This window comes from Somniosus microcephalus, chromosome 13 (genome assembly GCF_052327205.1).
Source record: "Somniosus microcephalus isolate GS21.2 chromosome 13, FLI_Smic_1.0, whole genome shotgun sequence".
NCBI classification, from domain to species: domain Eukaryota; kingdom Metazoa; phylum Chordata; class Chondrichthyes; order Squaliformes; family Somniosidae; genus Somniosus; species Somniosus microcephalus.
The window spans coordinates 103,552,303-103,696,481 of record NC_140999.1 but is presented as its reverse complement, the minus strand read 5'-3'; the positions used below and the strand labels follow the sequence as shown (position 1 = coordinate 103,696,481).

General features: G+C 45.8%; 1 protein-coding gene and 1 pseudogene across 3 annotated transcripts; both read left to right on the top strand.

Annotated features, from left to right (window-relative positions):
• The first annotated feature begins 78,306 nt into the window (after positions 1-78,306).
• LOC147108509 (transcriptional repressor CTCF-like) lies at positions 78,307-97,144 on the top strand (annotated as a pseudogene). The gene is made up of 4 exons (XR_015080604.1): positions 78,307-79,365; positions 80,241-80,374; positions 83,397-83,517; positions 96,619-97,144. The product of XR_015080604.1 is annotated as a transcriptional repressor CTCF-like (transcript).
• A 16,198-nt stretch (positions 97,145-113,342) lies between these two features.
• On the top strand, positions 113,343-142,499 carry LOC147108508 (zinc finger and BTB domain-containing protein 41-like). 2 transcript variants are annotated; one of them, XM_086005160.1, is made up of 5 exons: positions 113,343-116,426; positions 117,478-117,610; positions 121,839-121,970; positions 125,425-125,476; positions 139,243-142,499. In XM_086005160.1, the coding sequence occupies exons 1-4, from the start codon at positions 116,253-116,255 to the stop codon at positions 125,469-125,471; spliced, it is 486 nt and encodes a 161-aa protein (XP_085861286.1). In that variant the 5' UTR covers positions 113,343-116,252; the 3' UTR covers positions 125,472-125,476; positions 139,243-142,499. The 2 variants fall into 2 exon arrangements, with proteins under 2 accessions (XP_085861286.1, XP_085861285.1); XM_086005159.1 differs by lacking the exon at positions 125,425-125,476.
• The last annotated feature ends 1,680 nt before the right edge of the window (positions 142,500-144,179 follow it).

Here is a 144,179-nt window from a genome sequence, read left to right as displayed (position 1 = left end):
CTACATTAGTAAGAGTGTGATCGAGTCCTGTCTCCATGTTTACTCTACATTAGTAAGATTGTGATTGAGTCCTGTCTCCAGGTTTACTCTACATTAGTAAGATTGTGATTGAGTCCTGACTGCAGGTGTACTCTACACGAGTAAGAGTGTGATCGAGCCCTGACTCCATGTTTACTCTACATTAGTAAAAGTGTGATCGAGTCCTGACTCCAGGTTTACTCTACATTAGTAAAAGTGTGATCGAGCCCTGACTCCAGGTTTACTCTACATTAGTAAGAGTGTGATCGAGTCCCGACTCCAGGTTTACTCTACATTAGTAAGAGTGTGATCGAGTCCCGACTGCAGGTTTACTCTACATTAGTAACAGTGTGATCGAGTCCTGAGTCCAGGTTTATTCTACATTAGTTAGAGTGTGATCGAGTCCTGTCTCCCGGTTTACTCTACATTAGTAAGAGTGTGCTCGAGTCCTGACTCCAGGTTTACTCTACGTTAGTAAGAGTGTGATCGAGTCCCGACTCCAGGTTTACTCTACATTAGTAAGTGTGTGATCGAGTCCTGTCTCCCGGTTTACTCTCCATTAGTAAGAGTGTGATCGAGTCCTGACTCCAGGATTACTCTACATTAGTAATAGTGTGATCGAGTCCTAGCTCCAGGTTTACTCTACATTAGTAAGAGTGTGATCGAGTCCTGACTCCAGGATTACTCTACATTAGTAATAGTGTGATCGAGTCCTAACTCCAGGTTTACTCTACATTAGTAAAAGTGTGATCGAGCCCTGACTCCAGGTTTACTCTACATTAGTAAGAGTGTGATCGAGTCCCGACTCCAGGTTTACTCTACATTAGTAAGAGTGATCGAGTCCCGACTGCAGGTTTACTCTACATTAGTAACAGTGTGATCGAGTCCTGAGTCCAGGTTTATTCTACATTAGTAAGAGTGTGATCGAGTCCTGTCTCCCGGTTTACTCTACATTTGTAAGAGTGTGATCGAGTCCCCACTCCAGGTTTACTCTACATTAGTAAGAGTGTGATCGAGTCCCGACTCCAGGTTGACTCTACATTAGCAAGAGTGTGATCGAGTCCTGACTCCAGGTTTACTCTATATTAATAAGAGTGTGATCGAGTCCTGACTCCAGGATTACTCTACATTAGTAATAGTGTGATCGAGTCCTAACTCCAGGTTTACTCGACATTAGTAAGAGTGTGATCGAGTCCTGACTCCAGGTTTACCCTACATTAGTAAGAGGGTGATCGAGTCCTGACTCCAGGTTTACCCGACATTAGTTAGAGTGTGATCGAGTCCTGACTCCAGGTTTACCCTACATGAGCAAGAGTGTGATCGAGTCCTGACTCCAGGTTTACTCTACATTAGTAAGAGTGTGATCGAGTCCCGACTGCAGGTTTACTCTACATTAGTAAAACTGTGATCGAGTCCTGACTCCAGGTTTACTCTACATTAGTAAGAGTGTGATCGAGTCCTGATTCCAGGTTTACTCTACATTAGGAAGACTGTGATTGAGTCGTGACTCCAGGTTTACTCTACTTTAGTAAGAGTGTGATCGAGTCCCGACTCCAGGTTTACTCTACATTAGTAAGAGTGTGATCGAGTCCCGACTCCAGGTTTACTCTACATTAGTAAGAGTGTGATCGAGTCCTGTCTCCAGGTTTACTCTACATTAGTAAGAGTGTGATCGAGTCCTGACTCCAGGTTTACTCTACTTTAGTAAGAGCGTGATCGAGTCCCGACTCCAGGTTTACTCTACATTAGTAGGAGTGTGATCGAGTCCTGACTCCAGGTTTACTCTACATTAGTAAGAGTGTGATCGTGTCCTGACTCCAGGTTTACTCTATATTCGTAAGAATGTGATCGAGTCCTGACTCCAGGTTTACTCTACATTAGTAAGAGTGTGATCGAGTCCCGACTCCAGGTTTACTCTACATTAGTAAGAGTGTGATCGAGTCCTGACTCCAGGATTACTCTACATTAGTAATAGTGTGATCGAGTCCTGACTCCAGGTTTACTCTACATTAGTAAGAGTGTGATCGAGTCCCGACTCCAGCTTTACTCTACATTAGTAAGAGTGTGATCGAGTCCCGACTCCAGCTTTACTCTACATTAGTAAGAGTGTGATTGAGTCCTCACTCCAGGTTTAATCTACATTAGTAAGAGTGTGATCGAGTCCCGACTCCAGGTTTACTCTACATTAGTAAGAGTGTGATCGAGTCCCGACTCCAGGTTTACTCTACATTAGTAAGAGTGTGATCGAGTCCTGACTCCAGGTTTACTCTACATTAGTAAGAGTGTGATCGAGTCCTGACTCCAGGTTTACTCTACATTAGTAAGAGTGTGATCGAGTCCCGACTCCAGCTTTACTCTATATTAGTAAGAGTGTGATTGAGTCCTCACTCCAGGTTTAATCTACATTAGTAAGAGTGTGATCGAGTCCCGACTCCAGGTTTACTCTACATTAGTAAGAGTGTGATCGAGTCCTGACTCCAGGTTTACTCTACATTAGTAAGAGTGTGATCGAGTCCCGACTCCAGGTTTACTCTACATGAGTAAGAGTGTGATCGAGTCCTGACTCCAGGTTTTCTCTACATTAGTAAGAGTGTGATCGAGTCCTGACTCCAGGTTTACTCTACATTAGCAAGAGTGTGATCGAGTCCTGACTCCAGGTTTACCCTACATTAGTAAGAGTGTGATCGAGTCCTGACTCCAGGTTTACTCTACATGAGTAAGAGTGTGATCGAGTCCTGACTCCAGGTGTACTCTACACTAGGAAGAGTGTGATCGAGTCCTGACTCCAGGTTTACTCTACATTAGTAAGATTGTGATCGAGCCCCGACTCCAGGTTTACTCTACATTAGTAAGAGTGTGATCGAGTCCCGACTCCAGGTTTACTCTACATTAGTAAGATTGTGATTGAGCCCCGACTCCAGATTTACTCTACATTAGCAGGAGTGTGATCGAGTCCTGACTCCAGGTTTACTCGACATTAGTAAGAGTGTGATCGCGTCCCGACTCCAGGTTTACTCTACTTTAGCAAGAGTGTGATCGAGTCCTGACTCCAGGTTTACTCGACATTAGTAAGAGTGTGATCGAGGCCCGACTCCAGGTTTACTCTACTTTAGCAAGAGTGTGATCGAGTCCTGACTCCAGGTTTACTTTACATTAGTAAGATTGTGATCGAGCCCCGACTCCAGGTTTACTCTACATTAGTAACAGTGTGATCGAGTCCTGACTCCAGGTTTACTCTACATGAGTAAGAGTGTGATCGAGTCCCGACTCCAGGTTTAATCTACATTAGTAAGAGTGTGATCGAGTCCTGACTCCATGTTTACTCTACATTAGTAAAAGTGTGATCGAGTCCCGACTCCAGGTTTACACTACATTTGTAAGAGTGTGATCGAGTCCCGACTCCATGTTTACTCTACATTAGTAAGAGTGTGATCGAGTCCTGTCTCCATGTTTACTCTACATTAGTAAGATTGTGATTGAGTCCTGTCTCCAGGTTTACTCTACATTAGTAATATTGTGATTGAGTCCTGACTGCAGGTGTACTCTACACGAGTAAGAGTGTGATCGAGCCCTGACTCCATGTTTACTCTACATTAGTAAAAGTGTGATCGAGTCCTGACTCCAGGTTTACTCTACATTAGTAAAAGTGTGATCGAGCCCTGACTCCAGGTTTACTCTACATTAGTAAGAGTGTGATCGAGTCCCGACTCCAGGTTTACTCTACATTAGTAAGAGTGTGATCGAGTCCCGACTCCAGGTTTACTCTACACTAGTAAGAGCGTGATCGAGTCCCGACTCCAGGCTTACTCTACATTAGTAGGAGTGTGATCGAGTCCTGACTCCAGGTTTACTCTATATTAGTAAGAGTGTGATCGAGTCCTGACTCCAGGTTTACTCTACATTAGTAAGAGTGAGATCGAGTCCCGACTCCAGGTTTACTCTACATTAGTAAGAGTGTGATCGAGTCCTGACTCCAGGATTACTCTACATTAGTAATAGTGTGATCGAGTCCTGACTCCAGGTTTACTCTACATTAGTAAGACTGTGATCGAGTCCCGACTCCAGCTTTACTCTACATTAGTAAGAGAGTGATCGAGTCCTGACTCCGGGTTTACCCTACATTAGTAAGAGTGTGATCGAGTCCTGACTCCAGGTTTACCCTACATTAGTAAGAGTGTGATCGAGTCCTGACTCCAGGTGTACTCTACATTAGTAAGAGTGTGATCGAGTCCTGACTCCAGGTTTACTCTACATTAGTAAGAGTGTGATCGAGTCCTGACTCCAGGATTACTCTACATTAGTAATAGTGTGATCGAGTCCTGACTCCAGGTTTACTCTACATTAGTAAGAGTGTGATCGAGTCCCGACTCCAGCTTTACTCTACATTAGTAAGAGTGTGATCGAGTCCTGACTCCTGGTTTACTCTACATTAGTAAGAGTGTGATTAAGTCCTCACTCCAGGTTTAATCTACATTAGTAAGAGTGTGATCGAGTCCCGACTCCAGGTTTACTCTACATGAGTAAGAGTGTGATCGAGTCCCGACTCCAGGTTTACTCTACATTTGTGAGAGTGTGATTGAGTCCTCACTCCAGGCTTACTCTACATTAGTAAGAGTGTGATCGAGTCCCGACTCCATGTTTACTCGACATTAGTAAGAGTGTGATCGAGTCCTGTCTCCATGTTTACTCTACATTAGTAAGATTGTGATTGAGTCCTGTCTCCAGGTTTACTCTACATTAGTAATATTGTGATTGAGTCCTGACTGCAGGTGTACTCTGCACGAGTAAGAGTGTGATCGAGCCCTGACTCCATGTTTACTCTGCATTAGTAAAAGTGTGATCGAGTCCTGACTCCAGGTTTACTCGACATTAGTAAAAGTGTGATCGAGCCCTGACTCCAGGTTTACTCTACATTAGTAAGAGTGTGATCGAGTCCCGACTCCAGGTTTACTCTACATTAGTAAGAGTGTGATCGAGTCCCGACTCCAGGTTTACTCTCCATTAGTAAGAGCGTCATCGAGTCCTGACTCCAGGTTTACTCTACATTAGTAAGAGTGTGATCGAGTCCTGACTCCAGGATTACTCGACATTAGTAAAAGTGTGATCGAGTCCTGACTCCAGGTTTACTCTACATTAGTAAGAGGGTGATCGAGTCCCGACTCCAGTTTTACTCTACATTAGTAAGAGTGTGATCGAGTCCTGACTCCAGGTTTACTCTACTTTAGTAAGAGTGTGATCGAGTCCCGACTCCAGGTTTACTCTACATTAGTAAGAGTGTGATCGAGTCCCGACTCCAGGTTTACTCTACATGAGTAAGAGTGTGAGCGAGTCCTGTCTCCAGGTTTACTCTACATTAGTAAGAGTGTGATCGAGTCCTGACTCCAGGTTTACTCTACGTTAGTAAGAGCGTGATCGAGTCCCGACTCCAGCTTTACTCTACATTAGTAGGAGTGTGATCGAGTCCTCACTCCAGGTTTACTCTACATTAGTAAGAGTGTGATCGTGTCCTGACTCCAGGTTTACTCTATATTAGTAAGAGTGTGATCGAGTCCTGACTCCAGGTTTACTCTACATTAGTAAGAGTGTGATCGAGTCCTGACTCCAGGTTTACTCTACATTAGTAAGAGTGTGATCGAGTCCTCACTCCAGGTTTAATCTACATTAGTAAGAGTGTGATCGAGTCCCGACTCCAGGTTTACTCTACATTAGTAAGAGTGTGATCGAGTCCTGACTCCAGGTTTTCTCTCCATTAGTAAGAGTGTGATCGAGTCGTGACTCCAGGTTTACTCTACATTAGTAAGAGTGTGATCGAGTCCTGACTCCAGGTTTACTCTACATTAGTAAGAGGGTGATCGAGTCCCGACTCCAGCTTTACTCTACATTAGTAAGAGTGTGATCGAGTCCTGACTCCAGGTTTACTCTACATTAGTAAGAGTGTGATCGAGTCCCGACTCAAGCTTTACTCTACATTAGTAAGAGTGTGATTGAGTCCTCACTCCAGGTTTAATGTACATTAGTAAGAGTGTGATCGAGTCCCGACTCCAGGTTTACTCCACATTAGTAAGAGTGTGATCGAGTCCTGACTCCAGGTTTACTCTACATTAGTAAGAGTGTGATCGAGTCCCGACTCCAGGTTTACTCGACATTAGTAAGAGTGTGATCGAGTCCTGACTCCAGGTTTTCTCTACATTAGTAAGAGTGTGATCGAGTCCTGACTCCAGGTTTACTCTACATTAGTAAGAGTGTGATCGAGTCCTGACTCCAGGTTTACCCTACATTAGTAAGAGTGTGATCGAGTCCTGACTCCAGGTTTACTCTACATTAGTAAGATTGTGATCGAGCCCCGACTCCAGGTTTACTCGACATTAGTAAGAGTGTGATCGAGTCCCGACTCCAGGTTTACTCTACATTAGTAAGATTGTGATCGAGCCCCGACTCCAGGTTTACTCTACATTAGCAGGAGTGTGATCGAGTCCTGACTCCAGGTTTACTCTACATTAGTAAGAGTGTGATCGAGGCCCGACTCCAGGTTTACTCTACTTTAGTAAGAGTGTGATCGAGTCCTGACTCCAGGTTTACTCTACATTAGTAAGATTGTGATCGAGCCCCGACTCCAGGTTTACTCTACATTAGTAACAGTGTGATCGAGTCCTGAGTCCAGGTTTACTCTACATTAGTAAGAGTGTGATCGAATCCAGACTCCAGGTTTACTCCACATTAGTAAGAGTGTGATCGAGCCCCAACTCCAGGTTTACTCCACATTAGTAAGTGTGTGATCGAGTCCTGACTCCAGGTGTACTCTACACTAGTAAGAGTGTGATCGAGTCCCGACTCCAGGTTTAATCTACATTAGTAAGAGTGTGATCGAGTCCTGACTCCAGGTTTACTCTACATTAGTAAGAGTGTGATCGAGTCCCGACTCCAGGTTTAATCTACATTAGTAAGAGTGTGATCGAGTCCTGACTCCATGTTTACTCTACATTAGTAAAAGTGTGATCGAGTCCTGTCTCCAGGTTTACTCTACATTAGTAAGATTGTGATTGAGTCCTGACTGCAGGTGTACTCTACACGAGTAAGAGTGTGATCGAGCCCTGACTCCATGTTTACTCTACATTAGTAAAAGTGTGATCGAGTCCTGACTCCAGGTTTACTCTACATTAGTAAAAGTGTGATCGAGCCCTGACTCCAGGTTTACTCTACATTAGTAAGAGTGTGATCGAGTCCCGACTCCAGGTTTACTCTACATTAGTAAGAGTGTGATCGAGTCCCGACTGCAGGTTTACTCTACATTAGTAACAGTGTGATCGAGTCCTGAGTCCAGGTTTATTCTACATTAGTTAGTGTGTGATCGAGTCCTGTCTCCCGGTTTACTCTACATTAGTAAGAGTGTGCTCGAGTCCTGACTCCAGGTTTACTCTACGTTAGTAAGAGTGTGATCGAGTCCCGACTCCAGGTTTACTCTACATTAGTAAGTGTGTGATCGAGTCCTGTCTCCCGGTTTACTCTACATTAGTAAGAGTGTGATCGAGTCCTGACTCCAGGATTACTCTACATTAGTAATAGTGTGATCGAGTCCTAACTCCAGGTTTACTCTACATTAGTAAGAGTGTGATCGAGTCCTGACTCCAGGATTACTCTACATTAGTAATAGTGTGATCGAGTCCTAACTCCAGGTTTACTCTACATTAGTAAAAGTGTGATCGAGCCCTGACTCCAGGTTTACTCTACATTAGTAAGAGTGTGATCGAGTCCCGACTCCAGGTTTACTCTACATTAGTAAGAGTGTGATCGAGTCCCGACTGCAGGTTTACTCTACATTAGGAACAGTGTGATCGAGTCCTGAGTCCAGGTTTATTCTACATTAGTAAGAGTGTGATCGAGTCCTGTCTCCCGGTTTACTCTACATTTGTAAGAGTGTGATCGAGTCCCCACTCCAGGTTTACTCTACATTAGTAAGAGTGTGATCGAGTCCCGACTCCAGGTTGACTCTACATTAGTAAGAGTGTGATCGAGTCCTGACTCCAGGTTTACTCTATATTAATAAGAGTGTGATCGAGTCCTGACTCCAGGATTACTCTACATTAGTAATAGTGTGATCGAGTCCTAACTCCAGGTTTACTCTACATTAGTAAGAGTGTGATCGAGTCCTGACTCCAGGTTTACTCTACATTAGTAAGAGGGTGATCGAGTCCTGACTCCAGGTTTACCCTACATTAGTTAGAGTGTGATCGAGTCCTGACTCCAGGTTTACCCTACATGAGCAAGAGTGTGATCGAGTCCTGACTCCAGGTTTACTCTACATTAGTAAGAGTGTGATCGAGTCCCGACTGCAGGTTTACTCTACATTAGTAAAAGTGTGATCGAGTCCTGACTCCAGGTTTACTCTACATTAGTAAGAGTGTGATCGAGTCCTGATTCCAGGTTTACTCTACATTAGGAAGACTGTGATTGAGTCGTGACTCCAGGTTTACTCTACTTTAGTAAGAGTATGATCGAGTCCTGACTCCAGGTTTACTCTACTTTAGTAAGAGCGTGATCGAGTCCCGACTCCAGGTTTACTCTACATTAGTAGGAGTGTGATCGAGTCCTGACTCCAGGTTTACTCTACATTAGTAAGAGTGTGATCGTGTCCTGACTCCAGGTTTACTCTATATTAGTAAGAGTGTGATCGAGTCCTGACTCCAGGTTTACTCTACATTAGTAAGAGTGTGATCGAGTCCTGACTCCAGGTTTACTCTACATTAGTAAGAGTGTGATCGAGTCCTCACTCCAGGTTTAATCTACATTAGTAAGAGTGTGATCGAGTCCCGACTCCAGGTTTACTCTACATTAGTAAGAGTGTGATCGAGTCCTGACTCCAGGTTTTCTCTCCATTAGTAAGAGTGTGATCGAGTCGTGACTCCAGGTTTACTCTACATTAGTAAGAGTGTGATCGAGTTCTGACTCCAGGTTTACTCTACATTAGTAAGAGGGTGATCGAGTCCCGACTCCAGCTTTACTCTACATTAGTAAGAGTGTGATCGAGTCCTGACTCCAGGTTTACTCTACATTAGTAAGAGTGTGATCGAGTCCCGACTCAAGCTTTACTCTACATTAGTAAGAGTGTGATTGAGTCCTCACTCCAGGTTTAATGTACATTAGTAAGAGTGTGATCGAGTCCCGACTCCAGGTTTACTCCACATTAGTAAGAGTGTGATCGAGTCCTGACTCCAGGTTTACTCTACATTAGTAAGAGTGTGATCAAGTCCCGACTCCAGGTTTACTCGACATTAGTAAGAGTGTGATCGAGTCCTGACTCCAGGTTTTCTCTACATTAGTAAGAGTGTGATCGAGTCCTGACTCCAGGTTTACTCTACATTAGTAAGAGTGTGATCGAGTCCTGACTCCAGGTTTACCCTACATTAGTAAGAGTGTGATCGAGTCCTGACTCCAGGTTTACTCTACATTAGTAAGATTGTGATCGAGCCCCGACTCCAGGTTTACTCGACATTAGTAAGAGTGTGATCGAGTCCCGACTCCAGGTTTACTCTACATTAGTAAGATTGTGATCGAGCCCCGACTCCAGGTTTACTCTACATTAGCAGGAGTGTGATCGAGTCCTGACTCCAGGTTTACTCTACATTAGTAAGAGTGTGATCGAGGCCCGACTCCAGGTTTACTCTACTTTAGTAAGAGTGTGATCGAGTCCTGACTCCAGGTTTACTCTACATTAGTAAGATTGTGATCGAGCCCCGACTCCAGGTTTACTCTACATTAGTAACAGTGTGATCGAGTCCTGAGTCCAGGTTTACTCTACATTAGTAAGAGTGTGATCGAATCCAGACTCCAGGTTTACTCCACATTAGTAAGAGTGTGATCGAGCCCCAACTCCAGGTTTACTCCACATTAGTAAGTGTGTGATCGAGTCCTGACTCCAGGTGTACTCTACACTAGTAAGAGTGTGATCGAGTCCCGACTCCAGGTTTAATCTACATTAGTAAGAGTGTGATCGAGTCCTGACTCCAGGTTTACTCTACATTAGTAAGAGTGTGATCGAGTCCCGACTCCAGGTTTAATCTACATTAGTAAGAGTGTGATCGAGTCCTGACTCCATGTTTACTCTACATTAGTAAAAGTGTGATCGAGTCCTGTCTCCAGGTTTACTCTACATTAGTAAGATTGTGATTGAGTCCTGACTGCAGGTGTACTCTACACGAGTAAGAGTGTGATCGAGCCCTGACTCCATGTTTACTCTACATTAGTAAAAGTGTGATCGAGTCCTGACTCCAGGTTTACTCTACATTAGTAAAAGTGTGATCGAGCCCTGACTCCAGGTTTACTCTACATTAGTAAGAGTGTGATCGAGTCCCGACTCCAGGTTTACTCTACATTAGTAAGAGTGTGATCGAGTCCCGACTGCAGGTTTACTCTACATTAGTAACAGTGTGATCGAGTCCTGAGTCCAGGTTTATTCTACATTAGTTAGTGTGTGATCGAGTCCTGTCTCCCGGTTTACTCTACATTAGTAAGAGTGTGCTCGAGTCCTGACTCCAGGTTTACTCTACGTTAGTAAGAGTGTGATCGAGTCCCGACTCCAGGTTTACTCTACATTAGTAAGTGTGTGATCGAGTCCTGTCTCCCGGTTTACTCTACATTAGTAAGAGTGTGATCGAGTCCTGACTCCAGGATTACTCTACATTAGTAATAGTGTGATCGAGTCCTAACTCCAGGTTTACTCTACATTAGTAAGAGTGTGATCGAGTCCTGACTCCAGGATTACTCTACATTAGTAATAGTGTGATCGAGTCCTAACTCCAGGTTTACTCTACATTAGTAAAAGTGTGATCGAGCCCTGACTCCAGGTTTACTCTACATTAGTAAGAGTGTGATCGAGTCCCGACTCCAGGTTTACTCTACATTAGTAAGAGTGTGATCGAGTCCCGACTGCAGGTTTACTCTACATTAGGAACAGTGTGATCGAGTCCTGAGTCCAGGTTTATTCTACATTAGTAAGAGTGTGATCGAGTCCTGTCTCCCGGTTTACTCTACATTTGTAAGAGTGTGATCGAGTCCCCACTCCAGGTTTACTCTACATTAGTAAGAGTGTGATCGAGTCCCGACTCCAGGTTGACTCTACATTAGTAAGAGTGTGATCGAGTCCTGACTCCAGGTTTACTCTATATTAATAAGAGTGTGATCGAGTCCTGACTCCAGGATTACTCGACATTAGTAATAGTGTGATCGAGTCCTAACTCCAGGTTTACTCTACATTAGTAAGAGTGTGATCGAGTCCTGACTCCAGGTTTACTCTACATTAGTAAGAGGGTGATCGAGTCCTGACTCCAGGTTTACCCTACATTAGTTAGAGTGTGATCGAGTCCTGACTCCAGGTTTACCCTACATGAGCAAGAGTGTGATCGAGTCCTGACTCCAGGTTTACTCTACATTAGTAAGAGTGTGATCGAGTCCCGACTGCAGGTTTACTCTACATTAGTAAAAGTGTGATTGAGTCCTGACTCCAGGTTTACTCTACATTAGTAAGAGTGTGATCGAGTCCTGATTCCAGGTTTACTCTACATTAGGAAGACTGTGATTGAGTCGTGACTCCAGGTTTACTCTACTTTAGTAAGAGTGTGATCGAGTCCTGACTCCAGGTTTACTCTACTTTAGTAAGAGCGTGATCGAGTCCCGACTCCAGGTTTACTCTACATTAGTAGGAGTGTGATCGAGTCCTGACTCCAGGTTTACTCTACATTAGTAAGAGTGTGATCGTGTCCTGACTCCAGGTTTACTCTACATTAGTAAGAATGTGATCGAGTCCTGACTCCAGGTTTACTCTACATTAGTAAGAGTGTGATCGAGTCCCGACTGCAGCTTTACTCCACATTAGTAAGAGTGTGATTGAGTCCTCACTCCAGGTTTAATCTACATTAGTAAGAGTGTGATCGAGTCCCGACTCCAGGTTTACTCTACATTAGTAAGAGTGTGATCGAGTCCTGACTCCAGGTTTACTCTACATTAGTAAGAGTGTGATCGAGTCCCGACTCCAGGTTTACTCTACATTAGTAAGAGTGTGATCGAGTCCTGACTCCAGGTTTACTCTACATTAGTAAGAGTGTGATCGAGTCCTGACTCCAGGTTTACTCTACATTAATAAGAGTGTGATCGAGTCCCGACTCCAGCTTTACTCTACATTAGTAAGAGTGTGATCGAGTCCCGACTCCAGGTTTAATCTACATTAGTAAGAGCGTGATCGAGTCCTGACTCCAGGTTTACTCTACATGAGTAAGAGTGTGATCGAGTCCCGACTCCAGGTTTAATCTACATTAGTAAGAGTGTGATCGAGTCCTGACTCCATGTTTACTCTACATTAGTAAGAGTGTGATCGAGTCCCGACTCCAGGTTTACTCTACACTAGTAAGAGCGTGATCGAGTCCCGACTCCAGGCTTACTCTACATTAGTAGGAGTGTGATCGAGTCCTGACTCCAGGTTTACTCTATATTAGTAAGAGTGTGATCGAGTCCTGACTCCAGGTTTACTCTACATTAGTAAGAGTGAGATCGAGTCCCGACTCCAGGTTTACTCTCCATTAGTAAGAGTGTGATCGAGTCCCGACTCCAGCTTTACTCTACATTAGTAAGATTGTGATTGAGTCCTGACTGCAGGTGTACTCTACACGAGTAAGAGTGTGATCGAGCCCTGACTCCATGTTTACTCTACACCAGTAAGAGTGTGATTGAGTCCTGACTCCAGGTTTACTCTACATTAGTAAGAGTGTGATCGAGTCCCGACTCCAGGTTTACTCTACATTAGTAAGAGTGTGATCGAGTCCTGACTCCAGGTTTTCTCTACATTAGTAAGAGTGTGATTGAGTCCTGACTCCAGGTTTACTCTACATCAGTAAGAGTGTGATCGAGTCCTGACTCCAGGTTTACCCTACATTAGTAATAGTGTGATCGAGTCCTGACTCCAGGTTTACTCTACATTAGTAAGAGTGTGATCGAGTCCTGACTCCAGGTTTACTCTACATTAGTAAGAGTGTGATCGAGTCCCGACTCCAGCTTTACTCTACATTAGTAAGAGTGTGATTGAGTCCTGACTCCAGGTTTACTCTACATTAGTAAGAGTGTGATCGAGTCCCGACTCCAGCTTTACTCTACGTTAGTAAGAGTGTGATCGAGTCCCGACTCCAGGTTTACTGTACATTAGTAAGTGTGTGATCGAGTCCTGTCTCCCGGTTTACTCTACATTAGTAAGAGTGTGATCGAGTCCTGACTCCAGGTTTACTCTACATTAGTAAGAGTGTGATCAAGTCCCGATTCCAGGTTTACTCTATATTAGTAAGAGTGTGATCGAGTCCTGACTCCTGGTTTACTCTACATTAGTAAGAGTGTGATCGAGTCCTGACTCCAGGTTTACCCTACATCAGTAAGAGTGTGATCGAGTCCTGACTCCAGGTTTACCCTACATTAGTAAGAGTGTGATCGAGTCCTGACTCCAGGATTACTCTACATTAGTAATAGTGTGATCGAGTCCTGACTGCAGGTTTAATCTACATTAGTAAGATTGTGATCGAGCCCCGACTCCAGGTTTACTCCACATTAGTAAGAGTGTGATCGAGTCCCGACTCCAGGTTTACTCTACATTAGTAAGATTGTGATCGAGCCCCGACTCCAGGTTTACTCTGCATTAGTAGGAGTGTGATCGAGTCCTGACTCCAGGTTTACTCTACATTAGCAAGAGTGTGATCGAGGCCCGACTCCAGGTTTACTCTACTTTAGTAAGAGTGTGATCGAGTCCTGACTCCAGGTGTACTCTACATTAGTAAGATTGTGATCGAGCCCCGACTCCAGGTTTACTCTACATTAGTAACAGTGTGATCGAGTCCTGACTCCAGGTTAACTCTACATTAGTAACAGTGTGATCGAATCCCGACTCCAGGTTTACTCTACATTAGTAAGTGTGTGATCGAGTCCTGTCTCCCGGATTACTCTGCATTAGTAAGAGTGTGCTCGAGTCCTGACTCCAGGTTTACTCTACGTTAGTAAGAGTGTGATCGAGTCCCGACTCCAGGTTTACTCTACATTAGTAAGTGTGTGATCGAGTCCTGTCTCCCGGTTTACTCTGCATTAGTAAGAGTGTGATCGAGTCCTGACTCCAGGTTTACTCTACATTAGTAAGAGTGTGATCAAGTCCCGACTCCAGGTTTACTCTACATTAGTAAGAGTGTGATCGAGTCCCGACTCCAGGTTTACTCTACATTAGTAAGAGTGTGATCCAGTCCCGACTCCAGGCTTACTCTACATTAGTAAGAGTGTGATCGAGTCCTGACTCCATGTTCACTCTACATTACTAAGAGTGTGATCGAGTCCTCACTCCAGGTTTACTCTACATTAGTAAGAGTGTGATCAAGTCCCGATTCCAGGTTTACTCTATATTAGTAAGAGTGTGATCGAGCCTGACGCCAGGATTACTCTACATTAGTAATAGTGTGATCGAGTCCAGACTCCTGGTTTACTCTACATTAGTAAGAGTGTGATCGAGTCCTGACTCCAGGTTTACCCTACATTAGTAAGAGTGTGATCGAGTCCTGACTCCAGGTTTACCCTACATCAGTAAGAGTGTGATCGAGTCCTGACTCCAGGTTTACCCGACATTAGTAAGAGTGTGATCGAGTCCTGACTCCAGGATTACTCTACATTAGTAATAGTGTGATCGAGTCCTGACTGCAGGTTTAATCTACATTAGTAAGATTGTGATCGAGCCCCGACTCCAGGTTTACTCTACATTAGTAAGAGTGTGATCGAGTCCCGACTCCAGGTTTACTCTACATTAGTAAGATTGTGATCGAGCCCCGACTCCAGGTTTACTCTGCATTAGTAGGAGTGTGATCGAGTCCTGACTCCAGGTTTACTCTACATTAGTAAGAGTGTGATCGAGGCCCGACTCCAGGTTTACTCTACTTTAGTAAGAGTTTGATCGAGTCCTGACTCCAGGTGTACTCTACACTAGTAAGAGTGTGATCGAGTCCTGACTCCAGGTTTACTCTGCATTAGTAAGATTGTGATCGAGTCCCGACTCCAGGTTTACTCTACATTAGTAACAGTGTGATCGAGTCCTGACTCCAGGTTAACTCTACATTAGTAACAGTGTGATCGAATCCCGACTCCAGGTTTACTCTACATTAGTAAGAGTGTGATCGCGTCCCGATTCCAGGTTTACTCTACATTAGTAACAGTGTGATCGAGTCCTGAGTCCAGGTTTACTCTACATTAGTAACAGTGTGATCGAGTCCTGACTCCAGGTTTACTCTACATTAGTAAGAGTGTGATCGAGTCCCGACTCCAGGTTTACTCTACATTAGTAAGAGTGTGATCGAGACCCGACTCCAGGTTTACTCTACATTAGTAAGACTGTGATCGAGTCCTGACTCCAGGTTTACTCTACATTAGTAAGAGTGTGATCGAGTCCCCACTCCAGGTTTACTCTACATCAGTAAGAGTGTAATCGAGTCCTGACTCCAGGATTACTCTACATTAGTAAGAGTGTGATCGAGTCCTGACTCCAGGATTACTCGACATTAGTAAGAGTGTGATCAAGTCCCGACTCCAGGTTTACTCTACATTAGTAAGAGGGTGATCGAGTCCTGTCTCCATGTTTACTCTACATTAGTAAGATTGTGATTGAGTCCTGTCTCCAGGTTTACTCTACATTAGTAAGATTGTGATTGAGTCCTGACTGCAGGTGTACTCTACACTAGTAAGAGTGTGATCGAGCCCTGACTCCATGTTTACTCGACGTTAGTAAAAGTGTGATCGAGTCCTGACTCCAGGTTTACTCTACATTAGTAAGATTGTGATCGAGCCCCGACTCCAGGTTTACTCTGCATTAGTAAGAGTGTGATCGAGTCCTGACTCCAGGTTTACTCTACAATAGTAAGAGTGTGATCGAGTCCTGACTGCAGGTGTACTCTACACTAGTAAGAGTGTGATCGAGCCCTGACTCCATGTTTACTCGACGTTAGTAAAAGTGTGATCGAGTCCCGACTCCAGGTTTACTCTACATTTGTAAGAGTGTGATCGAGTTCCCACTCCAGGTTTACTCTACATTAGTAAGAGTGTGATCGAGTCCCGTCTCCAGGTTTACTCTACATTAGTAAGAGTGTGATCGAGTCCCGACTCCAGGTTTACTCTACATTCGTAAGAGTGTGATCGAGTCCTGACCCCAGGTTTGCTCTATATTAGTAAGAGTGTGATCGAGTCCTGACTCCTGGTTTACTCTACATTAGTAAGAGTGTGATCGAGTCCTGACTCCAGGTTTACCCTCCAATAGTAAGAGTGTGATCGAGTCCCGACTCCAGGCTTAATCTACATTAGTAAGAGTGTGATCGAGTCCTGACTCCAGGTTTACTCTACATTAGTAAGAGTGTGATCGAGTCCCGACTCCAGGTTTAATCTACATTAGTAAGAGTGTGATCGAGTCCTGACTCCATCTTTACTCTACATTAGTAAAAGTGTGATCGAGTCCCGACTCCAGGTTTACTCTACATTTGTAAGAGTGTGATTGAGTCCTCACTCCTGGCTTACTCTACATTTGTAAGAGTGTGATCGAGTCCCGACTCCAGTTTTACTCTACATTAGTAAGAGGGTGATCGAGTCCCGACTCCAGCTTTACTCTACATTAGTAAGAGTGTGATCGAGTCCTGACTCCAGGTTTACCCTACATTAGTAAGAGTGTGATCAAGTCCCGACTCCAGGTTTACTGTACATTAGTAAGAGTGTGATCAAGTCCCGACTCCAGGTTTACTCTACATTAGTAAGAGTGTGATCGAATCCCGACTCCAGCTTTACTCTACATTAGTAAGAGTGCGATCGAGTCCTGACTCCAGGTTAACTCTACATTAGTAAGAGTGTGATCGAGCCCCGACTCCAGGTTTACTCTACATTAGTAAGAGTGTGATCGAGTGCCGACTCCAGGTTTACTCTACATTAGTAAGAGGGTGATCGAGTCCTGTCTCCATGTTTACTCTACATTAGTAAGATTGTGATTGAGTCCTGTCTCCAGGTTTACTCTATATTAGTAAGATTGTGATTGAGTCCTGACTGCAGGTGTACTCTACACTAGTAAGAGTGTGATCGAGCCCTGACTCCATGTTTACTCTACGTTCGTAAAAGTGTGATCGAGTCCTGACTCCAGGTTTACTCTACATTAGTAAAAGTGTGATCGAGCCCTGACTCCAGGTTTACTCTACATTAGTAAGAGTGTGATCGAGTCCCGACTCCAGGTTTACTCTACATTAGTAAGAGTGTGATCGAGTCCCGACTCCAGGTTTACTCTACATTAGTAACAGTGTGATCGAGTCCTGAGTCCAGGTTTATTCTACATTAGTAAGACTGTGATTGAGTCCTGACTCCAGGTTTACTCGACATTAGTAAGAGTGTGATCGAGTCCTGACTCCAGGTTTACTCTACATTAGTAAGTGTGTGATCGAGTCCTGTCTCCCGGTTTACTCTACATTTGTAAGAGTGTGCTCGAGTCCTGACTCCAGGTTTACTCTACGTTAGTAAGTGTGTGATCGAGTCCCGACTCCAGGTTTACTCTACATTAGTAAGTGTGTGATCGAGTCCTGTCTCCCGGTTTACTCTACATTAGTAAGAGTGTGATCGAGTCCTGACTCCAGGTTTACTCTCCATTAGGAAGAGTGTGATCAAGTCCCGATTCCAGGTTTACTCTATATTAGTAAGAGTGTGATCGAGTCCTGACGCCAGGATTACTCTACATTAGTAATAGTGTGATCGAGTCCTGACTCCTGGTTTAGTCTACATTAGTAAGAGTGTGATCGAGTCCTGACTCCAGGTTTACTCTACGTTAGTAAGAGCGTGATCGAGTCCCGACTCCAGGTTTACTCTACATTAGTAGGAGTGTGATCGAGTCCTGACTCCAGGTTTACTCTACATTAGTAAGATTGTGATTGAGTCCTGACTGCAGGTGTACTCTACACTAGTAAGAGTGTGATCGAGCCCTGACTCCATGTTTACTCTACGTTAGTAAAAGTGTGATCGAGTCCTGACTCCAGGTTTACTCTACATTAGTAAAAGTGTGATCGAGCCCTGACTCCAGGTTTACTCTACATTAGTAAGAGTGTGATCGAGTCCCGACTCCAGGTTTACTCTACATTAGTAAGAGTGTGATCGAGTCCCGACTCCAGGTTTACTCTACATTAGTAACAGTGTGATCGAGCCCTGAGTCCAGGTTTATTCTACATTAGTAAGACTGTGATTGAGTCCTGACTCCAGGTTTACTCGACATTAGTAAGAGTGTGATCGAGTCCTGACTCCAGGTTTACTCTACATTAGTAAGTGTGTGATCGAGTCCTGTCTCCCGGTTTACTCTACATTAGTAAGAGTGTGCTCGAGTCCTGACTCCAGGTTTACTCTACGTTAGTAAGAGTGTGATCGAGTCCCGACTCCAGGTTTACTGTACATTAGTAAGTGTGTGATCGAGTCCTGTCTCCCGGTTTACTCTACATTAGTAAGAGTGTGATCGAGTCCTGACTCCAGGTTTACTCTACATTAGTAAGAGTGTGATCAAGTCCCGATTCCAGGTTTACTCTATATTAGTAAGAGTGTGATCGAGCCTGACGCCAGGATTACTCTACATTAGTAATAGTGTGATCGAGTCCTGACTCCTGGTTTACTCTACATTAGTAAGAGTGTGATCGAGTCCTGACTCCAGGTTTACCCTACATCAGTAAGAGTGTGATCGAGTCCTGACTCCAGGTTTACCCTACATTAGTAAGAGTGTGATCGAGTCCTGACTCCAGGATTACTCTACATTAGTAATAGTGTGATCGAGTCCTGACTGCAGGTTTAATCTACATTAGTAAGATTGTGATCGAGCCCCGACTCCAGGTTTACTCCACATTAGTAAGAGTGTGATCGAGTCCCGACTCCAGGTTTACTCTACATTAGTAAGATTGTGATCGAGCCCCGACTCCAGGTTTACTCTGCATTAGTAGGAGTGTGATCGAGTCCTGACTCCAGGTTTACTCTACATTAGCAAGAGTGTGATCGAGGCCCGACTCCAGGTTTACTCTACTTTAGTAAGAGTGTGATCGAGTCCTGACTCCAGGTGTACTCTACATTAGTAAGATTGTGATCGATCCCCGACTCCAGGTTTACTCTACATTAGTAACAGTGTGATCGAGTCCTGACTCCAGGTTAACTCTACATTAGTAACAGTGTGATCGAATCCCGACTCCAGGTTTACTCTACATTAGTAAGTGTGTGATCGAGTCCTGTCTCCCGGATTACTCTGCATTAGTAAGAGTGTGCTCGAGTCCTGACTCCAGGTTTACTCTACGTTAGTAAGAGTGTGATCGAGTCCCGACTCCAGGTTTACTCTACTTTAGTAAGAGTGTGATCGAGTCCTGACTCCAGGTGTACTCTACATTAGTAAGATTGTGATCGAGCCCCGACTCCAGGTTTACTCTACATTAGTAACAGTGTGATCGAGTCCTGACTCCAGGTTAACTCTACATTAGTAACAGTGTGATCGAATCCCGACTCCAGGTTTACTCTACATTAGTAAGTGTGTGATTGAGTCCTGTCTCCCGGATTACTCTGCATTAGTAAGAGTGTGCTCGAGTCCTGACTCCAGGTTTACTCTATGTTAGTAAGAGTGTGATCGAGTCCCGACTCCAGGTTTACTCTACATTAGTAAGTGTGTGATCGAGTCCTGTCTCCCGGTTTACTCTACATTAGTAAGAGTGTGATCGAGTCCTGACTCCAGGTTTACTCTACATTAGTAAGAGTGTGATCAAGTCCCGACTCCAGGTTTACTCTACATTAGTAAGAGTGTGATCGAGTCCCGACTCCAGGTTTACTCTACATTAGTAAGAGTGTGATCCAGTCCCGACTACAGGCTTACTCTACATTAGTAAGAGTGTGATCGAGTCCTGACTCCATGTTCACTCTACATTACTAAGAGTGTGATCGAGTCCTGACTCCAGGTTTACTCTACATTAGTAAGAGTGTGATCAAGTCCCGATTCCAGGTTTACTCTATATTAGTAAGAGTGTGATCGAGCCTGACGCCAGGATTACTCTACATTAGTAATAGTGTGATCGAGTCCAGACTCCTGGTTTACTCTACATTAGTAAGAGTGTGATCGAGTCCTGACTCCAGGTTTACCCTACATTAGTAAGAGTGTGATCGAGTCCTGACTCCAGGTTTACCCTACATCAGTAAGAGTGTGATCGAGTCCTGACTCCAGGTTTACCCGACATTAGTAAGAGTGTGATCGAGTCCTGACTCCAGGATTACTCTACATTAGTAATAGTGTGATCGAGTCCTGACTGCAGGTTTAATCTACATTAGTAAGATTGTGATCGAGCCCCGACTCCAGGTTTACTCTACATTAGTAAGAGTGTGATCGAGTCCCGACTCCAGGTTTACTCTACATTAGTAAGATTGTGATCGAGCCCCGACTCCAGGTTTACTCTGCATTAGTAGGAGTGTGATCGAGTCCTGACTCCAGGTTTACTCTACATTAGTAAGAGTGTGATCGAGGCCCGACTCCAGGTTTACTCTACTTTAGTAAGAGTGTGATCAAGTCCCGACTCCAGGTTTACTCTACATTAGTAAGAGTGTGATCGAGTCCCGACTCCAGGTTTACTCTACATTAGTAAGAGTGTGATCCAGTCCCGACTACAGGCTTACTCTACATTAGTAAGAGTGTGATCGAGTCCTGACTCCATGTTCACTCTACATTACTAAGAGTGTGATCGAGTCCTGACTCCAGGTTTACTCTACATTAGTAAGAGTGTGATCAAGTCCCGATTCCAGGTTTACTCTATATTAGTAAGAGTGTGATCGAGCCTGACGCCAGGATTACTCTACATTAGTAATAGTGTGATCGAGTCCAGACTCCTGGTTTACTCTACATTAGTAAGAGTGTGATCGAGTCCTGACTCCAGGTTTACCCTACATTAGTAAGAGTGTGATCGAGTCCTGACTCCAGGTTTACCCTACATCAGTAAGAGTGTGATCGAGTCCTGACTCCAGGTTTACCCGACATTAGTAAGAGTGTGATCGAGTCCTGACTCCAGGATTACTCTACATTAGTAATAGTGTGATCGAGTCCTGACTGCAGGTTTAATCTACATTAGTAAGATTGTGATCGAGCCCCGACTCCAGGTTTACTCTACATTAGTAAGAGTGTGATCGAGTCCCGACTCCAGGTTTACTCTACATTAGTAAGATTGTGATCGAGCCCCGACTCCAGGTTTACTCTGCATTAGTAGGAGTGTGATCGAGTCCTGACTCCAGGTTTACTCTACATTAGTAAGAGTGTGATCGAGGCCCGACTCCAGGTTTACTCTACTTTAGTAAGAGTGTGATCGAGTCCTGACTCCAGGTGTACTCTACACTAGTAAGAGTGTGATCGAGTCCTGACTCCAGGTTTACTCTGCATTAGTAAGATTGTGATCGAGCCCCGACTCCAGGTTTACTCTACATTAGTAACAGTGTGATCGAGTCCTGACTCCAGGTTAACTCTACATTAGTAACAGTGTGATCGAATCCCGACTCCAGGTTTACTCTACATTAGTAAGAGTGTGATCGCGTCCCGATTCCAGGTTTACTCTACATTAGTAACAGTGTGATCGAGTCCTGAGTCCAGGTTTACTCTACATTAGTAACAGTGTGATCGAGTCCTGACTCCAGGTTTACTCTACATTAGTAAGAGTGTGATCGAGTCCCGACTCCAGGTTTACTCTACATTAGTAAGAGTGTGATCGAGACCCGACTCCAGGTTTACTCTACATTAGTAAGACTGTGATCGAGTCCTGACTCCAGGTTTACTCTACATTAGTAAGAGTGTGATCGAGTCCCCACTCCAGGTTTACTCTACATCAGTAAGAGTGTAATCGAGTCCTGACTCCAGGATTACTCTACATTAGTAAGAGTGTGATCGAGTCCTGACTCCAGGATTACTCGACATTAGTAAGAGTGTGATGAAGTCCCGACTCCAGGTTTACTGTACATTAGTAAGAGTGTGATCAAGTCCCGACTCCAGGTTTACTCTACATTAGTAAGAGTGTGATCGAATCCCGACTCCAGCTTTACTCTACATTAGTAAGAGTGCGATCGAGTCCTGACTCCAGGTTTACTCTACATTAGTAAGAGTGTGATCGAGTCCTGACTCCAGGTTTGCTCGACATTAGTAAGAGTGTGATCGAGTCCTGACTCCAGGTTTACTCTACATTAGTAAGAGTGTGATAGAGTCATGACTCCAGGTTTACTCTACATTAGTAAGAGTGTGATCGAGTGCCAACTCCAGGTTTACTCTACATTAGTAAGAGTGTGATCGAGTCCTGACTCCAGGATTACTTTACATTAGCAAGAGTGTGATCGAGTCCCGACTCCAGGTTTACTCTACATTAGTAACAGTGTGATCGTGTACTGACTCCAGGTTAACTCTATATTAGTAAGAGTGTGATCGAGTCCTGACTCCAGTTTTACTCTACATTAGTAAAAGTGTGATCGAGTCCTGACTCCAGGTTTACTCTACATTAGTAAGAGTGTGATCGAGTCCTGACTCCAGGTTTACTCTACATTAGTAAGACTGTGATTGAGTCCTGACTCCAGGTTTACTCTACTTCAGTAAGAGTGTGATCGAGTCCTGACTCCAGGTTTACTCTACATTAGTAACAGTGTGATCGAGTCCTGAGTCCAGGTTTACTCTACATTAGTAAGAGTGTGATCGAATCCCGACTCCAGGTTTACTCCACATTAGTAAGAGTGTGATCGAGTCCCGACTCCAGGTTTACTCCACATTAGTAAGAGTGTGATCGAGTCCTGACTCCAGGTGTACTCTACACTAGTAAGAGTGTGATCGAGTCCCGACTCCAGGCTTAATCTACATTAGTAAGAGTGTGATCGAGTCCTGACTCCAGGTTTACTCTACATTAGTAAGAGTGTGATCGAGTCCTGACTCCATGTTTACTCTACATTAGTAAAAGTGTGATCTAGTCCCGACTCCAGGTTTACTCTACATTTGTAAGAGTGTGATTGAGTCCTCACTCCTGGCTTACTCTACATTTGTAAGAGTGTGATCGAGTCCCGACTCCAGGTTTACTCTACATTAGTAAGAGGGTGATCGAGTCCTGTCTCCATGTTTACTCTACATTGGTAAGATTGTGATTGAGTCCTGTCTCCAGGTTTACTCTACATTAGTAAGATTGTGATTGAGTCCTGACTGCAGGTGTACTCTACACTAGTAAGAGTGTGATCGAGCCCTGACTCCATGTTTACTCTACGTTAGTAAAAGTGTGATCGAGTCCTGACTCCAGGTTTACTCTACATTAGTAAAAGTGTGATCGAGCCCTGACTCCAGGTTTACTCTACATTAGTAAGAGTGTGATCGAGTCCCGACTCCAGGTTTACTCTACATTAGTAAGAGTGTGATCGAGTCCCGACTCCAGGTTTAGTCTACATTAGTAAGAGTGTGATCGAGTCCCGACTCCAGGTTTACTCTACATTAGTAACAGTGTGATCGAGTCCTGAGTCCAGGTTTATTCTACATTAGTAAGACTGTGATTGAGTCCTGACTCCAGGTTTACTCTACATTAGTAAGAGTGTGATCGAGTCCTGACTCCAGGTTTACTCTACATTAGTAAGTGTGTGATCGAGTCCTGTCTCCCGGATTACTCTACATTAGTAAGAGTGTGCTTGAGTTCTGACTCCAGGTTTACTCTACGTTAGTAAGAGTGTGATCGAGTCCCGACTCCAGGTTTACTCTACATTAGTAAGTGTGTGATCGAGTCCTGTCTCCCGGTTTACTCTACATTAGTAAGAGTGTGATCGAGTCCTGACTCCAGGTTTGCTCTACATTTGTAAGAGTGTGATCGAGTCCCGACTCCAGGTTTACTCTACATTTGTAAGAGTGTGATCGAGTTCCCACTCCAGGTTTACTCTACATTAGTAAGAGTGTGATTGAGTCCCGTCTCCAGGTTTACTCTACATTAGTAAGAGTGTGATCGAGTCCCGACTCCAGGTTTACTCTACATTCGTAAGAGTGTGATCGAGTCCTGACTCCAGGTTTGCTCTGTATTAGTAAGAGTGTGATTGAGTCCTGACGCCAGGATTACTCTACATTAGTAATAGTGTGATCGAGTCCTGACTCCTGGTTTACTCTACATTAGTAAGAGTGTGATCGAGTCCTGACTTCAGGTTTACCCTACAATAGTAAGAGTGTGATCGAATCCCGACTCCAGGCTTAATCTACATTAGTAAGAGTGTGATCGAGTCCTGACTCCAGGTTTACTCTACATTAGTAAAAGTGTGATCGAGTCCCGACTCCAGGTTTACTCTACATTTGTAAGAGTGTGATTGAGTCCTCACTCCTGGCTTACTCTACATTTGTCAGAGTGTGATCGAGTCCCGACTCCAGGTTTACTCTACATTAGTAAGAGGGTGATCGAGTCCCGACTCCAGCTTTACTCTACATTAGTAAGAGTGTGATCGAGTCCTGACTCCAGGTTTACCCTACATTAGTAAGAGTGCGATCAAGTCCCGACTCCAGGTTTACTGTACATTAGTAAGAGTGTGATCAAGTCCCGACTCCAGGTTTACTCTACATTAGTAAGATTGTGATTGAGTCCTGTCTCCAGGTTTACTCTACATTAGTAAGATTGTGATTGAGTCCTGACTGCAGGTGTACTCTACACTAGTAAGAGTGTGATCGAGCCCTGACTCCATGTTTACTCGACGTTAGTAAAAGTGTGATCGAGTCCTGACTCCAGGTTTACTCTACATTTGTAAGATTGTGATCGAGCCCCGACTCCAGGTTTACTCTGCATTAGTAGGAGTGTGATCGAGTCCTGACTCCAGGTTTACTCTACATTAGTAAGAGTGTGATCGAGTCCCGACTCCAGGTTTACTCTACATTCGTAAGAGTGTGATCGAGTCCTGACTCCAGGTTTACTCTACATTAGTAAGAGTGTGATCGAATCCCGACTCCAGCTTTACTCTACATTAGTAAGAGTGCGATCGAGTCCTGACTCCAGGTTTACTCTACATTAGTAAGAGTGTGATCGAGTCCTGACTCCAGGTTTGCTCGACATTAGTAAGAGTGTGATCGAGTCCTGACTCCAGGTTTACTCTACATTAGTAAGAGTGTGATAGAGTCATGACTCCAGGTTTACTCTACATTAGTAAGAGTGTGATCGAGTGCCAACTCCAGGTTTACTCTACATTAGTAAGAGTGTGATCGAGTCCTGACTCCAGGATTACTTTACATTAGCAAGAGTGTGATCGAGTCCCGACTCCAGGTTTACTCTACATTAGTAACAGTGTGATCGTGTACTGACTCCAGGTTAACTCTATATTAGTAAGAGTGTGATCGAGTCCTGACTCCAGTTTTACTCTACATTAGTAAAAGTGTGATCGAGTCCTGACTCCAGGTTTACTCTACATTAGTAAGAGTGTGATCGAGTCCTGACTCCAGGTTTACTCTACATTAGTAAGACTGTGATTGAGTCCTGACTCCAGGTTTACTCTACTTCAGTAAGAGTGTGATCGAGTCCTGACTCCAGGTTTACTCTACATTAGTAACAGTGTGATCGAGTCCTGAGTCCAGGTTTACTCTACATTAGTAAGAGTGTGATCGAATCCCGACTCCAGGTTTACTCCACATTAGTAAGAGTGTGATCGAGTCCCGACTCCAGGTTTACTCCACATTAGTAAGAGTGTGATCGAGTCCTGACTCCAGGTGTACTCTACACTAGTAAGAGTGTGATCGAGTCCCGACTCCAGGCTTAATCTACATTAGTAAGAGTGTGATCGAGTCCTGACTCCAGGTTTACTCTACATTAGTAAGAGTGTGATCGAGTCCTGACTCCATGTTTACTCTACATTAGTAAAAGTGTGATCTAGTCCCGACTCCAGGTTTACTCTACATTTGTAAGAGTGTGATTGAGTCCTCACTCCTGGCTTACTCTACATTTGTAAGAGTGTGATCGAGTCCCGACTCCAGGTTTACTCTACATTAGTAAGAGGGTGATCGAGTCCTGTCTCCATGTTTACTCTACATTGGTAAGATTGTGATTGAGTCCTGTCTCCAGGTTTACTCTACATTAGTAAGATTGTGATTGAGTCCTGACTGCAGGTGTACTCTACACTAGTAAGAGTGTGATCGAGCCCTGACTCCATGTTTACTCTACGTTAGTAAAAGTGTGATCGAGTCCTGACTCCAGGTTTACTCTACATTAGTAAAAGTGTGATCGAGCCCTGACTCCAGGTTTACTCTACATTAGTAAGAGTGTGATCGAGTCCCGACTCCAGGTTTACTCTACATTAGTAAGAGTGTGATCGAGTCCCGACTCCAGGTTTAGTCTACATTAGTAAGAGTGTGATCGAGTCCCGACTCCAGGTTTACTCTACATTAGTAACAGTGTGATCGAGTCCTGAGTCCAGGTTTATTCTACATTAGTAAGACTGTGATTGAGTCCTGACTCCAGGTTTACTCTACATTAGTAAGAGTGTGATCGAGTCCTGACTCCAGGTTTACTCTACATTAGTAAGTGTGTGATCGAGTCCTGTCTCCCGGATTACTCTACATTAGTAAGAGTGTGCTTGAGTTCTGACTCCAGGTTTACTCTACGTTAGTAAGAGTGTGATCGAGTCCCGACTCCAGGTTTACTCTACATTAGTAAGTGTGTGATCGAGTCCTGTCTCCCGGTTTACTCTACATTAGTAAGAGTGTGATCGAGTCCTGACTCCAGGTTTGCTCTACATTTGTAAGAGTGTGATCGAGTCCCGACTCCAGGTTTACTCTACATTTGTAAGAGTGTGATCGAGTTCCCACTCCAGGTTTACTCTACATTAGTAAGAGTGTGATCGAGTCCCGTCTCCAGGTTTACTCTACATTAGTAAGAGTGTGATCGAGTCCCGACTCCAGGTTTACTCTACATTCGTAAGAGTGTGATCGAGTCCTGACTCCAGGTTTGCTCTGTATTAGTAAGAGTGTGATTGAGTCCTGACGCCAGGATTACTCTACATTAGTAATAGTGTGATCGAGTCCTGACTCCTGGTTTACTCTACATTAGTAAGAGTGTGATCGAGTCCTGACTTCAGGTTTACCCTACAATAGTAAGAGTGTGATCGAATCCCGACTCCAGGCTTAATCTACATTAGTAAGAGTGTGATCGAGTCCTGACTCCAGGTTTACTCTACATTAGTAAAAGTGTGATCGAGTCCCGACTCCAGGTTTACTCTACATTTGTAAGAGTGTGATTGAGTCCTCACTCCTGGCTTACTCTACATTTGTCAGAGTGTGATCGAGTCCCGACTCCAGGTTTACTCTACATTAGTAAGAGGGTGATCGAGTCCCGACTCCAGCTTTACTCTACATTAGTAAGAGTGTGATCGAGTCCTGACTCCAGGTTTACCCTACATTAGTAAGAGTGCGATCAAGTCCCGACTCCAGGTTTACTGTACATTAGTAAGAGTGTGATCAAGTCCCGACTCCAGGTTTACTCTACATTAGTAAGATTGTGATTGAGTCCTGTCTCCAGGTTTACTCTACATTAGTAAGATTGTGATTGAGTCCTGACTGCAGGTGTACTCTACACTAGTAAGAGTGTGATCGAGCCCTGACTCCATGTTTACTCGACGTTAGTAAAAGTGTGATCGAGTCCTGACTCCAGGTTTACTCTACATTTGTAAGATTGTGATCGAGCCCCGACTCCAGGTTTACTCTGCATTAGTAGGAGTGTGATCGAGTCCTGACTCCAGGTTTACTCTACATTAGTAAGAGTGTGATCGAGTCCCGACTCCAGGTTTACTCTACATTCGTAAGAGTGTGATCGAGTCCTGACCCCAGGTTTGCTCTATATTAGTAAGATTGTGATTGAGTCCTGACTGCAGGTGTACTCTACACTAGTAAGAGTGTGATCGAGCCATGACTCCATGTTTACTCGACGTTAGTAAAAGTGTGATCGAGTCCCGACTCCAGGTTTACTCTACATTTGTAAGAGTGTGATCGAGTTCCCACTCCAGGTTTACTCTACATTAGTAAGAGTGTGATCGAGTCCCGTCTCCAGGTTTACTCTACATTAGTAAGAGTGTGATCGAGTCCCGACTCCAGGTTTACTCTACATTCGTAAGAGTGTGATCGAGTCCTGACCCCAGGTTTGCTCTATATTAGTAAGAGTGTGATTGAGTCCTGACGCCAGGATTACTCTACATTAGTAATAGTGTGATCGAGTCCTGACTCCTGGTTTACTCTACATTAGTAAGAGTGTGATCGAGTCCTGACTCCAGGTTTACCCTACAATAGTAAGAGTGTGATCGAGTCCCGACTCCAGGCTTAATCTACATTAGTAAGAGTGTGATCGAGTCCTGACTCCAGGTTTACTCTACATTAGTAAGAGTGTGCTCGAGTCCTGACTCCAGGTTTACTCTACGTTAGTAAGAGTGTGATCGAGTCCCGACTCCAGGTTTACTCTACATTAGTAAGTGTGTGATCGAGTCCTGTCTCCCGGTTTACTCTACATTAGTAAGAGTGTGATCGAGTCCTGACTCCAGGTTTACTCTACATTAGTAAGAGTGTGATCAAGTCCCGACTCCAGGTTTACTCTACATTAGTAAGAGTGTGATCGAGTCCCGACTCCAGGTTTACTCTACATTAGTAAGAGTGTGATCCAGTCCCGACTACAGGCTTACTCTACATTAGTAAGAGTGTGATCGAGTCCTGACTCCATGTTCACTCTACATTACTGAGAGTGTGATCGAGTCCTGACTCCAGGTTTACACTACATTAGTAAGTGTGTGATCGAGTCCTGACTCCAGGTTTGCTCTACATTTGTAAGAGTGTGATCGAGTCCCGACTCCAGGTTTACTCTACATTTGTAAGAGTGTGATCGAGTTCCCACTCCAGGTTTACTCTACATTAGTAAGAGTGTGATCGAGTCCCGACTCCAGGTTTACTCTACATTCGTAAGAGTGTGATCGAGTCCTGACTCCAGGTTTGCTCTGTATTAGTAAGAGTGTGATTGAGTCCTGACGCCAGGATTACTCTACATTAGTAATAGTGTGATCGAGTCCTGACTCCTGGTTTACTCTACATTAGTAAGAGTGTGATCGAGTCCTGACTTCAGGTTTACCCTACAATAGTAAGAGTGTGATCGAGTCCCGACTCCAGGCTTAATCTACATTAGTAAGAGTGTGATCGAGTCCTGACTCCAGGTTTACTCTACATTAGTAAAAGTGTGATCGAGTCCCGACTCCAGGTTTACTCTACATTTGTAAGAGTGTGATTGAGTCCTCACTCCTGGCTCACTCTACATTTGTAAGAGTGTGATCGAGTCCCGACTCCAGGTTTACTCTACATTAGTAAGAGGGTGATCGAGTCCCGACTCCAGCTTTACTCTACATTAGTAAGAGTGTGATCGAGTCCTGACTCCAGGTTTACCCTACATTAGTAAGAGTGTGATCAAGTCCCGACTCCAGGTTTACTGTACATTAGTAAGAGTGTGATCAAGTCCCGACTCCAGGTTTACTCTACATTAGTAAGAGTGTGATCGAATCCCGACTCCAGCTTTACTCTACACTAGTAAGAGTGTGATCGAGCCCTGACTCCATGTTTACTCTACGTTAGTAAAAGTGTGATCGAGTCCCTACTCCAGGTTTACTCTACATTAGTAAAAGTGTGATCGAGCCCTGACTCCAGGTTTACTCTACCTTAGTAAGAGTGTGATCGAGTCCCGACTCCAGGTTTACTCTACATTAGTAAGAGTGTGATCGAGTCCCGACTCCAGGTTTACTCGACATTAGTAAGAGTGTGATCGAGTCCCGACTCCAGGTTTACTCTACATTAGTAACAGTGTGATCGAGTCCTGAGTCCAGGTTTATTCTACATTAGTAAGACTGTGATTGAGTCCTGACTCCAGGTTTACTCTACATTAGTAAGAGTGTGATCGAGTCCTGACTCCAGGTTTACTCTACATTAGTTAGTGTGTGATCGAGTCCTGTCTCCCGGTTTACTCTACATTAGTAAGAGTGTGCTCGAGTCCTGACTCCAGGTTTACTCTACGTTAGTAAGAGTGTGATCGAGTCCCGACTCCAGGTTTACTCTACATTAGTAAGTGTGTGATCGAGTCCTGTCTCCCGGTTTACTCTACATTAGTAAGAGTGTGATCGAGTCCTGACTCCATGTTCACTCTACATTACTAAGAGTGTGATCGAGTCCTGACTCCAGGTTTACACTACATTAGTAAGAGTGTGATCGAGTCCTGACTCCATGTTCACTCTGCATTACTAAGAGTGTGATCGAGTCCTGACTCCAGGTTTACTCTACATTAGTAAGATTGTGATCGAGCCCCGACTCCAGGTTTACTCTACATTAGTAACAGTGTGATCGAGTCCTGACTCCAGGTTTACTCTACATTAGTAACAGTGTGATCGAATCCCGACTCCAGGTTTACTCTACATTAGTAAGAGTGTGATCGAGCCCCGACTGCAGGTTTACTCTACATTATTAAGATTGTGATCGACCCCCAAATCCAGGTTTACTCTACATTAGTAACAGTGTGATCGAGTCCTGAGTCCAGGTTTACTCTACATTAGTAAGAGTGTGATCGAGTCCCGACTCCAGGTTTACTCTACATTAGTAAGAGTGGGATCGAGTCCCGACTCCAGGTTTGCTCTACATTAGTAAGAGTGTGATCGAGTCCCGACTCCAGGTTTACTCCACATTAGTAAGAGTGTGATCGATTCCTGACTCCAGGTTTAATCTACATTAGTAAGAGTGTGATCGAGTCCTGACTCCAGGTTTACTCTACATTAGTAAGAGTGTGATCGAGTCCTGACTCCAGGTGTACTCTACATTAGTAAGAGTGTGATCGTGTCCTGACTCCAGGTTTACTCTATATTAGTAAGAGTGTGATCGAGTCCTGACTCCAGGTTTACTCTACATTAGTAAGAGTGTGATCGAGTCCTGACTCCAGGTTTACTCTACATTAGTAAGAGTGTGATCGAGTGCCGACTCCAGGTTTACTCTACATTAGTAAGAGTGTGATCGAGTCCTGACTCCAGGATTACTTTACATTAGCAAGAGTGTGATCGAGTCCCGACTCCAGGTTTACTCTACATTAGTAACAGTGTGATCGTGTACTGACTCCAGGTTAACTCTATATTAGTAAGAGTGTGATCGAGTCCTGACTCCAGGTTTACTCTACATTAGTAAAAGTGTGATCGAGTCCTGACTACAGGTTTACTCTACATTAGTAAGAGTGTGATCGAGTCCTGACTCCAGGTTTACTCTACATTAGTAAGACTGTGATTGAGTCCTGACTCCAGGTTTACTCTACTTCAGTAAGAGTGTGATCGAGTCCTGACTCCAGGTTTACTCTACATTAGAAAGAGTGTGATCGAGTCCTGACTCCAGGTTTACTCTACGTTAGTAAGAGCGTGATCGAGTCCCGACTCCAGGTTTACTCTACATTAGTAGGAGTGTGATCGAGTCCTGACTCCAGGTTTACTCTACGTTAGTAAGAGCGTGATCGAGTCCCGACTCCAGGTTTACTCTACATTAGTAGGAGTGTGATCGAGTCCTGACTCCAGGTTTACTCTACATTAGTAACAGTGTGATCGAGTCCTGAGTCCAGGTTTACTCTACATTAGTAAGAGTGTGATCGAATCCCGACTCCAGGTTTACTCTACGTTAGTAAGAGTGTGATCGAGTCCCGACTCCAGGTTTACTCTACATGAGTAAGTGTGTGATCGAGTCCTGTCTCCCGGTTTACTCTACATTAGTAAGAGTGTGATCGAGTCCTGACTCCAGGTTTACTCTACATTAGTAAGAGTGTGATCGAGTCCCGACTCCAGGTTTACTCTGCATTAGTAAGAGTGTGATCCAGTCCCGACTCCAGGTTTACTCTACATTTGTAAGAGTGTGATCGAGTTCCCACTCCAGGTTTACTCTACATTAGTAAGAGTGTGATCGAGTCCCGACTCCAGGTTTACTCCACATTAGTAAGAGTGTGATGGAGTCCTGACTCCAGGTTTAATCTACATTAGTAAGAGTGTGATTGAGTCCTGACTCCAGGTTTACTCTACATTAGTAAGAGTGTGATCGAGTCCTGAATCCAGGTGTACTCTACACTAGTAAGAGTGTGTTCGAGTCCTGACTCCAGGTTTACTCTACATTAGTAAGAGTGTGATCGCGTCCCGACTCCAGGTTTACTCTACATTAGTAACAGTGTGATCGAGTCCTGAGTCCAGGTTTACTCCACATTAGTAACAGTGTGATCGAGTCCTGACTCCAGGTTTACTCTACATTTGTAAGAGTGTGATCGAGTCCCGACTCCAGGTTTACTCTACATTAGTAAGAGTGTGATCGAGTCCTGACTCCAGGTTTACCCTACATTAGTAAGAGTGTGATCAAGTCCCGACTCCAGGTTTACTGTACATTAGTAAGAGTGTGATCAAGTCCCGACTCCAGCTTTACTCTACACTAGTAAGAGTGTGATCGAGCCCTGACTCCATGTTTACTCTACGTTAGTAAAAGTGTGATCGAGTCCCTACTCCAGGTTTACTCTACATGAGTAAAAGTGTGATCGAGTCCTGTCTCCCGGTTTACTCTACATTAGTAAGAGTGTGATCGAGTCCTGACTCCAGGTTTACTCTACATTAGTAAGAGTGTGATCGAGTCCCGACTCCAGGTTTACTCTGCATTAGTAAGAGTGTGATCCAGTCCCGACTCCAGGCTTACTCTACATTTGTAAGAGTGTGATCGAGTTCCCACTCCAGGCTTACTCTACATTAGTAAGAGTGTGATCGAGTCCCGACTCCCAGGTTTACTCCACATTAGTAAGAGTGTGATGGAGTCCTGACTCCAGGTTTAATCTACATTAGTAAGAGTGTGATTGAGTCCTGACTCCAGGTTTACTCTACATTAGTAAGAGTGTGATCGAGTCCTGAATCCAGGTGTACTCTACACTAGTAAGAGTGTGTTCGAGTCCTGACTCCAGGTTTACTCTACATTAGTAAGAGTGTGATCGCGTCCCGACTCCAGGTTTACTCTACATTAGTAACAGTGTGATCGAGTCCTGAGTCCAGGTTTACTCCACATTAGTAACAGTGTGATCGAGTCCTGACTCCAGGTTTACTCCACATCAGTAAGAGTGTAATCGAGTCCTGACTCCAGGATTACTCTACATTAGTAAGAGTGTGATCGAGTCCTGACTCCAGAATTACTCGACATTTGTAAGAGAGTGATCAAGTCCCGACTCCAGGTTTACTGTACATTAGTAAGAGTGTGATCAAGTCCCGACTCCAGGTTTACTCTACATTAGTAAGAGTGTGATCGAATCCCGACTCCAGCTTTACTCTACATTAGTAAGAGTGTGATCGAGTCCCGACTCCAGGTTTACTCTACATTAGTAACAGTGTGATCGTGTACTGACTCCAGGTTAACTCTATATTAGTAAGAGTGTGATCGACTCCTGACTCCAGGTTTACTCTACATTAGTAAGAGTGTGATCGAGTCCTGACTCCAGGTTTACTCTACAGAAGTAAGAGTGTGATCGAGTCCTGACTCCAGGTTTACTCTACATTATTAAGAGTGTGATTGAATCCTGACTCCAGGTTTACTCTACATTAGTAAGAGTGTGATCGAGTCCCGACTGCAGGTTTACTCTACATCAGTAAGAGTGTGATCGAGTCCTGACTCCAGGTTTACCCTACATTAGTAAGAGTGTGATCGAGTCCTGACTCCAGGATTACTCCACATTAGTAATAGTGTGATCGAGTCCTGACTGCAGGTTTAATCTGCATTAGTAAGACTGTGATCGAGCCCCGACTCCAGGTTTACTCTACATTAGTAAGATTGTGATCGAGCCCCGACTCCAGGTTTACTCTACATTAGTAGGAGTGTGATCGAGTCCTGACTCCAGGTTTACTCTACATTAGTAAGAGTGTGATCGAGGCCCGACTCCAGGTTTACTCTACATTAGTAAGAGTGTGATCGAGTCCTGACTCCAGGTGTACTCTCCACTAGTAAGAGTGTGATCGAGTCCTCAGTCCAGGTTTACTCTACATTAGTAAGTGTGTGATCGAGTCCCGACTCCAGGTTTACTCCACATTAGTAAGAGTGTGTTCGAGTCCTGACTCCAGGTTTACTCTACATTAGTAAGAGTGTGATTGAGTCCTGACTCCAGGATTACTCTGCATTAGCAAGAGTGTGATCGAGTCCCGACTCCAGGTTTACTCTACATTAGTAACAGTGTGATCGAGTCCTGAGTCCAGGTTTACTCTACATTAGTAAGAGTGTGATCGAGTCCCGACTCCAGGTTTACTCTACATCAGTAAGAGTGTAATCGAGTCCTGACTCCAGGATTACTCTACATTAGTAAGAGTGTGATTGAGTCCTGACTCCAGATTTACTCTACATTAGTAAGACTGTGATTGAGTCCTGACTCCAGGTTTAATCTACTTTAGTAAGAGTGTGATCGAGTCCCGACTCCAGGTTTACTCTACATTAGTAAGTGTGTGATCGAGTCCAGACTCCAGGTTTACTCTACATTAGTAAGAGTGTGATCGAGTCCCGACTCCAGGTTTACTCCACATTAGTAAGAGTGTGATCGAGTCCTGACACCAGGTTTACTCTACATTTGGAAGAGTTTGATCGAGTCCCGACTCCAGGTTTACTCTACATTTGTAAGATTGTGATCGAGCCCCGACTCCAGGTTTACTCTACATTAGTAGGAGTGTGATCGAGTCCTGACTCCAGGTTTACTCTTCATCAGTAAGAGTGTGATCGAAGCCCGACTCCAGGTTTACTCTGCTTTAGTAAGAGTGTGATCGAGTCCTGACTCCAGGTGTACTCTACACTAGTAAGAGTGTGATCGAGTCCTGACTCCAGGTTTACTCTACATTAGTAAGATTGTGATCGAGCCCCGACTCCAGGTTTACTCTACATTAGTAACAGTGTGATCGAGTCCTGACTCCAGGTTTACTCTACATTAGTAACAGTGTGATCGAATCCCGACTCCAGGTTTACTCTACATTAGTAAGAGTGTGATCGAGCCCCGACTGCAGGTTTACTCTACATTATTAAGATTGTGATCGACCCTCAAATCCAGGTTTACTCTGCATTAGTAACAGTGTGATCGAGTCCTGAGTCCAGGTTTACTCTACATTCGTAAGAGTGTGATCGAGTCCCGACTCCAGGTTTACTCTACATTAGTAAGAGTGTGATCGAGTCCCGACTCCAGGTTTACTCTACATTAGTAAGAGTGTGATCGCGTCCCGACTCCAGGTTTACTCTACATTAGCAACAGTGTGATCGAGTCCTGAGTCCAGGTTTACTCTACATTAGTAACAGTGTGATCGAGTCCTGACTCCAGGTTTACTCTACATTAGTAAGAGTGTGATCGAGTCCCGACTCCAGGTTTACTCTACATCAGTAAGAGTGTAATCGAGTCCTGACTCCAGGATTACTCTACATTAGTAAGAGTGTGATCGAGTCCTGACTCCAGAATTACTCGACATTAGTAAGAGTGTGATCAAGTCCCGACTCCAGGTTTACTGTACATTAGTAAGAGTGTGATCGAGTCCCGACTCCAGGTTTACTCTACATTCGTAAGAGTGTGATCGAGTCCCCACTCCAGGTTTACTCCACATCAGTAAGAGTGTAATCGAGTCCTGACTCCAGGATTACTCTACATTAGTAAGAGTGTGATCGAGTCCTGACTCCAGAATTACTCGACATTTGTAAGAGAGTGATCAAGTCCCGACTCCAGGTTTACTGTACATTAGTAAGAGTGTGATCAAGTCCCGACTCCAGGTTTACTCTACATTAGTAAGAGTGTGATCGAATCCCGACTCCAGCTTTACTCTACATTAGTAAGAGTGTGATCGAGTCCCGACTCCAGGTTTACTCTACATTAGTAACAGTGTGATCGTGTACTGACTCCAGGTTAACTCTATATTAGTAAGAGTGTGATCGACTCCTGACTCCAGGTTTACTCTACATTAGTAAGAGTGTGATCGAGTCCTGACTCCAGGTTTACTCTACAGAAGTAAGAGTGTGATCGAGTCCTGACTCCAGGTTTACTCTACATTATTAAGAGTGTGATTGAATCCTGACTCCAGGTTTACTCTACATTAGTAAGAGTGTGATCGAGTCCCGACTGCAGGTTTACTCTACATCAGTAAGAGTGTGATCGAGTCCTGACTCCAGGTTTACCCTACATTAGTAAGAGTGTGATCGAGTCCTGACTCCAGGATTACTCCACATTAGTAATAGTGTGATCGAGTCCTGACTGCAGGTTTAATCTGCATTACTAAGACTGTGATCGAGCCCCGACTCCAGGTTTACTCTACATTAGTAAGATTGTGATCGAGCCCCGACTCCAGGTTTACTCTACATTAGTTGGAGTGTGATCGAGTCCTGACTCCAGGTTTACTCTACATTAGTAAGAGTGTGATCGAGGCCCGACTCCAGGTTTACTCTACATTAGTAAGAGTGTGATCGAGTCCTGACTCCAGGTGTACTCTCCACTAGTAAGAGTGTGATCGAGTCCTCAGTCCAGGTTTACTCTACATTAGTAAGTGTGTGATCGAGTCCCGACTCCAGGTTTACTCCACATTAGTAAGAGTGTGTTCGAGTCCTGACTCCAGGTTTACTCTACATTAGTAAGAGTGTGATTGAGTCCTGACTCCAGGATTACTCTGCATTAGCAAGAGTGTGATCGAGTCCCGACTCCAGGTTTACTCTACATTAGTAACAGTGTGATCGAGTCCTGAGTCCAGGTTTACTCTACATTAGTAAGAGTGTGATCGAGTCCCGACTCCAGGTTTACTCTACATCAGTAAGAGTGTAATCGAGTCCTGACTCCAGGATTACTCTACATTAGTAAGAGTGTGATTGAGTCCTGACTCCAGATTTACTCTACATTAGTAAGACTGTGATTGAGTCCTGACTCCAGGTTTAATCTACTTTAGTAAGAGTGTGATCGAGTCCCGACTCCAGGTTTACTCTACATTAGTAAGTGTGTGATCGAGTCCAGACTCCAGGTTTACTCTACATTAGTAAGAGTGTGATCGAGTCCCGACTCCAGGTTTACTCCACATTAGTAAGAGTGTGATCGAGTCCTGACTCCAGGTTTACTCTACATTTGGAAGAGTTTGATCGAGTCCCGACTCCAGGTTTACTCTACATTTGTAAGATTGTGATCGAGCCCCGACTCCAGGTTTACTCTACATTAGTAGGAGTGTGATCGAGTCCTGACTCCAGGTTTACTCTTCATCAGTAAGAGTGTGATCGAAGCCCGACTCCAGGTTTACTCTGCTTTAGTAAGAGTGTGATCGAGTCCTGACTCCAGGTGTACTCTACACTAGTAAGAGTGTGATCGAGTCCTGACTCCAGGTTTACTCTACATTAGTAAGATTGTGATCGAGCCCCGACTCCAGGTTTACTCTACATTAGTAACAGTGTGATCGAGTCCTGACTCCAGGTTTACTCTACATTAGTAACAGTGTGATCGAATCCCGACTCCAGGTTTACTCTACATTAGTAAGAGTGTGATCGAGCCCCGACTGCAGGTTTACTCTACATTATTAAGATTGTGATCGACCCTCAAATCCAGGTTTACTCTGCATTAGTAACAGTGTGATCGAGTCCTGAGTCCAGGTTTACTCTACATTCGTAAGAGTGTGATCGAGTCCCGACTCCAGGTTTACTCTACATTAGTAAGAGTGTGATCGAGTCCCGACTCCAGGTTTACTCTACATTAGTAAGAGTGTGATCGCGTCCCGACTCCAGGTTTACTCTACATTAGCAACAGTGTGATCGAGTCCTGAGTCCAGGTTTACTCTACATTAGTAACAGTGTGATCGAGTCCTGACTCCAGGTTTACTCTACATTAGTAAGAGTGTGATCGAGTCCCGACTCCAGGTTTACTCTACATCAGTAAGAGTGTAATCGAGTCCTGACTCCAGGATTACTCTACATTAGTAAGAGTGTGATCGAGTCCTGACTCCAGAATTACTCGACATTAGTAAGAGTGTGATCAAGTCCCGACTCCAGGTTTACTGTACATTAGTAAGAGTGTGATCGAGTCCCGACTCCAGGTTTACTCTACATTCGTAAGAGCGTGATCGAGTCCTGACTCCAGGTTTACTCTACATTAGTAAGAGTGTGATCGAGTCCCGACTCCAGGTTTACTCTACGTTAGTAAGAGTGTGATCGAGTCCTGTCTCCAGGTTTACTCTACATTAGTAAGAGTGTGATCGAGTCCCGACTGCAGGTTTACTCTACATTAGTAAGAGTGTGATCGAGTCCTGACTCCAGGATTACTCTACATTAGTAGTAGTGTGATCGAGTCCTGACTCCAGGTTTACTCTACATTAGTAAGAGTGTGATCGAGTCCTGACTTCAGGTTTACTCGACATTAGTAAGAGTGTGATCGAGTCCTGACTCCAGGATTACTCTACATTAGTAGTAGTGTGATCGAGTCCTGACTCCAGGTTTACTCTACATTAGTAAGAGTGTGATCGAGTCCTGACTTCAGGTTTACTCTACATTAGTAAGATTGTGATCGAGCCCCGACTCCAGGTTTACTCTACATTAGTAAGAGTGTGATCGAGTCCTGACTCCAGGTTTACTCTACATTAGTAAGATTGTGATCGAGCCCCGACTCCAGGTTTACTCTACATTAGTAACAGTGTGATCGAGTCCTGAGTCCAGGTTTACTCTACATTAGTAAGAGTGTGATCGAGTCCCGACTCCAGGTTTACTCCACATTAGTAAGAGTGTGATCGAGTCCCGACTCCAGTTTTACTCCACATTTGTAAGAGTGTGATCGAGTCCTGACTCCAGGTTTACTCTACATTAGTAAGAGTGTGATCGAGTCCCCACTCCAGGTTTACTCTACATCAGTAAGAGTGTAATCGAGTCCTGACTCCAGGATTACTCTACATTAGTAAGAGTGTGATCGAGTCCTGACTCCAGGATTACTCGACATTAGTAAAAGTGTGATCAAGTACCGACTGCAGGTTTACTGTACATTAGTAAGAGTGTGATCGAGTCCCGACTCCAGCTTTACTCTACATTAGTAAGAGTGTGATCGAGTCCTGACTCCAGGTTTACTCTACATTAGTAAGAGTGTGATCGAGTCCTGACTCCAGGTTTACTCTACATTAGCAAGACTGTGATCGAGTCCTGACTCCAGGATTACTCTACATCAGCAAGAGTGTGATCGAGTCCCGACTCCAGGTTTACTCTACATTAGTAACAGTGTGATCGAGTCCCGACTCCAGGTTTACTCTACGTTAGTAAGAGTGTGATCGAGTCCTGTCTCCAGGTTTACTCTACATTAGTAAGAGTGTGATCGAGTCCTGACTCCAGGTTTACTCTATATTAGTAAGAGTGTGATCGAGTCCCGACTGCAGGTTTACTCTACATTAGTAAGAGTGTGATCGAGTCCTGACTCCAGGATTACTCTACATTAGTAATAGTGTGATCGAGTCCTGACTCCAGGTTTACTCTACATTAGTAAGAGTGTGATCGAGTCCAGACTTCAGGTTTACTCTACATTAGTTAGAGTGTGATCGAGTCCTGACTCCAGGTGCACTCTACACTAGAAAGAGTGTGATCGAGTCCTGACTCCAGGTTTACTCTGCATTAGTAAGATTGTGATCCAGCCCCGACTCCAGGTTTACTCTACATTAGTAAGATTGTGATCGAGCCCCGACTCCAGGTTTACTCTACATTAGTAAGAGTGTGATCGAGTCCTGACTCCAGGTTTACTCTACATTAGTAAGAGTGTGATCGAGTCCTGACTCCAGGTTTACTCTACTTTAGTAAGAGTGTGATCGAGTCCTGACTCCAGGTGTACTCTACACTAGTAAGAGTGTGATCGAGTCCTGACTCCAGGTTTACTCTACATTAGTAAGATTGTGATCGAGCCCCGACTCCAGGTTTACTCTACATTAGTAACAGTGTGATCGAGTCCTCACTCCAGGTTTACTCTACATTAGTAACAGTGTGATCGAATCCCGACTCCAGGTTTACTCTACATTAGTAAGAGTGTGATCGAGCCCCGACTGCAGGTTTACTCTACATTATTAAGATTGTGATCGACCCCCAAATCCAGGTTTACTCTACATTAGTAACAGTGTGATCGAGTCCTGAGTCCAGGTTTACTCTACATTAGTAAGAGTGTGATCGAATCCCGACTCCAGGTTTACTCTACATTAGTAAGAGTGTGATGGAGTCCCGACTCCAGGTTTACTCTTCATTAGTAAGAGTGTGATCGAGTCCCGACTCCAGGTTTACTCCACATTAGTAAGAGTGTGATCGAGTCCTGACTCCAGGTTTAATCTACATTAGTAACAGTGTGATCGAGTCCTGAGTCCAGGTTTACTCTACATTAGTAACAGTGTGATCGAGTCCTGACTCCAGGTTTACTCTACATTAGTAAGAGTGTGATCGAGTCCCGACTCCAGGTTTACTCTACATTAGTAAGAGTGTGATCGAGACCCGACTCCAGGTTTACTCTACATTAGTAAGACTGTGATCGAGTCCTGACTCCAGGTTTACTCTACATTAGTAAGAGTGTGATCGAGTCCCCACTCCAGGTTTACTCTACATTAGTAAGAGTGTGATCGAGTCCCCACTCCAGGTTTACTCTACATCAGTAAGAGTGTAATCGAGTCCTGACTCCAGGATTACTCTACATTAGTAAGAGTGTGATCGAGTCCTGACTCCAGGATTACTCGACATTAGTAAGAGTGTGATCAAGTCCCGACTCCAGGTTTACTGTACATTAGTAAGAGTGTGATCAAGTCCCGACTCCAGGTTTACTCTACATTAGTAAGAGTGTGATCGAATCCCGACTCCAGCTTTACTCTACATTAGTAAGAGTGCGATCGAGTCCTGACTCCAGGTTTACTCTACATTAGTAAGAGTGTGATCGAGTCCTGACTCCAGGTTTGCTCTACATTAGTAAGAGTGTGATTGAGTCCTGACTCCAGGTTTACTCTACATTAGTAAGAGTGTGATAGAGTCCTGACTCCAGGTTTACTCTACATTAGTAAGAGTGTGATCGAGTCCCGACTCCAGGTTTACTCCACATTAGTAAGAGTGTGATCGAGTCCCGACTCCAGGTTTACTCCACATTAGTAAGAGTGTGATCGAGTCCTGACTCCAGGTTTACTCTACATTAGTAAGAGTGTGATCGAGTCCTGACTCCAGGTGTACTCTACACTAGTAAGAGTGTGACCGAGTCCTGACTCCAGGTTTACTCTTCATTCGTAAGAGTGTGATTGAGTCCTGACTCCAGGATTACTCTACATTAGTAAGAGTGTGATCGAGTCCTGACTCCAGGTTCACTCTACATTACTAAGAGTGTGATCGAGTCCTCACTCCAGGTTTACTCTACATTATTAACGGTGTGATCGAGTCCTGACTCCAGGTGTACTCTACATTAGTAAGAGTGTGATCGAGTCCCGACTCCAGGTTTACTCTACATTAGTAACAGTGTGATCGAGTCCTGAGTCCAGGTTTACTCTACATTAGTAACAGTGTGATCGAGTCCTGACTCCAGGTTTACTCTACATTAGTAAGAGTGTCATCGAGTCCCGACTCCAGGTTTACTCTACATTAGTAAGAGTGTGATCGAGAGCCGACTCCAGGTTTACTCTACATTAGTAAGACTGTGATCGAGTCCTGACTCCAGGTTTACTCTACATTAGTAAGAGTGTGATCGAGTCCTGACTCCAGGATTACTCTACATTAGTAAGAGTGTGATCGAGTCCTGACTCCAGGTTTACTCTACATTACTAAGAGTGTGATTGAATCCTGACTCCAGGTTTACTCTACATTAGTAAGAGTGTGATCGAGTCCCGACTCCAGGTTTACTCTACATTAGTAAGAGTGTGATCGAGTCCCGACTCCAGGTTTACTCTACATCAGCAAGACTGTGATCGAGTCCTGACTCCAGGTTTACTCTACATTAGTAAGAGTGTGATCAAGTCCTGACTCCAGGTTTACTCTACATTAGTAAGAGTGTGATCGAGTCCTGACTCCAGGTTTACTCTACATTAGTAAGAGTGTGATCGAGTCCTGACTCCAGGTTTACTCTACATTAGTAATAGTGTGATCGAGTCCCGACTCCAGTTTTACTCTACATTAGTAAGAGTGTGATCGAGTCCCGACTCCAGGTTTACTCCACATTAGTAAGAGTGTGATCGAGTCCTGACTCCAGGATTACTCTACATTAGTAAGAGTGTGATTGAGTCCTGACTCCAGGATTACTCTGCATTAGTAAGAGTGTGATCGAGTCCCAACTCCCGGTTTACTCCACATTAGTAAGTGTGTGATCGTGTCCTGACTCCAGGTTTACTCTATATTAGTAAGAGTGTGATCGAGTCCTGACTCCAGGTTTACTCTACATTAGTAAGAGTGTGATCGAGTCCTGACTCCAGGTTTACTCTACATTAGTAAGACTGTGATTGAGTCCTGACTCCAGGTTTACTCTACTTCAGTAAGAGTGTGATCGAGTCCTGACTCCAGGTTTACTCTACATTAGTAACAGTGTGATCGAGTCCTGAGTCCAGGTTTACTCTACATTAGTAAGAGTGTGATCGAATCCCGACTCCAGGTTTACTCCACATTAGTAAGAGTGTGATCGAGTCCCGACTCCAGGTTTACTCCACATTAGTAAGAGTGTGATCGAGTCCTGACTCCAGGTGTACTCTACACTAGTAAGAGTGTGATCGAGTCCCGACTCCAGGCTTAATCTACATTAGTAAGAGTGTGATCGAGTCCTGACTCCAGGTTTACTCTACACTAGTAAGAGTGTGATCGAGCCCTGACTCCATGTTTACTCTACGTTAGTAAAAGTGTGATCGAGTCCTGACTCCAGGTTTACTCTACATTAGTAAAAGTGTGATCGAGCCCTGACTCCAGGTTTACTCTACATTAGTAAGAGTGTGATCGAGTCCCGACTCCAGGTTTACTCTACATTAGTAAGAGTGTGATCGAGTCCTGACTCCAGGTTTACTCTTCATCAGTAAGAGTGTGATCGAAGCCCGACTCCAGGTTTACTCTGCTTTAGTAAGAGTGTGATCGAGTCCTGACTCCAGGTGTACTCTACACTAGTAAGAGTGTGATCGAGTCCTGACTCCAGGTTTACTCTACATTAGTAAGATTGTGATCGAGCCCCGACTCCAGGTTTACTCTACATTAGTAACAGTGTGATCGAGTCCTGACTCCAGGTTTACTCTACATTAGTAACAGTGTGATCGAATCCCGACTCCAGGTTTACTCTACATTAGTAAGAGTGTGATCGAGCCCCGACTGCAGGTTTACTCTACATTATTAAGATTGTGATCGACCCTCAAATCCAGGTTTACTCTGCATTAGTAACAGTGTGATCGAGTCCTGAGTCCAGGTTTACTCTACATTCGTAAGAGTGTGATCGAGTCCCGACTCCAGGTTTACTCTACATTAGTAAGAGTGTGATCGAGTCCCGACTCCAGGTTTACTCTACATTAGTAAGAGTGTGATCGCGTCCCGACTCCAGGTTTACTCTACATTAGCAACAGTGTGATCGAGTCCTGAGTCCAGGTTTACTCTACATTAGTAACAGTGTGATCGAGTCCTGACTCCAGGTTTACTCTACATTAGTAAGAGTGTGATCGAGTCCCGACTCCAGGTTTACTCTACATCAGTAAGAGTGTAATCGAGTCCTGACTCCAGGATTACTCTACATTAGTAAGAGTGTGATCGAGTCCTGACTCCAGAATTACTCGACATTAGTAAGAGTGTGATCAAGTCCCGACTCCAGGTTTACTGTACATTAGTAAGAGTGTGATCGAGTCCCGACTCCAGGTTTACTCTACATTCGTAAGAGCGTGATCGAGTCCTGACTCCAGGTTTACTCTACATTAGTAAGAGTGTGATCGAGTCCCGACTCCAGGTTTACTCTACGTTAGTAAGAGTGTGATCGAGTCCTGTCTCCAGGTTTACTCTACATTAGTAAGAGTGTGATCGAGTCCCGACTGCAGGTTTACTCTACATTAGTAAGAGTGTGATCGAGTCCTGACTCCAGGATTACTCTACATTAGTAGTAGTGTGATCGAGTCCTGACTCCAGGTTTACTCTACATTAGTAAGAGTGTGATCGTGTCCTGACTTCAGGTTTACTCTACATTAGTAAGAGTGTGATCGAGTCCTGACTCCAGGATTACTCTACATTAGTAGTAGTGTGATCGAGTCCTGACTCCAGGTTTACTCTACATTAGTAAGAGTGTGATCGAGTCCTGACTTCAGGTTTACTCTACATTAGTAAGATTGTGATCGAGCCCCGACTCCAGGTTTACTCTACATTAGTAAGAGTGTGATCGAGTCCTGACTCCAGGTTTACTCTACATTAGTAAGATTGTGATCGAGCCCCGACTCCAGGTTTACTCTACATTAGTAACAGTGTGATCGAGTCCTGAGTCCAGGTTTACTCTACATTAGTAAGAGTGTGATCGAGTCCCGACTCCAGGTTTACTCCACATTAGTAAGAGTGTGATCGAGTCCCGACTCCAGTTTTACTCCACATTTGTAAGAGTGTGATCGAGTCCTGACTCCAGGTTTACTCTACATTAGTAAGAGTGTGATCGAGTCCCCACTCCAGGTTTACTCTACATCAGTAAGAGTGTAATCGAGTCCTGACTCCAGGATTACTCTACATTAGTAAGAGTGTGATCGAGTCCTGACTCCAGGATTACTCGACATTAGTAAAAGTGTGATCAAGTACCGACTGCAGGTTTACTGTACATTAGTAAGAGTGTGATCGAGTCCCGACTCCAGCTTTACTCTACATTAGTAAGAGTGTGATCGAGTCCTGACTCCAGGTTTACTCTACATTAGTAAGAGTGTGATCGAGTCCTGACTCCAGGTTTACTCTACATTAGCAAGACTGTGATCGAGTCCTGACTCCAGGATTACTCTACATCAGCAAGAGTGTGATCGAGTCCCGACTCCAGGTTTACTCTACATTAGTAACAGTGTGATCGAGTCCCGACTCCAGGTTTACTCTACGTTAGTAAGAGTGTGATCGAGTCCTGTCTCCAGGTTTACTCTACATTAGTAAGAGTGTGATCGAGTCCTGACTCCAGGTTTACTCTATATTAGTAAGAGTGTGATCGAGTCCCGACTGCAGGTTTACTCTACATTAGTAAGAGTGTGATCGAGTCCTGACTCCAGGATTACTCTACATTAGTAATAGTGTGATCGAGTCCTGACTCCAGGTTTACTCTACATTAGTAAGAGTGTGATCGAGTCCAGACTTCAGGTTTACTCTACATTAGTTAGAGTGTGATCGAGTCCTGACTCCAGGTGCACTCTACACTAGAAAGAGTGTGATCGAGTCCTGACTCCAGGTTTACTCTGCATTAGTAAGATTGTGATCCAGCCCCGACTCCAGGTTTACTCTACATTAGTAAGATTGTGATCGAGCCCCGACTCCAGGTTTACTCTACATTAGTAAGAGTGTGATTGAGTCCTGACTCCAGATTTACTCTACATTAGTAAGACTGTGATTGAGTCCTGACTCCAGGTTTAATCTACTTTAGTAAGAGTGTGATCGAGTCCCGACTCCAGGTTTACTCTACATTAGTAAGTGTGTGATCGAGTCCAGACTCCAGGTTTACTCTACATTAGTAAGAGTGTGATCGAGTCCCGACTCCAGGTTTACTCCACATTAGTAAGAGTGTGATCGAGTCCTGACTCCAGGTTTACTCTACATTAGTAAGAGTGTGATCGAGTCCCGACTCCAGGTTTACTCTACGTTAGTAAGAGTGTGATCGAGTCCTGTCTCCAGGTTTACTCTACATTAGTAAGAGTGTGATCGAGTCCCGACTGCAGGTTTACTCTACATTAGTAAGAGTGTGATCGAGTCCTGACTCCAGGATTACTCTACATTAGTAGTAGTGTGATCGAGTCCTGACTCCAGGTTTACTCTACATTAGTAAGAGTGTGATCGAGTCCTGACTTCAGGTTTACTCGACATTAGTAAGAGTGTGATCGAGTCCTGACTCCAGGATTACTCTACATTAGTAGTAGTGTGATCGAGTCCTGACTCCAGGTTTACTCTACATTAGTAAGAGTGTGATCGAGTCCTGACTTCAGGTTTACTCTACATTAGTAAGATTGTGATCGAGCCCCGACTCCAGGTTTACTCTACATTAGTAAGAGTGTGATCGAGTCCTGACTCCAGGTTTACTCTACATTAGTAAGATTGTGATCGAGCCCCGACTCCAGGTTTACTCTACATTAGTAACAGTGTGATCGAGTCCTGAGTCCAGGTTTACTCTACATTAGTAAGAGTGTGATCGAGTCCCGACTCCAGGTTTACTCCACATTAGTAAGAGTGTGATCGAGTCCCGACTCCAGTTTTACTCCACATTTGTAAGAGTGTGATCGAGTCCTGACTCCAGGTTTACTCTACATTAGTAAGAGTGTGATCGAGTCCCCACTCCAGGTTTACTCTACATCAGTAAGAGTGTAATCGAGTCCTGACTCCAGGATTACTCTACATTAGTAAGAGTGTGATCGAGTCCTGACTCCAGGATTACTCGACATTAGTAAAAGTGTGATCAAGTACCGACTGCAGGTTTACTGTACATTAGTAAGAGTGTGATCGAGTCCCGACTCCAGCTTTACTCTACATTAGTAAGAGTGTGATCGAGTCCTGACTCCAGGTTTACTCTACATTAGTAAGAGTGTGATCGAGTCCTGACTCCAGGTTTACTCTACATTAGCAAGACTGTGATCGAGTCCTGACTCCAGGATTACTCTACATCAGCAAGAGTGTGATCGAGTCCCGACTCCAGGTTTACTCTACATTAGTAACAGTGTGATCGAGTCCCGACTCCAGGTTTACTCTACGTTAGTAAGAGTGTGATCGAGTCCTGTCTCCAGGTTTACTCTACATTAGTAAGAGTGTGATCGAGTCCTGACTCCAGGTTTACTCTATATTAGTAAGAGTGTGATCGAGTCCCGACTGCAGGTTTACTCTACATTAGTAAGAGTGTGATCGAGTCCTGACTCCAGGATTACTCTACATTAGTAATAGTGTGATCGAGTCCTGACTCCAGGTTTACTCTACATTAGTAAGAGTGTGATCGAGTCCAGACTTCAGGTTTACTCTACATTAGTTAGAGTGTGATCGAGTCCTGACTCCAGGTGCACTCTACACTAGAAAGAGTGTGATCGAGTCCTGACTCCAGGTTTACTCTGCATTAGTAAGATTGTGATCCAGCCCCGACTCCAGGTTTACTCTACATTAGTAAGATTGTGATCGAGCCCCGACTCCAGGTTTACTCTACATTAGTAAGAGTGTGATCGAGTCCTGACTCCAGGTTTACTCTACATTAGTAAGAGTGTGATCGAGTCCTGACTCCAGGTTTACTCTACTTTAGTAAGAGTGTGATCGAGTCCTGACTCCAGGTGTACTCTACACTAGTAAGAGTGTGATCGAGTCCTGACTCCAGGTTTACTCTACATTAGTAAGATTGTGATCGAGCCCCGACTCCAGGTTTACTCTACATTAGTAACAGTGTGATCGAGTCCTCACTCCAGGTTTACTCTACATTAGTAACAGTGTGATCGAATCCCGACTCCAGGTTTACTCTACATTAGTAAGAGTGTGATCGAGCCCCGACTGCAGGTTTACTCTACATTATTAAGATTGTGATCGACCCCCAAATCCAGGTTTACTCTACATTAGTAACAGTGTGATCGAGTCCTGAGTCCAGGTTTACTCTACATTAGTAAGAGTGTGATCGAATCCCGACTCCAGGTTTACTCTACATTAGTAAGAGTGTGATGGAGTCCCGACTCCAGGTTTACTCTTCATTAGTAAGAGTGTGATCGAGTCCCGACTCCAGGTTTACTCCACATTAGTAAGAGTGTGATCGAGTCCTGACTCCAGGTTTAATCTACATTAGTAACAGTGTGATCGAGTCCTGAGTCCAGGTTTACTCTACATTAGTAACAGTGTGATCGAGTCCTGACTCCAGGTTTACTCTACATTAGTAAGAGTGTGATCGAGTCCCGACTCCAGGTTTACTCTACATTAGTAAGAGTGTGATCGAGACCCGACTCCAGGTTTACTCTACATTAGTAAGACTGTGATCGAGTCCTGACTCCAGGTTTACTCTACATTAGTAAGAGTGTGATCGAGTCCCCACTCCAGGTTTACTCTACATTAGTAAGAGTGTGATCGAGTCCCCACTCCAGGTTTACTCTACATCAGTAAGAGTGTAATCGAGTCCTGACTCCAGGATTACTCTACATTAGTAAGAGTGTGATCGAGTCCTGACTCCAGGATTACTCGACATTAGTAAGAGTGTGATCAAGTCCCGACTCCAGGTTTACTGTACATTAGTAAGAGTGTGATCAAGTCCCGACTCCAGGTTTACTCTACATTAGTAAGAGTGTGATCGAATCCCGACTCCAGCTTTACTCTACATTAGTAAGAGTGCGATCGAGTCCTGACTCCAGGTTTACTCTACATTAGTAAGAGTGTGATCGAGTCCTGACTCCAGGTTTGCTCTACATTAGTAAGAGTGTGATTGAGTCCTGACTCCAGGTTTACTCTACATTAGTAAGAGTGTGATAGAGTCCTGACTCCAGGTTTACTCTACATTAGTAAGAGTGTGATCGAGTCCCGACTCCAGGTTTACTCCACATTAGTAAGAGTGTGATCGAGTCCCGACTCCAGGTTTACTCCACATTAGTAAGAGTGTGATCGAGTCCTGACTCCAGGTTTACTCTACATTAGTAAGAGTGTGATCGAGTCCTGACTCCAGGTGTACTCTACACTAGTAAGAGTGTGACCGAGTCCTGACTCCAGGTTTACTCTTCATTCGTAAGAGTGTGATTGAGTCCTGACTCCAGGATTACTCTACATTAGTAAGAGTGTGATCGAGTCCTGACTCCAGGTTCACTCTACATTACTAAGAGTGTGATCGAGTCCTCACTCCAGGTTTACTCTACATTATTAACGGTGTGATCGAGTCCTGACTCCAGGTGTACTCTACATTAGTAAGAGTGTGATCGAGTCCCGACTCCAGGTTTACTCTACATTAGTAACAGTGTGATCGAGTCCTGAGTCCAGGTTTACTCTACATTAGTAACAGTGTGATCGAGTCCTGACTCCAGGTTTACTCTACATTAGTAAGAGTGTCATCGAGTCCCGACTCCAGGTTTACTCTACATTAGTAAGAGTGTGATCGAGAGCCGACTCCAGGTTTACTCTACATTAGTAAGACTGTGATCGAGTCCTGACTCCAGGTTTACTCTACATTAGTAAGAGTGTGATCGAGTCCTGACTCCAGGATTACTCTACATTAGTAAGAGTGTGATCGAGTCCTGACTCCAGGTTTACTCTACATTACTAAGAGTGTGATTGAATCCTGACTCCAGGTTTACTCTACATTAGTAAGAGTGTGATCGAGTCCCGACTCCAGGTTTACTCTACATTAGTAAGAGTGTGATCGAGTCCCGACTCCAGGTTTACTCTACATCAGCAAGACTGTGATCGAGTCCTGACTCCAGGTTTACTCTACATTAGTAAGAGTGTGATCAAGTCCTGACTCCAGGTTTACTCTACATTAGTAAGAGTGTGATCGAGTCCTGACTCCAGGTTTACTCTACATTAGTAAGAGTGTGATCGAGTCCTGACTCCAGGTTTACTCTACATTAGTAATAGTGTGATCGAGTCCCGACTCCAGTTTTACTCTACATTAGTAAGAGTGTGATCGAGTCCCGACTCCAGGTTTACTCCACATTAGTAAGAGTGTGATCGAGTCCTGACTCCAGGATTACTCTACATTAGTAAGAGTGTGATTGAGTCCTGACTCCAGGATTACTCTGCATTAGTAAGAGTGTGATCGAGTCCCAACTCCCGGTTTACTCCACATTAGTAAGTGTGTGATCGTGTCCTGACTCCAGGTTTACTCTATATTAGTAAGAGTGTGATCGAGTCCTGACTCCAGGTTTACTCTACATTAGTAAGAGTGTGATCGAGTCCTGACTCCAGGTTTACTCTACATTAGTAAGACTGTGATTGAGTCCTGACTCCAGGTTTACTCTACTTCAGTAAGAGTGTGATCGAGTCCTGACTCCAGGTTTACTCTACATTAGTAACAGTGTGATCGAGTCCTGAGTCCAGGTTTACTCTACATTAGTAAGAGTGTGATCGAATCCCGACTCCAGGTTTACTCCACATTAGTAAGAGTGTGATCGAGTCCCGACTCCAGGTTTACTCCACATTAGTAAGAGTGTGATCGAGTCCTGACTCCAGGTGTACTCTACACTAGTAAGAGTGTGATCGAGTCCCGACTCCAGGCTTAATCTACATTAGTAAGAGTGTGATCGAGTCCTGACTCCAGGTTTACTCTACACTAGTAAGAGTGTGATCGAGCCCTGACTCCATGTTTACTCTACGTTAGTAAAAGTGTGATCGAGTCCTGACTCCAGGTTTACTCTACATTAGTAAAAGTGTGATCGAGCCCTGACTCCAGGTTTACTCTACATTAGTAAGAGTGTGATCGAGTCCCGACTCCAGGTTTACTCTACATTAGTAAGAGTGTGATCGAGTCCTGACTCCAGGTTTACTCTTCATCAGTAAGAGTGTGATCGAAGCCCGACTCCAGGTTTACTCTGCTTTAGTAAGAGTGTGATCGAGTCCTGACTCCAGGTGTACTCTACACTAGTAAGAGTGTGATCGAGTCCTGACTCCAGGTTTACTCTACATTAGTAAGATTGTGATCGAGCCCCGACTCCAGGTTTACTCTACATTAGTAACAGTGTGATCGAGTCCTGACTCCAGGTTTACTCTACATTAGTAACAGTGTGATCGAATCCCGACTCCAGGTTTACTCTACATTAGTAAGAGTGTGATCGAGCCCCGACTGCAGGTTTACTCTACATTATTAAGATTGTGATCGACCCTCAAATCCAGGTTTACTCTGCATTAGTAACAGTGTGATCGAGTCCTGAGTCCAGGTTTACTCTACATTCGTAAGAGTGTGATCGAGTCCCGACTCCAGGTTTACTCTACATTAGTAAGAGTGTGATCGAGTCCCGACTCCAGGTTTACTCTACATTAGTAAGAGTGTGATCGCGTCCCGACTCCAGGTTTACTCTACATTAGCAACAGTGTGATCGAGTCCTGAGTCCAGGTTTACTCTACATTAGTAACAGTGTGATCGAGTCCTGACTCCAGGTTTACTCTACATTAGTAAGAGTGTGATCGAGTCCCGACTCCAGGTTTACTCTACATCAGTAAGAGTGTAATCGAGTCCTGACTCCAGGATTACTCTACATTAGTAAGAGTGTGATCGAGTCCTGACTCCAGAATTACTCGACATTAGTAAGAGTGTGATCAAGTCCCGACTCCAGGTTTACTGTACATTAGTAAGAGTGTGATCGAGTCCCGACTCCAGGTTTACTCTACATTCGTAAGAGCGTGATCGAGTCCTGACTCCAGGTTTACTCTACATTAGTAAGAGTGTGATCGAGTCCCGACTCCAGGTTTACTCTACGTTAGTAAGAGTGTGATCGAGTCCTGTCTCCAGGTTTACTCTACATTAGTAAGAGTGTGATCGAGTCCCGACTGCAGGTTTACTCTACATTAGTAAGAGTGTGATCGAGTCCTGACTCCAGGATTACTCTACATTAGTAGTAGTGTGATCGAGTCCTGACTCCAGGTTTACTCTACATTAGTAAGAGTGTGATCGTGTCCTGACTTCAGGTTTACTCTACATTAGTAAGAGTGTGATCGAGTCCTGACTCCAGGATTACTCTACATTAGTAGTAGTGTGATCGAGTCCTGACTCCAGGTTTACTCTACATTAGTAAGAGTGTGATCGAGTCCTGACTTCAGGTTTACTCTACATTAGTAAGATTGTGATCGAGCCCCGACTCCAGGTTTACTCTACATTAGTAAGAGTGTGATCGAGTCCTGACTCCAGGTTTACTCTACATTAGTAAGATTGTGATCGAGCCCCGACTCCAGGTTTACTCTACATTAGTAACAGTGTGATCGAGTCCTGAGTCCAGGTTTACTCTACATTAGTAAGAGTGTGATCGAGTCCCGACTCCAGGTTTACTCCACATTAGTAAGAGTGTGATCGAGTCCCGACTCCAGTTTTACTCCACATTTGTAAGAGTGTGATCGAGTCCTGACTCCAGGTTTACTCTACATTAGTAAGAGTGTGATCGAGTCCCCACTCCAGGTTTACTCTACATCAGTAAGAGTGTAATCGAGTCCTGACTCCAGGATTACTCTACATTAGTAAGAGTGTGATCGAGTCCTGACTCCAGGATTACTCGACATTAGTAAAAGTGTGATCAAGTACCGACTGCAGGTTTACTGTACATTAGTAAGAGTGTGATCGAGTCCCGACTCCAGCTTTACTCTACATTAGTAAGAGTGTGATCGAGTCCTGACTCCAGGTTTACTCTACATTAGTAAGAGTGTGATCGAGTCCTGACTCCAGGTTTACTCTACATTAGCAAGACTGTGATCGAGTCCTGACTCCAGGATTACTCTACATCAGCAAGAGTGTGATCGAGTCCCGACTCCAGGTTTACTCTACATTAGTAACAGTGTGATCGAGTCCCGACTCCAGGTTTACTCTACGTTAGTAAGAGTGTGATCGAGTCCTGTCTCCAGGTTTACTCTACATTAGTAAGAGTGTGATCGAGTCCTGACTCCAGGTTTACTCTATATTAGTAAGAGTGTGATCGAGTCCCGACTGCAGGTTTACTCTACATTAGTAAGAGTGTGATCGAGTCCTGACTCCAGGATTACTCTACATTAGTAATAGTGTGATCGAGTCCTGACTCCAGGTTTACTCTACATTAGTAAGAGTGTGATCGAGTCCAGACTTCAGGTTTACTCTACATTAGTTAGAGTGTGATCGAGTCCTGACTCCAGGTGCACTCTACACTAGAAAGAGTGTGATCGAGTCCTGACTCCAGGTTTACTCTGCATTAGTAAGATTGTGATCCAGCCCCGACTCCAGGTTTACTCTACATTAGTAAGATTGTGATCGAGCCCCGACTCCAGGTTTACTCTACATTAGTAAGAGTGTGATTGAGTCCTGACTCCAGATTTACTCTACATTAGTAAGACTGTGATTGAGTCCTGACTCCAGGTTTAATCTACTTTAGTAAGAGTGTGATCGAGTCCCGACTCCAGGTTTACTCTACATTAGTAAGTGTGTGATCGAGTCCAGACTCCAGGTTTACTCTACATTAGTAAGAGTGTGATCGAGTCCCGACTCCAGGTTTACTCCACATTAGTAAGAGTGTGATCGAGTCCTGACTCCAGGTTTACTCTACATTTGGAAGAGTTTGATCGAGTCCCGACTCCAGGTTTACTCTACATTTGTAAGATTGTGATCGAGCCCCGACTCCAGGTTTACTCTACATTAGTAGGAGTGTGATCGAGTCCTGACTCCAGGTTTACTCTTCATCAGTAAGAGTGTGATCGAAGCCCGACTCCAGGTTTACTCTGCTTTAGTAAGAGTGTGATCGAGTCCTGACTCCAGGTGTACTCTACACTAGTAAGAGTGTGATCGAGTCCTGACTCCAGGTTTACTCTACATTAGTAAGATTGTGATCGAGCCCCGACTCCAGGTTTACTCTACATTAGTAACAGTGTGATCGAGTCCTGACTCCAGGTTTACTCTACATTAGTAACAGTGTGATCGAATCCCGACTCCAGGTTTACTCTACATTAGTAAGAGTGTGATCGAGCCCCGACTGCAGGTTTACTCTACATTATTAAGATTGTGATCGACCCTCAAATCCAGGTTTACTCTGCATTAGTAACAGTGTGATCGAGTCCTGAGTCCAGGTTTACTCTACATTCGTAAGAGTGTGATCGAGTCCCGACTCCAGGTTTACTCTACATTAGTAAGAGTGTGATCGAGTCCCGACTCCAGGTTTACTCTACATTAGTAAGAGTGTGATCGCGTCCCGACTCCAGGTTTACTCTACATTAGCAACAGTGTGATCGAGTCCTGAGTCCAGGTTTACTCTACATTAGTAACAGTGTGATCGAGTCCTGACTCCAGGTTTACTCTACATTAGTAAGAGTGTGATCGAGTCCCGACTCCAGGTTTACTCTACATCAGTAAGAGTGTAATCGAGTCCTGACTCCAGGATTACTCTACATTAGTAAGAGTGTGATCGAGTCCTGACTCCAGAATTACTCGACATTAGTAAGAGTGTGATCAAGTCCCGACTCCAGGTTTACTGTACATTAGTAAGAGTGTGATCGAGTCCCGACTCCAGGTTTACTCTACATTCGTAAGAGCGTGATCGAGTCCTGACTCCAGGTTTACTCTACATTAGTAAGAGTGTGATCGAGTCCCGACTCCAGGTTTACTCTACGTTAGTAAGAGTGTGATCGAGTCCTGTCTCCAGGTTTACTCTACATTAGTAAGAGTGTGATCGAGTCCCGACTGCAGGTTTACTCTACATTAGTAAGAGTGTGATCGAGTCCTGACTCCAGGATTACTCTACATTAGTAGTAGTGTGATCGAGTCCTGACTCCAGGTTTACTCTACATTAGTAAGAGTGTGATCGAGTCCTGACTTCAGGTTTACTCGACATTAGTAAGAGTGTGATCGAGTCCTGACTCCAGGATTACTCTACATTAGTAGTAGTGTGATCGAGTCCTGACTCCAGGTTTACTCTACATTAGTAAGAGTGTGATCGAGTCCTGACTTCAGGTTTACTCTACATTAGTAAGATTGTGATCGAGCCCCGACTCCAGGTTTACTCTACATTAGTAAGAGTGTGATCGAGTCCTGACTCCAGGTTTACTCTACATTAGTAAGATTGTGATCGAGCCCCGACTCCAGGTTTACTCTACATTAGTAACAGTGTGATCGAGTCCTGAGTCCAGGTTTACTCTACATTAGTAAGAGTGTGATCGAGTCCCGACTCCAGGTTTACTCCACATTAGTAAGAGTGTGATCGAGTCCCGACTCCAGTTTTACTCCACATTTGTAAGAGTGTGATCGAGTCCTGACTCCAGGTTTACTCTACATTAGTAAGAGTGTGATCGAGTCCCCACTCCAGGTTTACTCTACATCAGTAAGAGTGTAATCGAGTCCTGACTCCAGGATTACTCTACATTAGTAAGAGTGTGATCGAGTCCTGACTCCAGGATTACTCGACATTAGTAAAAGTGTGATCAAGTACCGACTGCAGGTTTACTGTACATTAGTAAGAGTGTGATCGAGTCCCGACTCCAGCTTTACTCTACATTAGTAAGAGTGTGATCGAGTCCTGACTCCAGGTTTACTCTACATTAGTAAGAGTGTGATCGAGTCCTGACTCCAGGTTTACTCTACATTAGCAAGACTGTGATCGAGTCCTGACTCCAGGATTACTCTACATCAGCAAGAGTGTGATCGAGTCCCGACTCCAGGTTTACTCTACATTAGTAACAGTGTGATCGAGTCCCGACTCCAGGTTTACTCTACGTTAGTAAGAGTGTGATCGAGTCCTGTCTCCAGGTTTACTCTACATTAGTAAGAGTGTGATCGAGTCCTGACTCCAGGTTTACTCTATATTAGTAAGAGTGTGATCGAGTCCCGACTGCAGGTTTACTCTACATTAGTAAGAGTGTGATCGAGTCCTGACTCCAGGATTACTCTACATTAGTAATAGTGTGATCGAGTCCTGACTCCAGGTTTACTCTACATTAGTAAGAGTGTGATCGAGTCCAGACTTCAGGTTTACTCTACATTAGTTAGAGTGTGATCGAGTCCTGACTCCAGGTGCACTCTACACTAGAAAGAGTGTGATCGAGTCCTGACTCCAGGTTTACTCTGCATTAGTAAGATTGTGATCCAGCCCCGACTCCAGGTTTACTCTACATTAGTAAGATTGTGATCGAGCCCCGACTCCAGGTTTACTCTACATTAGTAAGAGTGTGATCGAGTCCTGACTCCAGGTTTACTCTACATTAGTAAGAGTGTGATCGAGTCCTGACTCCAGGTTTACTCTACTTTAGTAAGAGTGTGATCGAGTCCTGACTCCAGGTGTACTCTACACTAGTAAGAGTGTGATCGAGTCCTGACTCCAGGTTTACTCTACATTAGTAAGATTGTGATCGAGCCCCGACTCCAGGTTTACTCTACATTAGTAACAGTGTGATCGAGTCCTCACTCCAGGTTTACTCTACATTAGTAACAGTGTGATCGAATCCCGACTCCAGGTTTACTCTACATTAGTAAGAGTGTGATCGAGCCCCGACTGCAGGTTTACTCTACATTATTAAGATTGTGATCGACCCCCAAATCCAGGTTTACTCTACATTAGTAACAGTGTGATCGAGTCCTGAGTCCAGGTTTACTCTACATTAGTAAGAGTGTGATCGAATCCCGACTCCAGGTTTACTCTACATTAGTAAGAGTGTGATGGAGTCCCGACTCCAGGTTTACTCTTCATTAGTAAGAGTGTGATCGAGTCCCGACTCCAGGTTTACTCCACATTAGTAAGAGTGTGATCGAGTCCTGACTCCAGGTTTAATCTACATTAGTAACAGTGTGATCGAGTCCTGAGTCCAGGTTTACTCTACATTAGTAACAGTGTGATCGAGTCCTGACTCCAGGTTTACTCTACATTAGTAAGAGTGTGATCGAGTCCCGACTCCAGGTTTACTCTACATTAGTAAGAGTGTGATCGAGACCCGACTCCAGGTTTACTCTACATTAGTAAGACTGTGATCGAGTCCTGACTCCAGGTTTACTCTACATTAGTAAGAGTGTGATCGAGTCCCCACTCCAGGTTTACTCTACATTAGTAAGAGTGTGATCGAGTCCCCACTCCAGGTTTACTCTACATCAGTAAGAGTGTAATCGAGTCCTGACTCCAGGATTACTCTACATTAGTAAGAGTGTGATCGAGTCCTGACTCCAGGATTACTCGACATTAGTAAGAGTGTGATCAAGTCCCGACTCCAGGTTTACTGTACATTAGTAAGAGTGTGATCAAGTCCCGACTCCAGGTTTACTCTACATTAGTAAGAGTGTGATCGAATCCCGACTCCAGCTTTACTCTACATTAGTAAGAGTGCGATCGAGTCCTGACTCCAGGTTTACTCTACATTAGTAAGAGTGTGATCGAGTCCTGACTCCAGGTTTGCTCTACATTAGTAAGAGTGTGATTGAGTCCTGACTCCAGGTTTACTCTACATTAGTAAGAGTGTGATAGAGTCCTGACTCCAGGTTTACTCTACATTAGTAAGAGTGTGATCGAGTCCCGACTCCAGGTTTACTCCACATTAGTAAGAGTGTGATCGAGTCCCGACTCCAGGTTTACTCCACATTAGTAAGAGTGTGATCGAGTCCTGACTCCAGGTTTACTCTACATTAGTAAGAGTGTGATCGAGTCCTGACTCCAGGTGTACTCTACACTAGTAAGAGTGTGACCGAGTCCTGACTCCAGGTTTACTCTTCATTCGTAAGAGTGTGATTGAGTCCTGACTCCAGGATTACTCTACATTAGTAAGAGTGTGATCGAGTCCTGACTCCAGGTTCACTCTACATTACTAAGAGTGTGATCGAGTCCTCACTCCAGGTTTACTCTACATTATTAACGGTGTGATCGAGTCCTGACTCCAGGTGTACTCTACATTAGTAAGAGTGTGATCGAGTCCCGACTCCAGGTTTACTCTACATTAGTAACAGTGTGATCGAGTCCTGAGTCCAGGTTTACTCTACATTAGTAACAGTGTGATCGAGTCCTGACTCCAGGTTTACTCTACATTAGTAAGAGTGTCATCGAGTCCCGACTCCAGGTTTACTCTACATTAGTAAGAGTGTGATCGAGAGCCGACTCCAGGTTTACTCTACATTAGTAAGACTGTGATCGAGTCCTGACTCCAGGTTTACTCTACATTAGTAAGAGTGTGATCGAGTCCTGACTCCAGGATTACTCTACATTAGTAAGAGTGTGATCGAGTCCTGACTCCAGGTTTACTCTACATTACTAAGAGTGTGATTGAATCCTGACTCCAGGTTTACTCTACATTAGTAAGAGTGTGATCGAGTCCCGACTCCAGGTTTACTCTACATTAGTAAGAGTGTGATCGAGTCCCGACTCCAGGTTTACTCTACATCAGCAAGACTGTGATCGAGTCCTGACTCCAGGTTTACTCTACATTAGTAAGAGTGTGATCAAGTCCTGACTCCAGGTTTACTCTACATTAGTAAGAGTGTGATCGAGTCCTGACTCCAGGTTTACTCTACATTAGTAAGAGTGTGATCGAGTCCTGACTCCAGGTTTACTCTACATTAGTAATAGTGTGATCGAGTCCCGACTCCAGTTTTACTCTACATTAGTAAGAGTGTGATCGAGTCCCGACTCCAGGTTTACTCCACATTAGTAAGAGTGTGATCGAGTCCTGACTCCAGGATTACTCTACATTAGTAAGAGTGTGATTGAGTCCTGACTCCAGGATTACTCTGCATTAGTAAGAGTGTGATCGAGTCCCAACTCCCGGTTTACTCCACATTAGTAAGTGTGTGATCGTGTCCTGACTCCAGGTTTACTCTATATTAGTAAGAGTGTGATCGAGTCCTGACTCCAGGTTTACTCTACATTAGTAAGAGTGTGATCGAGTCCTGACTCCAGGTTTACTCTACATTAGTAAGACTGTGATTGAGTCCTGACTCCAGGTTTACTCTACTTCAGTAAGAGTGTGATCGAGTCCTGACTCCAGGTTTACTCTACATTAGTAACAGTGTGATCGAGTCCTGAGTCCAGGTTTACTCTACATTAGTAAGAGTGTGATCGAATCCCGACTCCAGGTTTACTCCACATTAGTAAGAGTGTGATCGAGTCCCGACTCCAGGTTTACTCCACATTAGTAAGAGTGTGATCGAGTCCTGACTCCAGGTGTACTCTACACTAGTAAGAGTGTGATCGAGTCCCGACTCCAGGCTTAATCTACATTAGTAAGAGTGTGATCGAGTCCTGACTCCAGGTTTACTCTACACTAGTAAGAGTGTGATCGAGCCCTGACTCCATGTTTACTCTACGTTAGTAAAAGTGTGATCGAGTCCTGACTCCAGGTTTACTCTACATTAGTAAAAGTGTGATCGAGCCCTGACTCCAGGTTTACTCTACATTAGTAAGAGTGTGATCGAGTCCCGACTCCAGGTTTACTCTACATTAGTAAGAGTGTGATCGAGTCCTGACTCCAGGTTTACTCTTCATCAGTAAGAGTGTGATCGAAGCCCGACTCCAGGTTTACTCTGCTTTAGTAAGAGTGTGATCGAGTCCTGACTCCAGGTGTACTCTACACTAGTAAGAGTGTGATCGAGTCCTGACTCCAGGTTTACTCTACATTAGTAAGATTGTGATCGAGCCCCGACTCCAGGTTTACTCTACATTAGTAACAGTGTGATCGAGTCCTGACTCCAGGTTTACTCTACATTAGTAACAGTGTGATCGAATCCCGACTCCAGGTTTACTCTACATTAGTAAGAGTGTGATCGAGCCCCGACTGCAGGTTTACTCTACATTATTAAGATTGTGATCGACCCTCAAATCCAGGTTTACTCTGCATTAGTAACAGTGTGATCGAGTCCTGAGTCCAGGTTTACTCTACATTCGTAAGAGTGTGATCGAGTCCCGACTCCAGGTTTACTCTACATTAGTAAGAGTGTGATCGAGTCCCGACTCCAGGTTTACTCTACATTAGTAAGAGTGTGATCGCGTCCCGACTCCAGGTTTACTCTACATTAGCAACAGTGTGATCGAGTCCTGAGTCCAGGTTTACTCTACATTAGTAACAGTGTGATCGAGTCCTGACTCCAGGTTTACTCTACATTAGTAAGAGTGTGATCGAGTCCCGACTCCAGGTTTACTCTACATCAGTAAGAGTGTAATCGAGTCCTGACTCCAGGATTACTCTACATTAGTAAGAGTGTGATCGAGTCCTGACTCCAGAATTACTCGACATTAGTAAGAGTGTGATCAAGTCCCGACTCCAGGTTTACTGTACATTAGTAAGAGTGTGATCGAGTCCCGACTCCAGGTTTACTCTACATTCGTAAGAGCGTGATCGAGTCCTGACTCCAGGTTTACTCTACATTAGTAAGAGTGTGATCGAGTCCCGACTCCAGGTTTACTCTACGTTAGTAAGAGTGTGATCGAGTCCTGTCTCCAGGTTTACTCTACATTAGTAAGAGTGTGATCGAGTCCCGACTGCAGGTTTACTCTACATTAGTAAGAGTGTGATCGAGTCCTGACTCCAGGATTACTCTACATTAGTAGTAGTGTGATCGAGTCCTGACTCCAGGTTTACTCTACATTAGTAAGAGTGTGATCGAGTCCTGACTTCAGGTTTACTCTACATTAGTAAGAGTGTGATCGAGTCCTGACTCCAGGATTACTCTACATTAGTAGTAGTGTGATCGAGTCCTGACTCCAGGTTTACTCTACATTAGTAAGAGTGTGATCGAGTCCTGACTTCAGGTTTACTCTACATTAGTAAGATTGTGATCGAGCCCCGACTCCAGGTTTACTCTACATTAGTAAGAGTGTGATCGAGTCCTGACTCCAGGTTTACTCTACATTAGTAAGATTGTGATCGAGCCCCGACTCCAGGTTTACTCTACATTAGTAACAGTGTGATCGAGTCCTGAGTCCAGGTTTACTCTACATTAGTAAGAGTGTGATCGAGTCCCGACTCCAGGTTTACTCCACATTAGTAAGAGTGTGATCGAGTCCCGACTCCAGTTTTACTCCACATTTGTAAGAGTGTGATCGAGTCCTGACTCCAGGTTTACTCTACATTAGTAAGAGTGTGATCGAGTCCCCACTCCAGGTTTACTCTACATCAGTAAGAGTGTAATCGAGTCCTGACTCCAGGATTACTCTACATTAGTAAGAGTGTGATCGAGTCCTGACTCCAGGATTACTCGACATTAGTAAAAGTGTGATCAAGTACCGACTGCAGGTTTACTGTACATTAGTAAGAGTGTGATCGAGTCCCGACTCCAGCTTTACTCTACATTAGTAAGAGTGTGATCGAGTCCTGACTCCAGGTTTACTCTACATTAGTAAGAGTGTGATCGAGTCCTGACTCCAGGTTTACTCTACATTAGCAAGACTGTGATCGAGTCCTGACTCCAGGATTACTCTACATCAGCAAGAGTGTGATCGAGTCCCGACTCCAGGTTTACTCTACATTAGTAACAGTGTGATCGAGTCCCGACTCCAGGTTTACTCTACGTTAGTAAGAGTGTGATCGAGTCCTGTCTCCAGGTTTACTCTACATTAGTAAGAGTGTGATCGAGTCCTGACTCCAGGTTTACTCTATATTAGTAAGAGTGTGATCGAGTCCCGACTGCAGGTTTACTCTACATTAGTAAGAGTGTGATCGAGTCCTGACTCCAGGATTACTCTACATTAGTAATAGTGTGATCGAGTCCTGACTCCAGGTTTACTCTACATTAGTAAGAGTGTGATCGAGTCCAGACTTCAGGTTTACTCTACATTAGTTAGAGTGTGATCGAGTCCTGACTCCAGGTGCACTCTACACTAGAAAGAGTGTGATCGAGTCCTGACTCCAGGTTTACTCTGCATTAGTAAGATTGTGATCCAGCCCCGACTCCAGGTTTACTCTACATTAGTAAGATTGTGATCGAGCCCCGACTCCAGGTTTACTCTACATTAGTAAGAGTGTGATCGAGTCCTGACTCCAGGTTTACTCTACATTAGTAAGAGTGTGATCGAGTCCTGACTCCAGGTTTACTCTACTTTAGTAAGAGTGTGATCGAGTCCTGACTCCAGGTGTACTCTACACTAGTAAGAGTGTGATCGAGTCCTGACTCCAGGTTTACTCTACATTAGTAAGATTGTGATCGAGCCCCGACTCCAGGTTTACTCTACATTAGTAACAGTGTGATCGAGTCCTCACTCCAGGTTTACTCTACATTAGTAACAGTGTGATCGAATCCCGACTCCAGGTTTACTCTACATTAGTAAGAGTGTGATCGAGCCCCGACTGCAGGTTTACTCTACATTATTAAGATTGTGATCGACCCCCAAATCCAGGTTTACTCTACATTAGTAACAGTGTGATCGAGTCCTGAGTCCAGGTTTACTCTACATTAGTAAGAGTGTGATCGAATCCCGACTCCAGGTTTACTCTACATTAGTAAGAGTGTGATGGAGTCCCGACTCCAGGTTTACTCTTCATTAGTAAGAGTGTGATCGAGTCCCGACTCCAGGTTTACTCCACATTAGTAAGAGTGTGATCGAGTCCTGACTCCAGGTTTAATCTACATTAGTAACAGTGTGATCGAGTCCTGAGTCCAGGTTTACTCTACATTAGTAACAGTGTGATCGAGTCCTGACTCCAGGTTTACTCTACATTAGTAAGAGTGTGATCGAGTCCCGACTCCAGGTTTACTCTACATTAGTAAGAGTGTGATCGAGACCCGACTCCAGGTTTACTCTACATTAGTAAGACTGTGATCGAGTCCTGACTCCAGGTTTACTCTACATTAGTAAGAGTGTGATCGAGTCCCCACTCCAGGTTTACTCTACATTAGTAAGAGTGTGATCGAGTCCCCACTCCAGGTTTACTCTACATCAGTAAGAGTGTAATCGAGTCCTGACTCCAGGATTACTCTACATTAGTAAGAGTGTGATCGAGTCCTGACTCCAGGATTACTCGACATTAGTAAGAGTGTGATCAAGTCCCGACTCCAGGTTTACTGTACATTAGTAAGAGTGTGATCAAGTCCCGACTCCAGGTTTACTCTACATTAGTAAGAGTGTGATCGAATCCCGACTCCAGCTTTACTCTACATTAGTAAGAGTGCGATCGAGTCCTGACTCCAGGTTTACTCTACATTAGTAAGAGTGTGATCGAGTCCTGACTCCAGGTTTGCTCTACATTAGTAAGAGTGTGATTGAGTCCTGACTCCAGGTTTACTCTACATTAGTAAGAGTGTGATAGAGTCCTGACTCCAGGTTTACTCTACATTAGTAAGAGTGTGATCGAGTCCCGACTCCAGGTTTACTCCACATTAGTAAGAGTGTGATCGAGTCCCGACTCCAGGTTTACTCCACATTAGTAAGAGTGTGATCGAGTCCTGACTCCAGGTTTACTCTACATTAGTAAGAGTGTGATCGAGTCCTGACTCCAGGTGTACTCTACACTAGTAAGAGTGTGACCGAGTCCTGACTCCAGGTTTACTCTTCATTCGTAAGAGTGTGATTGAGTCCTGACTCCAGGATTACTCTACATTAGTAAGAGTGTGATCGAGTCCTGACTCCAGGTTCACTCTACATTACTAAGAGTGTGATCGAGTCCTCACTCCAGGTTTACTCTACATTATTAACGGTGTGATCGAGTCCTGACTCCAGGTGTACTCTACATTAGTAAGAGTGTGATCGAGTCCCGACTCCAGGTTTACTCTACATTAGTAACAGTGTGATCGAGTCCTGAGTCCAGGTTTACTCTACATTAGTAACAGTGTGATCGAGTCCTGACTCCAGGTTTACTCTACATTAGTAAGAGTGTCATCGAGTCCCGACTCCAGGTTTACTCTACATTAGTAAGAGTGTGATCGAGAGCCGACTCCAGGTTTACTCTACATTAGTAAGACTGTGATCGAGTCCTGACTCCAGGTTTACTCTACATTAGTAAGAGTGTGATCGAGTCCTGACTCCAGGATTACTCTACATTAGTAAGAGTGTGATCGAGTCCTGACTCCAGGTTTACTCTACATTACTAAGAGTGTGATTGAATCCTGACTCCAGGTTTACTCTACATTAGTAAGAGTGTGATCGAGTCCCGACTCCAGGTTTACTCTACATTAGTAAGAGTGTGATCGAGTCCCGACTCCAGGTTTACTCTACATCAGCAAGACTGTGATCGAGTCCTGACTCCAGGTTTACTCTACATTAGTAAGAGTGTGATCAAGTCCTGACTCCAGGTTTACTCTACATTAGTAAGAGTGTGATCGAGTCCTGACTCCAGGTTTACTCTACATTAGTAAGAGTGTGATCGAGTCCTGACTCCAGGTTTACTCTACATTAGTAATAGTGTGATCGAGTCCCGACTCCAGTTTTACTCTACATTAGTAAGAGTGTGATCGAGTCCCGACTCCAGGTTTACTCCACATTAGTAAGAGTGTGATCGAGTCCTGACTCCAGGATTACTCTACATTAGTAAGAGTGTGATTGAGTCCTGACTCCAGGATTACTCTGCATTAGTAAGAGTGTGATCGAGTCCCAACTCCCGGTTTACTCCACATTAGTAAGTGTGTGATCGTGTCCTGACTCCAGGTTTACTCTATATTAGTAAGAGTGTGATCGAGTCCTGACTCCAGGTTTACTCTACATTAGTAAGAGTGTGATCGAGTCCTGACTCCAGGTTTACTCTACATTAGTAAGACTGTGATTGAGTCCTGACTCCAGGTTTACTCTACTTCAGTAAGAGTGTGATCGAGTCCTGACTCCAGGTTTACTCTACATTAGTAACAGTGTGATCGAGTCCTGAGTCCAGGTTTACTCTACATTAGTAAGAGTGTGATCGAATCCCGACTCCAGGTTTACTCCACATTAGTAAGAGTGTGATCGAGTCCCGACTCCAGGTTTACTCCACATTAGTAAGAGTGTGATCGAGTCCTGACTCCAGGTGTACTCTACACTAGTAAGAGTGTGATCGAGTCCCGACTCCAGGCTTAATCTACATTAGTAAGAGTGTGATCGAGTCCTGACTCCAGGTTTACTCTACATTAGTAAGAGTGTGATCGAGTCCTGACTCCATGTTTACTCTACATTAGTAAGATTGTGATTGAGTCCTGACTGCAGGTGTACTCTACACTAGTAAGAGTGTGATCGAGCCCTGACTCCATGTTTACTCTACGTTAGTAAAAGTGTGATCGAGTCCTGACTCCAGGTTTACTCTACATTAGTAAAAGTGTGATCGAGCCCTGACTCCAGGTTTACTCTACATTAGTAAGAGTATGATCGAGTCCCGACTCCAGGTTTACTCTACATTAGTAAGAGTGTGATCGAGTCCCGACTCCAGGTTTAGTCTACATTAGTAAGAGTGTGATCGAGTCCCGACTCCAGGTTTACTCTACATTAGTAACAGTGTGATCGAGTCCTGAGTCCAGGTTTATTCTACATTAGTAAGACTGTGATTGAGTCCTGACTCCAGGTTTACTCTACATTAGTAAGAGTGTGATCGAGTCCTGACTCCAGGTTTACTCTACATTAGTAAGTGTGTGATCGAGTCCTGTCTCCCGGATTACTCTACATTAGTAAGAGTGTGCTTGAGTTCTGACTCCAGGTTTACTCTACGTTAGTAAGAGTGTGATCGAGTCCCGACTCCAGGTTTACTCTACATTAGTAAGTGTGTGATCGAGTCCTGTCTCCCGGTTTACTCTACATTAGTAAGAGTGTGATCGAGTCCTGACTCCAGGTTTGCTCTACATTTGTAAGAGTGTGATCGAGTCCCGACTCCAGGTTTACTCTACATTTGTAAGAGTGTGATCGAGTTCCCACTCCAGGTTTACTCTACATTAGTAAGAGTGTGATCGAGTCCCGTCTCCAGGTTTACTCTACATTAGTAAGAGTGTGATCGAGTCCCGACTCCAGGTTTACTCTACATTCGTAAGAGTGTGATCGAGTCCTGACTCCAGGTTTGCTCTGTATTAGTAAGAGTGTGATTGAGTCCTGACGCCAGGATTACTCTACATTAGTAATAGTGTGATCGAGTCCTGACTCCTGGTTTACTCTACATTAGTAAGAGTGTGATCGAGTCCTGACTTCAGGTTTACCCTACAATAGTAAGAGTGTGATCGAGTCCCGACTCCAGGCTTAATCTACATTAGTAAGAGTGTGATCGAGTCCTGACTCCAGGTTTACTCTACATTAGTAAAAGTGTGATCGAGTCCCGACTCCAGGTTTACTCTACATTTGTAAGAGTGTGATTGAGTCCTCACTCCTGGCTTACTCTACATTTGTCAGAGTGTGATCGAGTCCCGACTCCAGGTTTACTCTACATTAGTAAGAGGGTGATCGAGTCCCGACTCCAGCTTTACTCTACATTAGTAAGAGTGTGATCGAGTCCTGACTCCAGGTTTACCCTACATTAGTAAGAGTGTGATCAAGTCCCGACTCCAGGTTTACTGTACATTAGTAAGAGTGTGATCAAGTCCCGACTCCAGGTTTACTCTACATTAGTAAGATTGTGATCGAATCCCGACTCCAGCTTTACTCTACATTAGTAAGAGTGCGATCGAGTCCTGACTCCAGGTTTACTCTACATTAGTAAGAGTGTGATAGAGTCCTGACTCCAGGTTTACTCTACATTAGTAAGAGTGTGATCGAGTGCCGACTCCAGGTTTACTCGACATTAGTAAGAGGGTGATCGAGTCCTGTCTCCATGTTTACTCTACATTAGTAAGATTGTGATTGAGTCCTGTCTCCAGGTTTACTCTACATTAGTAAGATTGTGATTGAGTCCTGACTGCAGGTGTACTCTACACTAGTAAGAGTGTGATCGAGCCCTGACTCCATGTTTACTCGACGTTAGTAAAAGTGTGATCGAGTCCTGACTCCAGGTTTACTCTACATTTGTAAGATTGTGATCGAGCCCCGACTCCAGGTTTACTCTGCATTAGTAGGAGTGTGATCGAGTCCTGACTCCAGGTTTACTCTACATTAGTAAGAGTGTGATCGAGTCCCGACTCCAGGTTTACTCTACATTCGTAAGAGTGTGATCGAGTCCTGACCCCAGGTTTGCTCTATATTAGTAAGATTGTGATTGAGTCCTGACTGCAGGTGTACTCTACACTAGTAAGAGTGTGATCGAGCCATGACTCCATGTTTACTCGACGTTAGTAAAAGTGTGATCGAGTCCCGACTCCAGGTTTACTCTACATTTGTAAGAGTGTGATCGAGTTCCCACTCCAGGTTTACTCTACATTAGTAAGAGTGTGATCGAGTCCCGTCTCCAGGTTTACTCTACATTAGTAAGAGTGTGATCGAGTCCCGACTCCAGGTTTACTCTACATTCGTAAGAGTGTGATCGAGTCCTGACCCCAGGTTTGCTCTATATTAGTAAGAGTGTGATTGAGTCCTGACGCCAGGATTACTCTACATTAGTAATAGTGTGATCGAGTCCTGACTCCTGGTTTACTCTACATTAGTAAGAGTGTGATCGAGTCCTGACTCCAGGTTTACCCTACAATAGTAAGAGTGTGATCGAGTCCCGACTCCAGGCTTAATCTACATTAGTAAGAGTGTGATCGAGTCCCGACTCCAGGTTTACTCTACATTAGTAAGTGTGTGATCGAGTCCTGTCTCCCGGTTTACTCTACATTAGTAAGAGTGTGATCGAGTCCTGACTCCAGGTTTACTCTACATTAGTAAGAGTGTGATCAAGTCCCGACTCCAGGTTTACTCTACATTAGTAAGAGTGTGATCGAGTCCCGACTCCAGGTTTACTCTACATTAGTAAGAGTGTGATCCAGTCCCGACTACAGGCTTACTCTACATTAGTAAGAGTGTGATCGAGGCCCGACTCCAGGTTTACTCTATATTAGTAAGAGTGTGATCGAGTCCTGACTCCAGGTTTACTCTACATTAGTAAGAGTGTGATCGAGTCCTGACTCCAGGTTTACTCTACATTAGTTATAGTGTGATCGAGTCCTGACTCCAGGTTTACTCTACATTAGTAAGAGTGTGATCGAGTCCTGACTCCAGGTTTACTCTACATTAGTAAGAGTGTGATCGAGTCCCGACTCCAGGTTTACTCTACATTTGTAAGAGTGTGATCGAGTCCCGACTCCAGGTTTACTCTACATTTGTAAGAGTGTGATCGAGTCCTGACTCCAGGCTTACTCTACATTAGTAAGAGTGTGATCGAGTCCCGACTCCAGGTTTACTCTACATTTGTAAGAGTGTGATCGAGTCCTGACTCCAGGTTTACTCTACATTAGTAAGAGTGTGATCGAGTCCTGACTCCAGGTTTACTCTACATTAGTAAGAGTGTGATCGAGTCCCGACTCCAGGTTTACTCTACATTTGTAAGAGTGTGATCGTGTCCTGACTCCAGGTTTACTCTACATTAGTAAGAGTGTGATCGTGTCCTGACTCCAGGTTTACTCTACATTAGTAAGAGTGTGATCGAGTCCCGACTCCAGGTTTACTTTACATTAGTAAGAGTGTGACCAAGTCCTGACTCCAGGTTTACTCTACATTAGTAAGAGTGTGATCGTGTCCTGACTCCAGGTTTACTCTACATTAGTAAGAGTGTGATCGAGTCCTGACTCCAGGTTTAATCTACATCACGTATGAGGAGAGATTGTGTCGATTGGGCTTGTACTCGCTGGAGTTTAGAAGAATGAGAGGGGATCTCATTGAAACTTATAAAATTCTGGCAGGACTGGACAGACTAGATGCAGGGAGGATGTTCCCGATGGTCGGGGAGTCCAGAACCAGGGGTCACAGTCTAAGGATAAGGGGTAGGCCTTTTAGGACAGAAATGAGGAATTTCTTCACCCAGAGAGTGGTGAACCTGTGGAATTCTCTACCACAGAAGGCAGTAGAGGCCAATATATTAAATATATTCAAGAAGGAGTTGGATATATTTCTTAAGGCTAAAGGGATCAAGGGATATGGGGAGAAAGCAGGGACCGGGTACTGAACTTGGATGATCAGCCATGATCGCATTGAATGGCGGAGCAGGCTCGAGGGGCCGAATGGCCTACTCCTGCTCCTATCTTCTACGTTTCTATGTCTATGTTGAGTGTAATCGTGTCCTGACTCCAGGTTTACTCTACATTAGTAAGAGTGTGATCGAGACCCGACGCCAGGTTTACTCTACATTAGTAAGAGTGTGATTGAGCCCTGACTCCAGATTTAGTCTGCATTAGTAAGAGTGTGATCGAGTCCTGACTCCAGGTTTAGTCAACATTAGCATCAGTGTGAAGCAGAAACAGCTTCCTTAAAAACACTAAAGTTGTCATATAAATGCACCCCAAGGGCAGTGGTTTCAATGCTGCCTGTCTGTTGCTGAACTTTTTGAACCCCTGGCCCTCTCCATTGCTCTAAAATGCTGGTCCTGGCAAGACAAAGGATTGCCATTGGAAATTAAACTGGCATGACTCCACAGGACTGATTTTCCTGTCCTCCGATCACCTGAATTTTAAATGCATTTTACATGCATTTGACTTGAACTGTGCTGAACCCAGCCATACTTTAATTGCCATGGGCTTGTGCCGTGTTTCACCACCGTGTCAATTAGGCACTTGCTTAAAATAGGTGGCAGGAAGTTGTGTGCTTGTGGCGAAAGAAAATGTAGCACCATTAACTGCTCTTTCTGGCAGCAGCAAAATCTCTTTCATCCTCACAATGCAGCAGTGACCAAATTAGTCTCCCTAAAGAATAATACATCAAGCTGAATGTTTCTCATTGAAAGATCCTCCAATCTCAAGGAGCAGTTTAACAATGCCCAACGTCCAGTTTGTCACAGTCTAGGAGACGCAGTACAAAACAAATTCACTTCCCATTATGCTTTACTGAAATTCTCGTAACAACACTGAAAACGTTACATTAAAATTCAGTGTGCTTTTTAAAACTATTACATTTTTGGGAGAATGCAAATTACTCTGCATTTACTCTCTGTTCTCTCTTTAGAGTTTATTTCAGGTGTATGTACTCGACCTTGGCAAACAGAGGGGGCAGGTAACCTGCTCCCAGTCCCACTCTTTAATAGGTTGAGACAGAAGCCTCAGGGTGAATCACCCTAGATTCCTTCCTGTTGGGGAATGCCTCGACTCTTGTTGGCTCTCCCATACCCATGTCTGGTAACTTGCTGGGCCGTATTTGTACATATGAGGCTACACCCTTGTTGCCCAGGCATTGGAACATCAGTGCCCACGCTTCAAGTTATTTTACATTTTGTGCTGTTACTTTGTCACTGGATGCTCCAGCCCGGCTGCCTTTTTTCAACTAACACCATCACAGGTGTCTGTGTCCTAGAATGCAGGGCTCCCAGACTTTGATTATGCTTTTACCAAAAGGCTACCATGTGGTCCTCTCCAAGTTTAAAATGTTTGCTGTGTACTGTGATAAACTGAAACATATCCCAAGAAAGTCAATGGCCTAGAAATTCAGTAAGGCCCCGCCAGGTCTTCAGCGCCCGAAATTTAGCGCTCGCCCGGATTCCCGCAGCGCCCGCCTGAAACTCAGTTGCGACGGGCCAAGACGGAGGCGGGCGCTACTGCAGGGTTTGGCCACCTCGCTTGGGGCGATGAAAGTCTATTGCAGGCGTCCAGCTGCCGCTGCGCCACCCGATGCGGTGCGGCAGGCTGGGGTACTGCAGGCCTCCTCCTTCTCTTAAGGAGGAGCTGCCTGCAGCCGTGAGATCGCCGCCGGATTCCCCCGGCAAATGAGCCCGGCACCACGGAGAAGTGCCGGGCTCGCGGGAGTCAGACACCAATGCCGCGGGGGGGTGGTGCAGGAGTCCGGGGAGGGAGGTGCGGCCATGCGGCCGCCGGGAAAGCGGCCGGCCGCCCCTCCACCTTTATGCGCCGGCCTCTCGGAGCTGCAAGGCCCCGTTTTCCAAACGTCTGCGGGCGAGGCGGCCGCAACTGAATGGCCTTCGGAACGGAATCGCGTTGGAACCGGGGTGCTGCGCACACCGATGACGTCATCGGTGCCGATGTTAGGGCCCAACTTAATTTCGGGCACTAAAAAACTTCCGGCGCAACCCACTCTTTCGCCCCTAAGTGGGCGCAAACGCAACTGAATTTCTAGGCCAATGTGCCTGGTCACTTTCTCCCAGCCAATGAAAATTAGAGCATACTGTGAGCCCTGTAGACCAGCAAAAACTTGAATCTGTGCAGTGCCTTTAACATTTAAAAAAAATGTCCCAAAGCACTTCACAAACAAAAATTGTTACACAAATGGATGCCAAGCCATGGAGGGAAAGATTAGGAGTGGCTGGATGCTTGGTGGAAAGGATGGCTTTTTAGAAAGTTTTTCAAGGTGGAAAACAAAGTGGTGAGGGAGAAGATTATAGGGAGGGCAATCCAGGAATGAGGGCCGGCCGACACGCCTGAAGGCTCTGCTACCAGTGGTGGAGTGAAGTTGTGGGGGGACTCTACCGAAAGCCAAAGTTGGAGCACCGAAGAGTGTGGGAGGTGATGCAGATACTGTCACATTTAACCGTAGCAACTTAACCTGTACTAATAAAACTGCAAATACATGAAACAGTATAGTGGACAAAGGCTTTCCAATAGGAAATCATTCCAGTGTTGTAGAACTGTCACTGTTGTGAGCAGGAATGAAAAAAAAATGGGAAGGGGGAATATAATTAACCCTTCAAAAAAAATAATTTAAACCAAGGGTCCGTTGTGCAGTTTTGTATACCATTAGAAGTTATAGGCCTAGAAATTGGGTTGGTAGCGCCGGCGCTTAGCGCCTAAAGAGACCTAGAATTGGGGCGAAGCCCTATGTTGGGGCGAGCGCTATGAAGATAGCGCCAACTCAGATATTGACGATACATTTAGCGCCTGCGCTAAGTGTTTACGCGCGAGCGCAAGCAGCTCATGACGTCATTTCAGTGTGCAACGCCTTTTAGGAGCGCCTGAGCGCATAGTGGGTGGCGCCCGGAGCCTTAGCGCCCAGCGCTATTAGTGACAGTTCGAGGGAAGGCTAACAGGCCCTTCTCGGAGTAGGGTGGCGCTATTTAAAGGGGACAGCTCTAGTGCAGAATCTTCTGCCACTTGGCCTGCTCATTGCGATCGCTGCTAGAGAGAGTTGGCGAGCTAATGTGGAGCGGAGTTCTGGGAATTTAGCTTTACAGTACTTGGGACCTTCAACTCTGTCCGACCCACTTGCACCACTACACCTAAAAGCCTTTTGACCAACTGGCATCGGAATGGGAGCTTGTTTGGAGGGCAACGGCCTCATCGCCCAACACTGAAGGGGCAGAGAGACGGCGGGAGAGAGGGCCGGGATTGGCCAGAATGAGGAGGGGCAATGGAGGTCGCCCAATCCGACGGGATGCTGCGAGGGTCTTTAGGCAGCAGGTGACAAGCCTTGACATGTCGGAGGAGCAGTGTTTGCGAAGGCTCCGAAACTGGAGGGACATTGTTACTGATCTGTGCCACCTGCTTGGTCAGCATCTGCAGCCGCGTGAACGCTGCAGAGCCTCTCTGTCCGTTATGGCTAAACTGACTGATGCCCTCCATTTTTATGGCAATGGATCCTTTCAGTCAGCCATTGGGGACAATGCGACTGTCGCTCAGGCTGCAGTCCGCTGTTGCATCCGGCAAGTGACAGATGCCCTTTATAGGCGAATGCGTCAATTCATTACCTTCCCTCGGACCCTGCACAAGCAGGCGGAGGAGGAGGAGGAAGAAGAAGAGCAGGCGGAGGAAGATGGAAGGGCTGCTGAAAGTGGAAGGACCATTCGTCAGAGGCTCCTCTGGACTCGTGTCGACACCCCTGTGGCGGAATGATGAGAGTCTTAACTCATGCGCACTTTGGATGTTTCAGGGCCTCTGAATGCCAGCATCACTGAAAGTAGTCACATGCACCATGCAACATTGAAACTTCTGTTTATTGACACAAAAGTTTTTCATTACAGCTAAACAACGTAATGTGAGCACAAACCATAACTTTCAAAATAACTGTTAACTGTTCGGCCAAGCCGCAAAACTCAACAACCCTCAGCAAATATAACAGCAGGTGAGGGTGTCCTTGAATTTGGACAAACAAATGTCTCACCACCTCCCCATACAACTGACCCCTTCAGGGAGAACGACTTCTCTTCTGCGCCCGGCCCCTTCCCTCCCTGCTGCTCCTACGTAATTGGACCCCAGTGGCGGGCTCAAGGCTGGGGGACGCCTCTTGACTGTCTGGAAGCGCGGAAGCCCCTGAGGGACGGCCTGGCCGACCTCTGGGCTTGGAGGGTGCAGACGCAGGATGCTTGCTGTGACCATGGCTGGGAGCAGTGTGGCCTGCAGGTGGTGGCAGCTGCAATGCAGGCGTCCTAGCGCTGGCATGTGCAATGCTCTCCTGCCGAGAGAGGACACCTGCACCATGGTCGGATGACACACTGGCTATCAGAGGGGAGCGGCTCGGCTCATCCGCCACAATCGCATGCTCCACTGATTCCTGGCCTTGTACGGGAGTGGAAGGGCCCGGGGTGATCCTATCTGATGCAGAGAGGGTGGCTGCAGTGAGAGATCGCGTTGCGTCAATCTGGCTGTGGAGGAGCCCAGCAAGTGACTGCGTGGCAACAGTGAGGACCTGTGTGCCAGGTGCCAGTGCTTCGGAGAAGGCCTGGACAGTTCTTCCCATGGCTTCGGACAAGGCAGGTGCTGACCGCTCCACTGCCTCGGACAAGCCCTGCACAGACCTTTCCAGGGATTGTCCGAAGCCCTGAACAGCCCTTTCCATTGCCGACTCAAAGCCGTGGACAGTCCTCTCCATTGTTGGGCCAAAGCCCTGGATAGTCCTGTCCATTGTGGCCCCGAAGCCCTGGATAGACCTGTCCATAGTTTCCCCGAACACCTGGAGAGTCCTCTCCATTGTGGCCCCAAAGCCCTGCAGAGTCCTCTCCATTGTTGCCCCGAAGTCCAACATACTCCTAGCCAATGAATCTATTGACTCAGGCATCTTCTCCACTGCAGCCATCAGCTCCGTGTGTCTGACCTGGGCCTGTTTGCTCATCTCAGCCAGGCGACGGACCTCATCTGCACTCTGTGCAGCAGTCATGATGACCTGCCTTGCCCTGCGGGGAGACGGTGGCCGAACTTGCCTATCCCCCGTGCGCTGCTGTATGCCGCTTGGTCCGGCAACTGGTTCATCCTCAGAGCCACCCCCCCTCCCCTCCAGGGGACTACTATCCCCAGTCTGCAGATGTCTCAGCTCCCCGGATTCTGCAGCGGCTGGTCCGGATTCCTCCTGGTCCTCGCCTCCGGTGGCACTGGCAGCTTCAGTGCGTTGAGCCCGAGTTGGTGCTGCTTCATCTGAAAGTGGGAGGTGGAAGAGTGGCTTTAGCAAAAGGACAGCTTTGCTGAAAGGCATGCCAGATTGCGGCAAGGCTCTGACATGGCTGCACACTGAGGATGCATGCTGGCGGGGGGACCAAGTGGAAGGCAACAGGTGAAAAAGCTGAGAGTCTTGCCCTCGCTGTCGGTAATGGGGTCGGCAGATGCAGTGGTCACAGGACCAGACAGACGTCCTCCAAGTATCTGGTGCACTCTCTCCTCCAGATCCGTGAGAGTGACCACTTGTGCAGGTCCGCCACCGGTTCGACGCTGCTCCTTTCGAATCATCGCCAGCTTGGCCTGCAGGGGAAAGAAGGGGAGGTTCTGTTAGACGATGCCTTAAGACCTCATCGCATGCCCCCCATGGTGCAAGAGCCCTTACATCAGGTCTTGAGACCTCATCGCATGCCCCCCATGGTGCAAGAGCCCTTACATCAGGCCTTGAGACATCAGTCCATGTGTGTGCCCAGAAAGGGCCATGGGTGCATACTGACAGATGGCCATTGGCGCATCATTGCAGCAGGGTGCCCGAAGTCAGCTGCAGATGGAGGGAAGCACAAGTTTGGTAAAGCATCACTTACCCTAACGATCCGTGTGAGGTCGTTGAATTTCTTCCTGCACTGAACAGGGGTCCTGGTCGCCATGCTGCTGGAGTTGACCCTCACAGCAACCTCCCTCCAAGATCGTCGATAAGCCTTCTGATTCGGCCTCTTGCCATTATCCAGATACAGGACCTCTCGACGGTGTTCAACTGCAGCCACCAAGTGGTCCAGAGCCTCAGTGCTGAAGCGCTCTGCTCTCTGCCTAACCTTCTCCATGATGAACAAGTTTGTACCGTCAGACAAGGGCGAGCGCCGAATCTGAGGCCTACAGGGCGTTGGGTGTTGAAGCTCAGGCTGACTGACCCACCCCTTTAAGAGCCGGCCGGCGCCTGGAGGTCTCGTGCTTTCCCGTAATTGAGTTCACCTGCGCTGCGACCGTCCGCGGCGATATTGAGTAGCGCCTGACCTTTTGCGCCTTAAGAGCACCGTGCAACGGCTGATTTAGCGCCTCAATCCCCTTTGGGGGCGATGCAACCCAATATTGCGCCAGGCGGCGATAAGTTTCGTCTGGCTATAAACGTTGCGCATCGCCAGTTCTAACGCCTCAAGCAGGGCTATACCCAATTTCTAGGCCATAATGTATTAACGACTACTAAGGCTTCAAACTTGGGGGAATCTGATTCTGAGCATCACTAATTAACAATCACATTTCCCCACAAATCAAAAATGTGTTATGCATAACAGTAGTGCTCACTAGAAAAATTCTGTCGTCATCTTGGAATGTAAGTATTAGCAGTGTACAGGAGATTTCCATTTTGGAACATGCACCTGCTTGTTTTTTTGGCAGCATAAGATTATTTTCATGATAACTGATTGGACATTACAGATTTGAATGTAAATATTGATGTCAAATTGTCTGATCAGTTGTGTACAATGTCAGCTAGAATAAGGCAGAAGTATATCTTCCCCTGATATAATTACTGTTCTCTGGTGACAAATGCAGCAAAGCTGTGGTTTGATTTGTATTTTTGCGCCTATTTTAATCTTTCTATTGTTGATAACATCTTCATTGTTAGGTTGTGCCAAATGGAGAGATGCTGAGCGTTGAGAGAGTGGAACTGGATACAGCTACTGCTGGGGCGGAATACATGGGCACAATAGTAGATCAAAACTACGATCCTCCAGTCAAAAAGGAGAAAAGTAGGCTGCAGTATAACATACAAGTTGGGAATAATACAGATGTGTCCATTTGTAACTATAGAGAGAGACAATTGGAAGGGCCAAGACCAGATGTGACTGTTGAAAAAAGCATTGGTCCTGCCAAAACCACCGGACTTACCAAAATTAAAAAGAACAGTTAGTGTTTTTTGTTTGAGCATTTGTATATAATTTTTACTTATTTAAAATGTTTTTTGTCCCTTTCATGCCATCCCAGCCAAGAGCGTGGACAGACGGCCAGCTTCAAGGTCCCTGCTTATGCTGCTGCTAGGAGGTGGGAAAAAAACAACCTGCAGTGACTTTCCCCAATTTTCCTCTCTGGGGAAAAACTGCTGACCTCGCCTTAACACAGAATTCTTTAAAACCCGATTACCATGCATGTGTTCTCTAAACTGAAAACCATGTATTGCAGAGGAGTTAGCGCTTGAGTGTGGGGAAAGCTGTGGGATTGATGGAGGAATTAATGTGCTCTGGTTGATCATCTCCGATGGGTTGAGAAGTCTGACCAAGGGAGAAGTCTGACCATGGGGCAAGTTTATATAATTTGTGATTCACCACTGTAATAGCATCAAAACCACTGCTCCAGTACTCTCAATTCAGAGACAGAATTCAACCAGATAGAGTGGGATATAATAGCAAAATACACGGCTGTGACGTGTCTGAACGACTATTGACCTGTCGCGCTCACACCCATCATAATGAAGTGTTTAGAGAGACTGGTCCTGGCTCACATCAAAGCCAGTGTTCCCGCCTCTCTTGACCAACACCAGTTTGCCTATCGTGCAAACAGATCAATGGAGGATGCAATCACAACTGCTCTACACTCTGCACTGAATCACTTAGACGGTAAAGAGACCTACATCAGAATGCTGTTCATAGACTACAGCTCAGCATTCAACACTATCGTCCCCAACAAGCTGGCCACCAAACTCCACACTCTTGGCCTGAACACTTCCCTCTGCAACTGGACCCTGGACTTCCTAACAAACAGACCCCAGCCTGTCAAATTAGGTAACCACACCATCCCCCCCCCCCGACCCTGAACACGGGGGCCCCACAAGGATGTGTGCTGAGCCCCCTCCTCTACTCCCTCTTCACCCACGACTGTGTGGCTGTTCATGGTTCCAACACCATCATTAAGTTTGCGGATGATACCACGGTGGTAGGCCAGATCACCAACAACGATGAGTCAGCCTACAGAGAGGAGGTCCAGCATCTCGTGAAGTGGTGCGCCGATAACAACCTGGCCCTTAACATCAAGAAAACCAAAGAAATCATTGTGGACTTCAGGAAGTCTAAAGGCGGAAGTCACACCCCCATCCACATCCATGGGGCTGTGGAAAGGGTGGACAGCTTTAAGTTCCTCGGAGTCCACATCACGGAAGACCTCTCCTGGTCCCTCAATACCTCCTCTCTGGTGAAGAAGGCCCAGCAGCGCCTATATTTCCTAAGGAGGCTGAAGGGATGTAACCTGTCACCCCTGATCCTCTCTAACTTTTACCGCTGCACAATAGAGAGCATCCTGACGAACTGTATCACAGTATGGTATGACAGCTGTAGCTACTATGACCGGAAAGCCCTGCAGCAGGTAGTCAAAACTGCCCAACACATTACCGGCACCCGGCTACCGACCATAGAGCACATATACCAGAAACGCTGTTTACGGAGGTCACGGACCATCATCAAAGACCCTACCCACCCCAGCCACAGTCTGTTCGCCCCCCTGCCACCTGGGAGACGCTACAGATGCATTCGCACCCGAACGACCAGATTTAGGAACAGCTTCTTTCCCAGGGCTGTCATCCTACTGAACTCCACAAATAAACTCTAAAGCCTGCACATCTGTCAATGCACTTTATTATGTTTATGTTAATGTATTACAAGCCAAATGAACGTTGAATGTTTAAATGTCTTAATCTAAATGTACACTCTCGGGAGCCGCAAGCCTACATTTCGTTGTACTGCACTAACAATGACAATAAAGTTGATTATGATTATGATTATGATGCTGGAAATCTGAAATAACAACAGAAAATGCTGGAAGTACTCAGCAGGCCAGGCAGCATCTGTGGAGAGAGAAACAGAGTTAACGTTTCAGGTCTGGGACCCTTCATCAGAACATACAATGACATATTACTTATATCAGTTCTGATGAAGGGTCCCAGACCTGAAACGTTAACTCTGTTTCTCTCTCCACGGATGCTGTCTGGCCTGCTGAATATTTCCAGCATTTTCTGTTGTTATTTCAGATAGAGTGGGACTTCCTTCTTCCTCTCATAAAAACAGAAAATGCTGGAAATACTCAGCAGGTGAGGCAGCATCTGTGGAGAGAGAAACAGAGTTAACATTTCAGGTCGATGACCTTCCGTCAGCTACGTTAACTCTGTTTCTCTCTCCACAGATGCTGCCTGACCTGAGTATTTTCAGCATTTTCTGTTTTTATTTCAGAGGTCCAGCATCCGCAGTATTTTGCTTGTTACTTCCTCCTATGTTTGAGAGAACGGCTCTTTTAGAGAATTTCTGGAAGTGGATCAGACTCCTCGCACTGCTCATGCACCAATGGCCACAGGTCCTCCACATTCCCTCTCCACTGCGTGAAAAGTTAGAGTCGCCCCCTCTTTCCCCTGCTCTTTACCCTGGCCCTACAACCATCGGCAACAGCTATTGGGACAAAACCAGCTATCAGTGGAATGCAGGCCGGAAGGGCCAAACATAAAATAACACCTTACGCTGATGACATATTACTTATATCATCAGCCCCATCGCCTCACTGATCATTTTACAAAGCGTCTAAGACTTTGACTGGCTCAAGTTATAAACGTAACTATTCCAAAACAGAGGACATGTCTCACAGAGACCATCCCAGCATATATATGGAAATCCTACCCCGATTTATGAGTAGGGATGAGCTTCAATTTTTGGGTTTAACTGTAACTCCGACACTTTGGACCTTCTACAGATGAGATTACTCACTTAGTGTAACCGCATCCTCCTTCTCAGTTGCCCTACAAGTCCTCCACCCATGCAGCACTCTATGTCTAAATACTAAAGAGAAAAATCTGTTCCTGAGTCATTTGACTTAAGTGAAACATATTAGACAATTAAGAAATCAGTTTTTGTGCTGCAGATTCCTGACCAAGAATCAATCCCCTCAGCTCAATTTGTTCATCCATGAGTACTAGTAAAATCGCGTGAAATTCATTGGCTGTAAAATGCTTTGGGACGTTCTGAGGTCATGAAAGGTGCTATAGAAATGCAAGTTTTTTCTTTCTTTGAAATGCTTTTTTTTTTGACAGGTGTTAGGAAGACTTTTCAGTGTAAACTGTGTTCGTACACCTTTCCACAACGGTCTAATCTAGACCGTCACATGAGAAGCCATACAGATGAGCGGCCACATAAATGTCATCTTTGTGAAAAGGCTTTCCGAACCATCACCCTCCTACAAAACCATATCAACACTCATACAGGTAAATGTGCTGGTTACTTTCTATGCCTGTGTGTGTTACAACTGCACTTAACTGATTCACCAACCAGTTGTGGTAATGAAGGCAGTACGTAAGGTAGAAAGTTTCTCGCTCGAAGGGCATGTGGGTTGAAGAATCAGTGCTACAAATCTATCTCTGACCCGCACTCCCGCTGGAAGTGTGGGAACAGTGAATTTACCCTTTTATCTCTGACTCTTGTACACAGTTGCTGTGACTCAAGTCAGTAGCACTCTGAGTTAAAAGGTTGTGGGTTCAAGTCCCACTCCAGGGACTTGAGCACAAAATCTAGGCTGACACTCCAGTGCACTACTGAGGGAGTGCTGCCCTGTTGGAGGTGTCATCTTGCAGATGAGATGTTAAACTGAGGCCCTGTTTGTCCCCTCAGGTGGATGTAAAAGATCCTATGGCACTATTTTGAAGAAGAGCAGGGGAGTTCTCCCTGGTGTCCTGGCCAATATTTATTCCTCAATTAACATCACTAAAACAGATTATCTGGTCATTATCACATTGCTGTTTGTGGGACCTTGCTGTGTGCAAATTGGCTGCGATGTTTCTTACATTACAAGAGTGCTTCACTTCAAAAACACCTCACTGGCTGGATGTCCTGAGGTCGTGAAAGATGCTATATAAATGTCGTTCTCTCTTAAAGTTAAATGTCACCATATTGAGAAAAAGAACATTGTGAAAGTGACGCAATAGCAATTTTGTGATTTAAACGACTGGCTTGCACTTCAATTTTAAAATCAGTAATATTCCGTGACAAAAGATGACAGCTGATCTGCACTTCTGTCTCTTCAACTTCTTGACCTGCCTAAAACCAAATCACTAATCTTACTGCAACCTGTTTTTTTTTATAGGCACCAGACCGCACAAGTGCCCTGACTGTGCTATGGCCTTTGTTACAAGTGGGGAGGTAGTGTGACACAGACGTTACAAGCATACTCATGAGAAACCCTTCAAATGCTCAATTTGTGACTATGCTAGCGTGGAGGTAAGTGCAGTACAGTGGCTGTGTGAGTGCAAGGGACTGAGTGGGTTTGAACACCGGGGTAAGTTTTCCTGATCTACGTTTCTGGAAATAGCTCAGTTCCCAGGCACGGAAGAGATGAAAAGGGGGGAAGAAGCCAGTGACATCAGGTCCTTTTGCGTTTGTTATGTTTGTTGCTCAATGATTTTTCTGGGGATTTCCGCGAGGGAGACAGAGTGCTTGTGCCTAAAGCAGGTACAAATATGGGGCAGCCATGCAAATGAGGTAAGGGGGTCCATAGAGGTTGTCCACTTAATTTTCCTCCAAGTACACTGGGCTACCAGGAAGGGTGACCAGAAGAAACATGTGTGAGGCCTTGTGCTCAGAAGATCTGAGTGAGGCCTGGGAGGTCAGCCAGTAAGTAAGTTGCTTTCTTCTACATGGCCAGTAGGATGTAGGTAGGGTCTGGAGGCCTTATGGTTGCTGCTTTTGGCAGCAGCCTAATGAAACCGTAGGCAACAGGCATCACCGCTGCTGTCGGGAACATCGGGACAGTGCCAAATACCTGAACCTAGAAATCCAGGAGGAGCAATTCAGGTGCATCCATCTGACCTGAACCCAGGCTGGGGACAATGACGAAAATCAGGAGAACCTTGTTTTAACTGTCCAGATCTGGGTTCAAATCCAGCATAGACTGATGAAGTCACAGTCTTCTTTCCTTGCTTCCTGCATTCACTGCTCCTCTCTTTCAGTTGGAAGAGTCCTGGCCATTTGTAAAATAAGATTGTGCCAGTTTTGTCACTTTTATCTGTCAGATGGTACTTTTTCTATTGCGTTAATAAGAACTACTTATATGCAAGATGAGTGGTGTGGCTTAATGGTTTACCAAAGAACAGCAAACTCTGTTGCATGTATAATTTATAAGTAGGAAGGTGGGTAATTGTTCATTACAGTGCTATGTTTTTTCCCGAAGAGGTCAGGGAGTGACAAATTTCAAAGTATGACTGCATCATGTTAACTTCCAGCATATCTCACATTGGCATGTAGGATCCTTTGTGTGTTGTTTCACACAATCTGTTACCACTAAGGAAGTGGAAGCACTTTGTGTTGAGGAAGTTGAGGGGTTTCTGGGTGAGCTCGCAAAGCGTGACTGAATTTGTGGGGGGGTGGTGTTGACTTTGGGGCAGGAAAGCCGTGTAAATGCCCATCCCATTTTGCTGCTAAAAAAATTATACGCTGAAAACGGCGTGGAACTTCTAGGCCTCTATATTAATTGTTGTGGCTCCAACCTTTTAACTGTCCCTAAGATGGTGGGATAATAAAAACTGTTTCTGATATGCCCAGGGGGACAGTTGTGATCTTGCTTTTAATAAATAATGTCTTGGTGTGTCTTCAGTCTGGTAACTGTCAATGCACTGCTGTTCTTTTTTCAAACCTAACATCTCTATGATGTCAGCATTGCATTTCCGGACCCGACCTTTGTAAGACAACACTGGAAATTTCAATTTCTCCTCCCCCTTAAGTTCAGGAAGAAACCAGTATTCAATCGATCCACCACCTGATAAAAATTCCAAGAATTCGGTGAAAACGCTAAAGATTCCCGAGGATCATGCATCTGGAGACCAGAGGGAGCGAGAGAGGAAAATTCAGGGCAGGAATATCAATAAAATATAGAAAAGCAAGAAAGGTTGTGACAGGAAGAGGAGTTGGAGGCTGGAAGGAAGAGAATGGTTGCATATCAGATGACCAGCTATTTCTTGCATCCTGCCCAGGAGTGTGAGGGAGATGTTTGAGCCTCTCACTTTCTAGAACAGCATTCAAGTCTTTGAGTTTTATACAAAGTAAACAGGTTGTTGAGAGAAAAACAAGAGAAACTGAGCTTCTTGAAGGCACCTTTAGCTGTGGGAGAGAGAGTTACATTTGAGGGCAGAGGAGATAGTGAAGGCAGGAATGTCAACAGATGAAGAAAGACTAAGAGCGGATCTATCAGAGGTATTAGCTGTGAGTGAGACATGTGAGATGCATGCAAAAATTAAGATGATCATTGCCCGACTGAAGAGCACCAAGAAGATCAAGAATTAGTGATTCAACCATTGCACTGGGAGAGAGACAGAGTCCTAGGTTGATGGAAGAAAAAGCCAAGAGTGCAAAGCATTACCTTCAACAGTTAAAGAAAGAATGAACTTGCATTTATATGGTACATTTCATGACCTCTGAATGTCCCAACTGCCTTACAGCCAACGGAATACTTTTGAAGTGTAGTCATTGTTGTAATGTAGGAAATGTGGCAGCCAATTTGCACATGGCAAGCTTCCATAAACAGCAATGAGAAAAATGACCAGGTAGTATGTTTTGATTGAGGGATGGATAAATGTTCAACAGGACGCCAGGAGAACTTTCCTCCTTCTCTTTGAATAGTGCCATGGGATCTTTTACATCCATCTGAGAGAGCAGACAGGGCCTCGGTTTAATGTCTCCTCTGAAAGATAGAATGATTTGGGAGGAAACCAGATAGCCATGAAACAGCTTTAGTGGCAGACCATAGAATGGTAACTTGTTTAAAGGAGCACAGCTTCAGACTTTGTCTAGAGTTTTGAGATATACATGACGATGATAAACTAATGTGTTTAAGAGCATATGTAAGTAATGAACCAGAATGATTTATACTGCAGGTTCTGCCATATAAATCATTCTGTATAAATCATTCTGGTATTGCCATGTATTCGGGTCTCCCTGCAGACTGAACAGATGTGTTTCCAGCCATCAGTAATTGTACTGATGGTTTAACAAGGCCTGAAAATAGAAGCACCAGGCACGCAAAATAATTGGTGTGGACCTAGGTTCCTGATGTCCAACATGGGTTTAAAACATTGGCCATTTCTGACACAATTGAGAAAATAACAAGTACAGTAAGGCCATTAAATAGTGGATGGATCAAATTACAGTTACAATGTTACAGTTTCTATTTTATTCCACACCTTAATTATTCTTCTCTAAACCACAGATACCACACCTCACTGTATTTTGCATGTTTTATTCTTATTAGGTAAGTAAACTGAAGCGACACATCCGTTCTCACACAGGGGAGCGTCCTTACCCGTGCGCATTTTGCAGTTATGCTAGCAGAGATACATACAAGCTGAAGCGACACATGAGAACTCACTCAGGTATGTTAAGGACATTTCACAGATTCTTTCCAGGGATTATGATTTTATGCAGGGCATTGGGCAGAATTTCCTATATATGTTGGTATCGCAACTGGGCAGCCCAAAATTCTGGTAGTTTGAATTTATTTTCATCTACTATTACTCTCTGAATCTTCCCATGGAGAATAATGTGAGGTAGTGGAAGGATTCGCAGGCTGATTAATAGTCTGACAGGCCTTGACATGACCGCTCCTTCCAAGGCCGTAACAATCTTTATTCCAGTCAATAGGGAGGTTAGTCCTGTACACTGAGAGGGTTTTATGGGCACCCACAACCCATATGATGAGGAGTGGGGGCCACCCACACCCACCGGTCTCCCACTGGTTGTCGTCCCAGAATTTAGAGCCGGAGCTCCGGTTTGAACCCTGCACCTTCTGACTCAGAGGCAGCAACTCTAAACCAAAGGTTCTTTCCATTTAGTAGCTGGTGTATAACATGAGTCTATTTAGAAAACCCTTGGGTTAATAATAAAAGAGCTTCCCCCAAAAGACCTAATAGTAAAGGCATCATCAGCATTAAACAAAACAGATTAGAAGGTCCCAGGTCTGCAGTTAGTTGATCCCAGCCATGGCAATCATTGGTGGGGGGATGAAGGAAGGCGGTGGAGGGGGGGGTTGCTACACTGGCCTCAGTGCCTCTGGGCTGTGCCAGGGAGAGCAACAATCAGCCAGAGTTTTATTGCTCTTGATCGCTGTTAAGTGATCTCAGCTGAAACGTGAAGGTATGTGGATATTGAGTGAAGTCATTTTTTGGGCTCGTTTGAACAGCCTTACAGCTCTCGCTATCTGGCCTCACACATGAAGACTGGACACTTAGGGGAATTTTGGAAAGCTGTGGAACTGAAACACAGCAAGAACAGGATAGGCAGAGAGAAAAGTAAAAATATAGTAAAATAAATCCAGAAAATAATTAAATATTAAAGGGAAAAGTAGTGAAGGAGGAGTGCATGTATTAAAGTAACGTCTCTACATTGATGAGGATGTGTTGTCACAGACTGTTGGAAAGTGATCAAAGTCAAGACTCTAAACTCATGCAAGAAACAGCTGGATGCCGTAATGCTGGATGCTGAAGGGTTGGTATTCTGGAAGAAAGAGATTAAATGGGCCGAAGGAACCTTCATCCAAACCGTTTTTTGTGATTCTGTGATTTCAAACTCTTACCCAGCAGGTGTTCCATTGTTTACTGAACAACACAGTTCCTGGTATATTTGAAAGCTTTACTTGATAATTCCATTGAGATTTTGTATGGATTTGCTTTTAATCTTCAATAAGTGTTTTGCAGTGTTTTTTCCCCCTTTTCACTTTAGTCTTTGAATTCACACTGTTCTCCTTGGTCAGTGAAGTAAGATGGTTCATTCTGCAGCCACCTGTAGTGATACTGTGGCGTTGCCACATTGGGGAAACACTGTGTGTATGTAGATAAACCTGTATAATCCCCTTTTAACTGCTGTATTCCCCTCCCCCCGCAAGACAGTTGCAAGCTGAGAGGAATAAGGCACGTTCAGACTTGCCTGCTGCTGAGAGAAGGAAAACCAATCAGGTTCCAGCAGGTGACCAATCCGTGAGTCATCACAGGTTCGCGGGCTTCACGAATTCAGTACAGTATTGTGAGAGTTGGAGTAAAGACCTTTTTCTTGTAGCTCGCTGTGTTGCCTATTTCTTTACGCGGGAGACCGTAGTCCCCCACATTGGTGACCCCGAATGTCGGCGGCTGAAGCCTCCGACTCACGCAGTCCTACAGAGGCCAGCAACGACCCGATGGCAACCAGCAGCAGCCTGATGTCGGCCGGCGCCGCGTCCTTGAAGCTCCCCACCTTCTGGGAACACCAAGCACCAGCTTGGTTCGCGCACTCGGAGGCCCAATTCACCCTTCGCAGGGTTCAAGACGATGAAGAAAGGTACCTCCACGTAGTCTCAGCACTAGCAAGCTCTACCGCCGCCGAAGTTCTCGACCTGCTGGGGAACCCACCACAGACCAGCAAGTACTCAACCATTAAGGGCTGCTTGCTGCAGGCTCACGGCCTGTCCAGGGAGGAGAGGGCCCGCAGGCTTCTCACTACCAGGCCTCGGCGATTCTACCCCGACCCAGTTGATGAGCTGGATGCTTGTGCTCCTGGGCTCTGAACCGCAGTGCTTCTTGTTTCGGGCCCTTTTCCTCAGCCTGCTTCCTCAGCAGGTACAGACTGCCCTCGCGGGGTCCCCGATCACGGACTGCGTACAACTGGCAGCCGCCGCGGACAAAGTCTTCACCGTCGCCCGACTCGGCTGTGCAGCCGCGAGGCTCCCCGACACCACCGAGCGCGCAACGCCACGCCAGGCCGCAGAACTATGCTACTACCACGCGCGTTTCGGCCACAAGGCCCAACGCTGCAGAGCACCCTGCTCTTTCGATCAAACCAAGATGGCCGCCCGGCCCAACGCACCAGCCCCGCGCCGCCACCTAGGCCGGCTCGACCGCACCCCCGCCGCCACGATGGCCATCGGCACCGCAGGCAAACTGCTGTACATAACCGACTCTCTTTCAGGGCGCAGATTCCTTTGCGACACCAGAGCCCAATGCAGCATAATTCCTGCCTCCCAGCTCGACATCCAGGCAGGCCGCATCGGCAGGCCCTCGTGGCGGCAAATGGCGCAGCCATCGCTACTTTCGGAAAGCGACGGGCCGAGGTTTGTTTCAACGGCCAGTGATTTACGTGGGATTTCGTGACGGCCTCGGTGGCACATCCCTTGCTGGGCGCCGATTTTCTTTGCGCCCACGGACTCCTGGTTGACGTCCGCGACAGGCGCCTGATCGACGCAGCAACTTTCGCTTCACTGGCCTGCCAGCAGAGCAACAGCCCGGCCCTCGTCGGGTCCTGCTCCGCCCTGGCGCATGACGACTACGCCCGCCTACTCGCAGATTTCCCGAGGCTCACACAACCGACCTTCTCAGCCGCGGCAGCCAAGCATGGGGTCGAGCACCACATCGCCACTACGGGACCACCAGTGTTCGCTCGAGCCAGACGCCTGGACCCAGCCAAGATGGCGGTGGCCAAGGAAGAACTCGCCACGATGGAAAAACTGGGCATCAACCGCCGCTCGAACAGCCCTTGGTCGTCCCCCCTCCACATTGTGCCCAAGCCGGGCGGTGGCTGGCGCCCCTGCGGCGACTACAGACGGCTCAATGACGCCACCATGCCCGATAGATACCCCATTCCGCACATCCAAGACTTCTCGGCACACCTAGCAGAAAAGTCCGTCTTTTCCAAGGTCGACCTGATTCGCGGCTACCATCAGGTCCCTGTCCACCACGCAGACGTCCAGAAGATGGCGGTCATCACCCCCTTCGGACTGTTCGAGTTCCTGCGCATGCCCTTCGGGCTTAAGAACGCCGCACAGGCCTTCCAACGGCGCATGGACTCCGTCCTATGGGACCTGAGCTTCCTGTTCGTCTATCTGGACGATATCCTCGTGGCCAGCACCAGCAAGGCCGAGCACATCGCGCATTTGCGCTCCCTTTTCCAGCACCTCAGCCAACACGGGCTAATCGTCAACCTGGCCAAATGCCAGATCGGAGCAGCCCAAATTGACTTTCTCGGCCACAGAATCTCGCCAAGGGGAGCAATTCCCCTACCTTCCAAGATGCAGGCGGTGGCGGACTTTCCCCAGCCCACCCTTGTCAAGGCACTGCAGGAATTTTTGGGGATGGTCAATTTCTATCACCGGTTCGTGCCCAAGGCCGCCGCACTCATGCGCCCCCTCTACGAAGCCACCAGGGGCAAAACGGGCAAAGAGCAACTCACCTGGTCCAGCGAGATGGCGACAGCCTCCCACCAGACCAAAAGCGCCTTGGCCAACGCCACACTACTGGCCCACCCCATCCCGGGCGCTGTAGAAGTGCCTTACTTCTTAGCTCTGGGTAATGACTCAATACACACTTGGATTCGTCAGACGGACAGGCCTTTTATTTAACTTCTCTTGCAAGGGGAATCAGCACCTCCACTCAAGGGGTGAGGCTACTATTCCAATGATACAGTGTAAACGTTCTATATTTATACAGTGTAACAAACAAGTTTGATTGAAATCCCTTTGTTCCTCTATCAGGATACATTTTAGATTAATCATCAGGTAGAAATAACATATTGACAGAAGGATCCTGGACACATAAGTCAACCGTTAATCTATAACAGGGCATGAATCGTGTAACCGGAGGTCCTCTTTAATCATATATAAGGGAGGCAAGCTTTGCTTTCGGTCACAAGTTATCAGGTCATTGGTACATCAAAGAAACTCATTATTCCACTTCTACATTCTCATTAGGTGGGCAGGCATCTGTTCTTGGCTGTAGTTCGAGTACGTGCAATAGCTCTAGTTACACATCGACACTTGCCCAGTGTCAAGTCTGAAAACTTTTACCCAGCAAGCACTTGAAATTAACCCCTTATATCATGTAGATTTCCTCATTCCCCCCTTTTGTCCTTTCTAAGGACAATCTATCTCGCTAAGTTTAAGAAACTCTACATCAAAGGTCTCACCCTTAATATCCTCATATTCAGACATCATTGGTACTGGAGGAGTTGACGCTAATAAGGAAAGGACTTTTGTACACAATAATTTTAAACAACCAATCAATAAACTAATTAAAATTATTATCATCACAATTGCGATTAAGGCTTCCAAAATTTGCTTTCCTAGTGCTCCTCCCCATCCTGAAATCCAATCCCACATGGACCATGGTTCAGGTTGACGTAGTTTCTCTACAGCCTCCTTTATGTGGTTTACCAGGTTGGTGATATTTTCTGAGCTATCTGGGATATAGGTGCAACATTCGGTTTTTATGATTGCACATGTGCCCCCCTTCTTTTGCCAACAAATAGTCCAGAGCCATGCGGTTTTGTAAGGCAACAGTGCGCAAAGCCACCATTTCTGCGTTTACATCACTAAGAGCATCAGCAGTATCATTGGCTATTTGTTCCAACACTGCTGCCATGTTTATAGATTCTCTTGCTAGCTTCCCTGTTCCATACCAGGGAAATGCTATAGCAAAGAACCTTTCAGTTTCTGTAATGGCTCGTTTTACTCGTGTCCCAGGGTGGCTATCCAAAGATGAAATATGATGTTCCACCGTCCCCAATAGGGCCATTCGACTGCGCCCGGTGGTTTAGTAGTAGTTTTAGTCAAAGTGTAGTTACATTTGCACTTACTCCATCTATCTTCTTCGACTATCTTATCCTGCCTAATCCTAAGACTCAGGGGTTGATACGGGGGTACCTGCATAGTGTGATCCTGAAGCTGAACCTTCATAGTCTCGTTATAGCATATAATATAAAAGAAATCACTGTTTAAAAGTACACATTCTTCTATGCATGGTTTGTCCTTCAGGGGATCTGGGTAAATCCATATGGCAGTTTCAATTATCGTTAACAAAAGGAACAATCTCATCAGAGTCCAAATCCAGTTCATCTTGGTAGTGTATTGTCTTCAACTGATGCCTTCTTACAATGGGACGCGTGTATCCATGTTGGTCGCTCCTTTACTTTTACAGCGGTGTTTGTGGTCAGGAGTACTTGGAAGGGTCCCTCAAATCTGGGTTGAAGGCCATTCTTTCGTTTGAAGATTTTTATGTAGACGTTATCTCCTGGCTCGAAAGTATGGCACTTTCCTTCAGCGGGATCGACCTGGGCTTCCTTCACCTGTTGATGGAAACTAGAAATGCATTTGGTTAGTGCAATGCAATAACTCAACATATCTTCCTCCATTTTATGAATGTCCATTTATTTAGCTGTTAAAGGTGCCGAAAAGGGCAATCTTTGTGGTCTTCCCATGACGATCTCGTGAGGCGACAATCCTGTAGTTCTGTTGGTAGCAGACCGCATTGTCATTAAAGCTATGGGTAACAAATCAACCCATTTAAGTCCAGTTTCTTTACACAGTTTTGCAAGCTTGTTTTTCAGCATCCCGTTATATCTTTCCACTAGTCCAGCCGACTGTGGATGATAACTGCAATGGAGGTGCTGGTTAATCTGTAAGGCTTTGCATAGTTCCTTAATCACTGTTCCCATAAAATGGGACCCATTGTCACTTGACAGTTTTGCTGGTATCCCAAAGCGCGGTACAATGTCCTTCAATAAACATTTAGCAACAGTAGTGGCGTCACTCTTTCTACAAGGAAACGCTTCAATCCATCTTGAAAACATATCAACAATAACTAATACATATTTAAAGCTCATACACACAGGTAGTTCAATAAAATCCATTTGCAAGTGTACAAAAGGACCCATGGGGTTTGGATGGGATGCGGGCTGTACCTTCTTTATTTTTTTTCCTGCATTCATTGTCTGGCAGATAATACAATTTTCACATATTTGTTTTGCCAACTTTGAGATTCCTGGTGCATACCAGGTCTTGAGGATATAGTCCGCCATCCCCCTTTTGCCCGCATGGGTGAATTTATGAACACATCGGGCAATTGGTGATAGTAATGATTTGGGTGCCACCATGCGGCCGTCATGATGAACCCATAAGCCGTCAGTGTTTTTTAAAACAATGATTAACAACCCATTCCTTTACTTCATCAGAACTGGCCCTATCTTGATGGGTCAGCACATCATCTAAGGACGGGGGCTGCGGTATCTCTGGCTTTTCCCTAACAGGGAAGGCTGAAACTTGTCGTTCAGTACTTGATATAGCTACTGACTTAGCAGCGCTATCTGCAGCAGCGTTTCCAAGCGCAACCTTGTCCAAATGCCCCATGTGCGCTTGGCACTTAATAATTGCAATCTGTTTACGTCTCTGAATAGCTAGTAAAAGATTTTGCACTTCTTGTGCATTTTTAATCTGGGTTCCCGAGGAAGTCAGGTAACCATGAATTTTCCAAATTTGTCATGCTCATGTATTCATTGTCTACAATAGCCAGTCATTCCTAGAAAATGCTTCATTTCTCCTTTAGTTTTTGGCAACGATGTGTTGCAAACAACCTTTATTCTATCCGGCGTTAACTCCCTGTTTTAACAATGATTCCATCACTGGCTCAACTCCTTTTTCTGCTTTCTCTGACAATGGATACTGTGACCTTTTGGGTAATGGTGCAGCTGGATTAATTGTAACTTTATAGGGCTGTGCAGTCTAATAGTTAGGAGGTATTTTAAATTAAAAAACGGCTGATAATCTTGTCCTGTTTTGTCATAGCAGGCCGTGCAGTGCAATTTTGAATGCCATTTCCCTAGTTTCAGGGATTCCTGGTATTGTTTTATGGAGCTTGTAACGAATCCCCACGCTCCTAACAGACTGACAAGTTTGGGACTCAAACTTGGGTCGGCAATTTCCCATGCGTAAAGAACAGGGTGTTTTATTTCTGTTACTGGGTACGCATATGCCTTATCTACTTGGATTTCTACTGTTACTCCTGATGCGGAGCAAATGATTGTAGCATTCATTTTGCACAGCAAGTCTCTTCCACATAAATTCATAGAGACATCTCCTGATAACAGAAAGGAGTGTTCTTCCTCAAATTCTTCTACTTTTACTGTGAGGGGAGTCAATTGATTCAAGCATTGTAGTATTCCAGCCAATCCAGCTATCGGAGTCTTTTTCCCATTAATAGGCATTCCTTCAGAATATCCTTTCCCTAACACCGAAAAGGTTGCTCCTGTATCTACTAAAATGACATAGGTCTCCCAGCTATTTGCATTTTAATTTCAAGTTCGCTGTGTGAATTTAAAGAAACAACGGGCATTTGGTGGTCTGTGGCGCCTGGGGCTGCTGGTGTCAGTCAGTAATTCTGATCTCTATTTCTCCTAAATCCCTGTCCGTTTGTAGGGTAACCTCCTGACTGGTCTGAAAAAGGGTTATGGACAGTGAAATTAGGACCTTTATTCTCTAACGGAGGTCCATTATTGGAGGTTTGGTTCTGACAATTTTTCGCAGGGCATTGGTTTGCCCAATGTCCGGGTTGTCCGCAATTGTAACAATTACCAGATCGTCCATACCCTCTTATTCTACCACGTCTTCCTCTATATTCCCCTCTATTCATCCTTCTATAGTTACCTTGTTATCCTACCATAATAGAGGAGAAAGGTGTTTCTTCAGGGTAATTTTTTTTTTTCTGACTCAACAAACATAGAGGCAGTCTTTTTATCTGGCTGTTCTCTATTTCTCTCTTGTCCGTTAAACATTTCTCGAGGCAAGTAATTCTTTCTATGTTAAATGACTATCTGAGGGAAAGGGTCTAGTCTTATTTACAGTCCATTTGGACCAATTTGGTAGGTGATCAATGGATGATTGACCAGTTCTTTAACATAAAGGCTGCTGGCGTGCCTTTCTCGGGTGGCTTACTGGCGCTAGCACTCATTTTAGCAGTTTAAATGGTTCACTTAAAACAATCTAAACTCCCGTGACAATCCATGATCTGCGTTGTACGCCCCTACAGATCAGATTAATAAACTATACATACATATAAAACTCGAGGGTTCTCAACCCTCGTGGAAGGTATTTCTAACTGGGGAAAATACTGAATCCACAATAGCTTAGTGGATCATGTAAAAGACATCACTATTTTCTCAACCATACATTCCGCCGCGGGACTCACTTCCCCGGCTTGGGTCTTTTCCAACCCCTTCTGCAGTTTTTTTTTCAGCTTAAATATTTTAGTTAAAACATACAACAATTCCGTAACACACTATGATCTGCGTGGGACGCCTCTACAGATCAGACATGACTAAACATTAATACATATAACAATAAACAATAAACAATACACTTGTTAAACAACAACCAAAGTGTTACTAAATCCCCAACCTATGCAGCCTTACTGGACAAAGCTGCAAAGTTGATTGATAATAACAAGTAGTTAAATACTCACTCTCATAAACATTAAACATTGACACTGTGTTTCAGACAACCGCCCACTCTTCTCTCTTTTTTTTTTACCCTATTCCCTTTAGCCAAATCTTTAGCAAAAAGGGCCTTCAATTTGTCCCAGCTAACTTCAAGCTCTTCTCTCCTTCTACCCTACTCCCTTTAGCCAAATCTTTAGCAAAAAGGGCCTTCAATTTGTCCCAGCTAACTTCAAGCTGGAACCTTGCTAGTTCAATTTCCAGTAAATCGCTAGCTCCTTAGTTAATCAAATTCCTGACTTAACCTTCTCTCTCAGCAAGCTGGAACCTTGCTAGTTCAATTTCCAATAAATCGCTAGCTCCTTAGTTAATCAAATTCCTGACTTAACCTTCTCTCTCTGGTACCTTTATTTCAGCGCTTCCTACAGTCCTTTTTTGCACGATCCTGTTCGCGGGGCGTCAGCGCCTCATGGCTGGTCCTCTGTTCCGTTTCTGAAAGGGAAGCAGTCACAACGGCAGTTTAACCTCCGAACCTTGTGAGTCAATTACCCGATGGCAGTACTGCCCAATGGAATAAACAGACTATGCGCAGCTATGCTTCTGGCAGGGAAAGTCCCAAAAATGTGTCAAAACACCACCTTCGGCCGATGGGATTTTTCCTAACCAAGCAACGTGCTCGGCGTCTGTTAACTCACCAATTGGTACAGCAAGCCATCTCGGTGGAACCTCCAAATTGTAGAAGTGCCTTACTTCTTAGCTCTGGGTAATGACTCAATACACACTTGGATTCGTCAGACGGACAGGCCTTTTATTTAACTTCTCTTGCAAGGGGAATCAGCACCTCCACTCAAGGGGTGAGGCTACTATTCCAATGATACAGTGTAAACGTTCTATATTTATACAGTGTAACAAACAAGTTTGATTGAAATCCCTTTGTTCCTCTATCAGGATACATTTTAGATTAATCATCAGGTAGAAATAACATATTGACAGAAGGATCCTGGACACATAAGTCAACCGTTAATCTATAACAGGGCATGAATCGTGTAACCGGAGGTCCTCTTTAATCATATATAAGGGAGGCAAGCTTTGCTTTCGGTCACAAGTTATCAGGTCATTGGTACATCAAAGAAACTCATTATTCCACTTCTACATTCTCATTAGGTGGGCAGGCATCTGTTCTTGGCTGTAGTTCGAGTACGTGCAATAGCTCTAGTTACACATCGACACTTGCCCAGTGTCAAGTCTGAAAACTTTTACCCAGCAAGCACTTGAAATTAACCCCTTATATCATGTAGATTTCCTCAGCGCCAAGACCGCCCTCACCACGGACGCCTCTGATTACGCCGTCGGCGCCGTCCAGCAACAGTGGGTCGAAGGCGCGTGGCAGCCATTGGCATTTTTCAGCCGACAGCTGCGCAAGAACGAGCAGGCCTACAGCACGTTCAACAGAGAGCTCCTGGCCCTGTTCCTGGCAATCCGGCACTTCCGTTTCCTCCTGGAAGGCCGGCCGTTCACCGCATTCGTGGACCACAAGCCGCTCACTTTCGCCATGGCCAAAGTAACCGAACCCTGGTCAGCGCGCCAACAGCGCCAACTCAACTTCATCTCGGAGTTCACCACGGACATCCGCCACGTCGCCGGCAAGGACAATTTGGTGGCTGACTGCCTCTCAAGACCCTCGCTCCACGCAGTGCACCTGGGCGTCGACTACGCCAGCATGGCGAGAGACCAGGCCGCCGACGCGGAGATCTAGGCCCTCAGGACGTCAACTACCAGCCTCACACTGGCCGACATCCACTTCCACGCAGCCGGCACAACCCTCCTGTGCGACGTCTCAGTCCCCTCGCCTAGGCCGGTCATCCCATCCGCCTGGCGCAAGCGAGTTTTCGACGTCATCCACGGCCTCTCACATCCAGGGATGCGTGCGTCTCAGAAACTTATGTCCGCCAAGTTCGTCTGGCCTGGACTCCACAAGGATGTGAGAGACAGGACCAACACATGCGTGGCGTGTCAGCGCGCTAAGGTCCAGCAGCACACCAAGTGAGGGTGCCCGAGAGGCGTTTCGACCACGTCCACGTCGATCTGGTACGCCCCTTGCCGCCGTCGCACGGTTTTACACACCTGCTCACGATCGTCGACCGCACCACCAGATGGCCCGAGGTGGTTCCCCTCGCCTCCACGACCGACGTTGCACGAGCATTCGTCTCGACATGGGTGGCCCGGTTCGGCGTGCCGACCGACATATCCTCGGACAGAGGCCCCCAGTTCACCTCCCACTTGTGGAATGCCATCACCGCCGGCCTCGGCACCAAGTTGCACAGGACAACAGCCTACCACCCGCAGGCCAACGGGCTCTGCGAGCGCTTTTATCGTTCTTTGAAAGCCTCCCTCCACGCCAGCCTGGCCGACACCAGCTGGATCGACAAACTACCCTGGGTTCTCCTGGGATTGCGCACCGCGCCCAAAGAGGGTCTCCGCGGCCGAGATGGTCTACGGCCAACCGCTCAGAGTACCAGGCGACTTCCTCCCCCTGACAACGGAGCCGTGGTCGGCCGCCAGACAGCTTTCCCTGCACCAGGACGCGGCCCAGCAATTCCGTCCAGTGCCCACTTCGCAACACGGCCCGCAGCCGTCCTACGTGCCTCGAGACTTATGACATGCGGAGTTCGTCTTCGTGCGCCGGGACGCGCACAGAGGCCCGCTGCAGGCACCATACACCAGCCCCTTCCCAGTATTGGAGACGGGGGACAAAGCTTTTCTTATCGACGTCGGCGGGAAGCCGGACCTTATTTCAGTAGACCGCCTCAAACCGGCGCACCTGGACTTCAGCTTCCCGTTTCGGCCGGCTCTTCCCCCACGGCGGGGCAGACCTCCCGCGTTGGCGGCGGCCCCACAAGAGGACCAAGACATGCCAGAACCTTACTTTCCGGCCGCCGCCCCACCTTCGCCGGCAGCCCGTCCAGCCAGCCCACCGGCAGACCAGCCGACGAACCAACTGGCCGACCTCCCAGACAGCCCTCCTCACGCCAGATGGCTACTATAGCCGCTACGGCCGCTTGGTCAAACCTCCGCAGAGACTGACTTTTACAGTTAACGAGGATTCTGGGGGGGCGTATGTGGCGTTGCCACATTGGGGAAACACTGTGTGTATGTAGATAAACCTGTATAATCCCCTTTTAACTGCTGTATTCCCCTCCCCCCGCAAGACAGTTACAAGCTGAGAGGAATAAGGCACGTTCAGACTTGCCTGCTGCTGAGAGAAGGAAAACCAATCAGGTTCCAGCAGGTGACCAATCCGTGAGTCATCACAGGTTCGCGGGCTTCACGAATTCAGTACTGTATTGTGAGAGTTGGAGTAAAGACCTTTTTCTTGTAGCTCGCTGTGTTGCCTATTTCTTTACGCGGGAGACCATAGTCCCCCACAATACTATCAATAATGCTGCTGAACCAGTGCACTAGGAAACATGCAGAAGGATTGTTTACATCAGAGAGATGGAATTTAAGGCTGACTAGTTACCAGTGGTTCATATTTAACTTTCTCATACTCTTCATTCAGTAATAATGACTACCTTGATACCACCTTAACCACTGGATAAACTGGCATTGTGACCAACTGCTTACCATGAATTAAGGTTCTTAAAAAATAACTTGCAGTGATGGAGGTTTGCTGATAATATTGATCTTCTTTTCAAATGGTTAACCATTGCTTTTTTCCCATAGAAGTGTAGGTTTTTATTTTCAGGGATACAGGAAACATTGTGATATCCGGCACCGACGGGACCTAGCTGTTGCCGATCTATCAAAACTGCCGGACAAACCAGCGTTAATGTTGAAGCATACGGAGATTTGCAGCTCCGTATCTGGCAACAAACACTGTTGGCTTCTAAACAGTCGGCCCTACCTTGGAAGCGTCTCTGTAGCTTAGCAACAGCTTCAAAGAGACTTTGCAGAGCCTGACTGTTGGGGAAAAAAAAGCCACGAGAAGAAAAAAACCTAACAAAACGGCTCCTGATTTCTGCCGGTAGATCGAGGTTTCCGGACATACAACCTCCGGATAAACCAAAGTTTCCTGTAGTCGCTGCATGCTCCAAGATATATGTGCGAAGATTTACCCTGTTCGTGCAAAGCTGCTGCTGTTATGCTTATTTTTTCTTGTGTATTGTGGAATAAAATGTAATTCAAATTCTAAATACAGTTTGTAAGTAATGAGCTGTATAGCAAGGCCTGTAATTTCTGATCTTTTGTAGGTGAGAAGCCTTACAAGTGCCATGTATGCCAGGCCCATTTCACACAGAGTGGTACAATGAAAATGCACATCAGGCAGAAGCACACAGACAACGTGCCCAAGTACCACTGTCCTCACTGTGATGCTATCATTGCGCGAAAGAGTGACTTGGGTAAGGCCATCTAGATGAAGGGTAGTTTTGGAAGCTCAGAGACAATGGAAATAAAAGCCATAACAATCTATTTATAATATTTCTAGCAATTGGAAAGATTTTTTGTAAATCATTGTAAAATAACCAATGTTCAGCGCTATTTACAGCATGCTGATGACTTCCCACATAGTGATTTTGCCAAGATTGGCTGTGGTCATGGCCAGGAGGTTCTCAGCAGAGCCTGTGAGATAGGAGAACCATAAAATAGGGGAGGACATGTATTTAAATAAGTGGAGGTGGTGAATAACTGCACTAAAAAATTAACAGTGGATTTAAATAGATGCTTTACTGGGGATTGTCATCTCGTAACATGTCTTCCAAGATACTTCAATAAGTTTGAAGAGAGGACATTGCCAGCCTGTGATGTCATGTCATTGTGCCACATTGTGATGTCATGTAGTTGTGCTACGTTGTGATGTCATGTCATTGTGGCTCATTGTGATGTCATGTCATTGTGCCATATTGTGCCTCATCATGTTGTGTCACTGTGCCTCATCATGTTGTGTCACTGTGTCTCATTGTGATGTGATGTCATTGTGGCTCGTTGTGATGTCATCATTGTGCCTCGTGATTCTTCAAGCTGGCGCCTGGGCTGGCAGTTCCCTATGGAGCTCCTTTGCTGTGTAACTCTATCCTTCGCCATCCTTTGCCTTTCTCCCCCAATCTCCTCTCTTCCACTGTTGGCTCTAATAGTGGATGCATGTTAGCCCTAACTACAAGTTAACTGCTAGTTTAAAGTTACCTGGGCCAACTGGCCATACCTCGACCAGGCCTACTCTTTGTTTTCCTCAGCGGGCACTGGATCTTTGCTGAGATTTGGCTTCCAAATTGTTAAGACTTCTCTGGACGTCAAGACTACACTTCTACACTGGATTACACTGTAAGATTCAGCTGCTGTGTCTCTGATCTGCTATTCAGTTGCTTAAATTTTAAAGTAACTTTGTCTAGCCTACAGCCCACCCCCCACCGCTGCTGTTACCTGCTGAGCTTATTACAGCCCTACTGGTTTTTCAGCTACAGCCTGGTTCCTGGCCTAAAATTCACTCTCCTGGGCCGAAGTCCATTTCTCTGCCACCTCTGGATCTTATGGTGACCTCCAACTTCGCCACCGTTTTTCTGCCCCGCAACCAATTCCGCACACCTCCTGGATTTTCATTCCCACGGAAATACCTCCAGCAGTACGACCTCCGATACTCTACCCTACAAATAGCTTCTGGACTCACTTGCCCTCCACACCTGTCTCCGAACATCAGTTCATCGATGTTCCAAGCTGATTCCACCCTACCTACGTCAACTTTATCCCACCATGGAACCTCTAACTTTAACTCTGGACTCCCTCCTATTGTCTCCTCTCTACTCCCTGTTTATTACCAGGACATATCTGTCCTAATCTTGCTCTGTAACTTGAATTTCCCTCTGTCCATTCACATGCAAGTTTTGGCTGCCACTCCAGACCCGAGCCAATCTATGAATAAATTGTTACGGCTTTTATTTTCATTGCCTCTGAGCTTCCAAAACGACCCTTCACTGCTGGAGGTATTTTTGTGGGACTGAAGATCCAGGAGCCCATCACTCCTATTTCCTCTTTTTTCTCCCCTTTTGTTCTTGTCTCTTTACCCCCCCCCCCCAATACCCCTCTCTCCTGTTATCATGCCTCCTTTCATTTCTGCCTTCTCGAGTACTTTGCCCTCCCAAATCCCTACCCAACCCTTCAGCACTCGACCTTCTTACTCTCCTGTCACCGTCCCAGGCTTGACTCCTTTTTAGATAAGCCTACAGCTTCCCTCTGTGCCTCTCTTGGCATCCTTTGAAGGATCTGTCGAGACACTCGTTGCTACCTCCTTAGAGTAGCAACCTCAACTGCCCCATCCTACTCTCTCACCGACCTTCCTGCCCAGCATACCCGCTGGAGGCTTTCCTATATCCTCCCCGTCCCAGTCACCCATCCCAATGCTGATCCTGTGGATTCTGTCAGCAGATCAGCTATCACCTCCCCTCTTCGCATCTTCTTCCAGAAAGTCCATTCACTTACAAACAAGGCCCTTGCCATCCATGAGCTTATTGTGGTTGATTGCATCGACATCATGGCCTTGACGGAAACCTGGCTGAGGGGTGATGACACCTTTCCCCCTAAGTGAAGCCTGGCTATGCCTTCTACCACTTGCCCCGTGGTGGAGGTGTGGCTCTTATCACTAAATCACACCTTGGTCTGTCCCCCTACTCCTTTGGCACCTTCTTCTCCTGTGAGCATCTCACCTTGTTCCACCCCTCTCACCTCTCATTTAAAATCCTCATTCCCCACCGTCCACCCAAGTACCATGCCAAATTTCTCACTGAGATATATCTTCACTGCTTTCCTCCCTTAGCCTCTGCACGGAGCGACTTCTCATCCTCGGTGATTTCAACCTCCAATTTAACTCATCATGCTCTATCTCCTCTGAATTTACCGCCGTCTGATTCTCCCTTAATCTCTCCTGTAAAGTCCGCGCCTCAATAATACACGGACTTCGGGAGAACAGTTTAACAGGTACTTTACTGAACAGGAGGGCAACGTCAGACTGAAATACAGAAGCCTGCTAGGGCCTTTTATACAGGGGTGGTCACTGTCGGTACTGCAGTCTAAAACCAGTTCTTCCCTTAAAGGTACATACACAACAATTCCTCCCCTTTTAGATAAACAGTACATAACATTCATTTAACAACTAAATAATAACTAATTACAACTTTCTGGATATTATATACATCAACTGAAATAATCATTTATAAGTTCAGTCTTTGAGGTGGCTTCCTGATCCTGACTGGATAGCGCCTTTCTCGAGTATCCTGTTCTTGCGGCGAAGCTGATTCTGGTTCATGGTCATTGGTTGATTCGTCAGCTTCCAATACCACTGCTTCTGAGGTAGATGCAATCTGTACTTCAGGTTGATTACCAGGTGCACCTTCTCGTGGCACGGGTTTGGCTTGTTCCTGTGACTCTCAAATCTGGTCAGCATGGCGCCTCACAATGCTCTCTCCAACGTCCACTGTGTACATTAGTGGTCCCTGCTGTGTGCATATCGTTCCTGGCTGCCATTTTTCTGTTCGGTAGTCGCGGGCCAAGACTGGTTGCCCTACCTTGAAGCTCCGGGTTGGCTTCTCATTTATGTGCTGGAATTGCTTATCCTCAACATCTCGTCTTATGTTTGGTTTGAGCAAATCCAGGCGACATCTTAGCCTTCGGTTGAAGAACAGTACGGCTGGAGCTTGGTTGGTTACTGCATGTGTCGCATTCCGGTAAACAAACAAGAAACTATCCACCTTGTGTTGTAGTGGTATGTCGTCATTATACATTGGCCTTATGGCCTTTTTAAAGGTCTGAACAAACCTCTCAGCCAATCCATTTGTGGCTGGATGATATGGGGCAGATGTGTAATGTTTCACCCCATTATTCTTCAAGAACCTCCGGAAATCCTCAGACACAAACTGTGGCCCATTGTCGGAGCAAATCTGTTCTGGCAACCCATTCCTGGCGAAGATGGTCCTTAGGACTGCAATAGTTTTCTCCGTGGTGGTGGAGGACATTTTAATGACCTCTGGCCATTTCGAATGGGCGTCCACAGCGATTAGAAACATTGAGTCCGTAAATGGACCAGCAAAATCAATGTGTACCTGTTGCCATGGAGATGAGGGCCACTCCCATGGATGTAGCGGGGCCTGTGGTGGAGCGTTTTGGACCTTCTGGCATCCTGTGTGTCTCTTGGTCATATCCTCGATTTCTTTATCGATTCCCGGCCACCACACAAACGCCCTGGCTAGGCTCTTCATTTTTACCCCTCCCAGATGACCCTCATGAAGCTCATTGAGCACTCTATCTCTCAACTTGGGTGGAATTACCACTCGGGATCCACACATCAAGGTTCCCCGGCACACTGACAGCTGTCCTCTCCTTGGCGAGAATGCTGGCAACAGTGAGTCGCCATATGCTGGCCATCCCTTCACCGTCAAATCGTAGACCCGAGAGAGTGTCGGGTCATTTCGGGTTTCCTTCTCTATACTCGAGTTTGTAACAGGCAAACATTTGACTATGGTCGCATGGAATATCTCCACCGGGTCCACTGCAGGTGCTTCTTCCGCCGTAGGCAACGGTAGGCGTGACAGCCCATCAGCGTTTCCATGTTGTTTCGTACCTTTGTACTCTATGTCATACTGATGTGCCCCTAGAAAAAGTGACCATCTTTGCAGCCGTTGCGCCGTCATCACCGGAACGCCCTTCTTTGGGTTAAAAATGGAGACCAGGGGCTGATGATCAGTCAGTAGGATGAATTTCTGCCCATGCAGATAGTGATTGAACTTCTTCACCCCCCACACCAGGCCGAGGGCCTCCCTGTCAATCTGGGCGTAGTTACGCTCGGCTGAGGTTAGCGAGCGCGACGCAAAGGCTATTGGCCTCTCTGAATCGTCACGGAATTTGTGTGACAGTACCGCTCCAATGCCGTAGGGTGACGCATCACATGCCAACCGAATCGGTAGTGTTGGGTTGTAGTGGGCCAATACTTCTTTTGAAGTGATTAGGCATTTACATTCCTGAAAGGCACGCTTACACTCATCACTCCATTTCCATGTCACTCCAGTTTGCAGCAGGGCGTTCAGTGGGTGCAGAATTGTAGATAAATTCGGCAAGAACTTATGGTAGTAGTTCACCAACCCGAGGAACGACCTCAGTTGCGACACATTTTCCGGTGCTGGAGCCTTGACTACAGCCTCAATCTTGTCCGGCGACTTATGCAACCATTCCCCATCAATCATGTGGCCACAATACGAGATTTGTCTCCTGAAGAACTCGCATTTGGGGCGGTTGGCTCGTAGCCCATATTCCTGTAATCTCGTGAGCACCTGCTCCAGGTTGGCAAGGTGTTCATTGTCATTTTCGCCCGTAACCAGGATGTCGTCCAAATAACACTGGGTCCCCAGGATCCCTTGCAGGACTTGTTCCATTGCCCTCTGCCAAATAGCCGGGGCCGATGCTACCCTGAATACCAGTCGATTGTACTGGTAAAGGCCTTTGTGAGTGTTTATCGTGAGGTATTTTCTAGATGCTTCTTCCACCTCCATTTGTAGATACGCTTGGGCCAGATCAATCTTTGTAAAACGTTTCCCTCCAGATAGTGAGGCGAAAATATCTTCTATCTGTGGAAGTGGATACTGTACTGCGTGCAGGACTGGGTTCACAGTCACCTTGAAGTCTCCACAGATGCGAACCTTCTTTGGCTCCCCAGGCGTGCTGCTCAATGCTTTCTTCATTACCGGAACGATGGGTGTGGCCCACTCGCTCCAGTCCACCTTGGACAGCACACCCGAATGCTCCAGACTCTCCAGTTCAGCTTCAACGGCTGGGCGGATCGCGTATGGCACCGGTCTGGCCTTGAAAAATTTTGGGTTTGCGTTATCCTCAATCTTTATGGTTGCCTTTACTCCTTTTAGAGTCCCAAGTCCTTGTTGGAACACCTCTTCCGCGTCAGATAGAATTTGTGACAGATGTCCAGGTGCGACGTCATCATCCTTTTTGTCAGTCACAGTTAGCGCCAGAATGGAATGCCAATCCAGTTGTATTTTACGGATCCATTCACGTCCCAATAATGGTGGTCCTCCATCTCGTAGTATATACATATATAGTTTCTGTGTTTCCTTGCCGTTATATTTAACTGGCACCCTTATTTTTCCTCTGGGGTAGACCTTTTGCCCCGTGTATGTCTTCAATACAATGGACGTGTCCTTTAAGGGTATGTGTGAGAATAGCTGCTCATAGTCTCGTCGATTCATGACAGTTAGGGCTGATCCTGTGTCCAATTCCATCTTTACTGGGGACCCTGCTATCATGAGGGTGACCCAAATGGTTCGGTGATCTTCCTTTGCGATCACGTTGTGTAACTTTAGACAACTTAGTCTCCTGCTCCCGGAGTCCTTATCACTCTCCTGATCTTCCGAACTACTGTCTGTCAGTTTCTTTACTTTCCTGTACTGTTCCTTAGTAGTTCTTGTCATGTGGGCTTTCTTTCCCGACCTGCAGACTCTTGCTATATGTCCCATTTTTCCGCATTGCCTGCATACTTTGTCCTTAAACCAGCAGTCCTTCTGCTCATGGGTTGTTCTGCCGCAGCGATAGCACTTTTCTGCTCCATACGCCATTTTGTTAGCACTGTATTCTCGTGGTTTCTGTTGTATTTCCGCAGCTCCCCGTGCTGCTGCTTCGTAGGATACTGCCACGCTGAAAGCCTGTTCTAGCGTCAGGTCCTTTTTTGAAAGTAGTCGTTTCTGGGTTCGTTCACTCTGGAGCCCGCAGACAAACTTATCCCGCAAGGTGTCTGCCAGTCCTGCTCCGAACTGGCAGTGCTTCGATAACTTGCGTAGTTCCGTAAGATAGTCAGCATTGCTCTCATCTTTGTGCTGGTTTCTTTTATGGAACTTGAATCTTTCTGCTATCAGCAGCGGTGTAGGGTTTAGGTGTTCCTGTAAGGTATTAACAATCTCCTCAAAACTTTTCTCCATTGGTTTAGCTGGGGTAATTAAATTCCGCAATAGGCCGTACGTACTCGCGCCCATCAAATTCAATAATACCGACGCCCTCTTTCCATCGGCCACCTCATTTGCCTTGCAGTACACTTCAATTCTTTCCACATACGTGGTCCAGTCTTCTACCTCGTTGTCGAAAGCAGTGATACTGCCACTTTTCGGCATCTTGGGTGATTTAAAATGGCGCCTCCCACGCTTTTTCTTCTTCCCCAATGGAATAAAATGGCGCCTCCCGCGCTTTTCCTTCTTCCCCAACGGGATAAAATGGCGCCTCCCGTGCTTTTCCTTCTTCCCCTTGCTGCTGCGCTGCTCCTAGCGTTCTACGGGATAATGGCGGCGACCCGCGGCTTTGGCGCGTCTCGCTTTCCTTCCCCCCCGTTTATTTTCTCTCCGCTGCCCGGTTCTTGAGCACCGACCGCGGCCTGTGCGCTCCACCCTCTCTCTCTCTTGTTTTCTTTTCCCGGCGACGCTGCGTGGCCCGTTTTGTAGAGCCGCTCGATCGAGCTTGAGCCTGCCGCAGTCCGGAAGGGTCAGCGCACTACCTGCTACCAGCACGATTTGCTGGAACACCTTAACTGGGGAGCCAAGCACAGCTCTCCACAGTCTCTCCCGCAATTCTCCGAACACCGATGAATTCTTTGGGCGGTTGCCCGCGGTCGACGCCCGTTGCTCAGACTACGACCTCCAAGAAACCTCCTCTCAGGGCGAGATCCCCGTGAGATGATGCCACACTGCAGGTAAGTTCGAACTTACTCGTCGCCACTGTAAAGTCCGCGCCTCAATAATACACGGACTTCGGGAGAACAGTTTAACAGGTACTTTACTGGACAGGAGGGCAACGTCAGACTGAAATACAGAAGCCTGCTAGGGCCTTTTATACAGGGGTGGTCACTGTCGGTACTGCAGTCTAAAACCAGTTCTTCCCTTAACGGTACATACACAACATCTCCCTCCATATAAACTCCCCTACCCATACTGATGGCCACCCCCTTGACCTAGCCATCTTACGTGGCCTCGCTACTCCCATCGCGTCAATGATCCCTTCCTTGTATTGCTTTCCACCCACATCCCCCTGCCTTCTCCCAACTCCACTACTCTGTGTTCGCCCCTGGAAAAAACTCTCCCCCAAGTCACTTACAACTGGACATTCAACTTCCCAACTGTCTAGCCTTTGGCCTGCCATTCAGGGAACAGTAGCGTAGTGGTAATGTCACTGGGCTAGTAATCCAGAGGCCTTGACTAATGATCCAGATACGTGAGTTCACAATCCCACCAAGGCAGCTCGGGAAATAAATAAATCTGAAATTTAAAAAAAAACTAGTATTAGTAATGATAACCATGAAACTATCGGATTGTTGTAAAAACCCATCTAGTTCACTAATGTCTCATAAGAACATAAGAAATAGGAGCAGGAGTAGGCCAATCGGCCCCTCGAGCCTGCTCCACCATTCAATAAGATCATGGCTGATCTGATCCTAACCTCAAATCTTCTATCACTCTCCATCCCACCCGGACCCATGTGATCTCTCGGGAGAGGCGGAAAACCAGTTAAAAAACCAATGGCCAATTTGGGAGAAAAAATCTGGGAAATTCCTCTCTGACCCATCTAGGCGATCGAAACTCGTCCAGGAGATCACTCTGTCCCTATATTTTCTACAGTACTTACTTTCTGTAAAGGCAATCTCCACCCCAGCCAGGAACAGGAATAGAACCATCTCCTGAAATATAACACAGAATTAGAACACAAGAAGTAGGAGCAGAACCAGGCTACACGGCCCCTGGGCCCGCTCGACTACCCACAGGGCCATGACCATTCCGAACCTAGACTCATGTCCAATTTCCTGCCCGCTCCCCGTAACCCTTAATTCCCTTTACTTCTAGGAAACTGTCTAATTCTGTTTTAAATTTATTTAATGATGTAGCTTCCACAGCTTTCTGGGGCAGCAAATTCCACAAACCTACCACCCTCTGAGTGAAGAAGTTTCTCCTCATCTCAGTTTTGAAAGAGCAGCCCCTTATTCTAAGATTATGCCCCCTAGTTCTAGTTTCACCCATCATTGGGAATATCCTCACCGCATCCACCCGATCAAGCCCCTTCGCAATCTTATATGTTTCAATAAGATCGCCTCTCATTCTTCTGAACTCCAATGAGTAGAGTCCCAATCTACTCAACCTCTCCTCATATGACCAACCCCTCATCCCCGGGATTAGCCGAGTGAACCTTCTTTGTACTGACTCGAGAGCAAGTATGTCTTTTCTTAAGTATGGACACCAAAACTGTATGTAGTATTCCAGGTGCGGTCTCACCAATACCTTGTACAACTGCAGCAATACCTCCCTGTTTTTATATTCTATCCCCCTAGCAATAAAAGCCAACATTCCATTGGCCTTCTTGATCACTTGCTGCACCTGCATACTAACTTTTTGAGTTTCGTGCACCAGGACCCCTAGATCCCGTTGTACTACAGTACTTTCCAGTTTCTTGCCATTAAGATAATAACTTGCTCTATGATTTTTCCTGCCAAAGTGCATAACCTCACACTTTCCAGTATTGTATTCCATCTGCCAAATCTCTGCCCACTTACTTAGCTTATGTCCCTTTGCAGGTTATTTATGTCCTCCTCACTCAGTACTTTCCCTCCCATCTTGGTATCATCTGCAAACTTTGATATGTTACACTCGGTCCCCTCCTCCAAATCGTTAATATAGATTGTAAAGAGTTGGGGACCCAGCACTGACCCCTGCGGAACACCACTAGTTACTGATTGCCAGTCTAAGAATGAACCATTTATCCCAACTCTCTGCTTTCTGTTAGAGAGCCAATCCTCCATCCATGCCAGAATATTACCCCCAATCCCGTGATTTTTTATCTTGAGCAATAATCTTTTGTGTGGCACCTTGTCAAATGCCTTTTGGAAGTCTAAATACACTACGTCCACTGGTTCCCCTTTATCCACCCTGTATGTTACTTCCTCAAAGAACTCAAGCAAATTTGTCAAACATGACTTCCCCTTCATGAAACCATGCTGAGTTTGTCCTATTAAATTATGTTTATCCAAATGTCCCGTTACCGTCTCCTTAATAATGGACTCTAACATTTTACCAACCACAGATGTTAGGCTAACAGGTCTATAGTTTCCAGCCTTCTGCCTACTACCCTTTTTAAATAAGGGTGTTACATTACATTAGGGAAGGAAATCTGCTGTCCTTACCTGGCCTGGCCTATTTGTGACTCCAGACCTACAGCTGACTCTTAACTGCCTTCTGGCCTAGCAAGCCACTCAGTTGTAACAAACCGCTACAAAACACAATAATAAGAATGAAACCAGACGGATCACCCGGTATTGACCTCAGCACAGCAATGGCACACCCATCCTCCTCACCAAGATCTGGGGACTTGTGCCAAAATTGGGAGAGCTGTCCCACAGACTAGTCAAGCAACAGCCTGACAGAATCATACCTTTCAGTCAATGTCCCAAACTCCTCCATCACCATCCCTGGGTATGTCCTGTCCCACCGGCAGGACAGACCCACCAGGGGTGGCAGCACAGTGGTATACAGCTGGGAAGGAGTGGCCCTGGGAGTCCTCAACATTGACTCTGGACCCCATGACGTCTCATGGCTTCAGGTCAAGCGTGGACAAGGAAACCTGCTGATTACCACCTACTGCCATCCCTCAGCTGATGAATCAGTACTCCTCCATGTTGAACACCACTTGGAAGAAGCAATGAGAGTGGCAAGGGCACAGAATGTACTCTGGGTGGGGGACTTCCATGTCCATCACCAGGAGTGGCTCGGTAGCACCATTACTGACCGAACTGGCTGAGTCCTGAAGGACATAACTGCCAATCTGGGCCTGCGACAGGTGGTGAGAGAACCAACAGGAGGGAAAAACCTACTTGACCTCATCCTCACCAATCTACCATTCACAGATTCATCTGTCCATGACAGTATTGGTAGCAGTGACCACCGCACAGTCATTGTGGAGATGAAGTCCTGTCTTCACGCTGAGGACACCCTCCGTCGTGTTGTGTGGCAATTCCACCGTCCTAAATGGGACAGATTCAGAACAGATCTAGCAACTCAAAACTGGGTGTCCATGAGGCGCTGTGGGCCATCAGCAGCAGCAGAATTGTATTCCACCACAATCTGTAACTTCATGGCCTGGCATATCCCTCACTCTACATTACCATCAAGCCAGGGGACAAACCTGGTTCAGTAAGGAAAGGAGTGTAGAAGAGCATGCCAGGAGCAGCACCAGACGTACCTAAAAATGAGGTACCAACCTGGGGAAGCTGGAACACAGGACTACATGCATGCTATAGACAGGGCTAAGTAATCCCACAATCAATGGATTAGATCAAAGCTCTGCAGTCCTGCCACATCCACTCCTGAATGGTGGTGGACCATTGAACAACTAACGGGGGGAGGAGGAGGCTCCATAAATATCCCCATCCTCAATGATGGTGGAGCCCAGCACGTGAGTGCAAAAGACAAGGCTGAAGCGTTTGCAACCATCTTCAGCCAGAAGTGCCGAGTGGATGATCCATATCGGCCTACTCCTGAGGTCCCCACCATTACAGAAGCCATTCTTCAGCCAATTCAATTCACTCCACGTGCTATCAAGAAACGGCTGAGCGCACTGGATACAGCAAAGGCTATGGGCTCCGACAACATCCCTGCTATCGTGCTGAAGACTTGTGCTCCAGAACTAGCTGTGCCTCTAGCCAAGCTGTTCCAGTACAGCTACAACACTGACATCTATCCAACAATGTGGAAAACTGCCCAGGTATGTCCTGTCCACAAAAAGCAGGACAAATCCAACTCGGCCAATTACCGCCCCATCAGTCTACCCTCAATCATCAGCAAAGTGATGGCAGGTGTCATCGATAGTGGTATCAAGCAGCACTTACTCACCAATAACCTGCTCATCAATGCCCAGTTTGGGTTCCGCCAAGACCACTTGGCTCCTGACCTCATTACAGTCTTGGTCCAAACATGGACAAAGGAGCTGAATTCCAGAGGTGAGGTGAGAGTGACTGCCCTTGACATCAAGGTAGCATTTGACTGAGTGTGGCATCAAGGAGCCCTAGTAAAACTGACGTCAATGGGAATCTGGGGGGAAAACTCTCCACTGGCTGGAGTCATACCTAGCACAAAGGAAGAATGTTGTGGTGGTTGAAGGTCAATCATCACAGCCCCAGGACATCGCTGCAGGAGTTCCTCAGGGCAGTGTCCTAGGCCAAACCATCTTGACCTTACCTCCAACATAAGGTCAGAAATGGGGATGTTCGCTGATGACTGCACAGTGTTCAGCGCCTTTCACAACTCCTCAGATAATGAAGCAGTCCATGCCCGCATGCAACAAGACCTGGACAACGTTCAAGCTTGGGCTGATAAATGGCAGGTAACATTTGTGCCACAGAAGTGCCAGGCAATGACTATCTCCAACAAGCGAGAGTCTAACCACCTCCCCTTGACATTCAACGGCATTACCATGGCCGAATCCCCCACCATCAACATCCTGGGGGGTCACCATTGACCAGAAACTTAACTGGACCAGCACATAAATACGGTGGCAACAAGAGCAGGTCAGAGGCTAGGTATTCTGCGGCAAGTGTCTCGCCTCCTGACTACCAAAGCCTTTCCACCATCTACAAGGCAGAAGTAAGGAGTGTGATGGAATACTCTCCACTTGCCTGGATGAATGCAGCTCCAACAACACTCAAGAAGCTCGACACTATCCAGGACAAAGCAGCCCGTTTGATTGGCACCCCAACCACCACCCTAAACATTCACTTCTCCACCACTGGCGTACCGTGGCTGCAGTGTGTACCATCTGCAAGATGCAAAGCAGCAACTCGCCAAGGCTTCTTCGGCAGCACTTCCCAAATCGCGACCTCCACCACCTAGAAGGACAAGGGCAGCAAGCGCATGGGAACACCACCACCTTCAAGTTCCCCTCCAAGTGACACACCATCCTGACTTGGAAGTATATCGCTGTTCCTTCATCGTCGCTGGGTCAAAATCCTGGAACTCCCTACCTAACAGCACTGTGGGAGTACCTTCACCACACGGACTGCAGCGGTTCAAGAAGTTGGCTCACCACCACCTTCTCAAGGGCAATTAGGGATGGGCAATAAATGCTGGCCTTGCCAGCGATGCCCACATCCCATAAAAACGAATTAAAAAAAAAACAAATTCACCACAACATTCCTACAGCTAGCGATGTGCTCAATCACACCCTCACCTCCACCTTTAATACCCAAGTCCCCATTATCACACAGAATCACAGAAACCCCACAGTGCAGATAGAGGCCATTTCGGCCCATCGAGCCTGCACCGACACATATCCCACCCGATCCCCGTAACCCCTACACCAACACATATCCCACCCTATCCCCGTAACCCCACGTATTTAATTCCCCTAACACTAAGGGTCAATTTATCATGGCCAATCAACCTAACCTGCACATCTTTGGACTGTGGGAAGAAACCGGAGCACCCGGAGGAAACCCACGCAAACACAGGGAGAATGTGCAAACTCCACACAGACAGTCGCCCGAGGCCGGATTCGAACCTGGGTCCCTGGCGCTGTGAGGCAACAGTGCTAACCACTATGCCACCGTGCTGCCCCATTACTCTATCTCACCCTGGTCATTCTCCTGGTACGGCCCTCATCTCCACTCCTTTAAGTCTAAGGGATGCAGACTTGACTGTGTATGGCGGACAACTGGTTTAGCTATTCATCGCCAGATAGGCTGGACCTCATAAAGCTCTATCGGGTCCTGCTCTCACTACCAAAGCGACTCACTATTCCAGCATCATTTCGGAATGCAAAGATAACCCCGACTTCTCTCCACTACAAACCGGCTTCTCAAATTTTTCTCCCCTGCCTCCGCCACCCTCACCTTAACAAGTGTGAGGAGCTCATGGACTTCTTTGAAACTAAGATGGAGACCATCCGTTTAGCTGCCTCTGCCGCTTCCCTCCCTTACCCTAGCCCACTGGTCCAAACCTCCCCTAAGGTTCCGCCCTGCCCTAGCCCTGAACTCATATCTTTCTCTAGTTACTCTCCTAATTCCCCTTAAGCCCTCTCTGAACTCATCTTGTCCATGAGACCGACCGACCTGCTCGCTCGACCCTATTCCCACCAAACTGCTGACCACCCAGCTTCCCTTCCTGGCCCCCATGTTAGCTGATATTGTTAATGGTTCTCCTCAGGTACTGTCTCCCTCCCCATCAAATCTGCCGTCATCACCCCGCTCCTCCAAAGACCTACCCTTTACCCCTCTGTCCTCGCAGATACCCTCCCACCTCCCTTTACTCTCCAAAGTCCTTAGATCGAGTTGTTTCTACTCTAATCCCTGCCCATCTTTCCTGGAACTCCATGTTTGAATCCCTGCAAACAGGTTTCCGCCCCTGCCACAGCACTGAAACAGCCATTATCAAAGTCATAAATGACATCTTATGTGACTGTGAACATGGTAAACCATCCCTCCTCATCCTTCTCAACTTGCCTGTAGCCTTTAACGTGGTTGACCAAACAATCCTCCTCCAAAATCCAGCTGGGTGGGACTACATTCGCCTGGTTCCATTCTTATCTATCCAGTTGTAGCCAGAGAATCACCTGCAATGGCTTCTCTTCCCGCTCTCGCACCGTTACCTCTGGAGTCCCCAAAGGATCTATCATTGTCCCCCTCCTATTTCTCATCTACATGCTACCCCTCGGCGACATCACCAGAAAACACAGCATCAGGTTCCACATGTACGCTGACGACCCCCAGCTCTACCTCGCCACCACCTCTCTTGACCCCTCCACTGTCTTTAGTTTGTCACACTGGTTGTCTGACATCCAGTACAGGATGAGCAAAAATTTCCTCCAACTAAATATTGGGTAGACCAAAGCCATTGTCTTCAGTCCCCGTCACAAACTCCATTCCCTAGCCACTGCTTCCATCCCGCTCCCTGGCAACTGTCTGAGGCTGAACCACACTGCTCGCAACCTTGGTGTCATATTTGACCCCGAGATGAGCTTCTGATCACAGATCCGCGCCATCACTAAAACCGCCTACTTCCACCTCCATAACATCACCCAACTCCACCCCTGCCTCAGCTCATCAGCTGCTGAAACCCTCCTCCAGCCTTTGTTACCTCGAGATTTTACTATTCCAACTCTCTCCTGGCCGGCCTCCCATCTTCCACCATCCATAAACTTCAGCTCATCCAAAAACTCTGCTGTCCGTATCCTAACTCGCACCAAGTCCCATTCACCCGTCACCTCTGTGCTCGCTGACCTACATTGGCTCCCGGTTAAGCAACGCTTTGATTTTAAAATCCTTATTTGTTTTCAAATCCCTCCATGACCTCGCACCTCCCTATCTGTAACCTCCTCCAGCCTGTCAACCCTCCAAGTTCTCTGCACTCCTCCAATTCTGGTCTCTTGCATATCCCTGATTTTAATCACTCCACCATTGGCAGCCGTGCCTTTAGCTGCCTCGGCCCTAAGCTCTGTAATTCCCTAAACCGCTCCGCCTCTCTACCTTTCCTCTTCCTTTAAGACACTCCTTAACACCTACCTCTTTTGTCCTAATATGTGTCGGTGTCAAATTTTGTTTGATAAAGCTCCTGTGGCATGCCTTGGGACGTTTTACTACGTTAAAGGCGTTATGTAAATACAAGTGGTTCTTTTGCTGCCATGTCATTGTGCCTCATTGTGATGTCATGTCATTGTGCCTTATTGTGATGTCGTGTCATTGTGCCTCATTGTGATGTTGTGTCATTGTGCCTCATTGTGATGTCGTGTCATTGTGCCTCATTGTGATGTCATGTCATTGTGCCTCATTGTGATGTCATGTCATTGTGCCTCATTGTGATGTTGTGCCTCATTGTGATGTCATGTCATTGTGCCTCATTGTGATGTTGTGTCATTGTGCCCCATTGTGATGTCGTGTCATTGTGCCTCATTGTGATGTTGTGTCATTGTTCCTCATTGTGATGTCGTGTCATTGTGCCTCATTGTGATGTCGTGTCATTGTGCCTCATTGTGATGTCGTGTCATTGTGCCCCATTGTGATGTCGTGTCATTGTGCCTCATTGTGATGTCGTGTCATTGTGCCTCATTGTGATGTCATGTCATTGTGCCTCATTGTGATATCATGTCATTGTGCCTCATTGTGATGTCATGTCATTGTGCCTCATTGTGATGTTGTGCCTCATTGTGATGTCGTGTCATTGTGCCTCATTGTGATGTTGTCATTGTGCCCCATTGTGATGTCGTGTCATTGTGCCTCATTGTGATGTCGTGTCATTGTGCCTCATTGTGATGTCGTGTCATTGTGCCCCATTGTGATGTCGTGTCATTGTGCCTCATTGTGATGTCGTGTCATTGTGCCTCATTGTGATGAAAATGTCATTGTGATGTTATGTTATTGTGCAATCAATTGCATTTTTGAAGTAAAAATCTAATTTCAAAAAAATCAAAAGGGCATTGCAAATGTTCCCTCTGTAGCAGTTCAGTGCTTTTAATGCTTTAACAGTTTGAAGTTAAACTATGGGCTGATACAGTCCTAACAACTAGTTAATTAGGAAGTGGTTTAATTTTGTGTGGGGTGTGGTTTTTTTCCTCCTCTTTGAGTGGAGGTGAACATAAACCAGTGTTCCTGCTTTATACTTAAAGTCGATTTTTTGTTAAAATTAATGAGAGGAAATAATGCTGTCCTAGTTGACTCAGAATACTTTAAATTAGGTCTAAGCGAACGAAGGCTTCAATAATAGAGGACAATCTGGGTGAGTTCTGCCTGATTGGTCAGCTAAATTGGGTAGATCTTGAGACGATAGAAACATTCTTTCTTCCAAATCAACGTTGGGGTCGTTGGCGGCTGGAACATTTAGAATTGATTTCCATCATAGTTCCAAAAGTACAGCATTAACACTGCTAATGTGGGGATAACTTCGACATAGGCATCTCTGAGAGGTGGTCTCGCATCATGCTATCTGTGCCAGTTCCTTGAAATCTCAGCTTTTATTTATCTTTTCTAAATCTGGTCTGTTGGTCTGCCATTCAGTTTTCTTCTCAATGAAAATGGCTAAGTGCTAAGTGTCTCCTCAGTCAGAAGAATGTAGACCAGCAGCATGGGAGACTAGTAAATAACATTCTTTGCATATGCTCGACTGTACATTGCATGAAACTTTGTGGTATTCTCTCCCTGTCCACCTAGAGCAATGTACAACCACTTTAACATGTCACTCCCTGCTCAAGCCACTGGATAAATGGTGCCAATACTTATAGCATGAGTATAAGAAAATAATCACAGTTCCTGCACTTGAATAACTTTGGCAGAGGAGAGACACAAATAACAAAAACTGACCGTGCAGTCTGCAGTGCTACATGAATGGCATCATTTAAGGAGCATCATTACAATTGACCTTTGAAGGCGGTAACAGAAGTTCTTTACTTAAGCTTCACCCACGCACTGTTGGAATGAAGCTGAGTTTAATGTTGCTAGTACAGAGCAGAAGTGTCCAAGCTTCTCTTTTATCACTGGCCCTTAGCTGCCTACCATGGAACCTCGGGAATCACTTTTATAAAGTATCATTATGATTATGCAGTTAAATGATTGTTTTTTTGCCAACATTAAAGAGTTGGAAAAGACTGAAAGACAATGGGGTAGATTTTGACTCTGCGTTAGCGAATTAGCAGCCTGTTTTACATCTCTCCCGATTTAAGTCAATGGAAATAAAAACAGAGAAAGATGTAGAACGGGCTGCTGACTCGCTATCACCTGTTTTACACTATCGCACAAAGTCAGAATCTACCCCAATATCCTTTTAAAGTTGCCAAGAATAATAAACACTCAGTTGAGACCTAACAGTAATGCCACTTGTATCTGCAACCTTTAGGCGTGCATTTACGAAAGCAGCATTCCTACACAAGTTCCAGCATGAAATGCCGTTAGTGTGAGGTTACATTCCATGAGCACTATGCACTTATCCAGCACCAAAAGACCCACAAGAATGAGAAACGCTTCAAGTGTGACCAGTGTGATTATGCATGCAAACAGGTATACTGCTCACGAGTTTTCAGGTATAGTCTACTCCAGATATATATGTATTGGTTCAGTACAGGAAACTTTGTGCTATCCGGCACCGACGGGACTGAGCTGTTGCCGTTCCCTCAAAACTGCTGGACAAACCAGCGCTAATGTTGAAAGATACGGAAGCTTTTGAGCTCCGTATCTGTCAACAAACCCTGTTGCTTGCTTCTAAACAGTCCAAGCGTCTCTGTAGCTTAGCAACAGCTTCAGCAGACCTTGCAGAGCTTGACTGTTGAGAAAAAAGCAACGAGAAGAAAAAAAAACTAACGAAAACGGCTCCTGATTTTTGATGGTGGCTCGAGCATTCCGGACAGTTAGCCTCCGGATAACACAAAGTTTCCTGTAAATAAAATAATTTCAGGATCCCAAACCAATCTCTGTATGTTCCTGTACACTCGGCTGCTGTTAACCATGTAGTGATCAATTTGTGATGCTGCAGATTTAGCCAGAAAAGAAAGCTCAAACTTTCTTGAGGGAGGCGACCATCCAGTGTGTGCCGTCAGACTATTCAACTGCAGGGGTTTCATAGCCATGTTTGATTCTGTTCTCATCGACAGCCACACACACACACTTGTTACAGATGGTCACTGGATGGTGGACATGAGCGAGAGCACAGCTGACTGATTTTTCACTTCTCTACCCAGGGGTATTGAGCCACTGGAAGAAGCCTCTCATTTTACCTGTTGATGATTAAAAGGGGCTAATAGTGACGTTCACACATTTGATCTTTTGACTATTGAATGCAGGAATACTACACAAGAGTTGCAGGCTGGCTATTATACCGCTGCAGTCTTGATCCAGATCTCTAATGTGCACACAGTTTTTGGTTTTGTTATTATTCCTGTTCAGTCTGGTGATTTTAAACTGTCTTTTCACTCATCCCCTTCTAAATTTAAGGCTATGCCTTAATTAGATTTTGAAAAAGTACCAAAGGAAAAATTATCATTGGGCCCCATCTGCAGGCCATGTCAGGCATTCCCAGTAGATGAACCATAGAAGTTTACAGAGCAGAAAGAGGACTATCGGCTTATCGTTGTGTGCTAGACAATCATAGACTAACTAATCCGTGTCCTGCTCTCTTCCCCATTGACCTGTATCTTCGGTTTCAAATCCTAATCTAGTCGTCTTAAATGACACAGCGGTGTCTGCCTCAATTACTCCCCTTCAAAGCTCCAACAACTCTGCATAAAGAAATTCCTCCCAAACTCTCTGTTCATGCTCAGTAATTATTTTAAATTGATGATTCCTTGTCTCTGACTCCTCAGTCAGAGGAAGTAGCCTTGCTCGTTCGCCCTGTCAAAACCAATCATAATTTTAAAAACCTCCATTAAATCTTCTCTTAGCCTTTTTACTCCAATGGAAATAGTTGTAGTATCTGAAATGTTTTCCTTTATAACTATGTCAATGATACCAGCCCTGTGCCAAATACCCCTAAAGAGTTAAAAACATAAAGTACTGGAAATACCCAACAGGCCTGTCTGTCTGCACCTGAAAGAAAGGATGATGTGCATTTATGCAGTACTTTAGCACATCTCTCTGAAACACCTCACAGTGCTTTGCATACAATGAATTACTTTGAAGTGGATTGCTATTTGGGCAAATGTAGGGTCATCACCTGAAACTTTAACCCGTCTTTTCTCTTTCTGATGTTACCTGACCTGCTATGTATTTCCAGAAATTTCTGTTTTTATTCCACATTTCCAGCATTCAGTTTTTTCTTTAATTCCTATAAACCAATATGATTTTGTAGCAGTCTATCATTAGTGATCACTGTTCTTGTTTTGTGCACAGAAACGTCACATGATAATGCATAAGCGTATCCACACTGGGGAGAAGCCATTCAGCTGCCCCCAGTGCGATAAGAAATTCAGACAGAAGCAGCTCCTGGATTTGCATTTCAAGAAGCATCATGATCCCGGTTTCATCCCAGAGGTGTACATTTGCTCCTGGTGTTGTAAGAGCTTCACTCGCAAGGTAGCTGCTTGTGTTTTGCCTTTGTCATACAGTGTAGGGCCTGTCTAAATATCTGTCACATCAGGCAGTCTGCAGTGCACGCACGAATCAAGGGAGTGACAACCAAGGAGTAACCTGTATTACTCTTGCCCCTGGAAAGGGAGCATCAGCTGGACAGGATGCACAGCATTCGCTGGGAAGTAGAGTTCCTTTGTTTGTAAAGAGCCGCATACGTCGGCATCAGACTCTTCATTATCAACTCCATTGTGCAGCACTCTGTGATGCCTCAATAGTTGAAGGAGAAGAAACACTGGATCCATAGGTCTTAGGAGAACGGGGCTATCCTCTGCATTCGTGGCTGCTGACGCCATTAAGAAGCCCCTAATAGCAGAGGAGCACATGGTCCTGGACGCCTAAACCTTTGTTTGCTGATCCTTGGCTGCAGATAAACATAATGGACGATCGGGAGAAACCCCACTCTGCAGATAAAGTCAGTGGAACCCGCGAGTTATGTTAAAATTACCCCTCCAAGGAGTCCTAATTCTTGAGTGTCTCATATGTCAGGAGCTTGTTCATTAAAATAAGTTAGTGGGTACTTGGAGTTTTAATAATGAACTTGAAAATCTTAACGTACTGATATATTAAAAAAACACGAGTTAGATATTTGAGGGTAGAATTACTTAGGCAGTAGCGCTGAACGGGTGATATCGAAACGGTCGCTTGTTGTACACCCCGCCTGATGCTCAGTTCTGCTGAGGTCAATGGAACTGAATATTGGGAAGGGTGTATAACAGGCACCCCATTCGATTCTGCCCATTTTGTGTTACTGCTCTTGACGAATTTCTACTCCTTGTTATTAGTTCAGATCTGTAAGCCATTTGAGCATCACCACTTTTGGTGTGCAACACTGTCTGAATCACCCAGTTTTCTATTTACAACTCCTGCTCATCCCCTTTTGCTCACTATCCCATTGTATATTTAGTTTTTTATTTAATGTCCTGAATAGAGACGGCAGTGGAAGTGAAGAAAGAGTGACCTATGTGATTTCAACAAAACTATGTTCCTTTATCAGAATGTGATGAAGAAGCATGCTGAGAAGTGTGGGAATGAGACAGCGCGAGAGGGAGATGCAACGATGCTGGTAAAGAAAAGTAAGAATAACAAGATGAAGCTGGATTCCAGAAACTCCAATGAAGAAAAAGGAGGTACATTTTGTTAAGCTGGAACCAGAATAATTATTTGAACTTGCCCTGTTACGGATGATTAGTCATCAAAGGAAAACAATATTCTTTTTGCATTGCTGTGAGTAGCGTACTCTTCGTGTTTATCTCCGGTCTGTGGTGGGTAAAGGTCCCCTCCAAGTCACACACCATCCTGACTTAGAAATATATCGCCAATTCTTCATCGTCGTTGGGTTAAAATCCTGGAACTCCCTCCCTAACAGCACTGTGGGAGCACCTTCACCCCACGGACTGCAGCAGTTCAAGAAGGCGGCTCACCACCACCTTCTCAAGGGCAACTAGGGATGGCCAATAAATGCTGGCCATGCCAGCGATGCCCACTTCCCATAAATGAATTAAAAAAAACATGCTTAATCCTTTTAAGATGGCCTTACTGTTGTAATGTTGCTCATGTAGCTCTCCACTCTCCCGTGCTGTACATAGATATCACCCCTCTGGACTGTAGTACCCAAGAATTTCCCCCTTTGTTAGCACAGGTGTGGTCTCTACAGGTTCCTGTGATTCAGTGAGGGAATCCTGTATCGTAGCATTGGTTCCCGTCGATTCATGTCTTCCCATTCATCACCAAGCAAGTAAAAAGGTGAGTTGCCAGCCCGCATCCAAGAATTGGCAACAGGTGAAAGTGGTGCAAAGTAATAAATTTTATGTGATCTACTAAAGAAGGGAAACGTCACAATATAACATTTTATCATACATCCATGTGCATACCCTTGGTGAACTACAAAGCTTCACTCTTCCATTTCCTACCACTCCTACGTGATGCAACCCCTGTGGCTTCAGCAGACTCGGCCATCGGGACACAAGGCTGCATGGCGGGTACTGACTGAAGGTGGGGGCAAGGTGGTGGGGAGGCGGGGGGGCAATGTTGGACAGTGTGCTTGGAAGACCTGTCAGTACATCGCACATTTTCTGGTACTCCTCGATGATTCTCCTTTTCATTGACGGCCCCCGGAGGTACAGCATCTGTAACCAGCTGAGCAGAGCTTGGTGAGGGCTACGCCTTCCAGTGCGACACTCCACAGCTGTCCCTGCCACCACTGTCTGCTCTTGCTCACTTGTGAAGTGTGAGCCACCAAGTGAAAACCCAACTATCTGTCTAGCTGGTCTCACCGAAGTATGAGTATCTGAGCTGGTGCATGGTAAGCATGAGTCCTGTGAGGGAGCACCCTCAGTTAGAATCAGCTCCTCTGAGGATTTGTCGTCTGTGAAGTCCATGGGCTCCTGCTGCACGCTCGAAGGCCCCATCGGAGAGAAAAGATAGTACTGGCAAGGTAAGAATGTTGCAACATATCATTATGAAGATGATCATATTTCACTCGCTGCTGAAATTAAGTCACCATGACTGAGTATTGTATGACATGTGTGTGCATTATATTTCATTCTGTCACCAGGTAGCTGGGAGGTCGCCATCTCTCCATCTCCGATGGCCAGGGACGCCAAGACGCCACTGATCTCTGGCGCTTCCTCCTCACCAGTTGTCAGTTGTGAGATTTGTGGAGGCCCACGTCCGGTTCTCTCCCTCTTCCTTGTGTTTTTTACTCTGTTCTCCTGCAACGGGGGAAAGCGCAAACCTATGAGTGACTGTAATGGCGTGTGTCCACCTGATGGATGGAGTGCATTTGGTGAGGGTGCATAAGGATGAGGGTTAGTGGCAGTGGCGGATGGATAGATGGGGATGTGAGGAAGTGTATAGAAAGAGATGAGTGCGCTTGCATGACAAGTGGGTGTGAGGAGTGATGTGATGGCGTAGGCATGAGAAGGCAGAGTGGGGAGTGGGGGAGGTTGATGCACACAGCAGGATGTAAGTGAATGTGCAACTGTACTCACCTTTCCTGACCTGCTTAGGTCATTGAAGTGCTTCCTGCACTGAATCCAGGAACGTGGCACAATGCTCCTGCTGCTGGCCTCCTGGGCCACCTCCAGCCATGCCTTCATTGTGCCAGCAGCAGGTTTCTTCCTCCCGTTGCTCGGGAAGAGTATCTCTCTCCGGCTCCTCACTGCCCCCAGCAGCACATCAAGGGAGGTGTCATTAAAGCAGAGTGCAGAATTTTGACCATCCTGAATCCATTGTCAATGTTCTTCCTCTGTTGCTTCCAACTCCTAACTTATCCAAATTCCTCATTTGGACTGGCCCTTTAAATACTAATGTTGAGATTGCATAACTTCCTTGCTTTTGTACTCTAAGACCCCGATATTAACTGCGAGGGGTGCATTGTGAGCGCTGGGGGGAGGGGGGGTCTGATATTGCATAGGAAACCCGGAAGTAAATTCAACGCATCTGTGCCATTTTAATGCAAGCACCTCATTGTCATTTTATTTCCGGGTTTGGCGTTGATTGCATGGCAGTGGGTGTGAGGAGTGATGTGATGGAGTAGGCAGCAGCAGGAGCATTGTGCCACTCTCCTAGATTCAGTGCAGGAGGCACTTTAATGACCTAAGCAGGTCAGGAAAGGTGAGTACAGTTGCACATTCACCTACATCCTGCTGTGCACATTACCTTCCTCCCCCCCCAACTCTGCCTTGTCATGCCTAATCCATCACATCACTCCTGACGCCCACTGCCATGCAATTGACACCAATCCCGGAAATAAAATGACAATGAGGTGCCCGCGCTAAAATGGCACAGATGCGTTGAATTTACTTCCGGGTTTCCTATGCAATGCGGACCCACCCCCGCTCCCAATGCACCCTTCGCAGTTAATATCAGCGCCTTAGAGTACAAAAGCAAGGAAGTTATGCTAAATAAAATGTTATAAATCACTGGTTAGGGCTCAGCTGGAGTATTGTGTCCATTTCTGGGCACCACACTTTGGAAGGATGTCAAGGCCTTGGAGAGGGTGCAGAGGAGAGAGGAGATTTGCTAGAATGGTACCAGGGATGAGGGACTTGAGAGAATCTGGGATTGTTCTCCTTAGAGCAGAGAAGGTTAAAATGAGATTTAATATAGGTGTTCAAAATCATGAGGGGTTTAGATAGAGTAAATAGGAAGAAACTGTTTCCACTAGCAGGAGGATCGGTAACCAGAGGACACAGATTTAAAGTCATTGACAAAAGAACGGGAGGGGAGATGAGGAGAATTTACTTTACACAGCAAGTTGATAGGATCTGGATTGTACTGCCTGAAAGGGTGGTGGAACTAGATTCAATAATAACTTTCAAAAGGGAATTAGATAAATACTTACTCAATGTAAAAATTTGCAGGGATATGGGGAAGAGCAGGGGAATGGGACTATTTGGATAGTTCTTTCAAAGAGACGGCACAGGCACGTTGGGGCGAATGGCCTCTTTCAGTGATATATGATTCTATGAAAATTTAATTAAAATATTTTAAAAAGTAGTCACTTGAGACAAAAAACTGATTGATGGAAAACTGGAAAGAGACAGGGCAAGAAAAGAAACTTTCATATTGCAGAGTTTGAAACAGATCTCAACCAGGTTGTGGTGGCTGAATCAATATGCTTTGATAATAGTAACAGCATATTAACTTCCTAACAACGTAATTAGTCCTTTAAGATCACATTAGCATTTTGTCACCAACATGCCAAATGTAACAAGTTTACTTTTTTTAACTAAATTTATTGCAGACGTAACTGTGACTTAAAAAATGTTTAGTTTAGTACATTTCTCAAATTGTATTACATTGTGTTCATATTTAGAGATGTTCACAAAATAAGCCTGTAGATATAATACCAAAGAAACTTGTGAAAGCTGTAAAAGTCTTAAAGTACAAAGCAAATAAAAGGAGCTCGGAGTCACTCCCTAACCCTCCTACTGTGCCTTTCACTGGACTGACGTTTTCTGATGGAATTTGATTTGGCCTAGAAGGCTTAAGATTTTTTAGGTGCAGGAATAGGCTTTATGGCTCAACAAACCTAACCCTTTTTCATTGACTCAACCCTGCCTTCTTACCATATCTTTCAATCCATTCTCTCCCTAGAAACACATCCAATTATCTTTTGACCCCATTTATACCATCCCGTTCAATGGCTTTTCTTATTGCTCACTTCTATAACCCTTAGTGTAGAAATAAAAGTTCCACCTGACTTTTCTAACTCCTGGTGTTCCTGTTTTTTAGACGCATCTTGAGGTCCAGGCAATTAACAGAAATTTCTGAGCTTAGGGCTGTATGGATTTAATGATTATTCTGCCTAAACTCTGTTTCGTACTAATGCAGTGTTTCTGGTTATTACAGATGAGCTTCCAGTTGAGCTAAAGGCGGAACAGACCATTGAAATAACTAATGACCCTCACGTCGAGAATTACGCTACATCACCCACTAAAACAATTGCAGTTAAAAGAAAAAAAGTAGTTAAAAGAAAGCCAGGTAGAGAACTTCAAAATGTACATAAGAGACTGAGTATAGAGTCATAGAAATAACAGCTCATTGCCAGTACTAGCTCTTCAACTAGAGCTCTTTCTTGTATCCTTTTATCAGGTTCCTTTTAAGTAAATTCCCAAATGCCACAATTCAGGTGGCATTTGGGCAAAGCATTCGCAACAAAATAGATGAATTAATAGCGCAGATAGAAATGAACAGGTTTGATCTAATAGCCATAATAGCCATGGTTGCAAAGTGGCCAAGGTTGGGAACTAAATATTCCAGGATACTTAACTTTTAGAAGAGATAGGCAAAATGGTAAAGTAGGAGGGGTAGCCCTGATAATAAAGGATGGGATAAAGACAGTAGAGAGAAAGGATCTTAGCTCCGAAAATCAAGAAGTAGAATCAATTTGGGTGGAGCTAAGAAACAACAAGGGGCAGAAAACATTGGTGGGAGTTGTTTATAGGCCCCAAACAGTAGTTGTAATGTAGGGCAGAGTATAAATCATGAAATTAGAGGCGCATGTAACAAGGGTAATACAGTAATCATGGGGGACTTTAATCTACATATAGACTGGGCAAACCAAATTTGCAGTAATAGTGTGGAGGACGAATTCATGGAATGTATGCAAGATAGTTTTCTAGATCAGTATGTTGAGGAACCAACGAGGGAACAGGTTATTTTAGATCTAGTATTGTGCAATGAGAAAGGGTTAATTAATAACCTTGTAGTAAAGGGGCCTTTAGGGAAGAGTGACCATAATATGATAGAATTTTATATTGAGTTTGAAAGTGATTTAGTTAAATCTGAAACTAGGGTCTTAAATCTAAACAAAGCAAACTAGGTATGAGGGGCGAGTTGGCTACGGTAGATTGGGAAACTACATTAAAAGGTATGATGGTAGACAAGCAATGGCTAGCATTTCAAGAATTAATACATAATTTACAACAAATATACATCCCTTTAAGGCACAAAAACCCCACAGGAAAAGTGGTCCAACCGTGGCTAACAAGAAAAGTTAAAGATAGTATTCGATCAAAGGAAGAGGCTTATAATGTTGCCAAAAAGAGTAGTAAGCCTGAGGATTGGGAGGATTTTAGAATTCAGCAAAGGAGGACCAAGAAATTGATAAAGAAAGGGAAAATAGAATATGAGAGTAAACTAGCGAGAGACATAAAAACAGACTGTAATAGCTTCTGTAGGTATGTAAAAAGAAAAAGATTAGCGAAAGTAGATGTGGGCCCCTTACAGGCTGAGACTGGAGAAATTATAATGGGGAATAAGGAAATGGCAGAGAAATTAAACAAATACTTTGCGGCTGTCTTCACGGAAGAAGACACAAAAAGCTTCCCGGAAATAGTGGAGAACCAAGGCTCTAGCGAGAATGAGGAACTGAAAGAAATTAGTATTAGTAAAAAAATAGTACTGGAGAAATCAATGGGACTGTAAGCCGATAAATCCCCTGGACCTGATGGCCTACATCCTAGGGTTTTGAAAGAGGTGGCTATAGAGATAGTGGATGCATTGGTTGTCATTTTCCAAAATTCCATAGATTCTGGAACGGTTCCCGTGGATTGGAAGGTAGCAAATGTAACCCTACTATTTAAGAAGGGAGGGAGAGAGAAAACTGGGAATTACAGACCAGTTAGCCTGATATCAGTAGTCGGGAAAATGCTAGAATTAATTATTAAGAACGTGGTAACAGGGCACTTAGAAAATAATAATAGGATTGGGCAGAGTCAACACAGATTTATGAAAGGGAAATCGTGTTTGACGAATCTGTTTTTTGAGGTTGTAGCTAGCAGAATAGATAAGGGGGAACCAGTGGATGTGGTGTATTTGAATTTTCAGAAGGCATTCGATAAGGTGCCACACAAAAGGTTATTAAGAGGACAGTCCCTCGGAACCGAGGATGACTTGCTTCCACATTAAAAATGAGTTTGCAGGTGACTGATTAGTCCAATGCGGGACCTACAGCCTCTGTCACAGGTGGGGCAGACGATGGTTGAAGGGGCGGGTGGGTGGGGTGCTTGGGTTGACGTGCGCTCCTTGCACTGCCTGTGCTTGGCTTCCGCTTGCTCCCAGCGAAGAGACTCGAGGTGTTCGGCGCCTTCCCAGATGCTTCTCCTCCACTTTGTGCGGTCTTGGGCCAGGGATTCCCAGGTGTCGGTGGGGATGTTACACTTTTTGTGTAGAGTACAGTATAGTCAGGGGGATAGATACTGTTCTCTGCAGCTGCGAAAGAGAGTCCCGAAGGCTGTGTTGCCTGCCAGGGTTAAGGATATCTCCTCGCGGTTGGAGAAGAACTTGGAGTGGGAGGGGGAGGATCCAGTTGTCGTGGTCCATGTAGGAACCAATGACATAGATAGAACTACGAATGAGGTTCTGCTGAGGGAGTTTGAGGAGCTAGGGTCTAAATTAATAAGGAAAACCACAAGGGTAATAATCTCTGGATTACTACCTGAGCCACGCGTAAATTGGCATAGGATCAAGCAGATCAGAGCGGTAAATGCGTGGCTCAAAGAGTGGTGTGGGAAAATGGGGTTTCAATTCATGGGGCACTGGCACCAGTACTGGGGAAAGAGGGAGCTGTTCCGTCGAGATGGGCTCCACTTAAACCAGGCTGGGACCAGCGTCCTGGCGAATCGAATAACTAGGGCTGTAGATAGGGCTTTAAACTAAAAAAAAAGGGGGGGGAGGGGGTCAGGTGAGGGGAAATTTAGAAATCTAAAGAGAAAGGTCAAGGCAATAGAGCAGTGTCGCGATTTGGGTAAAAATAAGCAGAGTGTGACAGGGAACAGGCTATTTTAGAGCTTGTATTGTGTAATGAGACAGGGTTAATTAGCAATCTCATAGTAAAGGATCCTCTGGGGCAGAGTGATCATAATATGATAGAATTTCACATTAATTTTGAGAGTGACTTGCCTAAGTCCGAAACTAGAGTCTTAAACTTAAATAAAACCAATTACATAGGTATGAGGGGCGAGTTGGCTAAGGTAGATTGAAAAAATAGATTAAACGGTATGGCGGTTGATAAGCAGTGGCTAGTATTTAAAGAAATATTTCATAATTCTCAATAAAAATACATTCTATTCAGAAAAAAAAACTCCACGGGAAAAGTGATCCAACCGTGGCTAACTAAAGAAGTTAAGGATAGCATTTGATTGAAAAATGCTTATAATGCTGCAAAGAATAATAGTAAGCCTGAGGATTGGGAGAGTTTCAGAAACCAGCAAAGGTTGACCAAAGAATTAATTTAAAGGGGAAAAAATAGAACATGAGAGAAAACTAGCAAGAAATATAAAAGCAGATTGTAAGAGTTTCTACAAGTATGTAAAAAGGAAAAGAGTAGCAAAAGTAAACATTGGCCCCTTAGGGGCTGAGACAGGAAAAATTATTTTGGGGAATAAGGAAATGGCAGAAATGTTAAACAAATATTTTGTATCTGTCTTCACAGTAGGATACACAAAAAGCATACCAAAAATGGTGGGGAACCAAGTCTAATGAGGGTGAGGAACTTAACGTAATTAATATAAGTAGAGAAAAAGTACTAGAGAAACTAATGGGACTAAATAAAAACATAGAAACATAGAAGATAGGAGCAGGAGTAGGCCATTCGGCCCCTCGAGCCTGCTCCGCCATTCAATGCGATCATGGCTGATCATCCATATTCAGTACCCGGTCCCTGCTTTCTCCCCATACCCCTTGATCCCTTTAGCCTTAAGAAATATCTCCAACTCCTTCTTGAATATATTTAATGTATTGGCCTCTACTGCCTTCTGTGGTAGAGAGTTCCACAGGTTCACCACTCTCTGGGTGAAGAAATTCCTCCTCATTTCTGTCCTAAATGGCCTACCCTTTATGTGTCTGTGGACTGTGTCCCCTGGTTCTGGACTCCCTGACCATTGGGAACATCATAGAGTCATAGAGTTTTACAGCACAGAAAGAGGCCCTTCGGCCCATCGTGTCTGCGCCGCCCATCCATCCCTGTCCAGTCTAATCCCATTTTCCAGCATTTGGTCCATAGCCTTGTATGCAATGGCATTTCAAGTGCTCATCCAAATGCTTCTTGAATGTTGTGAGGGTTCCTGCCTCTACCACCCTTTCAGGCATTGAGTTCCACATTCCAACCACCCTCTGGGTGAAAAAGTTCCTCCTCAAATCCCCTCTAAATCTCCTGCCCCTTACCCTGAATCTATGCCCCCTTGTTATTGACCCCCCTACTAAGGGGAAAAGTTCCTCTTTGTCTACCCTATCTATGCCCCTCATCATTTTGTACACCTCAATCAGGTCCCCCCTCAGCCTTCTTTGCTCCAAGGAAAACAACCCCAGCCTGTTTAGTCTTTCTTCATAGCTGAGGCGCTCCATCCCAGGTAACATCCTGGTGAATCTTCTCTGCACCCTCTCCAAGGCAATCACATCCTTCCTATAGTGAGGCGACCAGAACTGCACACAGTACTCCAGCTGTGGCCTCACCAGCGTTTTGTACAGCTCCATCATAACCTCCCTGCTCTTATATTCTATGCCTCGGCTAATGAAGGCAAGTATCCCATATGCCTTTTTAACCACCTTATCTACCTGTTCCGCTGCCTTCAGGGATCTATGTACATGTACACCAAGGTCCCTCTGACCCTCTGTACTTCCTAGGGTCCTACCACTCATTGTGTATTCCCTTGCCTTATTTGTCCGTCCAAAATGCATCACCTCGCACTTTTCAGGGTTAAATTCCATTTGCCACTTTTCCGCCTATCTGACCAACCCGTTTATATCATCCTGTAGCCTGAGGCTTTCCTCCTCGCAATTTACCACCCCACCAATTTTCGTGTCATCTGCGAACTTACTGATCATACCTTTCACATTCTCATCCAAATCATTTATGCAGATCACAAACAACAAGGGACCCAGCACCGATCCCTGAGGTACCCCACTGGACACAGGCTTCCAGTCACAAAAGCAACCTTCGACCATCACCCTCTGCCTCCTGCCACTCAGCCAGTTTAGGATCCAACGCGCCAAGGCACCCTGGATCCCATGGGCTCTTACCTTCTTGACCAGTCTCCTATGCGGGACTTTGTCAAAAGCTTTACTGAAGTCCATGTAAACCACATCCACAGCATTTCCCTCATCCACCCCCCTAGCCACCCCCTCGAAAAATTCAATCAGATTTGTCAGACATGATTTACCCTTGACAAAGCCATGCTGACTATCCCCGATTAATCCTTGCCTCTCCAAGTGTAGACTAATTTTGTCCCTCAGAATTTTTTCCAATAATTTCCCTACGACAGATGTTAGGCTCACTGGCCTGTAATTCCCTGGTTTATCCCTGCTACCCTTCTTGTATAATGGTACTACATTAGCTGTTCTCCAGTCCTCTGGTACATCCCCTGTGGCCAGAGAGGTTCTGAAAATTTGTGTCAGAGCCCCTGCAATCTCCTCCTTTGCCTCCCACAGCAGCCTGGGATACATCTCGTCCGGGCCTGGGGATTTATCCACTTTTTGGCCTGCTAAAACCGCTAGCACCTCCTCCCTCTCGATGCTAATATGTTCAAGTATGTCACAGTCCCCTTGCCCGATTTCTATGTCTGCATCGTCTTTCTCCATAGTGAACACAGATGCAAAAAATTCATTTAAAACCCCGCCTACATCATCTGGCTTTACACACAGATTGCCACTTTGGTCCCTAATGGGCCCTACCCTTTCCCTGGTTATCCTCTTGCCCTTAATATACTTATAAAACATCTTAGGATTTTCCTTTATTTTGCTCGCCAGTGTTATTTCATGGCCCCTCCTCGCCCTCCTAATTTCTTTTTTAAGTATGTCCCTGCACTTTTTATACTCCTCTAGGGCTTCTTCCGTCTTTAGTCTTTTGTAACTGCCAAAAGCCCCCCTTTTATTTCTAATGCATTTTTGTATATCCCTTGTCATCCAAGGTTCCCTTTGCTTGTTGGTCCCACCCTTGACCTTTACAGGAACATGTTGGCGTTGTACTCTCTCTATTTCCCTTCTGAAAGTCTCCCACTGTTTTGATGAGGATTTTCCTATAAGTAGCTGCTCCCAGTCCACTTTGGCCAGATCCTGCCTTATCATATTAAAATCGGCCTTCCCCCAATTTAGAACCCTTATTTCCGGGCCGTCTTTGTCTTTTTCCATGACCACCTTAAATCTCACCGAATTATGGTCACTGTCGCCAAAATGCTCTCCTACTGATACTTCCACCACTTGCCCGGCTACATTCCCCAGAATTAGGTCCAGTACCGCCCCCTCTCTTGTAGGACTTTCTACATGTTGGCTCAAAAAGCTCTCCTGGATGCACTTTAAGAATTCTGCACCCTCTAAGCCTTTCACACTCTGACTATCCCAATTTATATTGGGGAAGTTGAAATCCCCCACTATTATTACCCTATTATTTTCGCACTTCTCTGAGATTTGCCTACATATCTGTTCCTCTATCTCCCCCTGACTGTTTGGGGGCCTATAGTACACTCCCAGCAAAGTGCTTGCCCCCTTTTTGTTTTTAAGTTCTACCCATATGGCCTCATTAGAGGAACCCGCTAATATATCGTCCCTCCTTATAGCAGTAATTGACTCCTTAATTAATATTGCAACACCCCCTCCCCTTTTACACCCCCCTCTGTTTCGCCTGAAGATTCTATACCCCGGAATATTGAGCTGCCAGTCCTGACCCCCCCTCAACCATGTCTCCGTGATAGCAACAATATCGTACTCCCATGTGTTCAACAACAACTTCAGTTCATCCACCTTATTTGTAAGACTCCTTGCATTAAAATATATGCCTTCCAGCCCTGCCATATTCCCTTTTGCCTTCACACATTTGCTCTGCCTTCCCAGCTGACTTGTTTTTTCCTCTGTATTTGGTTGTAAATCACCCCCTACTATAGCTCCACTCTGTACCCCATCCCGCTGCCAAGTTAGTTTAAACCCCCCCCAGCAGTGCTAGCAAACCTCCCCGCAAGGATATTGGTTCCCCTCTGGTTCAGGTGTAAACCGTCCGACTTGTACAAGTCCCACCTTTCCCAGAAGCAGACCCAGTGATCCAGGAAACTAAAGCCCTCCCCCCTGCACCATCCCTTTAGCCACGCATTCATCTGTTCTATCTTCCTATTCCTATACCTTCCTGCATCTAGCCTGTCCAGTCCTGTCAGAATTTTATAAGTTTCTATGAGATCACCTCTCATTCTTCTAAACTCCAGCGAGTACAAGCCCAATCGACCCAATCTCTCCTCATACGTCATTCCTGCCATCCCAGGTATCAGCCTGGTGAATCTTCGCTGAACTCCTTCCATGGCAAGAACATCCTTCCTCAGATAAGGCGACCAAAACTGCACACAATACTCAAGATGTGGTCTCACCAAGACTCTGCACAACTGCAGCAAGACATCCTTGTTCCTGTACTCAAACCCTCTTGCTACGAAGGCCAACATACCATTTGCCGCCTTAACCGCCTGCTGCACCTGCATGCTTAACTTCAGCGACTGGTGCACAAGGACACCCAGGTCTCGTTGCACTTCCCCTTCTCCCAACCTATTGCCATTTAGATAATAATCTGCCTTCCTGTTTTTGCCGCCAAAGTGGATAACCTCACATTTATCCACGTTATATTGCACCTGCCATGTTTCTGCCCAATCACCCAACATGTCCAAATCATCCTGGAGTTTCTCGACATCCTCCTCACAGCACACACGCCCACCCAGCTTTGTGTCGTATGCAAATTTGGAGATATTACATCTAGTTCCCTTGTCCAGATCATTTATATATATTGTGAATAGCTGGGGTCCAAGGACCAATCCCTGCGGTACCCCACTAGTCGCTGCCTGCCATTCGGAAAAGGACCCGTTTATTCCAACTCTTTGCTTTCTGTCTGCCAACCAGTTCTCTATCCAAGTCAATACCTTGCCCCCAATCCCATGTGCCTTAACTTTACACGTTAATCTCTTATGCAGGACCTTATCGAAGGCCTTCTGAAAGTCCAGATACACCACATCCACTGGTTCTCCCTTATCTATTTTACCAGTTACATCCTCTAAAAATTCCAGTAGATTAGTCAAGCACGATTTACCTTTTGTGAATCCATGTTGACTTTGCCCGATCCTGTCACTGTTTTCCAAGTGCTCTGCTATTACATCTATATTCTATCTATCTATTCTTTCTTTTTCTTTATTATCTATATATATAAATCGGTACATCTGTCTGTCATTCTGTCTGTCATTCTGTCTGTCATTCTGTCTGTCATTCTGTCTGTCATTCTGTCTGTCATCGCGTGTGCATCTGTCGGGCTATGCGCTCGAAAGTTACAGGGCGTACCTACGCGCGCGTTACCTCCAAAGAAAGCTTACGCTTCCGAGACGGTTTTAAGCGTATTTACGTTTCGGCCGGGCTAAAATCGCGCCCGCGGTATCCCAAAAACCTTCAACATTCCGCTCATTAGCATCTCATTATCCGCGCATTAGCGACAGAGTGACCTCGAGCTCGACCAATCGTACGCCGGGTTGCTGGCGTGTGCCGCCGGGCCAATCGGTGCATGTGTGGCCGGGCCTTATCATTCTGAACCGAGGTGAGTCGCCGCCATCTTGATTCCAAACTTTTCCTTTCTTTTTCCCGCTTTCTGCGTCTTAAAAAAAAACGTTGCTTTTAAAACACATATTGTTTTTTAAAAAAATGATTTAGAAAGTAATTAACTAATCTAATCTCATTAATTTTCCTACCTTTCCCCGTTTTTCCAGGTAGGCCTAGAAGCCTCGGCGTCTCCTCCGCACCCACGCCCGAGCTAGGCACCTCCCGGCCCCACTTGAAGGCTGGAGGGCCGAGCCTCAGCCCAACGCCGCTAGGGTGCGCGCGCAGCAGGAGCTGAGACGCGGCGTCTCTCTCTGGCTCGGCCGGGGGGCGGGGCTTGCTGAGCGTCGACGGTTACCCTGGCAACCGGCCCCCCCGGCCGTCTCGCACAGCCGCAATCGGCGGTCTTCACCTCGGGGGGGGCGCGACCCTCGGGGGGGCCGCGACCCTCGGGGGGGAGGGCGCGACCCACGGGGGGGTGCCGCCAAGCGTCACCCTGGCAACCGGCCCCCCCGGCCGTCTCGCACAGCTGCAATCGGCGGTCTTCACCTCGGGGGGGGGGGGGCGCGACCCTCGGGGGGGGCCGCGACCCTCGGGGGGGGCGCGACTCACGGGGGGGGTGCCACCAAGGGTCACCCTGGCAACCGGCCCCCCGGCCGTCTCGCACAGCCGCAATCGGCGGTCTTCACCTCGGCGGGGGGGGGCCGCGACCCTCGGGGGGGGCCGCGACCCTCGGGGGGGGCGCGACCCTCGGGGGGGGGCCCCCGCCCTCCCTCCCCACCCTGCGCCCCTTCCCTTCCCCCCTCCCCCCTTCCCTTCCCCCCCCGCCCTCCCTCCCCCCTCCCCCCCCGCCCCCCTCCCCTTCCCCCCCTCCCCCTCCCCTTCCCCCCCGCCCCCCTCCCCTTCCCCCCCTCCCCCTTCCCTTCCCCCCCTTCCCTTCCCCCCTCCCTTCCCTTCCCCCCCTCCCCCTTCCCTTCCCCCCCGCCCTCCCTTGCCCCCCACCCGCCCTACCTTCCCCCCCGCCCTCCCTTCCCCCCCCCCGCCCTCCCTCCCCCCCCCCCCCCAGTCGCTCGCTCTCTCTCTCTCTTCCAACAACAACATGCCCTCGAAAAAGCCTCGGCACCGCCGGGCACTTCAGCTGGTATATATATAAATAAAAGGATCTGTCCATCTGTATGTCTGTCTGTCTGTATGTCTGTCTGTCCGCTATACACTCAAAAATTATAGAGCGTACCTACACATATGTTATATCAAAAGAAAGCTTATGATTAGGGGAGTCTCATAGGCGTATTTACTTTTTGGTCAGACAAAAATTGTTCGAACGGTATACAAAAGACGTTCAAAAATCCGCTCATTAGCGGTTGACCAACCCTACCGCTCATTAGCGTTGAGTGACGTGATGGTTGATCAATCCTACAGTTCAGTGACCTGATGGTTGACCAATTGGTGTGTCACGGGGGGCGTTTCATTCCGTGTGTGGGCAGGACCTAATCCTCCAGCCTCCCGAAATGTACCGTCATTTTTTTCACTGCTTTTACTCAACAGCGAGTGGGGCAGCTGCGGTGGCCCACTGGAGCGGGAGGTGAGTTGGGCTCACTCGGACCGGGCCTGACAACCGCTCCGCCCGAGAGACAGAGTGGGGGAGCGGCAGCGGCCGGCCGTCAACCGCGCGGCCCTGTAAACTGCCGTTTTACAAAAAAGCCTAGGCAACGCCGGGCCCCCCCAGCTAGTCTTTTATAATGGACTGTAGCATTTTCCCCACTACCGATGTCAGGCTTACCAGTCTGTAATCCCCCGTTTTCTCTCTACCACCTTTTTTGAATAGTGGGGTAACATTAGCTACCCTCCAATCCATGGGTACTGTTCCAGATTCCATCGAATGTTGGAAGATGATCAGCAATGCATCTACTATTTCTAGGGCCACTTCCTTAAGTACCCTAGGATGTAGATTATCAGGCCCTGGGGATTTATCGGCCTTCAATCCCATCAATTTCCCTAACACCATTTCCCTACAAATACTGATTTCTTTCAGTTGCTCTCTTTCATCAGACCCTATGTTCCCCGGCATCTCTGGGAGGTTAGTTGTGTCCTCCTTTGTGAAGACAGAACCAAAATATGTATTTAGTTGGTCTGCCATTTCTTTGTTCCCCATTATAAATTCCCCTGATTCTGACTGCAAGGGACCTACGCTTGACTTTACCAATCTTTTTCTCTTCACATATCTATAAAAGCTTTTATATTCCCTGCAAGCTTACTCTCATATTCTATTTTCCCCTTCTTAATTAATCCCTTTGTCCTCCTTTGTTGAATCCTAAACTGCTCCCAGTCCTCAGGATTATTGCTTTTTCTGGCCAATTTATATGTCCTCTCCTTGAATCTTATGATATCCCTAATTTCCCTTGTTAGCCACGGTTGAGTCACCTTTTTTGTTTTATTTTTATTCCAAACTGGGATGAACAAATTCTGTAGTTCATCCATGCGGTCTTTGAATGTTTGCCATTGCCTATCCACCGTCAACCCTTTGAGTGACATTCCCCAATCAGTCCTACCCAACTCGCGCCTCAGACCATTGTAGTTTCCTTTATTTAAATTTAGGACCCAAGTCTCTGAGTCAACTACTTCATTCTCCATCTTAATGAAGAATTCGATCATATTATGATCGCTCCGACCCAAGGGGCCTCGTACAACAAGATTGCTAATTAATCCTTTCTCATTACATAATACCCAGTCTAAGATGGCCTGATCTCTGGTTGGTTCCTTGACTTATTGGTCCAGGAAACCATCCCGTAAACACTCCAGGAATTCCTCCTCCACAGTATTGTTACTAATTTGGTTAGCCCAATCTATATGTCGATTAAAGTCACCCATGATGACTGCTGTGCCCTTATTGCACACTTCTTTAATTTCCCTTTTAATGCCATCCCCAACCTCCGCCTTACTGTTTGGAGGTCTATATACCACTCCCACTAACGTTTTCTGCCCCTTAGTATTTCTCAATTCTACCCATACAGATTCCACATCATCAGAGCTAATATCCTTCCTTACAATTGTGTTAATCCCTTCTTTAACCAGGAATGCTACCCCACCTCCCTGTCCTTTTTGCCTATCTTTCCTGAATATCGAATACCCCTGGATGTTGAGTTCCCAGCCTTGGCCATCCTTGAGCCACCTTTCCGTAATCCCAACCAAATCATATTCGTTTACCTCTATTTGCACAGCCAGTTCATCCACCTTATTACGAATGCTCCTCGCATTAAGACACAAAACCTTCAGGCTTGTTTTTTTAACGCTCTTAGACCTATTAGAATTATTATTTACTGTGGCCACGTTTGATTTAAACCGTTGATTTCTCTGACTGCCACTTTTGTTTTTCTCCTCCCTATCTTTTGCTTTTATCCTTGTTTCCCTTTCCTCTGTCTCCCTGCTCAGGTTCCCAACCCCCTGCCATTTTAGTTTAAACCCTCCCCCAGAACACTAGCAAACACGCCCCCTAGGACATCGGTTCCAGCCCTGCCCAGGTGCAAACCGTCCGGTTTGAACTGGTCCCACCTCCCCCAGAACCGGTTCCAATGTCCCAGGAACTTGAATCCCTCCCCGTTGCACCATTCCTCTAGCCACGTATTCATCTGAAATATCCTTCTATTTCTACTCTGACTAGCACGTGGCACTGGTAGCAATCCTGAGATTACTACCTTTGAGGTCCTATTTTTTAATTTACCTCCTAACTCCCTATATTCAGCTTTTAGGACCTCATCCCGGTTTTTACCTAAATGCCGACAAATCCCCTGGACCTGATGGCCTACATCCTAGGGTTCTAAAAGAGGTGGCTGAAGAGATAGTGGATACATTGGTTTTGATCTTCCAAAATTCCCTAGATTCTGGAATGGTCCCAGTGGATTGGAAGGTCGCAAATGTAACACCGCTATTCAAGAAAGGAGGGAGAAAAAACAGGGAACTACAGGCCCGTTAGCCTGATATCAGTCGGCGGGAAAATGCTGGAATCCATTGTTAAGGAAGTGGTATCAAGTCACTTAGAAATTCATAACATGATTAGACAGAGTCAACATAGTTTTATGAAAGGGAAATCGTGTTTGAAAAATTTATTAGAGTTTTTTGAGGATGTAACTAGCAGGGGTAGATAAAGGGGAGCCAGTGGAAGTAGTATATTTGGATTTCCAAAAGGCATTTGATAAGGTGCCACATAAAATGTTATTACACAAGATTAGGGCTCCTGTGGTTGGGGGTAATATCGTAGCCTGGGGAGAGGATTGGTTAACGGACAGAAAACAGAGAGTAGGGATAAACGGATCTTTTTTCAGGTTGGCAGGCTGTAACTAGTGGAGTGCCGCAAGGATCAGTGTTAGGGCCTCAGCTATTTACAATCTATATTAATGACCTAGATGAAGGGACCGAGCGTAATATATCCAAGTTTGCTGATACAAAGCTAGGCGGGACAGTAAGCTGTGAGGAGAACACAAAGAGTCTGCAAAGGGGTATAGATAGACTGAGTGGGCAGTAAGGTGGCAGATGGAGTATAATGTAGGGAAATGTGAGGTTATTCACTTTGGTAGGAAGAATAGAATAACAGAATATTTTTTAAATGATGATAAACTTTCAAATGTTGGTGTTCAGAGAGATTTGGGTGTCCTCGTGCAAGAAACACAGGAAGCTAGCATGCAGGTACAGCAAACAATAAGGAAGGCAAATGGCATGTTGGCCTTTATTGCAAGGGGGTTGGAGTATAAGAGTAAGGAAGTCTTGCTACAATAGTACAGGGCCTTGGTGAGACCACACCTGGAGTACTGTGCACAGTTTTGGTCTCCTTATCTAAGGAAGGATATACTTGCCTTGGAGGTGGTGCAACGAAGGTTCACTAGATTGATTCCTGAGATGAGAGGACTATCCTATGATGAGAGATTGTGTAGAATGGGCCTATACTCTGGAGTTTAGAAGAATGAGAGGTGATCTCATTGAAACATACAAGATTCTGAAGGGGATTGACAGGGTAAATGCTGAGAGGTTGTTTCCCCTGGCTGGAGTGTCTAGAACTAGGGGGCATAGTCTCAGGATAAGGGGTAGGCCATTTAAGACTGAAATGAGGAAGTCAGGTTGTGTATCTTTGGAATTCTCTGTCCCAGAGGGCTGTGAATGCTGAGTCTTTGAGTATATTCAACGCTGAGAGAAATAGATTTTTGGATTCTAGGGGAATCAAGCGATATGGAGATCGGGCGGGAAAGTGGAGTTGAGGTCGATGATCAGCCATGATTTTATTGAATGGCGGAGCAGGCTCGAGGGGCCGTATTGCCTACTCCTGCTCTTATTTCTTATGTTCTTAAACAAAATTAGGGCTCATGGGATTGAGGGTAATATACTAGCATGGATTGAGGATTGGTTAACGGACAGAAAACAGAGAGTAGGAATAAACGGGTCATTTTCGGGTTGGCAGGCTGTAACTAGTGGGGTACCGCAAGGATCAGTGCTTGGGCCTCAGCTATTCACAATCTACATCAATGATTTGGATGAGGGGACCAAATGTAATATATCCAAGTTTTCCTGATGATACAAAGCTGGGTGGGAATGTAAGTTGTGAGGAGGATGCAAGGAGGCTTCAAGGGGATATAGACAGGCTAAGTGAGTGGGCAAGAAAATGGCAAATGGAATATAATGTGGCGAAATGTGAAGTTATCCATTTTGGTAGGAAAAATAGAAAAGCAGAGTATTTTTTAAATGGTGAGAGAATGGGAAATGATGGTGTTCAGAAGGACCTGGGTGTCCTTGTACATGAATCGCTGAAAGTTAACATGCAGGTACAGCAAGCAAATGGTTTTTGGTCTTTATTACAAGAGGATTTGAGTATGAGAGTAAAGACATCTTACTGCAATTATATAGGGCCCTGGTGAGACCACACCTGGAGTATTGTGTACAGTTTTGGTCTCCTTACCTAAGGAAGGATATACTTGCCATAGAGGGAGTGCAACAGAGGTTCACCCGGCTTGTTCCTGGGATGGGGAGATTGTCCTATGAGGTGGAGTTTAGAAGAATGAGAGGTGATCTCATTGAAACATACAAAATTCTTACAGGGCTTGACAGGGTAGATGTAGGGAGGATGTTTCCCCTGGCTGGGGAGTCTAGAACCAGGGGTCACAGTCTCAGAATAAGGGGTTGGCCATTTAGGACTGAGATGAGGAAAAATTTCTTCACTCAGAGGGTGGTGAATCTTTGGAATTCTCTACCCCAGAGGGCTGTGTATATTCAAGCCAGAGATCGATAGATTTTTGAATATTAAGGGAATCAAGGGATATGGGGATAGTGCAGGAAAGTGGAGTTGAGATAGAAGATCAGCCATGATCTTATTGAATAGCGGAGCAGGCTCGAAGGGCTGGATGGCCTACTCCTGCTCCTATTTCTTATGTTCTTATGTTATGTTCTTATTCGCTGGCACATTCCATACTTCCCTGAGTTGCTTCCAATCTGTTTATGTTTTATTGGACTCAGGCCTGCTCTCAAATGTCTCTGGATCTCAAGGCAGCACTTCAGATACTCTCTCCACTGTCCCACAGCTCCAATGCACTTCCTCCAATAATCTCCCCCGCGTCTCTCCGACAGTGTCCCCGCGTCTCTCCGACAGTGTCCCCGCGTCTCTCCGACAGTGTCCCCGCGTCTCTCCGACAGTGTCCCCGCGTCTCTCCGACAGTGTCCCCGCGTCTCTCCGGCAGTGTCCCCGCGTCTCTCCGGCAGTGTCCCCGCGTCTCTCCGGCAGTGTCCCCGCGTCTCTCCGGCAGTGTCCCCGCGTCTCTCCGGCAGTGTCCCCGCGTCTCTCCGGCAGTGTCCCCGCGTCTCTCCGGCAGTGTCCCCGCGTCTCTCCGGCAGTGTCCCCGCGTCTCTCCGGCAGTGTCCCCGCGTCTCTCCGGCAGTGTCCCCGCGTCTCTCCGGCAGTGTCCCCGCGTCTCTCCGGCAGTGTCCCCGCGTCTCTCCGGCAGTGTCCCCGCGTCTCTCCGGCAGTGTCCCCGCGTCTCTCCGGCAGTGTCCCCGCGTCTCTCCGGCAGTGTCCCCGCGTCTCTCCGGCAGTGTCCCCGCGTCTCTCCGGCAGTGTCCCCGCGTCTCTCCGGCAGTGTCCCCGCGTCTCTCCGGCAGTGTCCCCGCGTCTCTCCGGCACTCTCCCCCGCCTCTCTCCGGCACTCTCCCCCGCGTCTCTCCGGCACTCTCCCCCGCGTCTCTCCGGCACTCTTCCCCCCCCCCCCCCCCCCCGTCTCTCCGGCACACTCCCCCCCCCCCCCCCCCCCCGTCTCTCCGGCACTCTCCCCCCCCCCCCCCCCGTCTCTCCGGCACTCTCCCCCCACCCCCGTCTCTCCGGCACTCTCCCCCCACCCCCGTCTCTCCGGCACTCTCCCCCCACCCCCGTCTCTCCGGTACTCTCCCCCGTGTTTCTCATGTACCCTCGGCTCCAATATTCTGCCTCAGGTACACGCTCTTTAATTCTGGGCACTGCTTCAAACAATTTCTGTACCCAGGCTGTCAACTGTGGACACTGCCTCACATACTGTACTGAGTCACTCAGCTTTTGGCAGCGCTTCAGACAGCAGGAGCCAACCTAAAATAAAAATGAGATGGATCACAGAAAATTTGCCCCTGCGTCAGCTGGGGTAAGCGAAAGCCCCACCCCATCACACAAGGGAACACTCCAGCCTCACTTCTCTCAGTCACTCTATGCTCTCTCCGTCTCTGGCCCTACCTGCTTCTCGTTCTCTTACTCTTCCTGTGGCTCTTTCTCCTTTTTTCTGTCTCTTCCTTGTTGCTTCTTCCTTTTGCGGACTTTGACTCTTCCTCTCACTCTTGCTTTACCATTTTTTATTTGATTCTCAAAATGCGGGCATCACTGGCAAAAGCCGGCATTTATTGCCCATCCCTCGTTGCCCTGAAAAAGTGTTTTTTTAAGGACAATCCGGCAGCTTCTTGGTCACTTTTACTGATACCAGCTTTTTAATTTAGAGACTTTTAAAAACTGAATCCAAATTCTCTACCTGCCATGGGGGATTTAAACTTGGGTTCTCTGGATTATTAGACCAATAATTGAACAACTAAGTTACTGTACCCTTTTGCTGACTTTCCTCTTTTTCTCTTATTTCTCTGGTTCTCCCTCTCTCTATCATTCTTTTACTTTCTTTATCTCCAAATTTTTTTCTAATCCCCCTCTTTTGGCTGCTTTTCCTCTTTTTTTTCTGCTCTGATTATTTCTCCCACTTTCTCTGGCTCTGCCTCTTTTTTTTCTCTGACTCATTCTCTGGTTTTCCCCTTTTCTTTGTTTGCCTCCTTTTTTCTGACATTCTTTGGCTGTTCCTCATTTTCTCTTGATTCTGCCTCACTGTCTCTGACTTTTTTCCCTCATTTTTCCTCTCTTTGACTTCCTCGCCCCCTCTCTGTGAATTTTCCTCTCTTCCCCTCTGACTTTATCTCTTCCTATCTCTCTGACTCTTTCACTATTCTTCCTCTTTCTCTGGTACTTTCTGAATTCCTCTCCTTCTCTGATTCCCTTTTCCCCTCTGAATTTTTCTCTTCCTCTGACTTTTTTTCTCCCCCTCTCTTTGATACATCATCTTTCCCTGACTCCCGCTCCCTCTCTCATTCACTCATTCCCCATGTCTCTCTGTCTTGATCAATCTCTTTTACAATCCTGATCTCACATGTGTCCTTTCTGCCTCTACAGCTGACATGAAATTGGAGCCACAGGAGTTTGCAGGGAGCATTTCCAACCACACGATCGAGATCATACCAGTTGACAGCAGCAAGGAGTTAGCCGCAGTGAATGGTCAACCCAGGAAAGAGATTACGCCTGAGATGATCCTGAAAAGAATGGTCTTGTGAGGAGCCGTCTCCTCTCCTGCTACACATTTTTACAAGCAGTTAAGGAAGCGATTCTAAGAAAAAAAATCGTCAAGCATAGAAAAAACAGTTTCAGAAAAATTATTGCCGTTTTTAATTATACCTAAGACTGAAAGGGGATGAATGATTCTCAGTTTAGTAGATTCAGTGCATCAAAATAAGGGACAAGATTGTTTAAAAGTGAAAAGCACCTGTAAAAAGAAAATTAAGTAAGAATTTGTAAAACTATTGCAGAGCGACACTTCTGAAAGCTAGAATTGTGCTACTTTATATTTCTGAGCTACTGTTTTCATTCATACATAGTGCAGGAAAGTGGAGTTGAGGTCGAAGATCAGCCATGATCTTATTGAATGGCGGAGCAGGCTCGAGGGGCCAAATGACCTACTCCTGCTCCTAGTTCTTATGTTCATAGCTGTTAATTGGATAATGTAAATAACTCGTGTGTTCTAATTCCCTCACTTGTTGCCCTTTAACCAAACAACTTCTGAGCGTGTTCCTAGCGCCTCATGGCAGACTTGGGCCATTCCTGACCGATTGTTCGGCAGGAGTTGTGTTTGCTTCGGGCTTTAGGACGCAAGCAATGTTCCCTTTGTCAGTCGTTCATTAACGAAAGAGAAGCCAGTGTCTACACCATTCCTGTTAAACATTGTTGTGCGTTTTATAAACTGGTGCCTATTGTGAGAAGTTTCGAGACAACTTGCAAAGAATTAGCACAGTTGCCCAGTTTGGTAAACAGATTTCATTGGAACAGGTGTAGGAATTGGAATCTCATTGGTCTTGTAGTTGATCAGAATCCGGTGCCAGTAAAAGACATGTACCCTGTTGGGTCAGCTGGTTAAGGTGGTGAGTAGCTGAGCTGGACACTCCCCAGTCTTTGCTGAGTTAGTTGGTAGTAGGGGCACCACAGTTGGTGCCAGCATTCCTGTTAGGGAATGGGAAATCGGCCAGGCTCCTGTTGCTGAGCGTTATCCAACGACTCTTGCTAGAAGTTCATGTGCGTGGATGGCAACTGAGGAATAGATCGGCTGAGCTGTGATGTGATGCTGTCTATGGACAAGCAGTCTGCTGACACCGAGGGGTTGAATTTCCATGTAAGTTCTCCCAAACGTTACTTTGTCGGAGACCCCTGGAGTAACGGCGAAAAAACTGTCAAAATGATGGCAGGTGATCGGGAGAATCCCTGGAGAAATTCAAACCCCTTACTGTCCAGCCACAGACATGCAGAATGGACACTTAAGCGAGTTACCAGTGGGCAGCAAATACCGTGGACTGTGCCAAAGTAAGGAGCCAAGGCTTTCAGCAGTGAAAGGGGAAGAACCGATTGAAGAAAGGAATAAGAGCATTTTTTGGAACTATCTGAATTGTGCCAGTTTAGCTACCTGGAGCAGTACTTGTTTTGCAGTATAATTTCCTGGAGCTGATAAGCTACTTGCAGTAGGACCATGATGGTACAAGATGTTTGAAATACATGTTCTAGATGGGTTGAGTGACATCTAGTTCTGAGTAAAGTATTAATGATATCTATTGCTGGCTTAGGATGCAGTGGAGCAGTGTAACGTGGCAGAACCAAGTTGGCCGCAGTTTGTACCTCTTACCTAAATTTAAAAGCTCCAGTTCCTTAACCATTCACCATTCATGTCAAGTTTAGCTCTCAACTCTCTTCCTTCCCATGTGTTTCACCAGTCCACCTGTCAAGCCTTTGGCCTTGTCCTTTAATTCAGTGGTTATCTTCAATTCTCCAGTGCCATAGAGGCCACTAATTCATCATGGAAGGTTGTTTCAGTTTGGTTCATGTTTAACAGTATCACCTATTTTAATATTACTCTTGGGGAGATTTTTAACTCTGCAGACGATTTGTGTCTGGTTCTTCTGCCCCTATTCTTTCATTTGGCCTCACAGCATAAATCTAGCAGACAATTGTAAATGGAAGAGCATCACTCTATCACTCATCACAGCTCGAAAATTTAGATCTAAAAGAGACTGGTAGATGGTGAGATGCTCCTAAGAGAGCTTTTTACTGTTAGTGTTGTGGGAAATATCGCCCAATTAACAGGGCTCATTTTGTCACCATAATCATACCAAATATTTAGTGATCAATCTTTGCTCCTTTCAATAATTGAAGCTGACACTTCAGTGCAGTGGTGAGGGAGTGTCACAGTGTCAGAGGTGTTGTCCTTCATTTGAGACGTTAAACCAAGAGCCCTCCCTGTCTGCTTGTTTATGTGGACATTAAGACCTCATGGCACTCGTCAAAGAAGAGCAGAGAGTTCTTCCGGTGTCATGACACATTTTTTTTAATTCAATTAAATCTAGGAAACTTCCCCCCCTCCACCAACAGATTAACTGGTCATGCAACTCATTTGTTGCTTGTGGGATCTTTCTGTGTGCAAAATGGCTGCTACATAACAACAGCAACGGCACAAAGTAATTATTTCTATCTGAAGCACTTTGGGATGTTTCTGAGAGACATGAAGTAGTGCTGTATAAGTGTAAGATCTTTACTGAATTGTGCTAATGCAGTTTTTAAAAAAATGCATCAGCCAAATAGGATTTGCTCTGTAAAACGATGATTGGACACAAACTTTTCCACAGTTACCTAAGTTTATTTGCACATTCTGCAGTTACCCGATCACAGAATTAACTTACAGGGGTATAAATTTGTCTGGGGCGGTAGCGCAAAATGAGCAATGGTGAATCGGAAGCTTGTTTTGCACAACCCAATTGTCCCCTCCATCGAAGTCAATGGTGAAGAAACTCGGGCGGAATGTGAAACAGGCAACCCATTCATTATCACTCATTTTGAACCACCGCCCAAGACAAATTTATAGCCCGTTGTTTTCAAAAAGAAACGTTTAATAGGAAATGCAAACTGTTTCTAATCTTTGCCGTTCTTGTTTCTTTTTTGTAATTGTTATCCCTGGAATAATGTTGGAAGTTGCTAGCTGTTTAAAATGAATGAAAAATGTTGACGTTGATGGCAGTTTGTGCATTCCCTCTGTTGAGTTCTTTTGGTTGCATAGTAAAACTTTCAATATTGTCGAATTATTTTTGTTATTGTAATAAATGAATTTACTGCTTTCAGCATTTCTATTCATGTGGTGTAAGTACACAAATACTGTGCTCACTAAATATACATATATACAGTAACACCTTTTTCTGACATACTCTGGGCCCAATTTTAACTCGAATTCCCCTCTCTAGCCTGAGTTAAAATTGTAGCCAAGTCTCAATTACAGGAAACTTTCGATTAACCGGCCACTAAATAACCGGAACGCTCTATCCACCGGCAAAATTCAGGAGTCGGTTCAGATAACTTTTTTTTACTCCATTTGTGGCTGTGCAAGCGTGTAGCTGAAGCTGTTGCTAAGCTACAGAGATGCTTGCAACTTGTGCCGATTGTTTTGAAGCTGAAAGCAACAGGGTTTGTTGCTTTATACGGAGCTCTGAGCTCCGTATCTTTTACTATAGCGTTCGGTTATCCGGCATTGTTGATGGACCGGCACCAGGTCGGTCCCGTCCGTGCCGGATACCAGAAAGTTTCCTGTATGTCATCGGGCCACAACATGCATATGTAAAGAAGGACCCTGTTGGCTCCAGGCGCGTGTCCTTGCTGCCTGCTCAGGAGAGCAGGTTAAAATTGCAGATGTTGTGATAATGGCGGCTTTCGGACATGTAAGAGCCAGGGCGATTTTAACTGCCCACCGCCAGGTTTCTGCTGAACGAGTAGGGTTAAAATCATCCCACTCTTTCAGTTGTGTGATGAGTAATATGGAGTGTTTGAATCATTTGTATTATTGAAAATTAAGTCTAGTCACAAACATTTTAACTATGCGAGTGTGTGGCAGTAATATCACACAGTCTGCTGGTGTGTGGCAGTAATATCGCACAGTCTGCTGGTGTGTGGCAGTAATATCGCACAGTCTGCTGGTGTGTGGCAGTAATATCACACAGTCTGCTGGTGTGTGGCAGTAATATCGCACAGTCTGCTGGTGTGTGGCAGTAATATCACACAGTCTGCTGGTGTGTGGCAGTAATATCGCACAGTCTGCTGGTGTGTGGCAGTAATATCACACAGTCTGCTGGTGTGTGGCAGTAATATCACACAGTCTGCTGGTGTGTGGCAGTAATATCGCACAGTCTGCTGGTGTGTAGCAGTAATACCACATAGTCATAAGAGTCATAACGACATAGAAGGAGGACATTCGGCCCATCGAGTCCGTGCCTGCTCTCTGTAGAGCAATCCAGTCAGTCCCATTCCTCTGCTCTATCCCCATAGCTCTGCAAGTTTATTTCCCTCAAGTGCATATCCAGTCTTCCCTTGAAAACATTGAGGGGGAGAAATTCAGTTGTGAGCGCTACCCGTTAGCGCCTTAAGAGGGCGATAAGTGGGGTGCTAACCAACTAGCGCCCAGGCGCGGCGAGCCCTGCGCCTCTCGCGAAATTGAGCGGACATTTAGCGGCGGCGCTAAACCCTACCTACCGCCCACGCTCCTGCGCACGCAGATCTTGACGTCATTCCAGAGTGCAACGCCCTTGGGGCGCCCCAGACCGGAAATTCAGTGGCGCCCCCCTCCTTTCCGCCTATCGCTACCAACGACAGGTTGACTGGAACGCTTCCCAGTCGCTGGGGGGGTGCTATTTAAAGGGGGCTCTTCCTGTCTTCTGTGTGGTAGCCATTTTTGGACCACTCGTTCTGAGAGAGAGAGAGAGAGAGAGAGATTTGCTGAGAGACAAAGGGAGAAAGAGAGACTTCTGCATTGA

Coding starts and splice junctions, on each gene's coding strand:
- LOC147108508 (XM_086005159.1), top strand. CDS start 116,253: ATGATAATGCATAAGCGTATCCACACTGGGGAGAAGCCATTCAGCTGC. Junction 116,427..117,477: donor GTAAGAGCTTCACTCGCAAG/GTAGCTGCTTGT, acceptor TTCCTTTATCAG/AATGTGATGAAGAAGCATGC. Junction 121,971..139,242: donor AGTAGTTAAAAGAAAGCCAG/GTAGAGAACTTC, acceptor CTGCCTCTACAG/CTGACATGAAATTGGAGCCA.